The 121896-nt window shown below is 50.9% G+C and overlaps 3 protein-coding genes across 6 annotated transcripts; 2 read left to right on the forward strand and 1 right to left on the reverse strand.

Moving 5' to 3' along the window:
- The first annotated feature begins 1166 nt into the window (after window positions 1-1166).
- LOC133371819 (heparan sulfate glucosamine 3-O-sulfotransferase 2) lies at window positions 1167-20264 on the forward strand. 2 transcript variants are annotated; one of them, XM_061599652.1, is made up of 2 exons: window positions 1167-1248; window positions 19333-20264. In XM_061599652.1, the coding sequence occupies exons 1-2, from the start codon at window positions 1214-1216 to the stop codon at window positions 19949-19951; spliced, it is 654 nt and encodes a 217-aa protein (XP_061455636.1). In that variant the 5' UTR covers window positions 1167-1213; the 3' UTR covers window positions 19952-20264. The 2 variants fall into 2 exon arrangements, with proteins under 2 accessions (XP_061455636.1, XP_061455637.1); XM_061599653.1 differs by lacking the exon at window positions 1167-1248 and adding an exon at window positions 4005-4367.
- A 34850-nt stretch (window positions 20265-55114) lies between these two features.
- On the reverse strand, window positions 55115-98818 carry USP31 (ubiquitin specific peptidase 31). 3 transcript variants are annotated; one of them, XM_061599447.1, is made up of 16 exons: window positions 97721-98817; window positions 73764-73898; window positions 73211-73299; window positions 72520-72612; window positions 72084-72219; window positions 71516-71660; window positions 70928-71036; window positions 67341-67452; window positions 66723-66817; window positions 66128-66205; window positions 65175-65304; window positions 64464-64583; window positions 63858-64083; window positions 63221-63379; window positions 61638-61790; window positions 55115-60921 (listed from the first exon to the last, which is right to left on the reverse strand). In XM_061599447.1, the coding sequence occupies exons 1-16, from the start codon at window positions 98525-98527 to the stop codon at window positions 59366-59368; spliced, it is 4143 nt and encodes a 1380-aa protein (XP_061455431.1). In that variant the 5' UTR covers window positions 98528-98817; the 3' UTR covers window positions 55115-59365. The 3 variants fall into 3 exon arrangements, with proteins under 3 accessions (XP_061455431.1, XP_061455430.1, XP_061455432.1); XM_061599446.1 differs by having other exon boundaries at window positions 70928-71111; window positions 97721-98816; XM_061599448.1 differs by lacking the exons at window positions 65175-65304; window positions 66723-66817 and having other exon boundaries at window positions 70928-71111; window positions 97721-98818.
- A 4975-nt stretch (window positions 98819-103793) lies between these two features.
- SCNN1G (sodium channel epithelial 1 subunit gamma) lies at window positions 103794-121578 on the forward strand. Its single transcript, XM_061599824.1, has 13 exons — window positions 103794-104008; window positions 105936-106266; window positions 108131-108413; window positions 111351-111544; window positions 112499-112602; window positions 115109-115272; window positions 116258-116356; window positions 117012-117129; window positions 117593-117671; window positions 117892-117949; window positions 118930-118991; window positions 119130-119205; window positions 120158-121578. Exons 1-13 carry the CDS (start codon window positions 103969-103971, stop codon window positions 120542-120544), a joined length of 1995 nt encoding a protein of 664 aa, XP_061455808.1. The 5' UTR covers window positions 103794-103968; the 3' UTR covers window positions 120545-121578.
- The last annotated feature ends 318 nt before the right edge of the window (window positions 121579-121896 follow it).

A 121896-nucleotide genomic window follows, 5' to 3' on the forward strand; every position in this document is an offset into this window, starting at 1 on the left:
GCTGCCTTGCTTGCAGGAAGACTGTCCATACTGCAGGGCATCACCCGCTCCGTCAGAGCTGCCTGTCCAAGGGCAGTGCCCCCTTTCCAGCATTGGGGGGCAGGGAGCTCTTGGGGCAAGTCTGGAAGACTGGAGGCTTCTCTCTTGCTGATGCTGACCACCTTGGGTGCTTGTGCAAGGTGTACACAGGGCCCCTGTTGTGCAGGAGGGGGCTTCCTTTTGCTGGGGGTGCGACTCGGCAAAATCTGCAAGTGAAGGTAGGCAAAGGAGATAGGAAGCTACTTAATACCAAGTCAGACGGTTTCTCCATCAAGTCCAGTGATTGATTGATTGATTGATTTTTATTTACGGTCATAGACCAAACTGTTGAGTCCAGTGTTGTCTGCTCTGACCTGCAGCAGTTGTCCAGGTTTCAGGCGGAGAAGGGCCTGTCCTATCACCTGCAACTTGACTCTCCACTCCTGCTTCCACCCCATCTGGGAACGGTGCCTCTCTGCCTACTGAAATGGCAACCAGAGGCATCTGCTGCCATCTGCGGCAGAGGCAGCTGCCCCCCCCCCCAGTCACCACAACCACCCCTCCGAGCGCAAAGAGGCTTCCATTGGTTTCGTTATCACATCAGTGGCAGAAAGGGGAGGATTAAACTGGAGTCATCTCTGTAATCTACTCAGTGAGATTAAAGCTCTTTCCTCCCCCCCCACCTCCCGCCCTCCCAACATCTTTATCCCTTTCATTTTGGGGCTGTGCACAAAGTGATTACATTGCAGGGGGGCTGGGTGGAGGGGAGGCCCCTTTCGCTCCGAGAATCATGCTCAGTGCTGCTTGAAACCACCTTTCCCAAGTAGCCCAGGCCAGGCCCAGGGAACTGGACATCCGCAAGAAGCAAAGAGGGATGTCCACCAGCAGCTGGTCTTGGGAGAGGCCAGAGTTCCGTTCATTGTCTCTGACCTAGGAAGGGAAGTCGGGACCTCTGCCTTCTCAGCCACTTCCTGCCTTGGTGTGACGTCTCAGCCCTCCTCAAATGCCCAAGTACAGAATGTTCAGGGGTGAGTCCCATGCTCTTTTCCTTCTCTGTGGGTCTCTTGTAGGACACACTTCTCTACAGAAAGAGGCAGGGGGAAGGTGGGTGGGCCGCTTCCCCTGGCACCGTGGCCTTCCCTGGCATTAGGGGACGTGAGATGCTGTTGCTCAGAGGCATCCGCTTGGCTTGCAGATGGTCCCAGGTTCAGTCCCCGGTGGCATCGCCAGGTAAGACTGAGAATGCTCCTGCTTGAAAATCTGGACAGCCACTGCCAGTCAGTGTCAACACTACTAGGCTAGATGGACCAGTCGGTCTGACTTCCTGGTGTGCACAGCTTGGATCACTTCCATGGGTGCTGGAGACCCGCATGCTCTGGGCATGCCTTTGTGCAATGGACAGCCTCTCTGCATGTGCCTCACTGTGCCCCGGATAGTATGGGATGCTGGCTGAGAGCAGGACGGTGGTGCTCCTGAGTAGAAGGTTCTGCTATAGAGGAGAGGATCTGATTCCTTACAGCCTCCACGATGTTCTCAGAGAGCTCAGTGACCCTCCAAGGCATATCTTTGCTCGACTGCTTGTGTGAGCTGAGCAGTTTTACAGCCCTGGCACAACTGGCACATAGGGATGATGTCATCCTCCTGTCACACACATGCCAACACACACACACACACACACACGTGCTTCTGAATAATCTGCCATCTCCAAAAGCGACTAGTGCATCCCCCAGGGTGGGGCTGGGGACCGATGGCCGGCCCATCAGCAGGTTTTGGACTCCAGCTCTCCTCAGCCCCAGCCAGCAAGCCTAATGGGCAGGGTCGATGGGAGCTGGAGTCCAATGGCAACTAGAGTGAGGGCCCCAACCCTGCCTTGGGGACTGGTGGGGCAAGAGGCCTGGGTATGCTATGTCTGTTGCCAGGAGGCTACTCACAACTGGCCCTGTGCCCAGAACAACTTGCTTTTTTCAGCACTGACTAGCCTCACAGCCACTGGACCAGGATGGGAAGGTTAAGCATGAAATCACTTTGCACATACTCAGAGACACTCATTTCTTTACTCATTCCAAGGCTGAATAGAGTTTTGGTGCACTTAGATCCCAATCAAGCCCTCCCGGTTCCCCAGGACTGAGACTTGTTCCAGGCTCTTGTGTCTGGCATCCCCTGGTGCATATGTGCACAGGTGTTCACAGGCGTGCACACGCACGCACACCACTGTTTGCTTGCCACACGGGGCAGCCACAGGGATCCACCTGAGCCACCATTTCAGAGAGGAGAGGGCCTGGGCCCCTCTCTTCTGGGCCTGCCATCCTCCCACATTGGTCCTGGCAAGCTCAACCTGACCAAGGCGGGCAGAAATTGGTCTTCCCTCCCCCATTTCTCCTGCTGTGAAATATTGGGAAGCTTTGATCTCCCTCCGGCAGCAACCAGAAGACGCTATCAAGGCTCCGACGGCCTTGCCTTTCCTCTTCTCTGCTCTCTGGAGACTAGCTGGGAGCTGCAGCCGGCCGCGTCCTCCAGCCGCCTCCCGGTGCAAATGGGCCCTGGAGCGTTCCAGAAGCCCCAGGCCCGCCCCGTTCTGTGTCTGGCACAACGGTCTAGTCCTGTGCGGACGCTACACCTGGGAAAGGGAGGAGGGCCCGCCTGGAGAGTACCTGAATGCCTTTATTTCATTGCTTATTTGTTCAGCATTGGCCTGCATTGCTCAGCTGCCGTCAAGGCAGCACTTGAAGCGCCACATACAAAACGATCCGCAGCTCCACAGGGTCAGCGAGAAGCCTCGTCTCTAAACATCAATAAAATTATGCGCACCTGCAAAACAGCGCCGCGGGAGGCAGCTTGGGGACTGGAAAGGCCGGCGCCCCAGTCAGAGCGGGCCGGCCCTGCTGCGCCTTCAACCGCGCCCCGACTGCAAGCCTGGCGCCAGCAGCAGCGGCAGGGCCGGCTCATTGTCCTCCCCTTGAGTTGTTCCTCGGGGATACGGGAGGAGCGAGCTGAGGGCCGGGGCTGCCACTTGCAAGGAAGGCGGGGACCAGCCGAGAGCAGACCGAGGCTGGTGGGGAGCGCGCCACCGCCTGCTGGCATCTGCAGCGCTCAACAGGCCCGGAGGTGCCCGGGCTGGGAAAGGCCTCCCTCCCCGAGACCCGGCGAGAGGCGAGAGTGCCAAGGGCGCCCCTTGTCCCGCGCGGTCACTGAGGCGGAGCGCAGGGAGCCCTCTCCTAAGGGGCCGCAGAGAGCGCAGGCTGTGTCCTCCTAGCAAAAGGCGCCCAGATGGGGGGGGCGGGGAGGGCGCGGGACTTCCCTGCTCCGCAGAGCGTCCTTTTGCAAGGCAAGCGAGGGGCTCGCCCTGGGAGGCTGTCCACTCTGCACGTGCTCGGAGGCATTTAGTTAATCTTGTTAAAAGGGGGGGGGCGTCATCCGATCCGCCTCGGATATAAAGAGTCTCCTGAAGAGCAGGGCGGCAACAAAGAAAAGGCCGCCCCCTTCCCCTCCACACTCCCAGTCGGGCTGGGGGGCGGTTCATGTGCCAAGCAAGTCTGTCCGAGGGCCCGGCTGGGGCTATACGTAGCTTCGGGGGCCCCAGAGGGAGCCCAGCCGGGCCGCGATCTCTGCACCTGCTCAGAGGTCCTCTCGGACTGATCCCAACGGGCGCGGGGCTGCGGGTGGGGTCTGCGAGCGTCAGGGCTGGCGGGGGCGGCTCCGGCTCGGCTGACGTCAGGCGGCCCTTAAAGAGGTGCCGCTGCGGGAGCGGGGCTCAGTGGCGGGCCGCAGAGCTCGCCCGCCCGCCTGCCGGCCCGATGCGCTGCCGACGACGCCGACGACGCCGGTGCCGGCCAGGGGAGCCGTGGCCCGCCGCGCCCTGCTGCTGGCGATGGGGCCATGGCGCTTAGCCGGCGGCGGCGGGGGCGGCGCTGCCGGGCGCTGGTGCTGGGCTCGCTCCTCTCGCTCTCGGGCACCTACCTCTGCTACAGCCTCCTCCTGCTCTGCTGCACGCCGGAGCCGGAGCCTCTGGCCCGGGGCGAAGCGGCGGCGGCGGTGGCGGCGGCAGCATCTCCCCCGACGGTCGCCAGCTGCCTGCCCGCCGCTGCCGCCGCGGCCCGCAAGAAACTTCTGCAGAAGTGGCGCGCCTGCCCCGCCGCCGCCGCCAGCAGCAGCAGCAGAAACGGCTCCTCGTCGCCTGCGCCCCGGAGCGTGGGCGCCAAGCGGCTCCCGCACGCCCTCATCGTGGGCGTCAAGAAAGGCGGCACCCGCGCCGTCCTGGAGTTCATCCGCGGCCACCCGGCGGTGCGCGCCCTCGGCACCGAGCCCCACTTCTTCGACAGGCACTATGAGCGGGGCCTGGAGTGGTACAGGTGAGCGGGAGCGGCACTCTGCACGCGCGCAGGGGCGCTGGGGACCGGGTGCGTCTCCTTTGCGCGCCCCTCTCGCCCTGAGATCTTCCCTCCAGAGCGGACCTATCAAGTCTGGGTCTGCGTGGCCTGAGTTTTCTCGTCCCAGCCCCAGCCTGTGTACAGCAATGAGCATGTGCAGAGTGCCTGTCCCACAGCCCTGACTGGCTCCACTTCTTCCGGGTCTCTTTGGGCTCGGAGGCCCAGAGGGGTGACGCTTCAACCAGGATGAGGAGCCACGAGGCCCCCCGTTCCTTGCAGCTCACCAGTCCCCCTCTGGGGCTCGACCCCACGTCGAAGCAGCAGGCTGAGCTGCCCACCGTCCTCCCGCAGTTCCTCTCTCTGCCTGGGCTGCGCAGACAGAGCGACAGAGCCCTCGTGCCCGCGAGGAATGACTCTGAAGCCCTGCCGGGTCTGCCAGCGAAGGAACCCTTTGAACGGTCTGCGCGGGCGGAGCTGTTCTCACCCTCGGCGGGCCTGACTGGCACTCTGGGGTTCTCCACTTTGCAAACGTGGGATCCAAGGAGCGTTGGCGTGACGGGGGGATGTGGAGGCTGCTCCTGCTTTTGGAGAGCCCAGGGGCCCCCTCCAGTAAGTCCCTGCTGGGCTCTGCTGAGCCCTCATCAGCTGCCAGACCATGGTGACTCTTGGGGACCCTGCTGGGAGTGGGTCGCTCCTTTTGGCCGAAGAACATGCCTCTCCAGAGTAAGGCCTTGCCACCTCACCTGTCCAAGCCTGGTCAGAGCAGCCAAATGCCCAACGGAGAGGTGAGCAGGATGCTTTGGAAACGCTGGCAGGGGGTGTTGTTGAGGGGCAGAGGACCTGAGTCATGGGTCCTCTGCTCTGGGCCACAGATCTGCTTTGCCCTTTCTATTATGTGTGAAACTTTGCTTACAGTGCAACTGGGCACAGTGCCCAGGGCAGTGCCAGTGAGTCCCCAGCCAGCCACCATCTTAATTTGCTCAGAGGCCCAAATTTGGCCACATACTGATATTATGCAAATGTGTGTCATCTGCCCTGTGTCTTGACTGAGTCCTTTGCTGAGTCCGGCAATGCCCAGCAGGCTGGCAGAGGACCAGCAGAGGGGGCCTTGCTTCCACTCCAATGCTCCTGAGTATTTTATTGTGCAAAAGTTCTTGCAATTCTCCTCTTGTTGGCACTTTTGCTTAAAAAAACCCTCGCAACACCCTTGTAAGGTAGATTGAGTTGTGAAGTGTTTAGAGAGGCCTGCTTGAGAACGTCATGGCCCAAATGAGCATTTGGCACTAGGCCTCCTCCCAGGCTGAAACCCAGAAGCAGTGCGCTCTCCACTTGGGCTTTGGGGCAGGATAGATGCCGTTCATTGTTTTTGGAAGTGGCTTCCGGAAAAGGCTCCTCCTTGTCACAGGCAAGGACAAAATTGAAATCCTCCAGAAGCTTGTTTGCTTTCCTGTGAATCCCCCACCCACCCACCCACCCCCTGGCACTACAGCAAGGTCTGAGCCTTAAGCATCTCCCTTGCTCCGGCGCAGTCCTGGGGGACGGACACTGGGAGATGCCTTCAGGACAGCTTCCTGCAGGCCGCATGCACACAAACACACCAAAAGGGGAAATCCTTTCCTCTCCCCTCACGCCCCGGAGTTGCCTGGGAAACCTGATTTCCAGTCCATGTGGGAAATGTGCCTTATAAAACTGGCATGCCAAATAAGCTGTACAAATCGTGCTAGAATGTTTGCATAATGTGGATCATTTCAACTTGGGAGGGTTCAGCCGAGAGATCTTTGTGGACTTCCTGGAGTCTACTCTGGCTCCCATCCGGTGTGAAGCGCTTCCAGGAACAAGAACATCTCTTTGTCTTTAGAGGAATGATGGCTCAGAGGAAACTGAGAGGGGGAGGGGCCCTTCTGTGGTTTTTCTTTAAATTTTTCAATGCCTGGATGGTGCTTTTCTTTGGGAGGGTAATATCAATACAAGCTGTGGGCCTTGAACCCTTTCACCAAAGTGATTCTGAGGTGTGCGCTGTGCCTCTGTGTCCATAGTGGGGGCTCCATTCTTGCTTTGGGGGGGCCTTCCTGCCATACCACAGCTGGTATAGCACAGTGGAGAGGAGAGCCTGGCTGGAAGTCCAGAGTCTGTGAGTTCAAATCCCCGCTCGTGTCTCCTGGGTGTAAAGAACCAGCTAAAGATCACCCCCACAGTGAGTGGCTCAGGGGTGACGTGCCCTGCCACCTATGCACCGTGGGCAAGCTGCATAGTCCTAAGGAGCCCAGTTGCCCCCCAGCTGGCAGTTGCGGACAAGGAAGGGGCTGTCTTGTGCAGCTCTGGCAAGCTGAGCAGGCCCTAGCCAGCTGGGGAGGACCAGCCTCAGAGGGAGGCAATGGGAAACCCCCTCTGAAGACCAGTTACCCTGAAAGCAGATCGACTTGAAGGCAGTCCATTTCAGTACCAGCTGTCAGCCCCACACTGAGGTATGCCCTACTGCTGACACCAGCCTTCGCCAACCTAGTGCCATCCAGATGTTTTGCAGTCCAACTTCCATCAGCCCTAGCCAGCATGATCAGTGGTCAGGGGTGACTGGGAAAGATGGTCTATACAGTCCCTGGGCCAAGAGCCCTACCTCAAGTTTGGTCCAGCTGCCCCTGCAGTATCCATGGAGATGATGACTGAGGGCAAGTGGGATGCAGGGGCTGTGTCAGGATGGATGCCTCCCTGCCTGGATGGGAATGGGATGCCATTTTCAGTGTGAGTTCAGTGCTTAACTACGTGGGATTAATGCAGGACGATCCTTTGCTAAATTGCGACTGAGCCTGGTGGATTAGGGGGATGTTATGGATGTAGAGCATCTTTTGTTTGGCAAGGCTTACCGGAAGGTCCCCCATGATATTCTGGTTATCAACCTGGTAGATTTGGGATGGAGGGTGCTACTGCAGCTGCCTGATGGGCTCTACCCAAGGAATGCTGCTCCGTGGCACCCGATCAACCTGGAGAGACGTGCTGTACCACAGGATCCAGTCCTGGGTCCAGTGTTTAACATTTTTAGATTTTACTTGGATGAAGGAGCAGGGGGACCCTCATCAGATTTGCAGAGGACACCAAACTAAGTGGAATGGATTAGCAAATGCCTTGGGTCCCAAATAATTTCAACAGGTTGGAGAACTGGGCCAAAACTTAGAGAGATATCAACAGAGATAAATGTAAAGCAGGAAGAACCAAATCCACAAAGAAAAGATTGCTGGCATGGATAGCAGTCCAAGTGAAGAGGATCTTGGGGTTGTAATAGACTACACGCTCAATCTGAGTCAGGAGTGTGATGTGATGCTGCAGCAAAAAAAGGCAACGTAATTCTAGGTTGTATCCACAGTAGTATAATGTCCAGGTCATGAAAAGTCATAGTGCCACTCTTTTCTGCATGGGTCAGATCCCATATGGAACATTTTGTCCAGTTCTAGGTGCTGGAGTTTAAGAAAGGCACAGACAAACTAGAATGTGACCAGAGATGAGTAACAGTGATGGTGCAAGGCCTGGAGACCAAGTCCTCTGAGGAAAAGTTGAAAGTAGTTGGGTATGTTTAGCCTGGAGAACAGAAAATTAAGAGGCAATATGATAACCATCTCTAAACTGGTCTGTAGGAGCCAAACTAATGAGTCCAAATGAAAAGAAAAAGGATTTAGAAGGTGGTGGACTGTCCTTCATTAGACGGTCATCCAGCCTCTGCTGAAAAACCTCTATCAGGGGTCCTGTGATAGGGGATTATCTGCACCGGCAGGAGGTTGGAGCAGATGATCTTTGGGGTCCCTTCCAACTATGATTCTACATGGATAGCCTCCCTCTAAATGTTCACCCCAAATGACTCCAAGATAGGAAGCTGCAGCTTCTGCATTCTTAGACACAAAAGGAACGCATTGTGTGGGCAGGTTTATTTCCTGAGAATCTACACATGAACGCACAGAGCCATGTCTACGTCTACACATGTATTTTATGTGAGCCCCAAAGGGAAGACCTCAGCATGTGTGCTTTCTGTAGAGAAGCAAGTTCAGCAATGGAGGGTGGGGCTGGCACACACGTGTCCTACTTCCTCTTCTGGGGGTCTGCTCTGCCCTCCAGTCAATCTCTCTCGGTCAACAACACATCAAAAGGTGCCCAGGTCAAACTGTTAAATGTTAAAGGTTCATGAGGTTCCTTTAATTTCCCACACGTGCCAGAAGCAAAGTGCAAAGCAGAAAATGCTGGACTGATTTTCGTTCTTCACTGGATGTGCTGGGCATGGCAGGCATTGCCCTGCATGCATAACATGGCAAGCGCTAGTTCCTTTGCCAAGAGGCCCTGACAGGCCATCTTGGCATGGATGCTGCTATCTCAAGAGAAGGGGAGGTGGTGTACTGATGGCCTGGCCTGGGATGCTGAGCACACACACAGACACACACACACCCTGTACAATGAAGGATATCAGTCTCCACACCTCTTGGGAGCTTGCCTTCCTAGCAAGGTATCTCTGCCCGCCTGCTGCTTCATTCGGATGAACATTCAAAGCTGTCTTCTACGGAGTCAGGCTGTTGATCTTTCTCTCTCTGGGTTGGTGCCATGGACAGGCAGTGCCTTTCCATGGTCACCTGGGCGGTCCCTTTCCCAGCCCTGAGATCTCTGAGCTGGAGCTGGAGGCTTCTGCAGGCCAAGGCGGTACTGAAGCCCTTTGCTATGGGCCCTTCACTGATCCTTGCCAGTGCTCAGGTGACTGGCATCTCCATGACGGCGTCTTCCTTTTTAACTTTTCTCGTTTGGAATCTCCCCCCCCCCCAGATGCCCCCTGCTTGCCTAACAGACCATGCTTAAAACAGCAGAGATGTCAGCATAATAATAGGTACCTCTGTAGAATTTAAATTCTTGCCACCTTATTCATCACTTGAGACACTTCCAAGTGATAATGTTAGTCAGTTCTCTGTCACTGGGTGCACAATATTGCTTTTAATTAAATAATAATTAATGAAGCATTTTAGTTTATCAGATATTTGCATCCCCACTGCCCACCAGGGAAGGCTTTCTGACTTTGCAGGTGTTTGTGTTTAACTCCAGCTTCATTACCAGGGCAGGTCCCACCTTCTGCAAAAGAGAAACATTTGGCCCCATCGCTTGATGTGTGCAGAGTTTTTGCCTGGCATTTGGCTTTCTCTGTGGTTTGGACCAAACCCTCCTTTTTCTGCTCAGATGGGGGAAAGCCCTTTGCTACCAAAAGGCCTCTCCGTTGTGCAGCGCTAGGAGTGTTATTTGTTGTGGTGTGCAATTCCACCAGTGATTTGGGTTTTTTGAAATTGTTTTGTTCCCTATACACATGTGTCCTTCTGTTTGGGGACGGGCCATTGCAGAGCATCTGCTTTGTGTGCCAAAGAGTGCAATCCAATCCCTGGCGGCACCTCCAGGCAGAGAGACTCCCTGTCTGAGCCCTTGGAGAGCTGCTGCCAGTCAGTGTAGACCTAGAGAGACCAGTGGTCTGACTCAGGAGAGGGCAGCTCCTGATATTCCTGTGCACTAACCAGAGCATCAGTCATTGTGTTGAGTTTGTACATGTGATTTCTGCAGGGAAAAGGACTCTTCTGATCCGATGGAAAACGGGGGAGATGGCAATGACTGATGTCAACATGCAGGCCAGGGTTCAGGCACACACGCACCCGGCTGGCTTTTTGTCTCTCCCCATTGGCTTGGCCAGCTGGCCCAGTTTGCTGTCTCCAGCGAGAGGCAGGCAGCATGGGATCAATCTTGACTGGCACAGCAGCACTGGTTTGACGTGCTGCAAGTTTGTAAAGTGTGTGTGTGTGTGTGTGATGGGCACTCTTAACAAACATGTGATGGAACTAGGGATGGGCAAGTCTGTCTGTTTCCATTTCTCATTTTTCTAATCTTAAATTATCCACATTTCCACATCAATTTGTTGATATTGTATCAAAAAAATCCTTCTGAAAATTCATCAACATTTAGTGTGAATTTCTCCTAGTAAACACATTTTGTATGCAGTTTTCCCCATTTTACACATTCTTCCCTAATACAATGCATTGTATGTTATATTCACTAATATATGTATTTTTATGCACACTTGGCCCCAGTATCACAGTCTTCAACTGCTTCAGACCTGGGACCCTCAGGTCTTTTTTACCATATGTTTGTACGGTGGTCATGCTGCTGTTGTGACCAACCTTCGATCAGGTCATGACCCCGTAGTGGGTCCTGACCCATCAATTGGAAGACCCAATACCCTAGTAAATGCATTTTTGTAGACGTGACGAGGCTGGAGGACTGCACTGCAAAATTCAGACAAGTGCAAATTTCAAAGGATGGCTGTTTTTTCCCCCCAGGTCCCATATTGTTTTGGAAAGTGTGAATTTAAACATGGACTGAATTCCTCCCCCCCATCGCTAGATGGAATCCATTTGCTGGGCAGCCAGGTCAAGTCTCTTGGCATTGTCCTAGGGAGCTGGGTTGTTGTGCCACCTACGTTAACTATCCTGCCACTTCTCCGCCAGAAAAATCCTGGCATTTTTTAGGGGGGTCAGGGGAATTAGCCCCATGTCTGTCAAGGAATCTGTTAATTTCTACTCTGAGAAACCCTGTTTTTCAAGCCTGGCTCACGGCAACTCTGGAGGTGAAGAATGGGAAAGTGAAGGTTTTTGCTGTTTGCCATGTGGGAACCTTGCCAAGCTAAACACTTTATTTTACTGCTGACAAGTGAGTAAGGCCCAGGATTATCATGAAGCTGGCTGGCATGCTCTGCAAGGAGAGCTGGCTCCCTGCCTGCTCAGTCTTCTGCTGCACACAACGGGGACAACGAGGAGGCAAGCAAATATATTTATTCCGCTGTGTTGCACATGGGACAAGTGCCACCATGGAAGGAGGAGGGGAAGGTGGGACAGGAATCCATTGCCGGGGGGGCAGAGGGGGACAGAAGCCACTGTGATGATGGGCTTTCCACATCAGTTTGCCTCTAGGAGAGCATTGCTTGCAGAGGACACAAGGCAGTCCTTCCCCTCTTCCCATGTGGGAGTGGGTACAGGCTAAAGGCTTCCTCGTGCCCAATCCATCGCTTCACACCTCAAGAAAAGAATTAACTCCTCCTGACAGAAGCTTTGTGCTGCTGCAGCCCTGCCTGAGATGTCCGGGCAAAAATGAGGTGAGGTGTTAGGGCTTGGGTCAGTGGCGAGTTGAAGCAGGGACTGTTGGAAGTGGGGCAGGAGCAACTCCTGTTTGGGTTCTTTTGTGTGTATTCCAGAAGGAAGATAGAGTGAGGGTCCTCCAGCTGGCTAGGCTCACCCACCTTTCCTCGTGCTCTTCTCTGCCTAACTTCCTTCCGTTGTAAACAGATATGCTGCTCAGGGAAGCTGTCCTGCCCCTCCTTCCTTTGTAGTCTTCGACTGTCTGAGGAAAGAGGAGACATCTCTGTCTTTGCTCTCTCTCCTGAGCCATGAGGGCAAGACCCAAGCCTGGCCATTGTGCCTCCAACTTAGTTAGAACTAGGTATGCCTTTCCTATCTATTATGTATTTCTATAAATAAAGTAGCTTTTCTTATTTTACTAAGTCTTCAGTCTCAGTGATCTAAATGCAGGGTAAAAGCCTGCTACTTAGGTAAATGCACGCACTGGCACACTCCAAGCTCAGACCACTGAGTATCTCTGCATATTTCCATAACAGAGACAAGGAAAGAGAGTAAATAATAACTGGGCAGGAGCTATAGGGCAAACATCCTCCTTCAAATGAAAGCTCCCTGTTGCATCTCCACCAGCCTCTTCTTCCAGGGCTGTAGTGCACACCAGACCAAAACTGCTTCTTGACTTTTCATTTGCCTTTGGGAAATGCAGGCAGCTGCTTTTTCTAAATGATTCCAGCAGACTTCAAGGGTCATGTGAAAATGGAAATGGACTGCCTTCAAGTCGATTCGACTTATGGCGACCCTATGAATAGGGTTTCTTGGTAGGTGGTAGTCAGAGGAGGTTTAACATTGCCTCCCTCTGAGACCCATGGTCACCCAGTGAGCCTCATGGCTGTGTGGGGATTCGAATCCTGGTCTCCCAGGTCGTAGTCCACTACACCACACTGGTCATGTATGTGTGCTTAATACACCACCCGACACGTATTGGTATTTTCCTTGGCTTCATTTGGGCGGGGGGGATGCTTTGCTCTTAATGCTTCCTCCCCCCCCCATTCCACTCCACTCCACAGCCATCTGACAGTTTATACTACCACTCTGTGCATGGCAGCCCGCAGCTTGCCATGATGTTTGTTGAATGAAAGTGTGTTGTCTGCATTAACGTACCTCAACCACAAATTGGTACTTTTTGTTCAGACAGCAAGCTTTTGTGATGTAATGACACGTGATCTGCAAGATTGCTGTTTGGGCTTCCTGCACAAATACTTGAGGGAGCCTTTTCCAGGTTTCTGGAATCCAGACAGCCAAAGAGGAGATGTTGGATGGTGCAAATGCTGCTCTGAGCATCTTGTTACTGAAAAGCAGCTTACAAATTAACATAAGCATCCCAGTTAAGTTATCTGGGGCTGACTCTGCCAATGGATTTCAGAGGAGTGTTGCTTGTATTGGGAGGGGCAGATGTCTTGAGAGTGTGAGTGTAGGGGGGATGCACCCCCCAGCATACGGCATGGCACCTGAAGTCCTGAGCACCTTTTTGCAATATGCCTGCTTCAGGAGTCAGGTTTGCCTTTTCATTCTGAAATATATAACGTGTGACATGGAAACTGTGTATAACTCTTACCATTAGAGAACCTTTTCAGATGTTTCAGTCTTCTCAGTGCCCTTTATTTACATTTCTCTTAAATGAAATTATTAATTAACATAGTAATTACTGGATGGTTTTAATTTATCTCAGGAACAGAGCCCTTCAAGCCTCCGTTCAGCGCCGAGACTTTTTTCAGTGTCAGGGATCAGCTCTGCAACATGCAAAGGGGTGCATGAGAGGCCTTTCCTTTGGCATGCAGAATCAACGGGCTAAAAAACAAATGTAGGTCAGGGTATCTATTCATCCAGGCTATTATTGTCTGTGCCAGCCTTCCCCAACCTGGTGCCCTCCAGAAGCCTTGGACTACAACTCCCATCAACCTCCGCTAGCATGTCCAAATGGCAGGGGTGAGGCGATTTGTAATCCAAGAACTTCTGGAGAAGTTTATGCACATACTTCAGGAGTGTCCATCAATTCAAACCTTTTGGGTAGGAGGACAAAATACAGCTGCTGTAACAATAGCCTTCCCCAACCTGTTATCCTCCAGGTGTCTTGGAAGTACATCATGTAGTAGTAATGGGGGACTTCAGTTACCCCGATATCTGTTGGGAGACAAATTCTGCCAAGCATGGCCCCTCCCAGAAATTCCTGACTTGTGTGGGAGATAGCTTTCTCCTACAGAAAGTGGAGGAAGAAACTAGAGGATCAGCTATCCTCTTGACTTGATTCTAACCAACAGAGATGACTTGGTGGATGAAGTGGCAGTTACTGGAACACTGGGGGAAAGTGACCACGCTATACGTGAGTTCTTGATTTTAAAGGAAGCAAAAGCTGAGAGTAGCCATATGCCTACCCTGGATTTCAGGAAAGATTATTTTAATAAACTCAGAACAATCATAAGTACGGTTCCATGGCAAGCGACCCTAATGAGAAAAGGAGTCAAAGATGGGTGGGAGTTTCTAAAAATGGAAATTCTAAAGGCACAATTGCAAACAATTCCATCAAGGAAAAAAAGGGGGAAGACAACAGAAGAAGCCAATGTGGCTCCACAAAAAGCTTAAAGATGACCTGAAAACAAAAAAGGGCACTTACAGGAAGTGGAAGGAAGGCCAGGCCACAAAGGAAGAGTACAGACAGGTAGCACTGAATCACAGGATGACCCTCCTGGCAATCGTGAAGGTGAAGGGGCAGGACTGCAGCTTGGTCAAGGAATATCTCATAACTTTGAATGAGTTCAAATCTGCAAGGCCTGATGAACTGCATCCTAAAGGATTGAAGGAACTGGCTGAAGAACTCTCGGAACTACTGTCTATTATCTTTGCAAAATCATGGAGGAGGGTGAAGTGCTGGATGACTGGAGGAGGGCTAATGTTGTCCCTATCTTCAAAAAGGGCAGAAAGGAGGAGCCTGGGCCCTACAAACCAGTCAGACTGACATCGATCCCTGGAAAATTATGGAGCTGATTATAAAGCGGTCAGTCTGTAAGTACCTTCAAAACAGTGCAGTGATTACTAAAAGTCAACATGAATTTATCAAGAACAAATCCTGTAGACTCTGGGAATGCTGTGAACATAGTATATCTCAACTTCAGCAAAGCTTTTGATAAAGTGCTCCATGATATTCTGATTAGCAAGCTAGCTAAATGTGGGCTGGATGGAACAACTATCAGGTGGATCTACAGTTGGCTACAGAATTATACTCAAAGGATGCTTATAATGGTTCCTTCTCAAACTGAAGGGAGGTAATGAGCGGGGTACTGCAGGGCTTGGTCCCAGACCCAGTGCTCTTCAACATTTTTATTGATTACTTGGATGAGGAGGTGCAGGCAATGCTTAGCAAATTAGCAGATGATTCAAAATTGGAAGGGATAGCTAACACCTTGGAAGACAGAAACAAAATTCAAAGTGATCTTGATAAGCTGGAGCATTGGGCTGAAGACAACAGAATGAAGTTTATCAAGGACAAATGCAAAGTTCTACACCTAGGAAAAAGAAACCAATTGCACAATTATAAGATGGGGAAACTTGGCTCAGCAATACTACATGTGAGAAGGATCTTGGGATTGTTGTTGATCACAAGCTGAACATGAGCCAAAAATGTGATGTGGCTGCAAAAAAGGCACCTCGTATTTTAGGCTGCATTAACAGAGGTATAGTTTCCAAATCGTGTGAAGTATTGGTTCCCCTCTATTTGGCACTGGTTAGGCCTCATTTTGAGTACTGCAGGAAGTTCTGGATGCCACACTTTAAGAAGGATGCAGACAAACTGGAACAGGTTCAGAGGAGGGCAATGAGGATGATCAGGGGATTGGAAACAAAGCCCTGTGAGGAGAGACTGAAAGAACTGGGTGTGTTTAGCCTCGAGAAGAGAAGACTTATAACACTCTTCAAGTACTTGAAAGGTTTCCACACAGAGGAGGGCCAGGATCTCTTCTCGATTGTCCCAGAGTGCAGGACACGGAATAATGGGCTCAAGTTGCAGGAAGCCAGATTTCAGCTGAACATTAGGAAAAATGTCCTAACTGTTATAGTGATACGACGATGGAACCAATTTCCTAGGGAGGTAGTGGGCTCTCCAACACTGGAGGCATTCAAGAGGCAGCTGGACAGGTACCTGTCGGGTATGCTTTAATTTGGATTCCTGCGTTGAGCAGGGGTTTGGACTCAATGGTCTTCCAGGCCCCTTCCAACTCTATGATTCTGTGATCTGGGGTGGATGGAGGCACCAGGTTAGGGCTGATATAGCCATCTGTTGGGACCTTGAATCCTCTGGCATTCCCCTGCTCCACTGCCCTTCGCTTGGCTGTGAGTTGTGCTACAAGCACAGGCCCGGAGTTTGTCCTCTCTTCGCTGGGAGGGTTCTAGAGAGGACCTGCTGATCCTTGCCTGCTGTGCCAGTGGGGAATGCTGGAGATTGGCAGGTATGTATTAGCTGCCGTGCTGCTGTCGCCACCCTGGTAAAGTACCTGAGGGGGGTCTGGGTGTAGGTTTAATTGGCATTTCCCCTTGCTTTGCTCTGGGCCTCATAAATCCAGATTATGAGTTGTATTGTTTAAAGACTGTCAGCAAGATGCTAATTCAGTGTCGGAGAGCACTGCTGGCACTGCTGGATTTAGATCACAAAAGCAGGCTTGGCTCATCCATCAGCCCAGGACAGCTGTATGAGCGGCTCACCATTGGTGGAAGATTCATAAAGCTGCTGTTTCATTAATGGGCCACCTCGGGGCTTAATAAAGCTCCACTCCATGAGGCATTAGAGCCATATATGTAAAATACAAAACTTACAGGCCCTAATCAGTTATGAAAAACTCAAAATAAATTGCATTAATAAATTACAGGAGCAAGGCCAAGAGCTCTCAAACTCTGCAGAATGGAATCCTGGTGTTTGCAGTTCCTGAGCAACCCAAAGGTGCCAAAGTAGTGGGGGGGGGTGTCCTCCTAACATACATTCATCTTGCAGAGTGCAGGAGACTCCCTGTAGGGGGGAGGGGGGAAGCAGCACAGACTTAAACACAGTTGACAAATATGAGATCTTGGAAGGCTCATCTCACAGGAGGGCAAGTTGCCTGTACACATTAGAGTCCATATTTCAGCCGTTGCCTTCCTTGCATTCCATGCAAGGCACCTTTAGTGTTTTGGATGGAGACGTATGCTCCTTTTACAAGCATCCCTCACAGGGGCTAGGCTTGTGTAAATGCAGATGCATTTCTGCTTACAGAAGGTTGCAAGATTTGCAGTTTGGACAAAGGCAGAACTTAGGGATGGGCAAGTCCCTATTTTGGTTTCTCCGTTTCTCATGTATCCAGTGCCAAGTTCAGTTCTCCACATTTCTGCATCACTTACAAATTTATTTTTCAAAAGACTTCATGAAAATTCACACAGATATGTGAGAGGACAACTAAAACAAGGTGCCGTCTTTGCAGGAAGGTGGTAGTTTTATTTTTCATACTTGTAAGACTGACAGTACAAGGACAATTTGGAAAAACAATTAATGATCCAAGTGTCTGGAGAATTATAATCAATTAATGTTTATGATGCCTTATGTCCTCTTGGTTTGATGAATATGACGGTGGTGATTGTCTTCTCCTATATTAGTCCCAGGGATGTAGTCGTCCAGGGTCACAGGGTGTTGTAGACCAGTACTCTTTGGGGAGCAGCGTCCCAGCCAGGTCCCTACGTGTGAGCCAATCAGCATGAAAAGGGATTGTGTTAGCCACTGAGAAGAGTCCTTGTCCTTTTGTGCTGATGGGAGCCAATCAGAGTGAAAGGAGGTGAGTCCGCCGCTGAAAAGATTCTTCTCAGTAGCTAAAACACAGCCTTCCCTTTCATGCTGACTGGCTCCTGGAGATGTCTGTTGTAGTGGAGAGTAGACTCGCGAGATGACAGGGAGAGCAAAGTAGATGAGGAAAGTGGTAAAAGGGCTGTGCCTGTGAGGGGGCCTGGCATGACTGTCATGGGAGGATCCTGCACTTCTGAATTTGCCACTACACTTCTGGTTAGTCCTTCATCAAGAAAGAATATTATGTTCCTACAACCTTTTATATTTGTTTAATGGTGTTGCTTTTTGACACATGTAAATAATTGTAGTCTTTAAAAAAAATTAAAAATGCATGTGTGGACAGGCCCCGAAATGTAGGCCCAACAATGCCCAACAAAAATGCAGGCTCTTCTCCCCTAGTTGATGGAGGCTGACCTGCTGCCACTGTCCCAGAATGCTTCCACTATGAGAACACATTGCTAGCATCATTTATCTATACTTATATTAATCTTGGGGAGTTTTACTGGTGCCATGTGCCATCTGTCTATTACTTTAAAACAATTTCCACATATGTGAGAAAATGAATGGATTGTGTGTGTGTTTTTAGTCAGAGACATAGAGATTTTCTACAGATAATGAAATAATCACTGCTGTGGCATCTGTGGATAACTTGAATTTTGAGCAAGGAAACCCCTTCAGTCCCCAAAGAATCACATTGCTGGCAAAACCTTCTGCGGCCAGAACGTTCTTGCAAAAGGACAGCAGCAACCCAAATAGGTTTTGGGAAATTTACCAGCAAAGAATTTCCTTTTGATTATCTTCTGATGGCTGCAAAAACCTTTGCCGGCTCGGGTGCAAACAAGAGTGTCAACATTTTCTGTACTAATGTAGATTAATTGACTGTAGAAACTTTTGACCAAAAATCACCAAAAAATAGCAAACTTGATTTTTCCCCCCTTACGTTTGAAAAAGAAATAATAGGTAATCTTAATTTTGATAGACCTTTACATTACTTTAATTGTAGAACAAAAATTTTTAAGCTGAAACTGTTGCCAATGACCCATTTGTGATATTAAGACCCTGTCTGGAAGCAGCCTTAGTGACTGATTCCTCTTTGCTTTCCCATTCACTTCTTTTAAAGCCCCACCTAGCCAGGAAGGCTGGCGACAACCCTGGTGTGTTTACTGCCAATCAGCTTTGTTGAGCAACCAAAGATTCTAGTTTCAGGAGAGAAGGGGGGGACTTTTAATAAAAATTATGTATACAACACAGTTATTCAGCCTTTAAATCTTTTCCTTTATAAATGTGTCTTGAACATCTTCAACATTCCCTTGCCATCTTCATTTAATTTTGCAATTCCTTTTCTACCTTTCTGTTAAAAAAGGCACATAGGAAACTGCCTTCAGCTGACTCAGGTGAGGAACAGCCCCAGCCCTCCCTTCTGGGGACTGAACCTCCTGCAGGCAGCGCGGGTGCTCTGTGACCAACTTGTGGCCTTTCCCCAAAAGGTCAAAAACAGACCTGAGCAGGCATCATCCGCAGCGAAACACCAGAAGCAGCTTACACCAATCCAGGCCAAGGCATTTTTGAAAGTAATAGTTGTGCATCCAAATGGACACCCAGTGGACACAAATAGACACACAAAATTTAATCAATGAACCAAGAGCACAAATTCAAATTGGAAGCCACTGAAACACTGCCCAGAGCTATGAAGTTTTAGTGAAACTGAATACAAACAGTAGAACATAGGGACACATTAGAGTTTCTACTATTCTTCTGTGGGGCTGCTGCGTAACAGTAAGGGGGTGGTCAGTGGAGGCTCAAGGCTGGTCCCTTTTCTTCCAGGCTACCTAAAGCAAACTGTGGGAGGGGCCACGAAAGGAGCTGGTCTCGGCTGCAGGGCTAGCTCAGAGGGCAAAGGTTACCATTCCCCTCTTCCCTGCTTCGCCCCCTCATCTCTGCGTGCCTTCCCTTGCAGGCGCTTGATGCCCCGGACGCTGGAGAGCCAGATCACCATGGAGAAAACTCCCAGCTACTTTGTCACCCAAGAAGCCCCCCAACGGATCTTCAACATGTCACGGGACACCAAGCTGATTGTGGTGGTGAGGAACCCCGTCACCAGGGCCATCTCAGACTACACCCAGACGCTCTCCAAGAAGCCCGACATCCCCACCTTTGAGGGGCTCTCCTTCTGCAACCGCAGCCTGGGCCTGGTGGACACCTCCTGGAGCGCCATCCGCATCGGCCTCTACGCGCTGCACCTGGAGAGTTGGCTCCAGTACTTCCCACTGTCCCAGATCCACTTTGTCAGCGGGGAGCGACTCATCACGGACCCCGCGGGGGAGATGGGCAAGATCCAAGACTTCCTGGGCATCAGGCGGGTGATCACGGAGAAGCACTTCTACTTCAACAAGACCAAAGGCTTCCCTTGCCTGAAGAAGACTGAGAGGGGCGGCTTGCCACGCTGCTTGGGGAAATCCAAAGGCAGGACTCACGTTCAGATTGACCCAGACGTGATAGAGCAGCTGCGGGACTTCTACCACCCTTACAACGTCAAATTCTACGAGACGGTCGGCCAGGACTTCCGATGGGAATGAGCACCTCAGCATGGGGCCAGCGTGCACAGTGCCGCCTGGCCGGCCTCAGTCTTCCCAGAGGCCGTGGCTGCTGAGGAAAGCGCCTTCCACCCCCTTGGCTGGCTGCCTTGGCGTTCCCGTTGGCACATATGGAAGGCTGGCCGGGGCAAACGTCTCAAAATGCCATGTGGGCCCCCCAAGGCCACTGGGTTGCTGCCCCCACTGCCAGGCCTCCTGCTTGCTTGTTTGTTCGTTGCACGTGGGCAGCTTGGGGTGGGCAAGAAGGTCCCTTCGCTTCATTTTCTGTGGTGCAATCAGGGTATGTGATGCCCAATAATGGATTTTATTTTTAATAATGATGATATATAGATATATAGATATATAATATATATGAAATAAATATCACTGCCTAGGCACTTTTGGCAGCTGGTTCAGCCAGGGCTCCCAGTTAAATGCCCTTTAGAGCAGTCCTTAGATGACAGATCCAGAATGTGAGGTCTGGGCATGCTGTGGGGGGTGTCTGGGTGTGCTACAGGGAGGGTCTCTGTCAACCACTATGGGGGGGTCTCTGTCTTTCCTACCTTTCCATCCATTTAAGAAATGAAGGGGGGCACAATCCTGCTCAGAGGGTGCCTGCCAGTCTGGCAGAAAAGGATCAGGCCTCTTTGCCCATTCTCTTGCTGTGCTTGCGAGTGAGCCCTGTGCCCAGAGACACGCCAGCCTCTCTCCCCAAAACACACTGCCCTGTTGGGATACTTTGCCCTTGGAATAAAGCACAGATTTCTGCTGTTACAGGTACTCCAGACACACCCCTTTTTCCTGTTCAGGGTGTGACTCCGCCCACCTTCCTCGTATCCCACCCGCTCCTCTCCTGTGAAATTAAAAAACCAACAAATGCCACTCAGCTGTCAAAGAGAGGTTTTTTCCCTCAGGGACATTTTTGTGGGTGCAAACTGGGAGCAGCCAGTTGGGTCCCTTGCTCAGGGTGAGCTTCCTCAGAGCTCCTCCTTCCCCTGGGGGGGCTTTCCTCCTCCTCCCCAGGCCAGGCCCATGCCAGGGGAGGCCAGCTTTCACCCTCTGCCACAGCGCAGCCATCAGAAGAGCCCCAAAGAAGTCACCACTGCATCTGGACCCTGGGCACGGAGGAGGGCTTCGTGGCAATCGCAAGGGCTTCCTCACGGGGCGTGGAAAACAGTCCTCAGGCCAAGCGCTCCTCGGGAGGACAACCTTTTAGCCATGCCTCTTCCAAGGCTGTTCAGCAAAAATGCATTTCGACTGAGGCAGGCAGGCAGGTGGGCACTCTGGCTTCAAGGCAGAGAGAGCCAGTCAGCCAAAGAGCTTTGTGGCTGGTTGACGATTTGAAGCCACCTCTCCCTGGTCTTAACTTCCTGGCAAATGCATGGAGGATAAGGCCATCCATAGCTGCTAGCCAAGATGACTGTGTTCTCCCTCCACTGTTGGAGTCAGGGCGCCTCTCAATACCAGTTGTTGGGCATGCCAAGTGGGGCAAGTTGCACTCAGGCCCTGTGAGGCCAGGATGCTGGGCCCCCTTGGCCTGCCCCAGCTGGCCCTTCCAGGGTTCTCAGGGCACTCTGCCTGCTCCTCCATGCTGGGCTGCTTTAGGGTCTTCCTTCCACTGGTCAGACACACTTTGGGGGGCATGTTTGTATGCCAGCACAAGTGCAGCTGTGATCTCTCCACACACCCATCAGTGGCCTGGGACCACTCCCCTGCCGCAGCAGCGCACAGGGCCTCCCCTGCTTCTTTTTCCAGGAGATGCTGAAAAGGGGAGGCATTTGGGACAGCCCTTTGCTCAGTCACCATTTCGAAGGTGAGACGGCCCTCCTCACCTCCTGGCTGCAAATCATTCAAGGCCACACAGTGGGAGTTTTTGTCCTGAAGCTGCTGAAAATCCATTTCCTGGATCATGTGGAAGCAAACTGCTCCTGGTGAAGGACCTTTTTGGTGCCCCCCCCTTTTGATCTGTGTGTGTTTTAAGTCAGAGAGAGCACTTTCCATCTGCATCTTTGCATCTGCCCACCTAACAACCCTGTGGGGATGCAGAGAGGGAGAGAGAGCTGGCAGAGGTGGGGTGCGAGCTCAGCTCCCCGCCCTCCCTGGCTCCTGCTAATCCTTCCTCCATTCAGCCCCCCCTTCTCTCAACTGAGCTCACACTCCCAGCAAGCCTGCCGGGAGGAAAAAACCAGGCGGGGAGGGGAAGAGAGGCAACAGCTGTATTTGTGCCAAAGGGGCGCCACTGTTGCTGCTGCCGCCGCCACCTCCCCCTCACTGTGCCAGGGACAAGGTAGGACCTGTGGTTTGGTATGCAGCCAGTGGGAATGTATGGGCATGCTTAATAGGCTGTTTTATGGGAACCTGGAGTCCTAATTGAATGTCAAGTGCTGCTCCGAATTGCCTTAGAAGAAGGCATCTCACCTCCTCTGCGCCGGGAGCTGCATTTCCCAAATTAGTTCTTGGTTCTCCATTTGCACCCATGTGGGGCCAAACTAATCATTTAAACATTTTGGGGGGAGAAGGAAAAGGCACAGATTCCTGGTGGCTCCCATGTCAGTGGGGCAATGGATCCACCCCGGCGTTTTGTCCAAGCTTTCAAAGTTCAGACAAAAACCTGCAGTAGATTCACTGCCCTGCTGACATGGGAGCCACCAGCTTTCTCTGCTTCCAGTGGTATGTCCCAAATCTGGAGGATGCATGTTAGAGGGGGGAGGGGGAGCACCCCTGCTCAGGTTGTCTCTCCTAATGGAAGTGAGATCCCAACTCTTGGCCATGGCTAGACAGCACAAGCTGAGCTGAGGCTCAGCATGATCCCCCCTGTCCCTGCCCACAGCAGCCTGAGCAGCAGGGCCCACTCAAGGGTGTGTCTTTTTCCACATTTGGTGAACTGAAGTGTTGCTGCTGCTTGGACTGTAAGGTGAAACAAATTGATATCGGACTGGCATGTACCATTCTCCCAATGAACTGGCCAGAGAAACGCAGGGCAACGAGATCTGCCGGGGGAGACCCTTGCTGGCAAGCCAGTGTGGGGTAGAGGGAGGGGTCCCCTGGCATTGAGATGCCCCAGTTGCCCTATAAAGGGCTTAGCAGGAGTTGGACAGAAGCCTTGTGGAGTGGAGAACAGCAGAGCCCATGGCTTTGGGTGCCAGGGACACCTTTGGGTCCCGAGTCCAGAGATGCCCCTGGAGTACTGAGCTGCAAGCAGCCTCAGGCAGAGCCCAAACAGATGCAACCAGGAAATGCAGCGTTGGGCCCTGAGCAGGGATTTCTTCACTATGAAGAACAGGAAAGGCCGTACCCGAAACCACATCCTCACCCCCCTGGGCTTATGAGATGAGATGGCGAGAAGTCACCAGGCCATCTGGTGCCCATCTAAGATGCTCTGCTCTGCTTCCAGTCCCAGGTGGGCAGGCCAGAGGCTTGGTGGGGGGTCTCACGAGATGCCAGGTGAAGCAGCAAGAGCGTTGGCAATGGCAGCTTCCTCCTCCGTCCTGCTCTGCAGTGTGGCAAGGTTCAACCAAGGTGTAGGGCAAGGAGTGGTCCAGGCCGAAGATGGTGCCAGGAAGCACAGAGCTCTGAAGTTGCTCCAGCAAGCATCAAGCTGAAATCGAGCCCTTGTCCCATAATAGCAGTAGGTGCAGCCCAATTGCTAGCAGCACCCAAGCTGCAAGATGCTGCTGGACTGAAAGAGGGCCAGTCCTCCCCAGTAAACTCCCACAGCAACAGAGCGGAGTGAGGCTCAATCCTTCCAGGGACTCGTACAGCGGAGTCAGAAGAGGGCAGTGCCATATTCTCAGGTGGGGGAGGGGAGGCTTGAGGGTGGCCTCACAGAGTCAAATACAGACCTCACACAGGGTCAGGCTGAAGCATCTGGAGGACAGCTGCAGCTCCCTGTTGAACATCGCTCCAGCAACGGCTCTGCGCATCCTCCACATGGGGACACTGAGCTTGGCCAGTTGTGATGGGGGATTAGACTCCAATGCCCAGGAGCCCAGACTCACTGGTGTGGCTGTGCTGCTTGGGGCTGGTGGAGTCGTAGTCTAAACAGCAGGGGGTTGAGAAGGCTGGCACAGCTACGTTTTAACATGGATTTGATAAGACTCCGAGGGAAAGGTCCAGAGTGAGCGATTAGCCGCCAGCAAAGAATTGCCACCTGTGCTGTGGCCACCTTTTGTGTGATATCTTCTGAGACATCTTGCTAGTGGCTTGTGCTGTTTGGCACTGGTGTCCGTATCCTAGACACTGCTGCCGCGTGAAAGTCAGCATGGGTGCCAGCCTTGCCAGAACAACAGTTCTGCAATGTTATCCATCCTCTTGGCCCTTGCGCTACTTCTCTCTCCCCCTCCTGCAATATTTTCTCAGCTTTTTCATCATCTTTTGACATTTTAAAGAGGTCTGGTTGTGCTTCCATCTGCCTGTTCCTTCATCTTCCCCGTCATGTCCCCATCTTGCTGGAGGAAAGCCCTGACAGACGTCCATGGCAGGAGGGCACAGATGACATGCACAGGAGGCAGGGCCCAGGCCCTTGCACAACTGCTCTGTGGGCGCTGGCCCATGAGGGTGAATGGGGCACCGGTTGCCCCACCAGCTTCAGCCTGCCCTCTGCCAGCCCCCATCTGCCTGCCTGCCTTCATATTTACAACCTGCCGGGGTGGCGGCAGCGCTGCCTATCAGCTTCCTCTTCCTCCTCCTCAGTCTCAGCAAGGAGACAGATGGGGACAAAATTGGCATGAGTTGGCTCCACCTCTCATTGGCTCAGTGGGGCCTCCTTGCCTTCCGCCCCACCAGTCCAATGGTGCTCTATGGAGGGAGGCACCTTTTGATGCATCAGCTAAATGCACCCACCCGCCGCACTCTGCCTCCAGCAACATGCCATGGCAGTTTTGCTCCTTTTGTGGGATCTGCTGCATTGCAAAGGGAACTGAGAACAGCTTTATTACATTCCCCCAGTGCAGGCACCTCCTGTGGTAACCTGCCTTGGCCTGGCAGCCCTCAGCATGTGCAATGAGTCCCATCGTTTACTGGGAGGCAATAAAGCCACCAGGCGACACCTTATTTGCCTTGCTGAGCACCAGACTCCTTGAATCACCTATTGATTCTCGTCCTAAATCACAGCAGTTCCTGTCAAAGGTGGCCATTTGCCAATGGCATCTGAATCACAGAGGAGCGGTTGCCACTTCCAGTTGCAGAGATGGTTAATCCACACACACACACACACACACATACATACACATATACAAAGAGACCTTTGCTTGGAGAGGGGAAAAGGCAGACAAATCAAAGGTAGCACGGATGGCTTCCCCCTCTCCACTCAGTGGGGCAGCTACAGGCAAGCAAAGCTAGATCCTGGAGTTTGTTTGCTTGCTTGTTTGAGGTGATTGATAACCTGCTCTTCATTAAAATCAATCCAGGAGTGGGAACTTAATAGCTGAAAGCACCTTGGACAGCTCCTTGGAAGTTCAGACTAAAACCTGGAGTGGATTCCACTGCCCCACTGACATGGTGCCACCAGGTGCCACTGTTTAACAGTCTTTGCATTCCTGCATTGAGCAGGGGTTGGACTCAATGGCCTTATAGGCCCCTTCCAACTCTATGATTCTATGATTTTACACACACACACACACACACACACACCTGTTTCAAATGGTCACATGCATTACTTCAGTTCTGGAGCACACAGTCCACGTGCCTCTCCTCTTCCCACAACCAGCACCATTCCATGCTTCACAACGCCTTCTATGCTCCTGGTATGTTGGAGCAAAACAAAAAAAAAGGTTGTCAATGCCGATTTTTATCTTTTAACAGATATTCTAAGCAGTTTTGCATTTTAAATTCACTTAAACCATTGCATCTTCATGACTGCATATATAAAATGGTGTTTGTTTCTGCTGCCTTGATGCTGAACATAATCACTTGGGAATAACCACCACTGATGTCTGGTACGCAGAGGCAGACTGCTTCCAGCAGTGGGGGAGGCAGAGCATAGCCTGTGGCTAGTAGGCATTAAGAACATCCGAAGAGCCCTGCAGGGCTGTTCCAGGCCAAAGGGGGCCATCTAGTCCAGCCTCCTGTTCTCACAAGTGGCCAACTAGATGCTCATGATGGGAAGCCCACAAGCAGGATGCGAGTGGAGCCACATTCTCTCCTCTGGCAGTTTCCTGGTATTCAGAGGTCACAAAGCCTGGTCCATGCCACAGGAGTCCACAACAGTAGCACAACTGGGGGGGGGGACTTCTAAGGGTTCTCAAGGCAACAGAAATGAAAGGAGAGGGCTGCAGTCCCATGCACATGCACAAGATGGGAGTGTGCCCCTTGGGATCCCTGCATATAGACTCATATGCGCTCATAGAGGCTGCTCAACACAGAATCATCCTATCCTGAATTCCAATTAATAATACCCTCTTTATTTCACATCAGCCAAGCCGGAGTCCATCAGTGGGTGATTCCTATAAGATTTTGCTGAAGCATTGCATTATCCTCTGGTTGCCCGTTGTTGTCTCAAATTAGCTATTGATTTAAACATGGAATCTCAATTAGTCTCTCAGGCACATTGGAATTTGGCTGCGTAGATGCTGCTTGTTCTTGTTCCCCTCCCCACAAAAAAGGAATTGGGTCTGACATTCCATTAGCAGGGTGACAGCATTTTGCTCTGCAGAGCACTAGCCTAGCACAGAGGATTTCCCAAAAGTGAGCAGCTCTTTAAGGATTGGTCGGTTGGTGGTGGATGTTGCTCAGAAGACTTTGGGAAACCCTTGCAAGGGAGGTGAGTGTTGGGGGGACCTGTTCAGAGCCCCCACCCCCAGCCATCTGGAAGCAGGCTACTATGCTCTTCATAGTGGAGGTTGGTCCAGTAGCACAAATGGGGCACTGCCCCCCAAATCTCAGTCTTACAACAAGTCCAGGTGGTGGCACTGCCTGTTAGGCAATGTTGCCCAGTGGAGGGAAGGATGGGAGGTAGGGGAGACTAGAATGAGTTGGCTCCGCCCACCATTGGCTGTAGCTCCACCTACTGTTTGGGCTCCCTGCCTCCTGCCCTACCAGTCCCAACAGGGACCACCAGCCACCCATGTCTCTGCACATATGAGCAGGTGAAGCTGCTTCAGTACCAGATGGGGCAATTGGTTGTGCATCTGCCCAGAGCTGTCTGCTCCCGCCTTCCCCCACATGGTGCCCTCCAGATGTTTTGGACTCCCATCAGCACCAGCCAGCTGCAGTCCATGGCCCAGCAGATGGCCAGGAAGAAGAGGAGCCGACCGTGAGGATGCAAGTCCCTCTGTCTCTCCTATAGCCTTGCCGGGCTGACAGCTCCCAACTGGGCAACTTCACATCAGCTGTCCCAGCATCATCAGCAACACACACACACACACACACACACACACACACACACACACAGTGCCAGTCATGGGCACATGAAGCAAAGCACTGAGGTTACAGGATGAAAGAGGAGGCTTTTGAACCCCTGAAGAATGCTGACAGTGATCTCCATGTCTGTGGACGAAAGGCAGAATGGATCTTGCAGAACCCCAGGGATTTGGAGTGCGTTGTCATCAGTACGCTGATGACACGCAACTCTACTTCTCCTTTTCATCTTCTTCAGGTGAGGCTGTCAATGTGCTGAACCGTTGCCTAGCCGCGATAATGGACTGGATGAGAGCTAACAAGCTGAGGCTCAATCCAGACAAGACTGAGATGCTGTTGGTGCGTGGTTTCTCTGATCAGGTGGTGGATATACACCCTGTCCTGGACGGGGTTACACTCCCCCTAAAGGAGCGGGTTCATAGTCTGGGAGTCTTTTTAGATCCTTCCCTGTCACTTGAGGCTCAAGTAGCCTCGGTGGCACGGAATGCGTTCTACCAACTTCGGTTGGTAGCCCAACTACGTCCCTACCTGAGCAGGGAGGACCTCACATCAGTGGTACATGCTCTGGTAACCTCGCGATTGGATTTCTGCAATGCGCTCTACATAGGGCTGCCTCTGAAGACAGTCCGGAAGCTACAGCTTGTGCAAAACGCGGCGGCCAGACTGATAACGTGGACCAAGCGGTCCAAACACATAACACCTGTTCTGGCCTGCTTGCACTGGCTTCCAATATGCTTCCGGGCCAGATTCAAAGTGCTGGTTTTAACCTATAAAGCCTTATACGGCGCGGGACCACAATACCTGCTGGAACGCCTCTCCCGATATGAACCTGCCCGTACACTACGTTCTACATCGAAGGCCCTCCTCCGGGTTCCGACTCATATAGAAGCTCGGAGGGTGATAACTAGAACTAGGGCCTTCTCAGTGGTGGCCCCCGAACTCTGGAACAGTCTTCCTGATGAGGTGCGCTTGGCGCCGACGTTACTGTCTTTCCGGCACCAAGTCAAAACCTTCCTCTTTTCCAAGGCATTTTAATCTAACTTAATTTAGTTTTAATATGTGTTGTAATTGTTTTTAGTTTTCTTATTCTTTTACATTGTTGTTGTATTTTACTATGGAATTTTTGTATATTTTTGCACTTTGTTGTACACTGCCCAGAGAGCTATGCTAGTCGGGCGGTATAAAAATCTAATAAATAAAATAAATAAATAAATAAATCCATTGCCCTCCTCTGCAACCACTCAGTTAAGAACAAGCGATATGGGTCTTGCCAATGCCTGCTTGATCCCACAACAGGGTTGCCAACACTTCATGAGCAGTGACAGCAGCAAAGGCTGCAAAAAGATGCAACAAAGAGTGGATCTGGCCCAGCAGTCTCAAGGTGGAAGGTGTCTTAAAGCATCGTGCATTATATATGTCAACAATAGCAACAATAGCGGAACTCCTTAAGGCCACCATGCAGTGCAGTTAGGGGCACTTGAGGGGCAGGAGTCACATAGTTCTCTCTTGGTGGAACTGACCACCCAGATCTCCCTGGCCTCTGTGATGGAAGAGGACCTCCTTATGTGGTGTGTGCTGGTGACCTCCCGCTCTGCCTTCAGGCTTCATTTGCTAGGAGAAACCTCTCTCCGGAGTGATTGTGCATTCCTACGCAAGGGGAGTGGCTGCCACTTTGTCACTTTGGTACTTAGCCAAGGCTACCTGTTCTTGGATGGGGTTGCAGGCTTGGCTGCAATGTGCTCTAAAGACATGATGAAAATGTCCACTGACAGGATGACAAGGTAGGCCTTTCAGGCCCATGATGAATAGGTACACCAAGTTCAAAGTGCTGAATCCAGATTGCCCAGCTGCCTGAATGTGAAGACAGGAGACAAAGAAACAACAGCCCCAGTGAGGCTTATAGCTGTGAAGGTGGAACCACTGGCCTCCCTCTCTCTCTGCCAGACCAGGCTGCCTACTGCTCTGAAGGCTCAGGAAAGGGGAGCATCCCTCTCTCAGCTGACTCTCTGCAGCCTGGCTGGCGCCAGGGAGCCCATGCACATGGCTGAATTGCACCGCAGAGCTGAGCTTTTGGCAGGACACACAATCCTTTCCCTGCCCCACATGCCCCCTTCTTCACCCCCCTGGAAAGAAAGGAGATGAAGGGAAGGAGGGCCCAGCACGTCTGGTGGCTGAATCCTGAATCCTTCCAGTAGGGAACCATGCAGTCATCGTCACTTCATAGGTATGTCACATCCCCTGAACATTATGCTACACTCAGACTGGTTCACAACTATGAGTGGCAAAATAACAACCCAAAATAAAAATACATCAACAATCAATACCTGCAATATTTTTTTAAAAAATCAATAATAACAAATACCTTAATAATAAAACAGCAAGCTAAGCAGCACAGCGAGGCCTTTTGAAGAGCTGCAAGGGGAGGGGGGCAGTGAAGCACAGCCTCCCCCAAGCTGGTGCCCTCCAGATGTCTTAGGCTGCAGTTTCCATCAGCCCCATTGTCACACAGTCAGCTGGCTGAGACTGAAGAGAGATATTGCCCATAACATCTGGAGGGCACCAGCTTGGGGAAGGTTGGTCTAGCAGAGCCTCTGGTGATGATGGTCACAGCAGCCATCATGTTGCAGCCACCTTTGGCGCTGGCTCACTTGGTGCTGATTGGGAAGAGAAGGAGATGCGTGCCAAAGGAAGGCAAGAGCAAGCACAGAGAGAAATGTGCAGAGCCGGCCTCATGAGATTCTTGGCAGCTGCATGAGTCTCTGCTGTGGGCTGGTTTCAGGAGGGCCGCACGCCAGGGGAGGTCTCATTGTCCATTCTTTCCTTCTCAGGGAAATACTGGAAAGGGCAGCTCTGTTATAGCCATGCCCAGATCCTGAGGACACCGGCCAAACAAGTCTGCCTGTGGCTGGACTGCAAATGCTCTTAGGGGAAGGGCCATAGCTCAGTGAGAGAGCATCCCCACTGGCATCCTCAGGTAGGGCCGGGCAGGTAATCTTCTGGCTGAAACCTTTTAGAGTCGCTGTGTGGTCAGTGCTGAGCTAGAGGGACCACACGCTAGTTTCTGTGCCGATAATGTCTGCTCAGCTCTGCTCAGGGGAGAGGGCCATAACCTGGCAGCAGAGGGCCTGCTTTGCATGCAGGAGGCCCCAGTTCAATCCATGGCATCTCCTGGTGAGGCTGGGATGGGACTCCTGCCCCTAGGACCCTGGGGAGCCACTGCCAGTCAGAGTTAGATGGATCAATGGCCTGACGTGGTATAAGGCAGCCTCTTTCTTTCTTTCTTTCTTTCTTTCCTGCCCTTCCTCCCAAAGCAGCCCAGGGCAGCATGGACACTGCCAGAGTGTAGCTGTCTTTTCCAGACAGACTTCCTGCTCCCAGCTGTGAACGACAGAGTAAGCAAACTGAAAATCAAGCAGAAATGTGTCACTTTGCAACTGTCCTTCCAATGTGACTGGGCTTGGCAAACTCTGTTAAACAGCAAATCAGATTCATAAGACTCAAAAGAGAAACCATCTCTCTCTCTCTCTCTCTCTCTCTCACACACACACACACACACACACACACACTGTCTGTCTGAGGGGAGCACCAATTGTTGGGCATCTGCCACTTTGGCCCTATCCCTGCAGACCTTCAGCCACTTCTTGTTTTAGGAAAGGGAATGGATTCCACATTCAAAATAGATATAGATCTACACACAACGTACGAGTAATAGCAGCAGAACTGTGCATGTGCTGAGGCAGGCAAATTATTTCCCCACTAGGGCCTTGTAGCACTGCCGAGGTGTTGCGTTTCCACAGTCAGCCAGACACAGCATTGAAACAGTGGACCCACCTAGCACAATGCAGAGCTCTCTTATCTGGCCTTCCCCCATCACTGAGTGACCAAGGAAATCGACCCCTGGCTGGTGGAATGGGAGCTCCTGCAACCCTCCCTTGGCAGGAAACCATTCTGTCTATTTTTAGAGTTTACAAGACTCTACGCCACATCAGTCTTCTCTGGCAGTTAATTAGCAAGCTGGTCCAGTTAAGGCACCCTCCCCTCCTTTTGCCCAAAGCCAAAAGAAGAAACTAGGGATGGATGGCCTGTGATGAGGAGGGGGAGAGTGACTGGACCTGCCAGAGTGCCAGCAGAGCAGGGCAGTGCTTCTCCAGAACACCTCCCATTTTCACTCCACCCCACAGTCATATTCCTGCCTTTAAAATTGGCTCCTCTGAGTGCAATGCAGTCATTAAACCCTCACTCCTAAAACAAATATAGCATTACAGGATAAAGGTCCAAGTAAGCCTGCCTAGGGTCCCTTCGACAATGAATCACTGCACCCTGTGCCATCTCACAGGAGCCTTTGTGCTCATCTCCCCCAAGGAGCAACTCACTTCGCTCTGCTGAGGGATGTTAGAACTCTTTATGTACAATGAACATGTCAGGGAAAATCCATCTCTCACTATAAGAACATCAGAAGAGCCCTGCAGTGCTGGCTCAGGCCAAAGGGGACCCATCTAGTCCAGCCTACTGTTCTCACAGCAGCCAGCCAGATGCTCCTCTCAGAAGCTGCCCAAGGAGGACCTGCATGCAAGAGCACTCTCCCCTCCTGCAGTTTCCAGAAATTGGCATGTAGAAGCATGCAGGGGGAGGGAGAGAATGGCCTGATCGTGACTAGTAGCCCTGGATAGCCTTTTCCTCCATGAATTTGTCTAATCCTCTTTCAAAGCCATGCAGACTGCTGGCCATCTCTGCTTCCTGTCCTGTGGGAATGAGATCCATGGTTGAACTTTTCCCCCTTTCCTCGCCCTTTTTTTCTAAACAAAAAACCCAAAATGTTGGACTTTTCCTCACAGGGGAGCTAATCCTGTCGCCCCTTGATCATTCTGGTTGCCCTTTCCAGCTCTACAATATCTTTTTTTTTTTTAGGTGCTGGACAATGTCCTCCAAGTCACAGTCACACATGCATTAGCTACACCTTGGCTGGATTTCATTCCATGGGGCTGCCGCTGAAGACCACTCTGAGCCACAGCAAGTGCAGGATGCTCGGCTGCTAAAATTCTGATTGTTCTGAAGTTTGAGGCACATGTCACCCCCTTGCTGTACCAGCTGCATTGGCTGCTGGTCCATTTCTGGGTACAATCCAGATGCAGGTCATCGCCTTTGAACCTAAGACCATAGGACCATAAGAACAGCCCTGAGGAAGCAGGCTTTCAAGCCTTTAGTCACTTAGGACCAAGTTACTTAAAGGGCTACTACTTTTGAGTTACACAGAGCTCTTCTTCAGCACAGAAGTTCTGAGAAAACGTGTATTAAACCAAAGAAAATGTCTAGTGAGGATAAAGTGAAACTGAGGAACAGGAATCTCTCAGCAGAGACTGTCTTGACAGGATGACAAAGATGTTGCCATTTTACTGTATGTATTTTTAATTTGCTTTTATTCTTGTTGTAAGCTGCCCTGCAGACTTGATTACAACACAACCTATAACTTCCTAAAATAAATCTGGCTTTGCTGATGGAATCAAATGATATAACTTCCAGAAAAAATGTTTCAGACAGAAACAGCAAACATTTAAGCCAAGAAATATAAATAAGTTAGCCTAGAAAGGAAAATGCATACTGACATTGGAAATTTGGCTCTTTTACAAGTATCCAAAAGTGAGAACAATTGTTGTTTTGGGAGAACATTCCAGCACAGATTAACAGATTTACTGCCTGTGCGATCCACTTTGACGCTGCAACACAGGGGTGAGGAATGAGATCTGGCCAGCGGGCTGGAGTCCTAACTCCCCGACCCCCTGTGGAGCAAATTTGACCCCACCCACCTCTTGATCACCTGACATCAGGTGAACCTTACAAAGTGTCCAGAAGAAAGAAGTGAGGCACCAGAAGAGCCCCCTCCGAAACCAGAGTAGGGTCTGAGCAGCAAGAAGCAGATTTGCAGGTTCTGTCTGACACGAGCAAGTCATAGACCCCACCCCTCCCACGTGGGTTGGTGCTCAGCCCTGAGCAGACATGAAAAATAGCCACTACAAGCAGGGTCCTGGGTGCCTGCCACAGCCTGCCCAGGTGCAGGAGAACAGCAGGCTTTGAAGAGTTTGCCAGAGCCAGTTTGGTAAGTTCAGCACCAGGGACAGCACTCTAGTTCAGATGCTGCAGCAGCAAAGCTTTGTGGGCAGTTTTGAAAAACTACGAAGCATAGCAAAGCAGGGCACCCTCAGACTCTGCCAGGGTCCTAACCAAGGAACGAATTGCTTAGGAGGCATCTGAAGAGATCTGTGGCTCCAGAGACATAAGGAAAGGGGCTTGCTATTATTTATTTAAGTAGTTATTAAAATTCATCATACAAAATTACATAAGATAAACAACAACATCAGTAAAAACATAAATAAATACTGGTTGGCAAAAAGGAATCCACATGCAAAGGCCAGTCTGAGTAACACAGTTTTTAGGAGAAGGCAGGAAGGACAGGGCCTGCCACACTAAAGTCTTGGTCCCAGATTTCTGGGGAATTGAGGGTGTTCCCATCAGGTGAGCTTGGAGTAAAGCACATTGGGGGTATCTTTGCTGTGGCAGTCTCCACTTAAGGTGGCTTTTCCAAGGCAAATGTTTCCTGCCTTTGGCCACTTTGGATGGCAAAGGGGAGATGATGTGCAATTGGGCCAGACAAAATAATGCAGTCAGAGCATCTGCAGGGGATTTAAAAGTATCTGCATGTTCCTGGCAAAGAAGGAAAAGTTCTCCCATCTTGCTCTGGGACCTTTCCAAACGCTGTCCCAGCTCCAGGAAAGGCTTTCCAGGGTTTCAGTGAAGAGGAAGCCAGGAAAAGGGGGGAGGGTTGCACAGGCCTGGAAAATAATTGATGCCCAAGTCCTTGTTAGTGAGAAAATTTGAAAGCAGCCAATGGTTGACACAGTACCATGATCTATAATTCATAACCAGCGGAAGAGCTTTGAAGGATTTCTGCAGGTTTTGCTAGATTTTGTGTCTAATTTATAAATAGCTTTTTGTGGGGGGAGATGAGGCCTACAAGAATGTGTCCCAGCTTTTTTTGGTCTGCAGAAATGTCCAAACAACTGTAAAACAACTCTAGAGGAGCTTCTAAGGCCAAGCCTTTGGTTATATGGGAGTCCCACGGCAGGAAGAGCTATATAGTTCAGGACGAGCCAATCCAGATGAATAAATCTGCTTTTTCAGCAGAGTGTTGCAACACTGGAATGTCATTCCCCCCCCCCAGATGCTTGCATTAGGAAAGGCTCCAGGTCCTAATCACTCCTGAGTAGATTTTTCCCCCTGCTGTTTGTCTCTGGCTACGCTAACAGTGCATAATACTGGGGGATGGAGAGGCTGGTTTAAAATTAGGGTGATCTGTAGGAAATCCCCACTCAGCCAAGGAAGCTCAGTGGATGATTATGGACCAGTCACTATAATGCAGTGGGGCTGTGCAGCACCACCACGGTGGAGGAACTCGTAGATTACACTGGGAACACACACAAAGAAGCAATTTCTATGTCCATGCAGAGAGACAACAAATTCTTTGAAAAGGTTTTTTACCCCTTAAAAGTGTACCATGTAAAGCAGGACTTATGTGATAAGAATTTAGCCAGGAATTGTGTGGATCATGAGGCATCCTGTTGATAATGAGTGAATACTAGTGATGGATAATTCCCCCCCCCCCAAAAAAAACAGGCCTGTAGTTAGGTTGAGGGAGAATGAACAACATGGAGGATTTAAGGGAGCTGTGATCCTTGTTTTGCAACAAGGCAAGCATTCTGAGCCGGCTGGAATTGATTTTGAAGCTGTGCTTTGGTAACATTCAGCAGCATCACTACTGAATATACCCACCTGGACACAATATTCAACTGCACAGCCAGTTTTCCACATTCCCCGTACACCAACAGCCACACATGGAGACAGGCTGGCAGAGAGACTGGTACCACATTGAAAGTCCGACTGTGTTGGCCTTTCAGACAACACAGGAAAATCACAGGGAGGGAAGCTTCTATTTCCCCTCAACACTAAGAGGACCAGATAATCTCTGTTCCATTTGAAAAAGGGGACAAAAGAATTCCCATCTCCCAGTTCGCTGCTTCGTATCCTCCCTAATAACCTCAGCTCTTTGAGAAGGCTGGTTGCCCCTGGGAAAATCATCTGCAAATGCACTTTTTCATTCTGTTGCAGGGCAGAACCATCCCAGGTTTACAGATAAGAGAACTGTAATTTCATTGCCGGAATGTACCCAATAAATGCCACTTGTTTGGCAGGGGAAAAAACTTCCATCAATGACTGTGAGCTAACCTTGCCTCCCCTTGAAGTCCTTTTGTCCAGAGAAGTCAGGCTTTTCATGATGTTCTGGATTGATTTCAGCACTTAAAAGATCATGGGGAGGGGAGAGGCTTTCGGTCACTTAAGCCGTCCACATTGTTCCCAAGGTGCCATTATCACACCTGCCCTGCTTTGAAAGGGGGTAAAGTCCAAACATATGTAGGGACAGGAGGAGTGTCAGCAGCACAATCAGGAAACAGTGTGCATCTCTCTCTCTCTCTCTCTCATCTCTGTCTATGAGAGGGGGAGAAGGAGTATGAAAGAGAGTCAGAGAGTGTGAATGCAAAAGCACACACACACACACACACACACACAATTATCCACCACCAGCAGGAGATACTCAGAACTCTCCACCTTAACATTTCTGATGGCATGTTCAGCTTTTAGTGCAATGAACATGAGCAATGAGCAGATTTTTTTTTATAAAGGTGCTCCTTGGAGAGAAAATTGACAGCCATAAAATTTTCATTGCTGTACGTTTGGAGGGGGAGGAAACAGCTCCCTTCATTTGGGGGAAGAAAAGTCAGCCACCATCTTTTATTAATGTTGTTTTAATGGGATTCTCTCGAGATAAAAGAAACACGTCTTAATAGTGAGCAGGCATGTGGGAGGGGCTGCCCGGCCACTGAGCAGCAGGCAGGGGATTTCGGGCATCATGAAAGGGCAGCAGATTTTTACTGTTGGTAGCAGCAGTAGTCGCAGCAGTACCACCACCACCCTGGAGAGCTGCTTCCAGTCAGAGTGGACAGTACTCAGCTAGATGGCCCACCAATGGTCTGACTCCGTAGAGGGCAGCTTCTTAGGTCCCCGTGCTTATCCCCAGTGAGAGAAGCTTTCGTGCCTCAGGTGCCCAAATACTTCTCTGGCTTTGGACACTCTGCACCTTGAGAAAGGCAAAGGGGCATCATTGCTGTTCCACCCCAAAGTGTCTTGCGCCAGCCCTGAAGCCTGGCCCATACTTAGGCCAGCAGATCTCTGAGGGTGGAGCCACATCTGGGCATGTTTAGTGCAGCATGTAAACCATGGGCCGGGTCCATGAGGTTACCTTCTGGTGGGTCAAGGTTATCTGTCTCCCACTTTGCTGCTCTTAATGATGACCAAACTGTGCCCTGCTTCACAGTGAGGCTTACTCTGTTTTGAAGCCACTAGAGCAACAGAGATAGCCAATGTGCTGGCTTCCAGATGCTGTTGGACTCCATCTCCCAGCAACCTCAGCAGCCAGTATGGCCAGTGGTTAGAGATGGTGGGACTTCTAGTCCAACAACATCTGAAGGGCAACATGTTGGCTATGCCTGTATTAGTGCTAAGAAAGTGATGTGAAAGATCCTTATCATACAGCTGCCATGTGGAAAGTGCAATGTTTTTAAAACTGTTAATAATGTTTTATTCATGTGTGTGTGTGTGTGTGTGTGTGTGTGTGTGTGTGTGTGTGTGTGTGTGAGTGAGTGAGTGAGTGAGTGAGTGAGAGAGAGTGAGAGAGAGAGAGAGAGAGAGAGAGAGAGAGAGAGAGAGAATCTGGGGCCAAAACACTGTGAATGTGCCACATCATCATAACCCAAGGAGCTTGGGACTGGAACAGCAGCAGCAGAATCTGAAGTAAGCCCCCTTGAGCTCACTGTGACTTACTCACAGGTAAGTGGGTACAGGATTGCAGCTTCAGTGGGTTTGGAGAAGTCCCATTTGAAAGCCAGCATGTGAAACATGCAGAGAGATTGGGGTGCCCTTGAAATGTTCCCTCCAATACTACTGCCCTGAGTGCTTTTCTTTTCCTCCTTCACCCACCCAGAAGAAGAGAATATCGGGTTCCAAATGAAAACCTTAGTGGTTACAGGGCTGTTGTTTTTCTTTTCTGCTGGAAACAATAATTGCCTCATTTGGAGCTCAGTAGGAAAGCAAAGAAGGACAGGGCAGGTGTATCTGCTGCTCCAGGTGCCAAGAAAGATGTGGAGAGAGTGTCCCCCCCCCCAAAAAAAGAGGCTAAAATGCCTTCAAACACCTGGAGAAAGGATTAGGGTGTTCTCCAAGGCTCCTCCTTCCCCCTCATTCCAACGTGCATCTGCAGATCTGACCACAGCCCTCCTAGCTATTGAAAACCCCACCCCGCCTCCAGTGTAAATTTAGACCACCTGTTTACTTATTGTTTTCAGTAGGGCATTTTTGCAAGTAAGTATGCATAGAATTACAGCCTTAAACATGCTGTAAATCATTCAAGGACAAAACTATATTTGACTGCAAATAGATGATAATTGTCAAGTGATGTGATGGGAATCTTGTGGAGTGTGGAAAAGCCCTTTTTGACAGGAGGGGGGGTGTCTGGCAAGAGAGTTTGCCATGCAATGGCAAGAGATTCTTATAGTCTCTCCCAAACACACACACACACACACTTTTAATTTTAAAAAACTACATACTTTGGCTTCTACACACAAAAAACATTCTCTCCTCACACAGTTGTTGCATTCTTCAATGACCTAGATGCCCTGGAATGAGCAAGAGGTTTGTTTCCACCAGAAATAAAGGCCCAACCCTGGATCCCCCTAAGGATGGATATTTCAAGCGATAAGATGGACAAATCAGCCCTGTCCAACATCATAAAGACATTGTCCATCTCCCAAAACCCCTGCAAATCTCTAACACATCCAAAACATTTTCTTCATCCATCTCAGATGAAGACTCCCAGTTAAATTGAAATTTGGCTCGATTTCATTGTTTGCTTTAGAAAATGTCTCAGCTTGAGGTATTTTACATTCAACTGCCCCAGATTTGAAGCAGGGCTTCAATGAATCTGTGAAGGAGAGGAATTCACCAGCAAAGTTCTCAGTTCAAGATTGGCACAGTTGGACCAAATAACCCCTTTCAACCAGATGACCTGTCCTGAAAGGACTTCTATACCCAGCATGGATAAAACAGAGACCAATCCCCTGCCTTGAAGGTGGAGCTATGAAAAGCAGGTAGGCCTCTACTGTGTTGGACCAAAAGGGAGGAGGGGGGGGGAGGGACTTGTTGAAAACCTGCAAGGATCCTTGGCAATCATGATAGGGAAGGGGGTGTCACTCTGCCTTCAGGCTTCAGCCAACCAGGATGCCCAGTGCAGAATGCAGATTGAATTAAAACCATGTTGGGTTCTGGAGAGTGCAAGGCAAAGCAAGGCAGCCCTTCCGTTGTAAAGGTGAGCCAGACTCAGCCATAGAAGCTAGCAGAGTGCCATTCCTTCTCAAATGGGGAGCCACAACCAGTCTTCACACCTCAGGGTTTAAGGGGTCCAGTCCCGAAGGTGTATGCTTCAGGAAAAGTTGAGCCCCCACCCCCATCCCTTGAGAAGATCAGCGCAAGGAGTCAGCTTCCTTTTTGAGTACAGAGGCTCATTTAATGAGATTTGTCCATGCCATAAAAATACCAGAGCAATAAGAACATCAGATAAAATTCCTCCTACAAAACCACATTATGTCCGGGAGGCCGGCTCAGGAAGCTGCACAAATTCTGGGCTGGATTTAGCCGTGACCACAAAAAGCTTCTAATGGCACACAAAAAATTGCCCATTAGTGGGTTCTGAAATCAATAGGAAGCAGAACCCCACAGCTGTAAAACAAGCAAATTATCCACAGGGGCAGTGATGGCACCTATTAAGCTTGCGCCCTCTTCCATCAACTCCGGAAGGAAAGAGCCTCCTGGCTGTCAGTGGTGGTGTTAGAATTCCTCACACATCATCCCCACTTTTTATAAAACAAAAAACAGAAACCATAACTGGGAGAAAAAAAAGGCATTTCTCTCAGCAACAAGCCCCTTCCCTCCTCCACACCTCTCATCCCAGTTAACTCTGGGCTCCAAAGCATTCACACAAAGAACTTTCGTTTCACCCCTGCAGAGGCAATAAGAATCTCATTTCACCTTGAACTGGTAACATGAGCTGCAATTGGGATGAAAAGAGAAAAAGGGAAGGAAACTGAACTCCAAATGGGATTTCTGTCCGCGAAGCAGGTTTGTCAAATCCTGATTGTTGTGTGGCTGCCTCTAGCTTGTCCGCCTGAGTCAGACCCAACGCCAAGCCGGGGAACCTGCAAGGAAGAGTTGCCTTCTCCAAGGAACGCCATCTCTCCAGACCACTCCCAGAGCAGATTCCGGGCAGCCCCTCCCACACACATGCATGCACACCCAGAGCTCCTTTCAGCAAACCAGGCAACAGCCTCCAAAGCTGCTGAGTCAGCACAGGAACATGTGCTGGAGCCACTGAGGCACTGAGCTTGCCTGGGGGCAGCGCCCACCACACGGATGGTTCCCTACCCGATTAGCAGGCCAGGGCAAGAGGCTTCCTGGGATTTGTAAAAGTAGCTTTAATGGGGGCAAGGAAAGGTCTCCTTGTAATCCAGGAGCTCACACCAAGAGCATTGTGTGGTTCAGTTGCTGTCCAAAGGGCATAATGTCATCACAATGGGGCTTTCCAAGGACCAAAATACTGGGCTTGCGTGGCAGGAAGGGCAACACTCCAGAGCCATCTCTGGAAACAAGGCCACTGCACGGCGGAGCGGAGCCCCTGGTTCCCCCCTCCTCTCCTCTCCTCTCCATCCCACCCCAAAGGCCAGGCTGTAGCCGGAGGCTGCCAACCCACCTGCCACCTGGTCATCCCCCAGGGACGGGCTGAGGAGCGTGTTCGTTGCTTTCCTAGAGAAAAGTTAGGAGTGATGTGCTGATGGTAAAAAAGGAGAGCAGGCGGAGGGTGGCGAGGGTGGCGGCAGATCCACCCCACAGAAAACGTCTTCTAGGTCTAAGCAAAGACACACTGACCCACAGGAGGACTGGCTGCCCCTGAAGACTAACGGGCACGGAAATGAAGGCCAGAGCTCCCCTTACCTCCCCAGCCGCCGCTTCTCTGGTGCCCCAGTGCCTCCATTCGAAAAGCGATGGGGGACTGGGGGGGATCTCACTGAGCATTTGTCCTCGTTCTCATTGCAGCATTTTGGGCAGTGGGCTGCAGCTCCTGGGAAGCTCAGGGGTTGTGGACTCATTCTCTGCCAGGTCATGCTACCAAAAAAACAAAGTCTGTCCCGCACTCCAGGGGTGAAGTTGTCAAATGGAGCAGGGCAGAGTCTGACCTTCATCTGGAACAGCCAGGTGCAAGCAGGCTGTGAGTTTGTCTTAAGAGCTCCAGTGAGCCACCTGAAGATGGACAGTGCATTTTGAAGGTGACAGCCCCCCTCTGACCACTAGGTAATGCTACATAATTTGGCTGCAATTGACTCTTTCGCTTAGCATAAAATGCAACTTTTATCCCTGGGTTTGCTTCTTTAAAGAGTGCCATGTTCCTCTTTACTGCTGCTCTCTGCCTACCGAGGAACCTGTCTGCTTCTTCGGGGACGGAAGGAGGCAGTGGGATATTTTGTTTGTTTGGCTAAAACATGAGGTGCCGCTGTTCATATCTTGATAACACAAAATGGCTGCCATGGGCAAGAGGTGATGGTACTCTGTACTGGCAAATGCCATCACAAAAGGGAAACAACTGGATGTAGTTTAGGAGGCAAACTAATTCCCCACAGATGGGAAGCAGCCATTGCCTCATTCTGGCAGCAGAATGCTTTGGGCCAGCCCTGCCCAGCTGCTGGGGCAAGAACAGCTCCTGGGAGAGTGGCCTGACTCTCTCATGCTGCCCTGATGTTGCCATCCCTCCTGTGCTGAGATTGGTGAAGAAGAAATGAGGTTTAAGCGCGAGGGGAAGTTTCACAGGATGCAGCCGCAGCAGGTTTAACACTTCCTTTTGGTCTTAATTTCCTGACGATTCAAGTTGCAAATGAGTGTGCATCCAACCAAGAAAAAGCAACCTCCTGCATTTTCGTGCAAAGGGCTGCCCGCTTGCTTCTCTGTCTCAGCGGCTTCCTCACCTGGGAGGCCACAAATAGCACCTCGCCCAGGTGCCCTTCTGGGGCAGGACTCGGATAATGTTTCAGAAACCTTGACGGGAAAAGCATGCTTTGATTCAAAATGGTCACTGTCCAAACACAGGGAGCTGTTCTTGCCCACTAATTTATTTAGTGTTATTTATTTATTATTTGATTTATATCCTGCCCTTCTTCCCAGCAGGAGCCCAGGGCAGCACTAATGCTGCGCCCTTGATTCAATTATCATTCCTTCAATGAGTTGGCAGGAGAAAGGGCTGGAAAACGGAAGGCCTGAAGAATTATGAATCTGGGGAAGGAGCTGTCAAGTTGATGGGGTTTGGCTGTGCAAGAACCAGCCGGGAAGCCCTCAGATAAGAAGCCTTTCTTCCCTGGAAGCTGCTCGCAAGTATGCAAAGAACAGCCACACGGTGAAGGACCACAACTCATTTGGTCTAATGATGGGCGCATGGCCTTCTTGGCTGCTGCTCCAGGGCTGTGGCTGTGACTACATGCCCGACTCCACCTGGCCTGTCACTATTACGTAAGCTGCTTAACAGGTTTTGAATGTCAGAACCTGCTCAGGACGGGAGAAGGGAATGACTGGCCTCAGCCCCTGGACACACATCTCCTCTTGGCCAGAAGGCAGACTGATAAGAGGGGAAGGGAGGGCTGACCCACCCAGCCTCCTGGCTCAGCCAGATATCCTCCCTGAAAACAAGAAGGCCTCCTGCCCAGCTCTAGCTCCAGCTCCAGAAGGCTTGTGCAGGCGAGCTGCCCAGGCCAGGGGGGGAAGCTTGTGTTGCACTGTGTGTAGTTGTGTTGCTTAATTTCATTTAAAAGCAGCACCACAGCAGCAGAGAGTAACAGCAATGTTGAAATGCGAGTGTGCCAGCGTGTGCATGCATCTGCCTAAGAAAGCAGGCTTTTACCCTGCATCAGCATCACTGAGACTGGAGACTTAGTAAAATAAGAAAAGCTACTTTATTTAGAGAAATACATAGCAGATAGAAAAGGCAAACCTAGTTCTAACTAACTAGCTAAGTTGGAGGCATAACTCCCAGGTGCAGGAGTCAGCCCCATGCTTGGAGAGAGAGCAGAGACAAAGGGAGTCTCCTCTCTCCTGGTCAGCCGGAGGACAAAGGAGTGGAAAGGGCGGAAGGAGGAGGGGCAGGTAAGCTTCCCTAAAGGCGCCACAGTCCAGCGACAGAAGGAAGTCAGCCAGAGCATCACAGGTAAAGGAAACAAGCCTATCCATCTGGAGGACCCTGGCCCTATCTTCCCTCTGGAGCACAAAGAAAAGAACAAAACAGGAGTTCCTCTTGCCCCACTTCCAACAGCTTGCCAGCTCCTTGTTGCTCTTCCTCCACTCAGTTCCTGGAAAGGCCGGCCGGGGGCTCCCTGGGACCAGCAGGCTGAAGAAGCCCAGCACCATGAGAGCATCACACAAAGGGGCTCCTTACCCCCCGCCCCCCCACAAAATTAGTGGCAGCCAGTTATGCTCTTCCAGCACATATAGTTTAGCTCTTCTGTTAAAAGTTGAGATAGCAGATACCACACACACACCCCTCAGCTGCACCCCACAGCCCCTTCTGAGCCTAAGACAGCCCTGTGACGCCCTTCCCTGGCTCTCCCTGTCAGGTTCCTACCTGCACGTGGCTACTGCCTGTCACTAGGCACCACCAGGGACTCCACCAGTCCGGACCGCTCTCTCTTATGGTTTCTCTCCCCGCTGTAGCACAGATCTCAACAGATCCCCCTGCTAGGCAACCACCAGTAACGTCCCAATACTAGTATTCCCAGAGACTCTGAATACTGGTATTGTTATTCTCTTCACCGCTGCCACCATTCATTACAGTTCCCCTTCAGCCTTGGTCATTACCTTACCCTCCCTTCTGGTCTGTGAAACCCCAGCCAAGGATCAGGCCTTTGGTAAACCAAATTAAGTATTTATTACAGATAACAAAGCTAACAAGATTAACAAGATTTCTTCTTAAGGCACATAAGCATATGGTTTTACTCAATATTAATCTGAACTCCACCCCCCTCCTTCTCCACTCTCTCCTGGCAAACAACTCTCTCAAACCCCACCAAGCAACCCACTCTTTCTCTTCTCCCCCCCCAGATTCCACTCTCACTCTTCCTTTTATACATTCAGCCATTTTAAACACTCAGCCAATCATCTCGCATTCTACTGCCCATTCACTCCCCCTCTTTCACTCCACTTACCATGTATCTTCTAAACAACCAACACTTACCATATATACATTAATATAGGAACATCACAAGCCCTCCCCAACAGGGTGCCCTCCAGGTGTTTATAACTACAACTCCCATCACCCCCAGTTCCTACAGGTGTGCTACACGGGGCTGATGGGAGTTGTAGTCCAATGTCTGAAAGCTGGCAGCTTGGGGAAAGCTCGACCACCTTTGGTGGGAATCATCACCCTCCTCCCCCTTGCCACTCCCCAGCCTGAGCCCAGGAGGTGGGAAGGGGCTCTAGTTAACAAGTGGGGCACATCCCTTCCCTGTCCCCCCCCCAAACCACTTTGAATTTGAGGAAAGAATCAATATGACTGAATTAATGCCTGTTAAAAACTAATAAACCCCCCTCTCCCTGCCTTAGTCCTGAATGACCGCAAGGCAGCCATCAGTCGTAACAGATGAGATGTGAGTGTCTGGCATCGCTAATGCTGCTGGACTCAGCCCAGCACCGCCTCATCCGTCCCTGACTCCCTGCTCCAGCTAGGCTGGGCCTCAGCCAAAAGACAGCAGCTTTGCCAATATGGAAGCTGGTGGAAGCAGGGCTGCCCCCATCAGTGCCAGGATCAGGCCTGTTCTATGCCTGCCCACTGCGGAGAGCACGCCTTGTTCGGTGGCGCTTGGAGGAAGAGCAAGAGGCACCCCAGGCAGTCCCAACAGGATCAGCGCCACAAAGAGGCCCTGCTGGGCACCTGCTAAGGGCCAGAGGCTCACTGCACAACCCCCCAAGCCTCCCCTCCTGGCCCTGTGAGTCACCCTCCACGGTGTCACTGCCTGTTCCTGAAAGCGGTGATAACAGAGAGGCAACAGAGCAGCCCCCTCCATTTGCCTTGCACTTTGGGCACTGCTATGGCTCGGGAAGCAGTGCAGGGGGGCTGCTGCAACAGCAGGGGGTCCATTCTCAGAGGCGGTCACTCAGTGCCTCTTGCCCAGGCCCTCCCCCCCCAATGCAACATGGCACAGGTGCATTTGGAGCACTGCCACCCAGGCTCATCGTGCCTCTCTAGAAGACCACCCTTCAACGTACCCACTGTGGGAGAGCCCCAGGGGACCCCCTCCTAGCCGGTGGTGCATAGGATAAAGTCCCGCCCACCCCAATGCACACAGCAATGCTCCAGGGAGCTCACGGGGGCCACGCTTTGATGGGGGGGCATGTGGGACCCCAGGCAGGCCTGATCAGGGGGACAAAGAGTGCCCTGTCCCTTACCCCTTGCTGCCCAAGGGCCCCTTCCTCCTCTGGCAACCTTCTGAGCACCACATGCCAGTGGTGGCCAGAGGCAAAAGTGCATAGAGGAGCAAGCGTAAATTTGGCCCTTGGCCAGGAAGCCACTTTCTGCAGACACCCCGCTCCCCTACCAAGGGAAGCCAGAGGTGTGGTCAGAGTAGGAGAAGGCAAAGTGAGCCCATGAGGTGTGTGGCCTGGGGGCATCCAGGGGGCCAGGCAGAGAGGCTGGGGGGCCACATTCAGGGGGCTCCAGTCCAAAGCTTCCCAGCCCTGCTCTGAAGCATGATTGGGGGGTATTGCAGGGGACAAGGGGCCCCAGTGGGCAAAATATCTTTCTGGGAAGTTTGTCTGCTAAATTAGTTTAATTGATAAGCTTCCAAGGAGCCCCCAGCCCCCCCAAATGACAAACCCTGAGGAGGGGTTCGTACAGGCTGAGGAGCATGCCCTAGGGCCCAGCTTGGGCATAATTGCCCCTGCCAGTCACAGCAAGGGGGCAGAGGACGGAAGGACCCCTGCCCGGAGGCACGCATCTCGTGAAGGCTGCTCACACACACACACCCCAGGGATGCCTGCAACTGCCCTGGCCAGCACTCGCCCCAACTGCCAGCCTGAAACTTCTCTCACCACGGAATAGGAATGGCCTTCCTTTTTAAAATAAAAATTATTCCTGTGGGGGCTGCAGTCTGGTGCAGCACATGCCAGTACTCTGATTGCCAGTGTCCAAAGTCCTAGCCAGCTAAAGAGTTATAAGACAAGACACAGCCCCTTTCCCGACTGAGTGTGGCAGCCAGGAGCATCTCTTTAATTCTTCCCCCCTGACACACACAAACACACACAATGGCTGCAGCTGCAGGTTGCAGGGAGAGGATGAATGTGTCAAACCTCTTCCCCCCCCCCCAACCATTTTCATTCAGGCTTCATTATGGAGAGATTAATGCACGTTATTGGGAGGGGGTATTTTTATCATGGCAATACTTCCAAAACAAACTCAAGGGTAGATTTATTACTCAGCAAATAAATACAAGCACAGGTTTATTTCCCACACTTGGGAAGGGATGAGAATGTAAGCAAAAATATTTTAAAAAATAGATCCAATTCTACTTTAATTGACCTTTGATGCTCAGTGTAATGCCTCCTCCTCCCCCTCCTCCTCCCCCTCTCCACCCCCCATGCTGTTGCTTCAGCCTTTAATTTCTTCTGGTAGAGTGGCTGTGTTCAATGATTCATTCTGTCCCGAGGCAAAGCACACACTGTAATTGCTTTTTAACTTCCTGGAATGTCAGAGCCAGGATTGAAATTTTACGTATCGCTCCTTACCCCCCCCCCCCAACAACTCCTCTGCTGCCACCACACAAATCCAACAGTGGCTTTAATAATAACCCTGCAGAAAGAGAGGCAGATTTACAGCCTCAGAAAAATGTAATCAAATTTCCAGCCGGAAAGCAATAAGTCCAAATGCTGGTTTTCATTTGGAAGCTTGTTAGATCAATGTGGTTTTACCTGCATGGCCCCCAAAACCATTTCTTCCCTTTCTCTACAACACTGGCTGGGGTGAGAGGACAGTTATAAGAGCTCTTGCAGCAACAGTTGGTGGCTGGGAGGGGGGAGGCAAGCAACCAGGTGCTGTGCCAAGGCTCACCCAGAGCAGCTGCCCAGCAAGGAGAACAAAGATGGGGTTAGGAGTTGCTGTCCTCTGTCCTGGCAGGCAGCAGCACCTTTAACGGCTGCACGGCTGTGAGGAATCCAACAGATTGAGTTTACGTAAGTCCAGCATCTGCACAACTGGAAAAGCTGAACCCCAAGACTGGAACAAAGGCAATGCTAAGCTGATAGGAGATCAAACTTCCAGGTGGCCCAAACTGAGTCAAGCTTTGAATCCCCAACACAAGCCATCAATGTGAGGGGCTCATCGCTGTTGCCCTGCTCTCTGCCTGCAAACATCTCAAAGCATCAAAACATCCAGGCTGTCAAAGTGAAAAGTGTCTGTCAGACTTGACCTGATGCCATAGCGGGCCCAGCACTGCAGATTTCCTTGGCATGGAGTTATGGAAAGGTCATAAGGCCATCAGAAGAACCTAGCTCCGTGGCAGAGCATGTGGCATGCATGCAGAAGGCCCAGGGTTCAATCCCCAGCATCGCCACGTAGGAATCAGAGACACCTGTCTGACATTCTGGAGAGCTGCTGGCAGTCAGTGCAGATGAGGGGGGAACATGTGGCCCTCCAGATGTTGCTCAACTATGCTCCGCATCTTCCCTGGCCATTCGCCATGCTTGCTCGAACTGATGGGAGTTGTAGTCCAGCAACAACTGAAGGGCAAAAGGTTCCCCAGCCCAGTGTGTATGATACTGAACTAGATGGACCAATGGTCTGAGTATAAAGCAGCTTGCTGTGTTTCTAGTTAGACCAGCCCTTTGTTTAGAATCATGAGGACTAGAATCTTATTTTCATTTTAGGAGAAGTGCCATAACATCTCTTTTGCATGCAGAAGGTCCTCGGTTCAATTCCTGGCATCTCCAGGTAGGACTTAGGAAAGCCTCCTGTCTGAAACCCTACGCTGGCTGCTAGCCAGTGTAGACAGTACTGAGCTAGATGGGCCATTGATCAGTACAAGGGGGCTTCCCTCTATGGCCTAACTGCCTTTGCTTACTTGCTCTGAGGGCTGATCTGTGCAAACCCACAGAAGCGAGAGCTAATGACAAGGCCTGTATGCAAAAACAGGTCAAGAACCTGTACTATAGATCACATGGTATCCTCTTTGAAAATCTGATTTAGGAAATTTTGTTTGAGAATCTCATTCCCTGCTGGATTTATCCCAGCCCTGGTGGCCAATCCTCAGCTAAATATGCTATTGGCTTTACTTTCTCAATAGGAGGCCAGCCTTTCTAGCCAGCTGGCTCTTGAACTGTTTTCGAGGCCGTTAACTTCTCCCATTAAACTCCATTCTGGCAATAAGTCACTCACAAGCTGTTTCTCCCTGTGTCTGCATTAAAACATAATCCATACGCTTGAAGGAGAGTCTATCATCAGCTCATTACCAAAGATAAATCACTGAGGAAATATTAAAATGCTTAAAAGACTGTCATCCAGGCCCTGAGACTGGCTTCACAGAGCAAGCAACTCCTGCGCTTACAGGCAAAAGATTACTCGCCTCCATGGAGCAGAAGCCTTCAAGCCCAGCTCGATGTAGGAGTTGTGGTTCCAACATGCTGGAGCAAGACAGTCTTCCCCCGGCATCTGATCCCTGGAAAACGGATTGTCTTTTGCAGACCACTGAGGTGATGAAGGGGCTGCCCAGCCGGGAGCAACAGTGAGCTTAAGGGAACTTTGACAACTGTAGAGCTCAGCTTCCAAGGGCCATGAGAAGGGAACCCCTTCACCTGGCCAGTACCCAATGTGGATAATGCATTCTATTTATTTATATCCCGCCCTTCCTCCCCGCAGGAGTCCAGGGCGGCATCTATGGGGAGCTTCCCTTGGGATTGGTCTGGCAGCTGCAGCTGGTGCAGAATACTGCGGCCAAGTTGTTAAGCGGAGCAATTGGAAGCGCCTGTGTGACCCTGTGCTGAGGGACCGCACTGGTGGCCAATCAGCTCCCGGGCCATATTCAAGGCCTTGGGGTCAACATATAAAGCCCTGAACCACTCGGGATCAGCTGACCTGAAAGGCCACCTGGCCCTCTATAGACCCGTAAGATCACTTTGATCACCTGGAGAAGTTCTACTCAAAATATTATGGGGCGGTGACCCCAAAACAGGCATTTCCTGCTGTTGCTCCTATGCCGTGGAGTGCCCTTCACCGTGCCGTATGCAAAGCAGCAGCCATCAGCTGCTTCAGACGCCTTGCAGAGACTTCTCTTCATGCCCAGGCTTTCCCTGACCCATGACTGGAGCATTTTATGTGCTTGCATCCCCTGAACCTTTGTCTGTCTTTACAGTACATGCATTCACATGTTTTTCACATGCCTTCCTCCTGCTAGGAGGAAGGGTGGGATATAAATCAAACAATAAAGAAATAAAATATTTTAGTACAAACTGTTTTATTGGTTTTAGGTTGCATTTTTGTTTACAACGTTGTTTTTCATATTGTATACTATTTAGAGATTTTTAAAAGTATTATACAGTTAAATGTAAACAAGCAAAGACCAATGGAAGGCAGGCAATGGAACCCTGAGAAAGCATCAACCCCAGATCCAGGAATTTTTAAAAAAATACTAAGTTGCTGCCACTTCACTGGGCATCCTAAAAAACAGCATGAGGTCAGAGACAAAGATGGGTTGCCTTTATCCACTGACCAAATCCCAGGTGAGGTAAGAGACTTGCATGCCGTCTTGCAAAGGAAAGGAATGTAGGAAGCTGGGGTGGGGTGGGGGTAAGGGCCCCCTCTCCAAACCCCTCACGGATGAATGAGGGCTTAGTAGCCCAGCCGCCTTGCAAGGCCCTCGGCTTGTTTGATAACTAAGAGGCAGAGCCATCAATATTCTATAAGCCAAAGGACTGCAGTGCATTAAAAAATGATGAGGCCCGGCCTTCGAAGCCAGCAAGCATCACCAACCTTCTCCCCTCCCTCTTTGCACATGGAAAGAGGTATTTAAAATCGAGCATCAGCAGCACTTGACAGTTGCATTTGTCGAGAAGCTGATAAATAGTTTTGAGAAATACTCAATACATTCAGGATCATTCCATCACCAAGAAGAGCATCAGGCAGCCATGAATGTTGTGGGAAGTGAAATGTGATGGGCTGGGAGGATTGGGGCGGGGGGCAAGAAGACTGGGATTCCTCTTTGCTGCAGTCCAGGAAGTCATTTTTAAAGGAATGATCTCACAGGGATTTAGAAGCCATCTAGAGTGAGCTGACCCCCTCCCCCCACCCAAAGGTCATGCCCAGGAGAAAGGATCTGGCTTGGCAAAGCACCTGTTCTGCCACCAGGCTGTGTGTGGTTCCTCCCCTACCACACCCACACTGAAAGATGCTTCCAGCGTCCTGCACATTCAACACTGGAGCAAAACCATTCACAATCTGCCTGCAACATGGATGTGTGTAGCATCAAGGCAGACAGACAATACAACTGCTTCATCTACGGGTCACTAGCCTCAAACTTCTTGGGCACATGTTGAGTTGCTGTTGGCACAAAGAAGCTTCTTTCTTCTTTCCTATCTCCAGGCATGGAGCATAACATCTGGATTGGCCCCAAGTCAATACTGCACTACCCCTCGAACTATTGTGGCTCTTACCTAAGGAGACCCTGCAGGTGGAGCTGTATGAAGGGGTAGGGATCTCCTAACAGAGAATGATCAGCAATCACTCAATGACAAGAAGTTGGTTTAAAAATTTAGGACAGATGGAGACCCCACATTTATGTCCTTGAGAAACAGAGTCTCTGTCTCTCTCATCCCCATACACACGGTCACTCACCCTCCAGCATCACACTGGGGGGGGGGGGTCCGATTTCTCTCAAGTACATTCAATAGCCAAATGATCACAAAGAGAAGCTGCATCTTTGAGCCACGGATGAAGTCACTGCTAGTGGGTCACACAAGGCACTTCAGCTCACGATTAACAGGAGCCTGGATGCACCACTTCCACCCAGAGCCTTTGAAGCGGCCCAGGTCCCTTGATTTCTAGGACAGGCTATGCTGCAGCCAAGGGCCCCAGGACTTCTGACTGAATAGATGTATGCGAGGCTGAGATTGACCCAGCCCTTAATCAACACACCAAGGACTGGGCAGGCCCTGAACGTCTGCCATGGTCGAGACATAAGGCTCTCAGCTCAATGCTGACTCAAGCTAGTGGATTCCTACGGCCAAAAGACCCCCCAAAGGATCACCTGCTGCTGCAGCAACACATCTCCCCACACAGCTGTCCCTTTCCAAGAGGCCAAGGAGAGAGCACTTGTGTCCCCTCTTCTTGCAAAATGAGAACTCTACCCAAAAAAGGCAATGGGCAGACAGGCTTGCACTTGGCTTAAGCCAAGTACTTTCTTTCCACTGCTAAAGCAGGTGGAGCAGCCCCCAGCCACCCACCCCAGTCCGTGTGCATCTCCCCTCCTTGAACTAAAAGGAAGGAATAGCAGACAGAAAGGGAGGATCAAGGGAGGAAGCAAAGAATGGAGAAGGCAGGCCTTCACACGCTGCTGCATAAGGAAACGGACCAAACCGGGAGACCTCTTACTATTTCTTTTTCAGAAACAGCCTCGCTCCTTCTTAAGCTCCACATGAACAACTGTATAAAAACTCGGTTCACATTGCACAAAATGTGTCCACCTGCACATTAAAATAGAGACTGTTAAAGCAGCCATAATCCTATAAATGTAGGGGGAGGAGAGGGGACCCCCCTTTGGTGAAAAGTGCAGCTACATTCAGATGCCAGCAGCCAGAACAGCTTCATAGAAGATCTCCCCTCTTCTCTATGCAATGAAAGAGGAGCCAGTCTCCTTAGCAGAGCATCTCTCACTTGACAAGGAGGCCCCTCAGTACGCCAAGGGAGAGACCTTGCTCCTCCAAGCAGCAAGGCCACCTCAGCAGTGGTCTCTCACCCAGTTTCGCTGTTGACCTTTGTGGCTTTCAATTAGGTGCCGAGATATTTATGAAATTCTCGGCTGAGGGAAGATTCTTCACCGCCTGGTTTAATGGCTTGCTCCTTGCCGTGACGCAGCACAGACCGAGCGGTTCAATCTATTCTGTAATCACGTTATGCCGGCAGCGCAGTGGCTGATGCTGCCAGCGCATTCTATTAGAGGTGCTACTTTCACTGAGAGAGGGAGCAGGTTTTATGTTATCATAAATTGTCAACAGTTGGTTCTCCGCCTGTAGAGGAAGGATCAATACCCAGCAGAGGTAGAAAGTGCTCAGAAAGGGGGAGATGCTAATTAGAACAGAATTTAAGAGTCCAGGGGTGCAAGTGACCACACTTAAAGAGAGGATAATTTATGGGCAGCCTCTGCCCATCAGGCTGCGTACTGAATCACACACACACAGGAGCTGCTGGAGGGTTGTAGAAGATCATACAGAGCAGGAAGGAAGGGAGGGAGGGAGGAAGCAACAGGTCTAGCATCTCCCACACACAGCGCAAAAGGCGAGTTCAGATAATCAAGTGAGGCTCTGAATTCACAGAAAGTGGCAAGGCCTTGCGCCATGGCCCAGCACCTCCTGCAAGTCCTTGGAGGACTGATTCACACATGCATGGTTTGTTGTGCAGAAAACAGCAAGGCTAGATTGCCAAGTGGTTGGGGGCCTCAGTCAGTCCCTCTCAGGAAATGGCAGCAACAGGAGGAGGAGGCCTTCACCAGAAATAGGGGAAAGAAAAAAGGAAGGTTCTCAAGCGCTTTGCATTCAATCCCACAAGATAGCCTTCACCAACCTGGTGCCCTCCAGATGTTTTGGACTACCACTCCCATAGTTGGGGCTGATGGGAGTTATAATCCAAAATATCTCAAGGGCTCCAGGATGGCAAAGGCTGCTCCAGTTGCAAACTTGATGCTGAGAACTGAAGTCCTTCTGGTGCCAACAGCCTTTGCTCTTAGGAGCCATCGCCCGCCACAAGAGGTTAAAGGTTGTTTGAGAGTAATGTTGGAAGGTGGCTGCTTTGGTCCACAGTTGCAACCAAGCAGCCAAATAACAGCTTGGTCAGCTGCTGCCACAGGCTCTTCACCGTCTTTAGGGACCGAGATTTAATCCTCCACCCCACATCTGCCACACACACCTTTCCTCTGAGAAGATCCCAACACCAATCCAGGAGACAATACAAATCAGGAAGAGATCAAAGGCCTCCAGTTGCCCACTCAGGACTCTCCCCCTGTCCTACCAGTGGCTCCTGGTCCAATAAGGAGTTATAAAAAATATGCACCAAAATTGGAAAAGTATCAGCCAGTATATAACAATAAAACTATATTAACTCTAATCTGGCATGGCCTAAGGCAAGATTAATATAGCTGTAATCCTATCACTTATAAATGATAGCTTTGCACTTACATGTGACATCTCTCCCAACAATTTCCATGTAAGGCATAAAATAATTATGAGCTTGGAAGCGAAATCAAATCAGGAAGGGGTTTGCCCTGCTCTGTGGCTGCAGCCAAGGTGAAGGGGCGAGCGGCAGTAAAGCTCAACAAGCTTGGTCCAAAGGCTAACTCTCGGAAAGCATTTCTGTATGTCAAGGGTTGAAACTTTACAGGCCCATGGGCACATTTGAGCACGTGCCATGGGACTTGGCCCCCCTGGCCACTTCTCGTCCGTCCCCCCAAAGAAACATGTGCTCAGACACATTTCCATTTTTCCAAGGGTTCTGTGTAAAAGTCAGATCTAGGGGAATTAATCTGAGAGCCTTGAACAGCACATAGAGCTGAACAAGGGAAAGGAGTCACTCTCCCAACTTTGTTCTTCAGCTCTGTGTACTTTTCAGGAGAAAAGGATAACCTCATGAAGAAGGAAGTGGGGCAGGGGGAACTCAGAGGCTGCATCTTAATTAGTGGAAAAGAGGATGTCACAAAAAACACATCATCCGCTGCCCAAACACTGCCACTCCACCTTGCCTTTGCTCCTGGACGGACTTGGGAGAAGCCAGAGTGGAAGTTGTTCATTCACGCTCATCAGATGGCTGGATGGTGCCTTGATGTTCTCACCCACAGTACGTGGCCCTCCAGATGCGTGGACTCCAATCACCATCCGCCCCAGCCAGCATGGCTGTTGCCCAGGGATGATGGTGGAAGCGGAGGCCCAACATCTGAAGAGTCGCAGGCTCCCTGCCTCATCCTGCACCATCAGGTCTCCCATGCCCCAAGCATGACCGTGGAAAGGGCTCTGTTCAGACCAGCCCGCTGCACAGGCCTGGTAAGGAAATGGTCCACAAGAGAGAGCAGCATCAAACCTTCCTTGCAAGCTACAGCTGGCACCAGCTCAAGAGGCAATTCATGGCCAAGGAGACAGACAGCCAAGACCTCGAGAGTGATCTCTCCCACTGTAGCAGCGGTACAGTCATGAGCACCATCTAGTGGCCAGAGGAGCTACAGATGTGGCCATGTGATCATTACAACAGGGTTGGATACAGCTAAGCTTACTCAGAAGAGGCCCACTGAAATTAATGAACCTCAGCCAGTCATGCCCATTAACTTCAGTGGCCCTCCTGTGTAGGACTAGTGTTGGGTACACCCATATGTTTCCCAGCATGTCTCCACCCCCCACTGTATCGCAGGCGTTTCCTTCCCCCGCCCCCCCCCTCCTATAATAGGGTCCATTAGCATGGCTGGGACACTGGATGGCTTTGCTGGGGGGGAGGAAGGAGGATGAAAGGAAATGCAACTTAAGTACAAGTCAAGGAAGAGCACAAACACAGACTGCAGGTAGCTGTGTGGCTCCTTTAAAGGGAAAATTTGAAAAGTAGAGTACGACCAAGTAAAATACTAGACAGAAGCAAGCAAGGCTGTACGTCAAGCGGGGGTGCAGAAGGTGGGGAGGAAGACAAGATGTCCCCGGCCGGAGTGGGGACACCAGAATTCTCCTCCTCCACCACCATCCTCCCCTCCCCTTAATATCCAAGCCTGGTGAATTCTGGAAAACTTGAACGCTTTTGTGTGTGTGTGATTAAGAGTTCTAATTGGAGGGCAAGGAAGAGCAGCTCTTTTTAGGTTTCTGACTTACCAAAGTATTGTCTCAATGCCAGTCGCCAATGGGTCTCATAGAACAAAGCTAGCCAGCCAGAACCCGACAGGACGACACGCTCCCTCTGTGGGGAAAAGGGGCTGGCAGCAGAGGAGACCGGCAGGCCCCGTTGCACTCCAAGGAGTTCTGTGCAGGCTCAGGTGCTTCGACTTGCGACCTTGGGTGTCAACTTAGCCAACTTTGCCACTTAGCGCCGACTCACTCCCAAGGAAATCAATAGGAAGCATCATGGGGCGGGGGGCAGAGCAAAGCAGCTTCTTCTGACGGAGCAAGCAAGTGGTCCCAGAGAGAGGCAGAGGGGGAGGAGTCCCAGGCTCAGTCCCCGATGACATCTCCAGGTACGGCTGGCAAAGAGTCCCAAGTCTGAAGCCCCGGAGAGACACTGCCAGCCAGTGTCAGCCATGCGATCTGAGTCTGCAGAAGGCAGCGCCCTTCCTACGCTCCTAGAGAATGTATCACAATCTCCGTGAAGGGAAAAAACACTCACACGATGCCCTGTAATAAATTTATTGTACTTTATTCATTTTCCCACTTTTAAATCCTCCAATACCTTGTATCCAAACTCTTCTCTCTGACAGGAAATGGTTTTTTAAAACATAAAAATATAAATTCTGCATATTAAAAGTGCATACAAATAAATAAAAGGCATTGACACAGTCTCATGCACTTGCCGTCAAATAAGTTAAAACCCTCTTATGGTACATAATGGTTCCACCCCAAGAAGAGGAGGAGCCTCTCTCCCAGAGTACTGTACAGGATTTTTAAAAAAAACTTTAAAATTATCAACAGGAATGGGGGGCAGAGGGGAGAGGAGAGGGAAGGAAGCATCCAGTGATGGAACATGCAAATCTGGCTCTCAAACAGGACAGCCATTCCAGTGTTTTGAGGCTCACACTGTTTGCAACAGCACTGAAAATTCAGTTTTAGCCAAAGGTGAGAGACACAACCAGTGAGCAGCCTAGGAATAAATTATCTGTAGACTTCAAGTTTGGAGGGTTGGTGGCGGAGCAAAAATGCTACAAAAAAGGCAACTGGGAGTTTCCAAATTGCCTCTTTCGTCCAACTGCCCCACGTTCTCTATTGCAGAGAATTCGTTTTGGGTTTAATCAAAGCATTTCAGCACCTGGTGTTCAAATTAGGTTGGCCTGATGCTTGTTATAAAAAAAAAAGGGGGGTGCTGGAATTTCCATTCTTCATTCTGTCAACTCCAGATACTAATGGACTTGTTGTTTTTAATTAAGGAAAGCTGCGTAGTACTTCCATCTCACCACAGATTAAAACTACATTTCAGTTGCTTCTGCAGATAATGTTGGACCCCCGACAAGTTGCTGCAGATTAATAGGCAAATGACACAGCAAAGCCAAAAAGAGGATTGCCGTTAACATGATTTGAACGGCCGTTTCAAAACAAAAATGCTTTCTCGACTACTGATGAAAGGAGCTTCCAGAATGTTGGGGAAACCTCCTCCAGTGCAGGAACTGCCTGGGAGCCGCGTGTGGCAAGGGTTTAAAGGGGCAACATCTCTGTCCAGCAAAGCTCTGCAGGGCCTCCACCCCAGAAACCAGAGAAGGTTCCCAGCCTTCTCAGCTCTGGAGCCAGCTCCATCCCTCCTTCTTCTCCACACTGAGACAAAAGTGGAGGGCAGGAGAGTCCTGCTTGCCCCCCTTGGCTCAAGAGAAACCACATTCAGGGGGCATCTCCATTGCACAGCCTGCTACTGAAGGCTGCCAGCTGTTGCCAAAATTTCTCAAATGGCTGCACGCCCCTTTGGAAAAAAGCTCAGCAGGTTGTTCTAGTATAAAAACAAAAACACACTATTAAAACAAGAGACAAACCACCTGCCATCTTTTGAGTATTCCACAGTCATTTCTGCACCCCAAAAGTCAGTAAACAAAGAGCTGCACAAAGGAAAGGAAGAGTGTGCGCTAACCGAAGCCAGAAAACGCCCCCCTTTGGCTCTCTGGGCTGCTCCTGGGCCGGACCAAGAGCTCTGACCCAAACTGCGGCCACCTCAGACGGCACCAACAGGGCAGCCTGCTTTAGCTTCAGAGCGCTGCTTGCATAGTTACTATGGACATGCGCAGGGGTGGGAGGGGGCAGCGGAAGAGAAGGGTCATGCAAGATACCATCAGTGTTTGGCGGGGGGGGGGGGAGAGGCCTGCCATGCTCAAAAAATCCAGCAGTGACTGTCAAGCAGGGAACAGTCTATGTGTCTGGAACATGGAGAATCACTCTCCACCTGAACAATTATGATTGAGTCAGACTAATTGATCCATATATACTTTTGAAAGGTGTACGCTAGGGGTGAGACGCTTGCCATGGTTACAAAAGGTTGCTGCTAGCATCACCTTGGCTACCAAGTACAAGTAATACAAGTCCACGATGCCTTGAAGATGTGCTCAGAATTTGCATACTAATTGTAACACTATCCAAAAATCTAGCCCCAAAAGATGGGGAAGTCAACCCTCCCTCCCATAGTTGGAAGGACAGCTGGCTGGTTTCATGCCATAGGAATGTTGCTGTGCATGTGCAGAGGGCAGACAGGCTCAAGTTCCTTTTCAGAGAAGGAGACTTAAATTAGTTACAGGATCCTCCCCTCAACACAGAGGGGTGTGAGAGAGAGAACACAAGCGCTGCACAGCTGCATGTCAGGGGCTTCCTAAATTTAATCACCTTCCGGAGTCACACAGTCATCTTGGATCTACAGCCAACTTGTCCGAGAGGAGGGGAAAAGCCCCCAAGACAGCTCTGTCTTTTTTATTCCTTTTTTCCCAAAACACTTCTGAGGATCTAGTAGTCTGCTCAAAACCAACCAGAGGGTTGCTTCTATTCGCAAACCCGGGAAGGTCTGCTGCCAGAGGGAAAGCCAACGGCAACCCCGAAACTGAGTGCAAATGCTCCCGTTTTTAACATACAGGCGGGGGGGGGGAGGTGCTGCCCCAGAGAGGGATTTGCCAGCTGTCCCTTCTCATGGGCACGCAGCAACTTGGCTACCCACCAGCAGCTCAGCAACCGGAAATGCAGCCCACTGGGTCAAGTGCCCGGGTACAAAATGGGGTACCTCCACTGCCACCTTTCAGGGCGCTCACAGCACTCAGAATCGGCTGCAGAGCAAAAGATCAAGATGCCCTGTTCCTAGGCGATGACATCCTGGCTGTGCGATGGAGGAATCTACTTCTCAGGACTGCGGCAGTGTCAACGCCAACAGAACTATGCCAGGCCCAGGGCAGTGCAAAGGAAGTGACAAGCCACAGAAGAAGCTGCTGCGTTAAGGGGGCTGGAATCTTGTTCACTCCAGACAGGCAGGCTGCATACATCAGTAAGCTGACATGGAACCTGCCTGTCACCCAGCATGGAGACGGCAAAAGGAGCCCGCCGTGTGTCAGAGAGGCCTCTGCAAATCCCCTTCAAACAGGTCCTTGGCTCAAGCCAAAGCCTGCGGGTGGAGGTGGCTGAGGTGCTGAAGCAAGAAAATGGGAACAAGCAAGGAAGGGTCAGAAGCTCAGAGCCCCCTGCAGGATGGCAAGGGCAACAGGGGAGGGGAGAGGGATGCCTCACAGAGCCCACCTGGCAATGGGGCAAGAAGGTGGCCCACACACACACACGGGCACGATACAGCAAGCAAAATGCTTTGGAGTGGGCTTTCATGGCCAAGGTCACATGATCTCTTTTAAAAGCTGCAAGATGGATGATGATGGTGGTGAACAAGAGGAGCAAAACCCAAAAGGCTGTGGGGAAGGGCCTGGCCGTTACATGCAGGAGCCTAGTTCCATCTGGGACCCACAAGAGGACCTCCACAGAAGCTGAAATGCTTTCCTCCTCCAGCAAGGAAGTGCCGCTTCCCACAGTCCCATAAGAACATGTGTGCACACGCATGCGCATATACACACCCACGGCGAAGCCTCCTCCCTCTGCACACTTCAGGGTATGCCCAGTACACACACACGCAGACCCTGCCCCCATCCAACTGCCCCCACCACCACCATGCAGAACATCAAGGTCCAACCTGCTGGTTCCCAAGCCCCCAACTGGCCCCTCCCTCTCTCGAGATGACATCTGAACAGGACAGGTACGTTTCTCACAAAAACAAACATTCTGGACATGCAGAAACCTGCTGGAATGAAAAAAGAGAAACACAAAAAAGCAGTCTTCTCCCACATACACCCCTCTATGAGAGAGGATGCGCCTTTCCCCAGAACCTTCTGTTCCCTCCAGTACTGGCTGAGCATTTACCTGAGAAACAACATTAGCATTGAAATATTGCCCTTAAGAAGCTTGGAAAATGGGGTGCCCAGACCGGGGGGGGAGAGACAGCAGGACAGTCTTGCCTTCTTCCACAGTTTCCCTTTGCAGCTCTTCTGTAGCTCACAGAGCCAGGCTACCCCCTGCTCAATGCAGACCCCCAGCCCCTAAGGGGCAGCAGCAGCAGCAGCAACTTTGCAACCTCGACACAGGTGGCCATTTACATGCTCCATAGTCGCCCTCTAAAGGAGGAAGTGGCAAGGTCCCTGAAAGGGCAGCTCCTGCTGCTGGTTGAGGAAGGGGGCAGAGATCAGGGCCTTCGGTGGCCCCCACAAAGCCTGCTGCAAAATACCAGCTGCTGCGGCGGTGGCGGCCTGTAGTTATTTGGTATGGTGGCAGCATCAAAGGCGCTTGGACAGTAGTGAAGTTTCCCTCAAAACACATTAGGCACATGAGCAAAAAGAAGCCAAGGAGGAAACCAGCCCAATGGATTGCAGCAGCAGCAGCTCATCACTGAGATTTTGAAGATGGCCGTGCAGATGAGGGCATGCTGGAAGGGAGATGCTTGCACAAGGAGGCCCCATCAGCCCCCTGCTTGCCACTGCTGGGCGATGGGGGGCTGCCCGCCAGCTGGGAAGACTTCGACTTGCGGCTGGTGAGCAGCGAGTGTTTGGCAGGAGAGGCATCTTTCGCAGCAGGGGCAGCGGCTGGCGGCAGAGAGTGCAGTGGGGGCGCTTGGGGGCTGCTCTTCTTCTCCAGCCTCTCCTCAAGCAAGTTTTTACTCATGGCTTTGGAGGAGCCGCCTGACATCTTCTTGGACAGAATGGTGGCCTTGCCCAGGTCGGCCGACCTCCGGCTCTCTTTCTGGCGCAGGGCAGATTTGAAGAAGGAGAGCCCCTTTTCTTCCGATTTGCTGTCCCTCCTCAGGCTGGAGCGGGGGCCCGCCGTGGGCGAGCGGAGGCTGGCCATGGACGAGCTGCGCACGTGCTTGCTGTCCGACGTCCGGCCCTCACTCCGAGACTGGCTTATCCGCGGGGAGCTTGTGCGCGAGCTGGTGGTGACGCTCGTCTTGTCCGAGCCGAGGCTGAGCTTGGAGCCCTCCCTGCTGAGGCTGTGGTCCGAAGTCCTGCTTTTGCTGCCAGGGGGGTTGTGCCCCCGTGCAGATGACCCCGAGTTTTTTCGTGTTGCAGAAGACAAAGAGGAGGAAGCAGACTTCTGCTTATGCTGAGCAGAGGTGTTGGTGGCAGCGGGCACGTCTTGGGCCTTCGAGCCAACCTCCTTCCTGCCCTGTCTGGAGGCAGGAGATCCGTGCCGCCCACTCGCCCGACAGGAATCCAGCTTGCTGTTCCTAGACCGGGACCCCTTCGGCAAACTCTTGGAGGGAGAGAGGGAGGCAGTAGATTGGCGAGTCGCTGGAGAATCCTGACTAGACAAAACTGTCCTCCCTGTTTTCCTCAAGCTCCTGTCTGGCTCAAAGGTGTCTTTGGAGAGGGCTGCCTGTTGGAGGCTGCTGTCTGCCTTGGGCATCCCACTGAAGCTTCTCCCCTCCTTAACTGGAGAGCTATCAACAGAATCACTCTGATCAACAAAGGCTATCTGATTGTTGTTATCAAAAGGGTCCAGAGCAGGGCAGTTCCTGTCTGCCTGCACCGGGGTCTTGCCGTGGGAGTCCGCACAGGAGCTTGCCTTCCGCCCGGGCATTTCATCTCTGAAGATGCCCTCCATGACTGCCAGGGGAGCCCTGCCCACCATGGGCTGCTCCTGCCGGCTGCCATCACTGGGTTCAAGGTGGCTGCCAGAGAGACTCCTCAGGCTGCCAAAACACGATGTGGACACTTTGTCATCCACAGACTCCCCAATCCTCTCCAGGGTGGAAGCCGAGCTGTGGACTGGAGAATCCCCGGGGAAGCGTGAAGGAGAGTTGGAGCGCATCTGCAGCTTTCCCGACAGCGACCACGAGGGGCGGATGCCGTTCTCGCTCACAGCCAAGGGGCTGGTGACAGAGGATCTGGAAGACAAGCTCTGCCGCTGCACACTCCTCACAAAGGGCCGGGTGGAGAACCCGCCTGCAGGACAGAGAAACGTCAGGCCTACCTGCTCACAGGCTCATGCTGAACATGGACACACACATGCAAGCCAGCCACACACACACACCATCCTCCTGAAACTCTGCCGAATGGCCACTCCCCAGCCCACCGCCTGCACTACCTCAAGCGAGGCTCGTTCTCAAAGACCACTTTGCTGCCAGCCGTTAACTGAGAGCAGCAGCTGCAGCAGCAGCAATTCTCCGGAGGTAAAACGTCAGTCAAGGGTAGGCTTCTCCCACTGACAACTCTGCAGGAGACATGCCTGCTGCTCTCCAGGCTTTGAGCAAAATCCCCCAAGGCCCAGGAAGATCCGGGGGAAAGCTAGAGAAGGGAACCCCCTGCCCTCGTGAGAGACTGCCGAGTCCCACTGAGGACAGACGTACGTAGCACGGGCCTGCACCAAGACATGAGCAGAAACAAAGGCACAGAAAATGACGGCCAGAAAGAGCCAGCATCCCTTCCCCCACCCCGCCCCCCATCTACAGGGAACTATCATCCAGAGCCCACCGCTGGTGCTGGCGGGTCTTCTGCCTTAGTGGCCCCTTCCCAGTCCCTCAGGCAAAGCTGGTTAACCCTCAGGGGGCTGAGCTGCAGTGGAGGAATCCCATGCCTGAGAAGAAACGGTCCCCTGCCGTCTTGTGGAGGGTGGCCAGCCACCTGCAGCCACCCCAGCCCCAGCCCCAGCTCAGACGCACCGTCATCTTCACTCCTCTCCCCCATCAGCTCCACAGATTCCGAGAGGGAAGCCAGGGACGTGCGCCGGGAAGAGGCTGCGGAGGCAATGCTGGGCTGCTTGCTGCCTGGGAGCCGACTGACCCAGTGCTCACACAACGAGGAGCTCGTGGAGCCTGTGGGAGGAAGGAGGAGGGCACTGTGGTCAGGCCAGGGAGGCGGAGAGAAGGACAGGCCATAGACCCCCCCTCCCAAAAAAGGATCCGCAAGATGGGGCAGACACTCTGTGCGTGTCCACACAGGCCCCAAACACAGCAGCCACGAGAGAACACACATTGCCAACTGAACATTCGAACAGCCGCTGCTGAGACCAAGAGGAAACGGAACACGCTAGTTCACAGTTACACAGAAGAGGGACGAGATGCTCCCCCACACGACAGGACCACGGGGAGACAGAAGGTTCTGCAACCGAAGAAGTAGTAGGTTTAAGGAGGGCCGGTTGGCGTAGGAGAGGGAGGAGGAGGAGGCTTCTCCCAACAGAAGGGTGCAAAAGCAGAGCGAGAGTGCAGTAGCAGGGACTGAGCACAGAAGAGCAAGGAAAGATCAAGGAGATGCAGAACAGCTGAGAGCTGCAGAGAGACTTCAGGCAGCAGGGAGGAGCCGGAAGCTGCTGACAAGAGCGACAAAGCGAAGGAGCAACTCCACCTGAGGAGGGCCAGGCAGAGTTCCAGCACACAAAGCAACCATCCCTTCTCCGGCTCTGGGATTTCCTCACACAAGGATACGCCCAGTACACACACACACAAAACCTCCTTCCATCTAACTGCTCCCCATCCCCACAATGCAGAAGGCATCCCGGCACCCTTCTGGAGGAGCTCCTTGAAATGACCGCTGGTCTAACAAATTGGGTGGTGGGGAAAAGGCAAATCCTATGCTAGGGATCATAAGTAAGAGGACTGAAAACAGCACTGCCAGTATCATGACACCATTATACAAACCCATGATGCAACCGCACTTAAGAACATAAGAAGAGCCTGCTGGATCAGGCCAGCGGCCCATCTAGTCCAGCAGAGCTGGAAAAGGGTCAGAAAAGGGCAAGCAGAACGATCAAAGGGTTGGACCAACTCCCTGTGAGGAAAGGTTACAACGTTTGGGGCTTTTTTGTTCAGAAGTAAAAAACCAGCAAAGGAGACATGATAGAAGCATATAGAAATTCTGTGTAAGACGGAAAAAACAGACAGAGAGGAGGAGTGGAGTCATGAAGCGGAATGTTGGCAGATTCAGGAGAGACAAAAGGACGCAGCTGAACGATGGATTTGGCTCCCGCAAAAGGCAGCGATGGCCTCCAGCCCGGATGGCGTTAAAGGGCTCCAGCGAAGCTATCGATGGCTATATTCTACCTCCAGTTTCCAGGAGAAACAGCAAGAGAGGGCTCTTGCCGGGCTGTCCTGCCTGTGGGCTTTCCAAGGAAGGCACCTGTCTGACCACACTGGAACCCAGGAGGCTGAACTAGACGGGGCCTCTTTGCTCTGACCCATCGGGGCCCTTTGGACATTTCTTCTAAGGGAGCCCAAAAGCACCAGCACCAGCATCTCCTGACCTTTACCTGCCACAGAGCTGTTGGCGGACCAGGAGGGAACGGCTGTCCGCCTCTGGTAGAAGAGGATGTAGGCTGTCTGCTTGCACACCTCATTCTCAGCCAGCTGCTGCACATCACTGTCATCAAAGCAGTACCACAGGCCATCGATGGAGTTCTTGCAATAGGCTGCGAGAGAATGCCAGAGTTAGGCAGGGGGCAGCGGAGAGAGCGAGCGGGCAGCAGGGTGGGGTCTCCATGGCCCAGCTGGAGTCACAGCACTCCTACGACTACCATCCTCCCCCCCAAAAAAAGAGGGAGGGAAGGAAGAAAACTGCAGACTGTGCTGAGGGTTGGGAAGGGGCAGGTTGCATCCAACCAAGCAGACCCACTGTCATTGCCATGCCCATACATTTGAGTGGGTCTGCTCAAAGTAGGACTAACGTAGGCTAGAAAGCAACATGTTTTACCCTCCTAAGGCCCCCTTGCCAAAGACCCTGAGGAAGCACCACCATCATCATCACCACTGAGGGGGCTACCAGAGAGGCTCTGCTGAGCGAGCCCAAGGAAATCCCAACCACTTGTCATCCCCCAGCAGACAGCAGCAGGAAGCAATGGGCAGGAGGAGGACGGAAGCAAGCAGAGCCTGGACGAGCAGCTCAGTCACCTGTATAGTGCCCCCCCTGCATGGTGCCATGGTGGTTGCACACAGCGTACAAGTCGTAGATGAAGTCTTCTGGGTCCCTGCCCAGGCCATAGGGGCGCCTCCACGGGGACCAATGGGACGGCAGGCTCCAGCTGCTGTGGCTTCGCTTGACGACGTGCGGAGTCATGTCAAGGCCAATCAGAGGGAACCTGACCATGTTTTGAAGCTTCATTCGTCTGTCTCCTTCCTGCTTAAAGGAAAAACACAGGTTGCAACCAACGGAGGCAGTCCTTGGGGAGTGAGTGGCAGAGAGTGTGCTGGGGGCACTGCATCAGCACCTCACAGAAGAGGACACATGCCTCTCTTGTTGGAGAGCAAGAGAGGCTGCTCGGGCAAAGGCGGGATGAAGAGGCACTCTGAAGAGGAGGACTCCAGCCCCTGCACAGCTGGCCTTGTGAGTCACCAGGGAGAAAGGAAGGATGCCCCTGCATGGATGGAAACAGCCCACATGACTATCCCAGGGCGGGGTGGAGGGGGCAGTGTTGCTGTGTTGTGTTGCTACAGCAACACAAGCAGAGCCATGGCGCCTTACGCAGAGCCCACCCTGGCAAGCAAGCTCCGCTTCACCTGTCGAAAGCGCTTCAGGTGAATGATGAGGACATCTGGCAAGGTCCAGAGGCTCAGCGTGATACTTCCTTGCTGCAGCTGCTTACAGTGAGGGCAACGCCATGCGTCGTCCGGGGCCAGCTAGAAGCAGAGGGGGGGTGCTATTAGACAGACACACACACTCTCTGCATGCCACCCAAGGAGGCACCAGGAAGGAAGGCCCTATGGCCATCAGATCACCCACAGCCTCAATATACTCTATGTACCTATGCAGTGGGCTACTCGGGTATTTATTTTACCGCATGTATTCCCGAGACTGTTTTTTTACATTTTTACATTTTAAATCAAGGCGGCAGGCAAAGCAGATGAGCCACATCCAGCCCCCAGCCCAGCATTGCCCTGCACGTCCAGGAGAGAGAGAGAAAACAGCAGCAAACCAACAATGCAGGGAAGAGGCAGCCTTCCGAGGACTGCACGGGCCTCTCTGGCAACTCGGAATGGAATGAGCAACTGTCCAGAAATACCCGGGAAGGGATATTTGAGGAAGGGCCATCGTGGCTCAGTGGCAGAAGCAGCTGTTTTGCATGCAGAAGGTCCCAGGGAGGGCTGGGAGAGGAGCCTGCCTGGAACCCTGGAGAGCCGCTGCCGGTCAGCATAGATTATATTGAGCTAGAGGGACTGGTGGTCTGGCTCTCTGCTCCTGTCAAGAGGCCACCACCAGCTCTCTCTCACCTGCTCCTCTTTGGTGTAGAGTTGGAAACACTGAGATAAGGTGCAGGACTGAGGCTGGTGGTGGAGCTCCCTCTGCTGGCGGACACTCTCCGCATCAGGGACATACTCGTCTTCGGTATTGACAAATAAACTGCAACAAGGGAAGGCAGCATTTCACTCCTCCTCCACCCACCCCGCGCTTGCCGGCAGGCTAGCAAGGCACACGTGCTGGGTGAGGCTTTCCCAAGCCCCTGGGAAAGATTTAGGCCACATGGCGGAAGACCAGCAAGTCTGGCTGGAAATCGCTCCCTTGCATCCAGAGGTGGGCAGGAATTTCTAGGCTCTTTGCAGCAGATCAGGAAAGATATCTAAACCCACAGTTTAACAACAGAAACAAAATGACGCCTTATCTCCTGCCCCAAACTGCACTGCTGAAATGGAGAGAGCTTTGAGTAACCAGGAGCGGAATCGCGCAAGGGAAGATTGTGAGTCCCGTTCAGTTCTCATACTTGAAACACACTCATGCCAAGACACAGGAACAAATTCCTGGCCTCAGAATTCTGTAAGTTTTTAAAGTTTTTTTTTTTTGGGGGGGGGGGAGGACATGTTGTTACCCACCAAGACCAATAATTATTAGTCTTCCCAGGGACTGAGAATGTAACAACCCAAATTTGTACTTTTTTGGTTTAATTTTAATGTTCATGCACTTCGTTTTATTGTCTGTTTACAAAAAACACTTCTGTAATTCTATGCCTTCTGCACCTGGCTTGTGTTGGTGAATCAGAAAACAAGCTGGAAGTCTGCCCACCTCTGCAATGACCCCCCTGTCCTCCCCCCAAAAAAATCCCACATCCCTCTGGAGCAGCAGCAGGAACACTCAGCCTGGAGTGGAAGCTTCAAGCCAGAGGTGGTGCCTGCTGCAGCCGCCACTGCTGTTCCCCACCCCCAAGCCCCCAAGAGAATAAGTTGCTTACTAGTCCTTCGTTTCCTTGTCCCATTCCACCACCAGCTTCACATGGGGGGTTCCGCCTTGCCCACATGACTTCAGGGCCCTGCAGAGAATACACCCCAAGAACCAGAAGTCACTTTAAAGGCAATGCATACACCAGTCACGAGTGCCTCTCTCTCCCTCTCCCTCACACACACACACCCCTCTAAAGAACCTGCCAAACCCACCAGGATCCCCCAGAGAAGGAACCAGCTGGGTCTAGGAGCTCATTCATCCACACCCAAGGAGACCATCTTTGGTCACTCTACTAAAGGGGAGCCAATGGCCACTCCAGAACAGTTCAACAGCCATTATAGGGAAGCTTCCCTCTTATTTATTCTGTTCCCTCCCTCAGCAGGACAAGCAATAATGCAGCAGAACCCTGGAGGGCAGGCAGCCAACCCATCTCCTGCCCCTATGAGGAGAGCGGCCTGGGGCCGAGCCAGGTTTCCCTGCCAGAGTGGAGTGGCGCTCAATGCTTCTAGTAAGTGAGAAACACCTGCCACTCCCCAAGCCAGCAAGAGAAGTAAATCCCCATGCCTGAGCACCCACATCCTGCACAAAGAACAAACCACACTCACCGTTCCACCATTAAGTGGCAGAGAGGCCGCTCTTCCTGAGGTAACAGGTAAGTTATGCCCACCGCGCTAACCACTCGCAAGCTGAAAGGACAAACCTAATTGCAGGGGAAAAGACGTGCTGAACGGCTGAAGTGACAAGCAGGAGATGGTGGGAAGAACAGGAGGAGGACACAGACTTCCACACAGCAGGGGGGAGACAGAGAGATTACCACAGGGGTGCTCTGTTGGCGGCAGCTTCCTTGCCATCACCTACCGTGTGCCCACCTCCCTTCTGGCCCACGCTCCTCCAGGTGGCATGAACCAGGTGGGTGAAGAGAACCCACAAGCCAGAGGCCGTCGATGGAAGGCACTTCCTGCTCTAAGTAGGGAGCCCCTTCTCTTTCTCCCTCGGCTCTCCTCCATACTGTGCCAGCATAGTAAGCAAGAACTGTATGTGGGAGGACTGATCAGACTCTTGATAAGAAAAGTCAGTTCATTCAGCAGCTGATAAAGAAAGAGGCAATGCTGCCATTTATTTATAACCACAATTAGACTGGCCCTCATTGCTTTAAATCAGCTACACACACGCACGCTGGAGGAGAGGCGAGGCACAAAATCCCCAGTTCCAGGCAGTCTCACCTGTACACAGGCTGAGGGCCGTAGATAATACTGCATCTTCTCCAAGATCTCCTTCTGCAGAAGGTCCCAAGGAATTGCCTTCTCTAAATGGAGCACAAAGGGCTGACCAAACCTGCAGAGGAGAGCAAGACCATTAAGGGAACAGCCGCCCTTCCTCACCTCCTCCATTTCCTGCCACGAATGAACCAACGAACCAACATTTCCTCCCAGCGTAACTCCAGTAAATAATGTGGCAACTGGGCCACCAGCCTAAGTGGGCTCCTGGAAAATTTCCAGGTGCCCGTAGCCAATTGGCATCTGATTTATAGCAAAATCCTACTTCACAGCACATGTCTGCTCAGAAGGAAATCCCACTGAGTTCAATGGAGCTGACTCCCAGGTAAGTGAGCTCTTTTTATCATGACTTTAGAGCTATTTTTATTACTCCGATTCTAACTAAAACTCCCAGCAGATCCGGCTTATTTTATCTGGAGTACTTGTTGTCTGACCGGGTCACAAACAAAGTGGCCAGCTTCTTTGCAGCTGCTATTGACTGTTGGAGAGTAATGACTAAATAATAATAATATTTCTTAATTTTAATGTTTAATCTTCATGCTTTACAAGGAAGTCTCCTATTATGGTTTGCTTGGTTTTATTATATATAGGAGCTACATCATTTTACTTTTCTTCTGTTCTCCGCTTATTATTGTACATTGTGTACCGACTGGTCCTTGACCATAATAAATAAACGCAATGCAAAGTTTCTGGAGCACTTGTCAAATCCCTGTCATCACGCCGAAGAGGATAAAGACGTGAGATTTCATTCACCATTAAACCCACTCAAAGTAGACCTACTGAAATTAATGGACATGGATACTTAGCTGAATTCATCTCAATGGGTCTACTCTGAGTAGGACTGGGCAGGATGCAACCCTTGTTCTCTGTTGCCCCAGAGAGGAGCAGGAATCTGTTTCATGGGCTTAAAGGGGGGGGGTTGTAGATTTTGGGTAAACATCAGGAAAAACTTTTCGATGGAAAGAGCAGTGATAATGGAACCCGTTACCTAGAGGGATAAGGTGGACTCTCTCCCTCGCTGGAGGTATGATTCTACACAGGCATGCACAGTTCCTAAGAACAGTCACCTGGACATACTAATTACAACTCTGAATGCCCCGTTTGATTAGTACTGCATATTAATTTTACATAATCATGCATTTTTTTTTAAAATGGGAAAAAATTCCAGGAAAAACATAGCTGTGGAAAATTTCCCACCTGCATCACTGCATAGCCCCCACCTCAGTGACAACAGATGCAGACTTAAGCTGTGATGGTCAGGAACGCCTTCCTCCAGTTTTGCCTGGAGAAGGGCCACCCAACCACCACAACACATGCCATGGAAACCTCAACCTCTGGTGGATAACTGCAATGTGCTCCACATGGAGTTACCTGTAACAAGGGTTCAGGCTGGTCCAAAATGTGTCTGACAAGCTACTGAAGGGATCATATTGCTAAAGACCCAATTTGAAGTGCTGTGTCTACCTTTGGAGCTCAAAAGAGTCTGGTGCTAGGATATCTTGAGCAGCATCTCCACCTTCCCACACATTTCTTTGTCTGCATGAATGAACACTGCCAGGGGCAGCCCTACTTAGGACCCCTTGGTCCGCAAAAGCTCAAATGGGAGCAACAAGATTTGGGGCCTTTTCTGGAGTGATTGTTTGGAACTCCCCTCCCAGAGACAGGCACATGAACGACTGCATTGCAAGAGGCAGGAGATCAATCAAGACTCTTGTTCTTAGGAAGGAAGGCAGTTTGCTGGATTAGTCATTTATTTCTGGGGTTTTAAAGCTTGCTGGTTTGGTTCATGTGCCCCCCTGACGGAGGTGCAGAGAGTGGTCACACGAGAACAGGCCTTCTCAGCGGTGGTTCCTCGTTTGTGGAACGCTCCCCCCAAGGAGGCATGACTGACGCCATCATTATCCATCTTTAGGTGCCAGGCAAAAACATTTCTCTTCTCCCAGGCATTTGGTCCTTATCTCTGGAAGGCTTTTTGAAGGCTTCTGTTGTGCAGCCCTTCCTAGGAAGGGTTGCTCCGCGCTTTATATACTGTTTTGTTTTTAACTTTATTAATCATTTGCTTTTAATCATCAATTTTTTATTATCTGTAAGTCACTTTGAGTGCACATATTTGTGTAGCAAAGCAAGTAACACATTTAATTAATAAATAAAATAAAGTATGCCACAACACACACAGGATTTTTTGCGACTGGCCAGCAGGGCCCCTAGAGTTTTTGTGCTGCTGTTGCTATGCTTTTAACTACTCCTTTTCCATTTTTGCATACTTATTGTTGTAAGCCACTGTGGGAACCGTAGGTGGCCATTAGTGATGGAGGACACACACACACACACCCCATTCTCCTGAGGTAGGCTGGCTTCTTCACCCTCTCTCCCCCCCCAAAAAAAAATACAAGGAAGGAAGGAAGGAAGGAAGGAAGGAAGGAAGGAAGGAATGGGGGGAGGGAGGAAGGAAGGAAGGAAGGAAGGAAGGAAGGAAGGAAGGAAGGAAGGAAGGAAGGAAGGAAGGAAGGAAGGAAGGAAGGAAGGAAGGAAGGAAGGAAGGAAGGAAGGAAGGAAGGAAGGAAGGAAGGAAGGAAGGAAGGAAGGAAGGAAGGAAGGAAGGAAGGAAGGAAGGAAGGAAGGAGCGCTCTCTTTCCCTTCCCTGCCCCTGCAGGACTGCCAGGAAAAGTACATTTCCTAGGACTCCTGGCTCACTTCCAGGGAGGCATCCCGCACTAAACACCAATGGAAAGGATGGAGAGAGACCTCTCTTCCACCACCACGGGTTCATGTTCTGAGACAAAACAAAACCAAACAAAATCCTAACAAATTAAAACTAAAACCTTAAAATCAGAAGGAGCAGAATTAAAACTTTTCATCATATATTAAAAGCCATTAGAAGCCAAAAGGAGTAAGAGTGTTTCTCCTACCAGCCTAAAGGCCTGCAGAGATGGTACTGGTCCTCTTCTCCTTCAGGAGAAAACTCCACAGGTGGGGGTGGGGGTGACACAGAAAAGGCTCTGTCTCATGTTCCCACCATCCGGGCCTCTTTTGGTGGTTAGGACATAGAACAGGGCCTCAAAAGATTATCTCAACCTACAGGCAGGTTCATACACAGGGGGCAAATCTTTCAGATATCCGGGTCTTACAACAGTTTAGGGCTTTAGGCCTTAGCATCTCACATCAAGTCCAGAAATGAACCAAAAGGCAGTACAGTTGACAACAGACCAGTGCATTGGGATCTAAAAAGTTACGTTGGAATGCAATCAGACCACTAGCAGGGGTACAAGCAACACCCTTGACACTTCTTGCCTTGTCATCGGAATGGGAAGATGATTCTGGACACGCTCATAATACAAATCTTCATCTGCTGAAGGTCACTTTACCCAAATAGCCCAAAGTGGCTTACATGGCTTTAAAAAACCCAGACACAACTATAAAAATATTATGGATACTAAATAAAAATAAATAAATAAAAACCAAGATAAAACCATTGCAGAGTTCACTGCACACCTCTCAAAGCTAGAGGCCTTTTGCCTCCGAGATGATGTTACCTCTTCCCCTGCTGCCCAGTACACGCCCGGTTGCACACCAGCACCACCAGCTTGTCGCTCGCTGCCGCTGCCGCTCCCACCACCCTGGAATTGGAGTTCTCCAGCCTCCCTTGGGTATAAGGAGATGCCATATGATGGTCAACACCGTATTTCAAGTGATTCAGATTACTGTTCACGTGGATCCCTGAAACAGGGTTAAGAAAAGAGGTCATGGCGGCCAGTGCTCACCAGAGGGACAGCCTCAGTGACACATCTGGAAAAGTCATCAATGGCCAGAAAAAGCAAAGTCCAAATAACATGGAAGAAACCAACAAGACATTTGGCGCCTTGATGAAGAGTCTGCTAAGTCTTTGTGGAGCAGAAAATGCCTGAAGTAATGGGGGGATGGGGACAGGAGTGGGATGGGCCTGCAGGGGAGATAGAAGCACAACACTGTAAGGGGTCTTCCTTCTCTTCCAAGAGCCACCACCTGCATCTCCTCTGGTAAAGAGCAGCCTGGAGAGGGCAGAGGGCAACCACCACAGGCTTCAGACACGAGGAAATGCTTGTCCAGCACACATGAGACAGACACACTCACGCCCAGCTTACCTCTCTGGCTTAGGATCCCCTCAGGCCGGAAGTTCTCTGGAGTCTCGAAGGCAAAAATGCAGTCGCTCTCTTGCACCGTGTCAAGGTCGTCAAAATCAGAGAAAGAGCGATGGAACCCGTCGTAGTACATCTCAGTGAGCACAATCTGGGGAAGGCCAGAGTATAGTAAGTGCCCATGTGCCCACCCACTGCCTAGGCCAAGCAGCAAATACTGCCACATGCTATAAACACAGCCCAGGCAGATGAAAAGAATACAGGTAGGTACGTAGGTGCCTACAGGCCCTCCTAACTAGCACAAGTCTCCAGGGGGCTCAGGCAGACGTCTTTCCCACCTACCCAAAATCCTCTAACTCAGGGGTGGGAAACTGGATCCAGCTCCCACCTGTCAGTCCCCTGATGACATCAGGTGACGTGTTTTCACCCACACAATTGGAAATTAAATTGTGTAGGGCTTCAAAGCGCTGTGCATGGTTCTATGCATGCCCCAACAACCGGCTGATCATTTGGGGCTTGCAAACAGCAGCAGACGGGCCTTTGCATGTACCTGGAACCCTCTTTTTATACTTACCTGTTTGGTGGGGATTTTGGTCTCTCTGGCCACAGCTTCTCTGAGTCTTGCCACTGTCCCAGACAGAGGCACAGCCACCCCGACGCGCATGCAGTGGGAGCACTTTCCTCGGTACACCACAGTGACATACAGGGGCCTGCAGAGAGGACAAGGACACACCTCTGGGGGACAAAAAACTGGGAGCAGGCAGAGGAGGCGGCGGCCAAGCCAAACCTGCTGAGGACCTGCATCTCTCACAAAAAGGGGGGGCACAAAGGACTGATGCACGAAGGGCACAGGAAACTGAGATGCCAAGTAAAACCCACTGGTTCATGTAGCTCAATACCACCGACACTGGCTGGCAGTCTTCCATCAGGGGACATTCCCAGCCCTAACCGGAGACGGGACCTGGGGCCCAATTCGCCCTCCCCTGCCTTTTTCCAATCGGGGCACCTACCGTGTGTGAGGCAGCGGGATTGGCAGAGAGATGCATAGGAACGGGTCAAAGGTATTACTTTGCTTCTGACAATGAGGACACGTCAAGGAGGACCTGCCAAGCACACAGGCGGGAAGAAGCCTAGTTGAGGACACAGTACAGCAGCCCCTGAGGGCAGGAGTCCCAAATCCCCTTGCAATCAAAGCCTGGAAAATGCAGAGCATTCCAACACATCCCTGTGGCTCCCACTCCCCCCCCCACCATCTCCTGATACAGATCTAGCTTCCACAAAAACAGCACATGAGGAGGTAAATATGCTCTTCCACACAATGCAGAACAAAAACCAAAAACAGGCGTCAGAGAGAAAAGGGGTTTCAGCCTCGTCTTTTCGCTGACGTGCCATTTTTCTGTGTGCAGAGATATATTTTTCTACGAAGGAGCATTAAACCACCTTAGCCACCACCTGATGTGGTAGCTGAGAAACAGCTCGCCTCCTCAGCTTTTGTGAGCCCAACTGGGTCCAAGAGGCCACCCTGGAAAGCAGGAAAGCCGAGTCCCACACCTGCCCCCAAGACTTTGTTTCTCAACCTCAAGGGAAAGCACCCAGCTCACAAATCCCAACGCCAGCAAGTCAATTCAAGGAACAAGAGAGAGATTCACCCCAGGCAGGAGCCTGCCTCACTTTATGAAGCACGGAAAGGCTTCACCGTACCTGTACTGGGCCTGGAAGAGCTCCTGGACAAAAGTGCTATTTATCGGAAACGCAGGTCCCTCGATCAACACTTCTTCTTCCAAAGGCGGCTGGAAGAAAAAGGTGTTTCATAAGGCAGGTTGCTCAGGGGTGCAATGGGACAGTCACACACTATGGCAGCTAAAGGGCAGAGATAAGCATGTGAGGGCATCCTGAAAACAAATTATCTGCTTCCAGTTTGCGCTTAAATAAAATCAAAGCTTCACTTCCCAATAACCACAATTCTGTGCCTGCAACACAGAGAAAAGTTCTTTCTCCAGTACAAAGCCTTGTGCCTACACAAATCTGGGAAGAGGCGCAGAATACACTCCACCCACAAGCGTACCTGGCACAACCCTGGGGTATGCAATGCCATCTAGGTGGCAGGATGGGACTCATTTGTGTGTTTCTGGGCCCAAAACTACTTCTAAACCCTACTCCTCTGTAGCAGTAGCCACACACATGCAAAGTGGCAAGTGTCAGCCAAGGAATGCCTGAGCCGCCACTGCCGGTTTGCACAGGAGACGAGCCTCACCTTCAGAGGTCTGCCATTATTCTTCACTATGTTGTTGAGGTCCTCGTGGACTCTGTCCAGGAGCCAGAGGAGGAACTCCTGAGCGTCGTGCTGGGAGCTCCCTCGATACTGCATGGCATTCTTGGAAACGATGCTCTGTGGAGAAATAGCACAGCGGTTCAGCAGGTGTGCCAGCACTTCTTCTCATGAGAGCCCATCAGAGGAAAACACTTAAAACAGCATTAAAATCACAAATGTACATTAAAATATAATACAACAGCCAGCAAAAAATTACACAGGCAAAATAATTTCCGCTACATTCCAAAGGCCTGCAGAAATAAGGATGCTTTAAGATAGTTGTCTCACAATAAATATAACCCCCTCCAGCAAAAGCACCCAATATCAACACACTTGAAAGACAGCAGTATGTTGATGACACCCAGCTCCACCTGAATCAAAAGAGGCCACGAATGTCCTTGTGATGCGTCCTTCCCTGGCTCTCCCTGTCAGGTTCCTACCTGCTCGTGGTTACTGCCTGTCTCTAGGCACCACCAGGGACTCCACCAGTCCGGACCGCTCTCTCTTATGATTTCTCTCCCCGCTCTAGCACAGATCTCAACAGATCTCCCTGCTAGGCAACCACCAGTAACGTCCCAATACTAGTATTCCCAGAGACTCTGAATACTGGTATTGTTATTCTCTTCACCGCTGCCACCATTTGTTACAGTTCCCCTTCAGCCTTGGTCATTACCTTACCCTCCCTTCTGGTCTGTGAAACTCCAGCCAAGGATCAGGACTTTGGTAAACCAAATTAAGTATTTATTAAAGATAACAAAGCTAACAAGATTAACAAGATTTCTTCTTAAGGCACATAAGCATATGGTTTTACTCAATACTAATCCGAACTCCACCTCCCTCCTGGTAAACAACTCTCTAAACCCCACCAAGCAATCCACTCTTTCTCTTCTCCCCCCTATTCCACAATTCACCACCTCACATTCACCCAGATTTACCTGTCATCCTTTCATTTATACTGTCAGCCATTTTAAACATTCAGCCAATCATCAAGCATTCTATTGCCCATTCACTCCCCCTCCTCTTTCACTACTTACCATGTATACTCTAAACAACCAGCACTTACCATATATACACTAATATATAGGAACATCACAGTCCTCAACTGGTGTCGAGATGCAATCACGGGCTGGATGAAGACTAATAAACTGCAACTCAGTCCTGACAAGATGGAGACCCTTCGAATGGGCAGATCCAATCTGGCAACTGAGTCACGTACCTGCCCTGGATGAGGTTGCATGCCCTCTAGAGGAGCAGGGGTGTCGTCTGGGGGTGCTCTCAGATCCACTGCTGTCACATGAGGCTAAAGTGATCTCTGTAACTCACAGCACCCATTGCCAACTTGGGCTGGTGCACCAACTATGACCGTTCCTGGTCAGAGACAGTCTTGCCACTGTGGTCCACCCACGGATTAGTACATTTACAATGTGCTTGCTGTATGTGGGGCTACCCTTGTGCCTGGTTTGGAAGCTGCAGCTAGCACAAAATGCAGCTGCTAGGGTGTTTAGGACACCCAGCCTGCCACATGGAGTAACATCAGGGGAGTGGGGTGGGCGGGTCCTGGGAGCAAAGCTGAAACTGTCAGATTCCCTTTTATTTTTGCTATATTGCCATGAAGTGCAATGTTGCCTGCTAACAGATGGGATGTTGTTATATTTATAGCACTGAAAAGGATTTTGTGTTTGCTGTGATATTTGCTGTTATGTTCCTGTTTTACTATTTTTGTCATTATGAAATTGTGTTTGTAATTGCTGCTCACTTTATCGTAAGCTGCTTCGAGCACTATTTTTTGTGGAAAGGAGACACACAAATAAAATGATGAGGATGGCATGTTTCACCGGGGCTGAAGGAGCTGCTGTGGCTGCCATCAGCCACCAAGGCAAATTCAAAGTTTTGCTGGGACATTTAAACCCCTAAAGAACTTGGGACCAGGGCCCTGAGCAGACCATCACCCACGCTGCAGACCAAGCAGATCTTTAAGACCTTCCGAGAACCTGTTGGTGGTTCCATAGCCAGCAAATTGTCACTGGGTGCCTTCTCAGAGGTATCACCCACCTCTGGAATGCCCTCCCTTGGGTAATTCACACGGCAGAGGCAGCAATGACCTTCAAATGCCTCTTCAAAACTTTTCTGGACTCTGCCTTTTAATTTTAATTCTGTTGTGCACTCTACTCAGTTTTTTGGTGATATAGTTTTGTTCTGTTTTATCTGGTTTTTAGGTAATTTCACTGAATGTTAATGTTGTTCTTTTTTATGTAAACCAATTAGAGATCTTCATTAAGTGGTATTTAAAGTTACATATGAATAAATGAGACAGACCACTAGCCTGGCTCAGGGAAGAGAGCAATGGCCTCCCACCATGGCACACCAGGTCTCTCAGGACAGGCACAGCAGCTTCCCTCTTGCATTGCTGGGGGGTAGCAGGCACAGAATTTCCCCATGTGCAAATTGCAACAGCCTTAGCTTAAAAGTCAAGAGGGAAGGAGGAAGAGAAGCACCTACTCTACCTATCTTCCCAAACAGAGCAAGACACGAGTGAAATGTAAACCATCCACGCCACCAGGTGGCGCTGCTCAGCTTCAACTCCTCAGTAAAATCTGCAGTTCAATGAACTCCTGTTCTTCTCAAGAGGCCAGCTAGCAGATATAGCTGCTTGTGGGCCACCACACACACAGTCGGGCCACACAGAAGGCTTCCAAATTAAAACTCGGCACCTTTCGCACTCTATTGAAGCTGTACCCAATGCATTTTATTTATTTATTTATTTATTTGTTTCATTTTTAAACTGCCCATAGCGTGTAGCTCTCTGGGCGGTGTACAAAAAGATTAAAATACAGAATATCACAATAAAATCAACCTACCAACAGTAAACATAAGCAGCAAACAAAAAATAAAAGATTTAAAGTTATAACATTAAACGCTTAAAATGCCTGGGAGCATAGCCAGGTCTTAACCTGGCGCCGAAAAGATAGAAGCGTCGGCACCAGGCATACTTCCTCGGGGAGGCTGTTCCACAGTTCGGGGGCCACTACAGAAAAGGCCCTAGATCGAGTAACTGTCGTCCGGGCTTCCCGATGGGTTGGTACCCGGAGGAGGGCCTTAGACGCTGAGCGAAGTGACCGGGTCGGTTCATAGCGGGAGAGGCGTTCCACAAGATACTGCGGTCCCACGCCGTGTAAGGCTTTATAGGTCAAAACCAGCACCTTGAATCTGGCTCGGAAGCAAACAGGTAGCCAGTGCAAACGGGCCAGAACAGGTGTTATATGCGCTGACCGGCTGGTCCTCGTCAGCAGTCTGGCTGCTGCGTTTTGCACTAGCTGAAGCTTCCGAACTGTCTTCAAGGGCAGCCCTACGTAGAGCGCATTACAGTAATCCAACCTAGAAGTTACCAGAGCATGAACAACTGAGGCGAGGTCATCCCTGTCCAGATAGGGGCGTAGCTGGGCAACCAACCGAAGGTGGTAGAACGCATTCCTTGCCACCGAGGCCACTTGCGCCTCAAGAGACAAGGAAGGATCGAAAAGAACCCCAAAACTACGAACCTGTTCCTTCAAGGGGAGTGTAACCCCATCTAGAACAGGGTAAACATCCACCATCTGGGCAGGGAAGGCATTCACCAACAGTGTCTCAGTCTTGTCTGGATTGAGTCTCAGTTTATTAGCTCTCATCCAGTCCATTATCGCGGTCAGGCAGTGATTCAGCACATCCACAGACTCACCTGTACAAGATGAAAAGGAGAAACAGAGCTGCGTGTCATCAGCGTACTGGTGGCAACGCACTCCAAAACTCCTGATGACAGCACCCAGAGGCTGCATGTAGATGTTAAAAAGCATGGGGGACAAAACCGACCCCTGAGGGACTCCACAATGGAGAGTCCAAGGTGTCGAGCAATGTTCCCCAAGTACCACCTTCTGGCGACGATCCGCCAAGTAGGAGCGGAACCACTGCCAGGCAGTGCCTCCAATTCCCAACTCCGCGAGTCTCCCCAGAAGGATACCATGGTCGATGGTATCAAACGCCGCTGAGAGATCAAGGAGAATCAACAGAGTCACACTCCCTCTGTCCCTCTCCCGACAGAGGTCATCATACAGGGCGACCAAGGCTGTTTCAGTGCCAAAACCAGGCCTAAAACCGGATTGAAACGGATCCAGATAATCGGTCTCATCCAAGAGCACCTGGAGCTGACCAGCAACCACCCGCTCCGGAACCCTGCCCAAAAAGGGGACATTCGCCACCGGTCTATAATTGTTCAAGTTATCTGGGTCTAAGGAAGGTTTCTTTAAAAGAGGTCTCACTACTGCCTCCTTGAGACTACTAGGGACTACTCCCTCACTCAAGGAGGCATTTATCACTTCCTTGGCCCAGCCGGTGGTACTAGTCCTGCTAGCCTTCACTAGCCAAGATGGACAAGGATCTAGAGCAGACGTGGTCGCCCGCACCAATCCAAGCACCTTGTCCACTTCCTCAAGCTGCACCAACTGAAACTCATCCAATAATGAAAGACAAGACCGTGTTCTGGACACTTCAATGGATTCATCTGTCATAACATCAGAGTCTAGGTCCCTACGGATGCATGCAATTTTATTTTGGAAGTGCCCTGCGATGTCGTTACAGCGAGCTTCAGATGTTTCAATGGTATCTCGAGGACCAGAATGTAAGAGTCCTCGTACAACCCTAAAAAGCTCTGCAGGGCGGCAGAGAGATGTCCTGATAGAGGCAGCGAAGTGGGACTTCTTCGCCGCCCTTATCACTTTTATATATGACTTAGTGGAGGCACTTACCAAAGCATAATTGCATCCATCTGGAGTTCGTCTCCATCTGCACTCCAGCCTCCTTCTCTCTTGCTTCATCACTTCTCAGCTCCGGGGTATACCACGGAGCTGTATGAGCTCTGCATCGAAGAGGGTGTGAGGGAGCAATCGTGTCGATAGCCCAGGCCATCTCCGTGTTCCACAGTTCGACCAAGGCCTCGACAGGAGCGCCAGTACTATCAGCTGGAAAAACTCCCAGAGCCCTCTGAAAACCAATAGGATCCATAAGCCTCCAAGAGCGGACTGTGAGGCGTCCTTCCCTGGCTCTCCCTGTCAGGTTCCTACCTGCTCGTGGTTACTGCCTGTCTCTAGGCACCACCAGGGACTCCACCAGTCCGGACCGCACTCTCTTATGGTTTACCTATCCGCTCTAGCACAGATCTCAACAGATCCCCCTGCTAGGCAACCACCAGTAACGTCCCAATACTAGTATTCCCAGAGACTCTGAATACTGGTATTGTTATTCTCTTCACCGCTGCCACCATTCGTTACAGTTCCCCTTCAGCCTTGGTCATTACCTTACCCTCCCTTCTGGTCTGTGAAACCCCAGCCAAGGATCAGGCCTTTGGTAAACCAAATTAAGTATTTATTAAAGATAACAAAGCTAACAAGATTAACAAGATTTCTTCTTAAGGCACATAAGCATATGGTTTTACTCAATACTAATCCGAACTCCACCTCCCTCCTTCTCTTTCCCTCTCCTGGCAAACCACTCTCTCAACCCCACCAAACAACCCACTCTTTCTCTTTTCCCCCCAGATTCCACTCTCTTTCTTTTATACGTTCAGCCATTTTAAACACTCAGCCAATCATCTAGCATTCTACTGCCCATTCACTCCCCCTCCTCTTTCACTCTACTTACCATGTATCTTCTAAACAACCAACACTTACCATATATACATTAATATAGGAACATCACACGGACCAACTTAATAGGTCCCCCACCCTTGCAGAGGGAAAGAGTCGTCATAAGTCTAAAACTCAGCAGGCGGTGATCTGTCCATGACAATGGAGTAGATGAAAAACACCCCAGATCACCATCTCCATGACCAGTGGCGAAGATCAAATCAAGAGTGTGACCCGACACTTGCGTTGGGCCAGTAACAAATTGAGACAGCCCCATGGTTGTCATGGAGGCCATGAAGTCCTGAGCCGCCCCAGATAAGACAGTCTCGGCATGAATGTTGATATCCCCCAACACTACAAGTTTGGGGGACCTCAACAACACCTCCGAGACTATCTCTGTCAGCTCAGCTAGGGAAGCTGTTGGGCAGCAAGGTGGGCGGTACACCAACAGGATTCCCAGTCTGTCTCCTTGGCCCAAGAGCCAAAGCAGCGGCAGTTGTAAATCCAAAACGGCCAGAGCCACGCCGAAGACCAAACAACAGGCCTGAAAACAAACGGCCCAAACGCACTTGGAAAGCACCCAAAGGGCAACGATGCCTCGAGAACCGCAGCAGCCAAGGCAGCAACGCCGCGGCAATAATGACCCCCGACACACTCCAGCCGTAGCATGCCAAAGATGGAACTCCGCAATGGGTCAGCGCAACCCAAGAACCGCGGCTCCGCCCCGAACCGAAGGCCAAAACAGCAAAACTGGGTCCAGGCAAAGATATAAAAGCAAAGATGTAAAGTCCAGCCACAGTCCAAGATCGTACCAACGCCAGCATAAACAAGGACATCGATGGTAAGGTAAGGTAAGGTGATAAATACCAGGCGGTAGGAAGGGAAGAAATTAGGAGCGGAGGTGCAGAGCTCCCAATCAAACATCCTCTCTCGTCGCCATCTTCAAACTTTGTCCTTTCCAGCTGAAAGGATGAATGCGCAGAGAAAAAGGAAGTGGGAAAAGGGGAGGCCTTGCTAGACAGTAGATGTAATATATACACACACATATATACTGGTAACTGATGGGGTTTCGATTTCAGCTCAGTTTCAAAACCTAAGGTTCTTCTGGTCTCAGGTCTGCTTCTTGACAAGTTATTTCCAAAAACACCTTTTGTTATCAGCCTTACCAAGCTCATTCATACTCCTGTAACTTCCAAGCTTAACTACTGTAATGCACTCTCTCTGGAGCTGCCCTTGGAGACAAGTGTATGCAATTGACGCAGCATGCACATCTTCCAATTAAAGCTGGAAGACATGCTCACACACATTTTGCATCAGCCGCTCCTCTCCACAGACTTCTCTTCCATACCTATCAATGTGTGGAGGGAGGGATGAATTGCGCTGGCTGGCTAGCAGCTAGCTCAGTTTACATTTTTAAGACTTGCTTAATTCCATTTTATGATTTAGGACCAATTTATCATGTTACTTGATCATTGTTAATCACGTTCAAGCTTTGTCAAGAGACAGTCTTATGTTTAAAAAGAATTTAAAAAGTAAAACAAAAGACAGGAGATGCCTGACCTTTCACCTGCCCTGGCCAAGTTCTGGGAGGTCAGAAGGATTTATCACACAGCAGCACAGAGATGGCTCTTTCAAGCTCTTAGTATGAAGGCAGCATGAGGAAGGCCACTTCAAGCAAATGGACACTCAGTTTCATTCAGTCTCTCTCAGCTAAACTTGCCCAACCTCTAGCCCACCACACAGAGAACAGAGTCTGAGGCACTCAGGCAGCACAAACCCACTTTGCTGGCTGCTCTGGAGTGCATGCTTAACTAGCAAGACGCAATCCTGTTCATGAGAGTATGTACATACTTCATCCAATCTGCCGCTGCTGGAAGACAAGACGGGAGACAAAGGACAAGTATGGCAGTCCTGGAGCATCCAGCTCCGGATAATTCCTTCTGCTGGATTGAACTCTATGTGCAGTGGGACGTATAATCCTTTAAAACAAGACTAACTGCCCCCACCTCATATTTCCATCCCCCAACACAAGTCAAAGATGCTTTTGTACCACATTATTAAAATTAATCTTCTTATACCGCAGCCTTTGCAAACCAGACACAACAATCTGGTCAGGGAAGTAGAACATCTGTAATAAAAACTGCCTCTCTCCCCCCCCCCCACATGCACACACCATCATTGGGGCTTGGCCCCAAAACAGATAATATCCCCTTTAATGAAAAGATTTTCACCAGATCTCCACTAGCCTCCAGGCAGAGCCCCTGGGCCACTGCCAAGGACCCCAAGCCATGATTGTCAACATCCCTTCCAGGTTCCCCAAAACAGCTAAAGAGAAGGGGAGGCATGCATGCCTGCACATGAATGCAAGAGTTGCAGAACAGAATGGAAACGCCTGTAATTTTACTACAGGCTGCATGCCCTACAAAAGCATGGGAACAGTCCCCACCTGGATCCCGGGCAATGATGGACGGAGGCTGGCACAGGGTGGAAGGAACGGAGTGGCAGAAGCTTAGGAGCCTCCTAAATGAGACCACAGAGGAAGAGAGAAAGGCACCTCCAGACAACCTATTTATTGGCAATTCATCTGATTTGCTTGCAGAAAGCTTACACAAAAGGTTAGATTATGTCCAACCTTCACTGATCATTCATTCCAATTAGTCGGAGGCAGCATGCTCCCAAACACCAGTTGATGGAAGCTGCAGGAGGGGGAGTGCTCTTGCACTCAGGTCCTGCTTGTGGGCTTCCCTTTGGGGCATCTGGCTGGCCACTGTGAGGACAGGATGCTGGAGTAGATGGGCCCCCTTTGGCCTGAGCCAGCAGGCTCTGCTTATGTTCTTATGGTTTACAGAGCAGTTATACATCGGTGAGTATTCATCCTGCTTGTGGGGTGTTTACACCTCTTCACGTTAGTCATTCATTCCACAATCATTCATTCTGTGCTCTTCAATGTGTTCCCCCCCTTTTCAAACCACAAAAGCCTATTTAAAAAAAAAGATTTGCTGTCCTAGGGCAACAGAATGCTTTAATCCACCTTAATTGCACAAACCTAAATTTCCCAATTATGTGCTTGAATTCCTCCTGCAAAATGCTAACTATCGGGAGTCATCCAAAGAATAAAGGATCAAACCTTTCCACAGCAACCTTAAAACATAACACTTTGAAGGGGTCAGTTGCGTCTGCCTTGTAAGCAAAGTCAGATACAACTGACGAAGTCATATTTCCTAAGCCTTTTCCTGTCACCATATTTATTTATTTATTACACTTGTATACCGCCCCATAGCCGAAGCTCTCTGGGCGGTTTACAGCAATCAAAAACATTAAAACAAATATACAATTTAAAACACTTATTTTAAAAACAATTTCAAACACAATTTTAAAATTTAAAACAATATAAAAACAATTTCAAACACATGCTAAAATGCCTGGGAGAAGAGGAAAGTCTTGACCTGGCGCCGAAAAGATGTTGGCACCAGGCACACCTCGTCAGGGAGATCATTCCATAATTTGGGGGCCACCACTGAGAAGGCCCTCTCCCTTGTTGCCATGAACCTGAGAACCTTGCTACTGACAAAGGAAGCAGATATTCAGAAGGGGCCATCAAACATCCAGACAAGCATTTTCTCTGCTTTGCTCAGCCCCTATCACAACACAGCACCTAATGGGAGGATATTGCTGACATTGCAGGTGTCCAGAGCTAGGTGCCTGCTCAAGCTGAAGCAGTCAAGCCGGCGGTTACCAGGAGTTACCAGGGAGAGATAATGTAGCCGGATGCTGGGGCAGATGCAGGAGCTAGCTGGGCCATCTCACCTCCAAGTTTGACAGTCAGCTCCACAGGGGGAAAGAACTTGCTGTTACCTCTTGAACAAATGCCTCCAAAACTAGGCACTACATAATGCAAAGCCCTCTGCAGGCGTAAAACATGAAAAGGCAGAGGACTGCTGCTCAAAGCTAAATTTAGACTCTGAATTGGCTATTCTGAGGAAAGTTGTAGGCAAAGTGTGTGTGTTCTGAAAAGGGTTGTTCCGTTGATGTTGTTTTTTTGCTTTTCAGCCCCATAAACAAGTCAGTGACCAGATCTTAGCCAACAATCAACTGTGTGCAACAAGGAGACAAACAGCTCTGCCTTGGCCGCCAAATTACCATGCAGCCAGGATAGGATGCACCAGCTGTTGCTCAGAGCCCCTCACAGATCACCACTCTCATCAGCAGAAGCTTTCAGGCCAGTCTGGCACAGCAACGTCCAGCCACAGTTGCTGAAACACATCGATTTGCTGCCTGCTCTTTGGCAATCCTCGTGCTGTTCCATTTGCTTTTGGAGATGCCAGCATGCGGCAACACCCTCACAACAACGCTTGCTACACCAGCAGTTGTATCAGCCAGTGTAATAACAATACCACCACCACCACCACGCTTGTGATCCAACACTTGTATTGGGATTCTGGAGCTGTGCTGTCCTATCCACCATACTGAAAACATAAACATATCCCAGGCAAGCCCAGAGCCAAAGGCAGCTGCCTGCCCTCAGGAAACAGCTGCAACTTGATCCCAGCAGCAACCCATTTTCAGAGGCAAGAACAATGAAGGACACAACACACAGAACCCAGGCTGCAACTCCGTGGGAAGGAAGGAAAAGGAGCACACTGGTTTAAGCAGCACAGCCTCCAAAGGTCCTACTGGACAAAGTCAACAAGCCACACTTGTTCCTAATGAAATGGCTGTAGCATTGCTATGAGGAATGTGGCTGAACTTGAAAGCTGGAGCCCAGCACCAAACTCCTCTTCCCACAGGCAGCTCTTCCACCTGCATCATGGTGGCAATGAGGACACTGTACGTTTTGGGAGGGAGATGAGAGACAGCGAGAGAGCGCTTGCATGTCCAACATGCCACCACACACTTAAAATCTCTTGGAGGGGGAAGGATTTCCTATTGACCAATAGCCCATAAGGGGACTCCAAATCACTTCTGAAGAGTTAGCGCTAGCCTACTGGTGACATATTGCTGCAACAAAATCAACTAAAAAGGAAACCCAGTAAACATCTGGCTGTGAGCAAGAGCAGCGTCTGCTTCCCACACAGTAAACTGCAGCCTGTTTGAAATGCAACCTGGACAGAATCAGGATGTGTTAAATCTTGGATATATGAGGAAGAGAGACTGCAAGAAGGAAGATCACCATCCGGGTCTGGTGGTGCATATGGGAAGAATCAAGAGTGTGAGGGACCTTGAAGGTCACGCAGTCCAACCATGACTCAATGTAGGAAATCCAGAGCTGGAGCATCCCCAACAGGTGACTTCCCATAGCTGGGCATCTCTCATTTAACTGCTTGCTTGGCAATAGTCACAGACAATCAGCGCTTCCTCAACAGCGTTTAATGGAGACGTTTTCCCAGACAGGCAGCCTACCTGTAGAGTGGGATTGGACAGTGCATAAATCAGACAGGGAACTGCAGGCCCAGGGGCCAAATGCAGCCCTGCAGTCCTCTCAGTCTGGCCCTTGGGACTCTCCCTAGGCCAGACACCCTCTTGAGTCACACCCCTCACTGGCCCTACTGTGCAGCCTTCTTGAGTGTTTTTACAAGGCTAGGATGTGTCCCTGAACTCCAATAGTGCTTCTTGCTTAGCTGGATGAAGGGGAAGGAGCACATGTAGAAAGTAGCCTACTGTACAAAGGTAAAGTTCGCAATGGTTGCTCTATCCACTTCTGCCTCTGGCCCCTCTCATCAGTTGCATGTGGCCCCCAGAAAATTGTCCATAAAGGAATGTGGCCCCTGGACTGAAAAAAGTTCTCCACCTCTGATGTAAATGAAGGAAGTACTCTCCACAGTTCCATAAGCTATTACAAGGAAACAGATGCAACCCTTTAGCACCAGCCTAAGTATTTCAGTTTTATATGCCACTCCCCCCAAGAAACTCAGCTTAGTGTACGTGGATCTTTCCCCTCCCACCAACTTTATCTTACAACTCCTCCTCTGAGGCTAGAACTAGCCTAAGAGACAGCGACTCGCCAGAGATCACCAGGTGAGCTTTGCAGCTGTACACGGACCTGACCCCAGGTCTCCACAGACCCAACGTCCATCAGCCAGAGCACCACAACCAGCCTGGACACAAAGGATCAGTGCAGAGGCCACTCCCCTATTCCCACATATTAAGCCTCGCTGATCAATTAGAAAATCAAGGCAAGTGGATGCTGTAGGGCTGCAAAAAGGAAGGAAATAGTATCATTTAATTTAAGGGAGAATGAATGAATATATATATACACACATACACGCTACTGCTAAAGAGGGAGAAGCCTTGCTGGGATTCACCCCCACCCCTTTTAAGAACTACATAAGCACTCCCAACATTTGGGTGGTACAGCTGAGGAACACTCAACCTGTTTCCAAGATTAAAAAATATTTTTAAGATTAAAACACAAAATGGCAAGACCACAGAGCGGCATCACTAGCTCCTGGCGATGTCACAGGTGGACATGATCTTGAGTTGCATTTTATTTTATTATTTATTTCAACAATTTATATACTGCTTAATTACAGTCGTCTCTTAGCAGTGTACGCAAGAGTCACTAAAAATGACCTAAAACTATAAAGTCAGAATTAAATTAAAGTGACTCCCTCAAAGGGATACAAGAGATCAGGCAATGAAGCAGGGAGGCAGATGGCTAGAACACAGGAGATATAAAACACAGGGGCAAATGTGATTAGAGACAGGTAAAGAGCACATACATGATCATGCCTGGTATGTGGCAGCGATGGCAACGAAGCAAGGATCCTTCGCTGCCATCACTGAACTCTCGGGAAGTCATCAAAAGGAGGTCTCTCAAGTGGCCCACAGCTGAGACGTACAAGAGCTCTCAAACACACTGTGACACATCTGCACGGCCCTCTGGAGACTAAAATTGCTCACAACTGCCAGAGTTGTATGTTACAAGTTCCATAGTTTAGTTGATCGGTGTGTCCAGAATATCTGGCCTTCCTTTGTAGAAGGATTTTCAGTTATTGCAGCCTGAGAATGCGGACAACATGCCCAGAGGATGCATACCAGACCCTTACCAGACGCCCACCAGACCCTTGCCCTTCATGGCTGATAACACTGCAGAAAGGCAGATTGACTGGATAGGGCCAAAGGGGTAATGAATGCTCTAAGTGGCAGGGGAGAGGCCACTCCTGGAATCCAAAGTCTTCTCTAACATGCCAGGATGAAGGCTCATTTGATATGAGTTGAGAATTTTATTGTTTCCATGGAAGATGATTGCAGAGCAAAGTGACACACTCGAGCCTTCTCTACTATTGGCAAGAATGAGCTCTGAGGCTGCTCCAAGTGTCTGAAAAGACAACGGGACTCTGATAGCCCAACATTCTGCACCATCTGCCTTGGCTTGCTCTCTGCTAGGCTGCTGCCTGCTGTTTCTGAGAGAGAATTTGTTCCCCAAGTTTCCAGGTAAACAATTTTCAGCCTTTTCTAGTAATCAGGGTGTACTGGAATATGCAAGTATCAAATTTCCCATTTTCTATGTGTTGTCGAAACACTGTTGACTATTTTCTTTAAATAGCCAAAGTATCCCTAGCCACATGAAGTCTCCTCCCCAGAACATGGACACAGTGACCTGCATTACTTAAGTACACACACAAAATGGAATTGGAAGATTTTGTCACCATATCGATCGAGTTTATGGCATCCCTGGCAAGAATCCACCCTGAGTTTTAGTCCAGCTCATCACCCCAGGAGGCTTACAACTGCAGAACAAGAAAAGCCAATATGATAAAAAACAGATTATGAAAAAGAAACCGCCTTCCAACAGCTGGAAGGGACCAAAGCACCATCATTCCCTGGGTGAAAACGACTCCTCCCCGAGGGATCTCTGCGGAAGGACAGACAGATGGCTTTTACAAGCACAAAATCAGACATGATAGTATAGCCACAGGCTCACTCAAGCAGGCAGAATAACGAGCCCAAATGTAGGTCAGCAGAGGAGATTGAAGAAGGCGGGTGCAGAGGGATTTTCAAAACCACCAAGCAACCTAGGTTTAGTTTAAGCCAGAGCAGCAGTCACCTTCTGCACTGTCCGGCAGAGCAATCCAATACTCCTTCTACCCCAGCAACCAGTTTAGTCCTGGCACAATGCTATCTCGCCCTCTTCAGGGGCCTGTACCAAGTCACAAAGGGAAGCAGAAAACGCCAACAGTTCAAGCAAGGGAGGCCAGAACAGCTTCAAGAGCTGCCACTTCCTGTTCCTTCCTACAGCCACGAGAAACACCCTCCACAGAAGGGTGTCCCAGATGGAGGGCTGGAGACTTTGCCACCCTTTGCCGTAAGGGTTCTAAGAAAGCCACCAGGGCTTAGCAATATGCTCCTCTTATACTTGTGAGGAGGCTGTTTGTGCAAAGAGTTCCCTTCTCACGCCAAATGCCTTTTCATCAACGTTCCCCCTTGTGTGCTCCGGGTTCAAATGACCAGAGGTAAGGCAAGACTGACACAGCCCTATGCCTCATGCCCCATCATCTGAGAAGGCTTACTTGGAAAGGGTTTATGCCACGCTCTTGATGCGCCATGATTGATGGCTGGGTTAGTCAAAATCCTACGCTCCACTGTGGCTGTGCAAGCGGAGCAGCAAGGAGGTTTGGCGGTTGGGGGGAGCGGGGGCAGTGTTTTCTGTCTCTTCATTGTCGACAGTGGAAATGCTTCACCTTATACTACCTCTTTTGCCAGCCTCAAACTTACTCATTGGCAGGGTCTGAGGACGCTTCGGATCCCAATTAAACATGGCTCCTCCCATGCAAACTCTCAAATCCTGCCCATTTCCAAGCTAGGCTGGCATAAAGTCCCAAGGACTTGCATATCTTCCAGGGAGCTTAAGGCAGGATCCCAAGCCCCTACACTTTCATCTGGCACATGAGCTGCTGCTACTGTCACCACAAGCCAACCCTTCTCAGCTGTGGAGTTGCAGAGGTGGGCAGCAATAGTCCTGGCAGTTGCGTGGTGATTCCCCTCCCTCTCCAGCTCTAAGGTTAGGAGGAAGGCTACTGTGTTGCTGAGGTGATCAGAATGCCTTGACAATGCCAGGTCAAACCAGGAAAAACCACCACCCTGCCTCTGCCCGCCTCAGATGGACCCTCCTTGGCTGCCACTTAGCCAGATGCCCAAGCTCCTTGGACCAAGCAACGGCCAAACAGTCAAGCTCTGTGCCTCCCTTTTTCCCTAGGAAAGCAGAGTAAGCTTCCTTGACTCCTGCTTGGCCAAGGTCTCCAAAGCAGCAAGGGGAAGAAGGGGAAGTGACCACAACTTTTGATGACCAAGGAGACCCTCAAATTGTTAAACTCTGTAGGATCCCAAGACCTACGTCCACTGGCATACGTGAACTGCAGGACTGCACTGTCCATCTAATATCATTCTGCTACAAACCACAGGGCCAGCCCTACCGTTAGGCAGAGGATACGGTGGCCACCTCAGCCAGTAGATGCCAGGAGGCAGGGAGTGGCGGCAAGGCGTTTGCCACTCCAGGTGTGGTACAGGCAGCCAGTGCCGAATTAAGACTCAAAGGCTGGTCTGGTTAGCTTCTGCACATGAAATGGAGGCAGGTGGTGGCAGGGAGGGGAAATGTCATCCGCCTCCAGCAGCAAGGTATCTTGGGCTGACAAACCACACCCCTCTGCTGCTGTCCTTGCCACCTCCTCCTGTAGCAGGAAAAACTTCACCTCCTACTACTACTGTGGAAGACTTGCAGGAGTTTTCTGGGAAACCCCAAAGTCCCAGGCTGGAGCTGCAGTTTTTCCACTATTCATCCAGGAACTCTTGCCCCGTACACAGTTTACAGACCATTCAAGAAAGGCTACTATTAGGGAATGTTGCTGTTAAAAAGGAAAAAAGGGTCCTTTTAAGAAGATAAATTACTTCCTTCACCTGCAGTTCTCAGTCTCTGCATTAACAAGACCTAAGTATGTTTACTTAAACATTTAAACAGTATTTTACTAATCTGTCAGGAACCAATACAATCCCATTAATCACAGGATTTACAAGCAATGGCGCATAGTAACACTCCTGGACAAACAATGTATACAGTTAACCCTATTAAAACAATCAGGAGTGCCTGTGGAATGAATTATAACCCAATCAGAATCAACACTCACTACCTCTTCAAGCATACGAGATCAAAGTTGGAGACCTAGACTTTATTTATGATACTCCTTCAGCTCAAATCAGGAGAGAGGCAGAGGACATGCACTCTGTAGGCCACGTCCGTGAGCCCTGCTTCTGTCAAGCAGTTCGGCTGGCACTTACCTTGGCTTTTAGGGTCTCCAATATCCCTTTGTTCCAATCAACAGGTCTTTATGTCTATGGCTATCTGCAGCAAATCAACCATTTTAGCACTGTAAGTTGTTCCGGGGACAGGAACAGAACAAGAACACCCAGACAGGGGCCCAACTTCAAACAGCCTAAAAACCTGTCCCAACAAGGATTAAAGGCTGTTTATTAGATTCCATTTATTTATTAGGGATGGGCTGTGGCTCAGTAGCAGAGCACCTGCTTTGCATGCAGAAGGTCTAAGGTTCAATCCCTGGCATCTCCAGATAGGGATGGGAATGTCCCCTGCCTGAAACCCTGCAGAGCTGCTGCCAGTCAGTGTAGACAGTACTGAGCTTGATGGACCAATGGTCTGACTCAGCATAAGGCAGCTCCCTCTGTTCCAAATTGTTTCCCATAAAATATCTCAAAGCAACGTCACAGACAGAACAACAGAATTTCCAGTGGAAGTGGAAGGAGGGAAATCTGCATGAAGGACTTTGGAAATGTAGGCCACCTGCAGCCTATGGATTAGGACAGGGTATTACTATTGTTTCCTTAATATCTTCACTCCAGGAGGGTACCAACATATTTGACACTGAAATACAGGAATCTCCCTCATTCCAGAGCACAAGGAGGCTCATACTTAACTGCACGCTGCTGTTGACAAATCCAGGGCAGGAGCTCAGTCTCCAACTGAACAATGCCCAGAAAATGTTTAGGTAGGCAGAATGCAGCTGACTGACACAGCTGACAAAGGCAGCGAGGTTAAAGCCATCTCATCTTGCAAAAAGCAGCATTTTGAAACAGCCTTTGCCAATGGCAATAAATACAGGAAATAGCCTTCTTATTCATTCAACAGACCTACTCGCAGACAAGAGGTAAGCCTATTTTACTCCTGACAACTTTGCAAAGCCACCTGGCTACAGAAAAGCCAAGAAGCAGCAACACACGCTCCTGGCTCTGCCAAGTGCAACAAGGCCAGGGGAGCAGAACTAGAGTTAACAAGAGAAAAAGGGGGAAACAGCCATAACAGCTTCTGTAAGCACATGCAAGGATGGCGTATTCAGATCTGTATTGTTCACTCGAGTTCATTCATCACAAAACAATTAAATATTCAATTAAACCATGAGCCATATCCCAGAGTCTGCTTACTACAGAATGGCCTAGCTTGTACTTCGCATTGAACTATATTTAAAACAAGCTATGGTTTACTGTGAACAAGCAGTTGCTAGAGCCCGCTGCTGAAGCGCAGAAGCTTCGTTCCTTGCCTGCTCCTGCCACACAGGGAAAGAAACCAGCCCAACCAGTGATTCTTATATAGCACCTGAAGGGCTAACTAATTTATCATGGCATACACGTTCTAGTCAATGACATAATAAATTGGATAGAGTCTTGTAGTACTGAAAAGGCTGAGTTGCACAGTTGCCACAGACTACACACAGATGCTACTCTCCTAATAGAATAAACAAATCCACATTTCCATATCTGGTAGAAGCACCCTGGAAAAAAGAGAAAGGGGCTGTCCTTGGCAGTCTTCTCCTGAAGAGTTCAAAAGGGGGATCGATTCCTTTGCAAGGAGAACAGCACACCTGCTCCCACATCACTTCTGAGTGCCTCTCAGCAACAGAGCAAGAACAAAACCACATGTAGGGCTCATATAGGCTCATGTTAAAAAGAGGCTCAGTACTGAAAACATGCTTCCAATTCCCTTTTCCAGTTTATCTGTGGCTGTGAAACATGCATACAAATCTAATGCTGTCACATGCTATAGCTGCTGGCTGGCCATGTTGGAGTTGCCCCCATCTCTTCTTCCTGTGCAGGAAGAGAACTACTGCCCTAAATGAGGCCCTTGGCTGCAGGGCATTTTCTCCCTTTTCCAAAAGTGTCAGGAGGGGGCAGGCAAGCAAGGAAGCATGGGAAGAAGGTGCTCTGCAGCCCAGCGCCTCCCTGTGTTCCAATTGCCCTCCGGAATGGCTACGGCCACTTTCTCATGGGAGAGGAAGCACCTCATCGCCAACTGCTTGGAACAGAGATGGCGAAATCCCCCCCCCCAATTTCAAGCCAACAGCCTCCTAAACAAGAGGAGGAGGAAGCAGTGACACAGCATCCACTGGCCGCAGCACATACCAGGATACTATCAGCCAATATGCCATAGCCACACATACTCATAAAGAGTTTCAAGCAAGTTCTTGGCACTGTGAAACTCTTCTTAATGCATATCCGTCTTTTCCTTATGCATTTTGCATCAGGTGAAACAACTGTTCCTGTGATATAGCTTCAGTAAACACAATGGAACTCAGTGCAAGTTCTGTCACCACTGACAGCAAAAGTGGTGTGTGAGGTGCCCACAACAGTTTCTTTGATTTGCAAGTGTACCTACAGGCCCAAAAGCATTTCTGATTATTTCCTTGCTATATGATGACCAACAAGGATGTTTTCTGCACAGTTCTTTACAAAGAAAAGCAGACTTCTTGAAAAGTTCATAAAAGGCTCACAAGTTCTGTTTGCAATAAGTACACATTTGATTTTAAATTAGGAAATAAGAAAAACTTTCTTTTTTAAAAAACTGAAGTTTGATTTAACACAAAAATCCTATAACTTCTTTTGAAATTATTTATTTTTATTCCCCCTGGCAGCTTGAGTGTCAACTTTTGTCTGTCTGGGGGAGAAACTGACCACATGCCATCAACAGCTGTTGCTACTCTCAGTAAGGCAGCCTTCCTCTTTCCCCCTCTCTCTTCTGTTTAGTTTTCATTCATCCTTTATGGTAAAAATTGCCATTTACTTCCCTTTTCAAGTTAATTGCTCCTTGTCTGCAGAATGATTCTAAGCAAGCAAAGCAGTCTGTGAAGAATGAGTCCTCGGCCTCTGAACAACTATTTCTAGGGTAGCATCACATCAGTCCTGCTCCAGCAAACATCACAAAGTCTTGCGGCACCTTAAAAGACCAAGGTCCGCTTCACTAGTTTATGTTAAGTTATATGCTACAGTAAATCTGTTAGCCTTTAAGATCTGACAAGCAGCAATTAACTTTTCCTCAGACCACTTAACAACAGTCAGCATTCCTGCTCAAACCACCAGCTCAAATTTGGTGCCATTCTAACCTTCCAGGGAGGAAAAGGTTGGAGAGTGAATTGGTTGCTTTTGTTTAAATCAGACTGCAATAATGGATCACATACTACCAACCATGGGTGCTCCCTTACCTATCAAAGCAAAAGAAAATGGCAGTGGTTTCTGCATACTTAGGAGAAACAGATGTATATTGGTTTTAAAGGGGGAAAGTTTTTGTAAAAAAATTCAAAACAACAGGGACCTGAGCTCCATAAGCTTTCTGGTTATTGTAGCAAGATACAGGTTAGTCTTGTTCTTAGAGCATGGGATGCTGAAGGCAACTGAGCCACGAAATGCTGGAGGTGTCAGCTGAAAGGGGGAGAGGGAAAGAAAGATGATGGGGGGATTGCCTTGCTTGAGCCCCGAAATACTGCATGCATTTAAGCAAAACTATAACCAGCCCATTATCACAACAGATCCCAGAGCAAGGTACAAATACAAATTAAATTAAAACAGTCAAACTATAAACCAAAATGAACAATAAGAGCAGCTAAAAGCTACAATTATAGTGCCCTGGATTAAGGGGGGGGATGTGTGGCATGAGGTTCAACGCCTCCCCTACTCACATACACAGGGAGGCTCAGAAGGGGAGAAGGAAAGTGAGCAGCCACCTTCTTTTCCACTCCTCAAGAAACCTCCCCAGTTTTAACTATAGAGTACTCAGGTGTGGGGACAGCAGCCTCAAATAACGCTACAAGACTCGTCTCCCATGGTGGCCTGGACTCTGAACAGCAGCAACCCTTTCAGTGGCCAAGGGTACTCCAAGACATTTTGTTCTGAGTCTCTCCTTGTATTTATTATGAGCTTGATAATGAGGGCCATGGATGGCAAGTTACCACTGACATGGGGACCTCATTCCCAGCTCCAGGAAAAGACTACTACTAGTACTACTACTAACAAACAAATGTATAGACCGCTTCACAGCATAAAGCCACTGGAGAAGTGTGCAAGACAGAAACAGAACAAAACACAAGTTCTAAGAGCAAGACTAACTGGCGTCTTGCCACAGTAACCCAAAAAGCACACCTGTGTGATTTCATACTACTGTTTTGATACCTTCCAACTAGCTGGACTGTGTGATTTGCTCAGTTCTCAAATTAGGAATAGTTCTACCTGCCTCACAAAAGGAATAATTACTTCCACGCTCATGAGGAAATAAAACTGATCCACTCAAGTATTTATAAGCCCTTTCCTTCTAGAAAGTACTCAGGGCTGGTTCAGACATTCAATCTCTTATCTGTGCAAACACCAGGGACACATTTATGTGGAGAACCCTACATGTGCCCACGCTGCCCATGGGAAACAATTGGAGTATCCTGGCAGGGAAGTTAAATAATCCCAGCAGCTCATTTTTTCAACTACTGCCTAGTACGGGAGGCAGAACAGGCCACATCTTACATTCTCTGTACTAGGACGCACACAATATGTTCCTTTGCTGATTGCAATCCTAAGGCACATACTGTGGGGAAAATATCCCATATCCAAACCTATCTTGAGCTTCCAATACAGGGTCTTGAAAATTGTCCTTGCACGTGCTCAGAGAAACTAAGATTAATTCTTTAATAGCAAGATTGCTACTTTATGGTATTTTGGCTGGTCCTAGTAAAGGTATTGCTGGTAATGAACAAAATCAGCTTCCTCCACTTGTATTGATTTCACAGTTGCTCTCCTCACTGACACTCAGTCTCCAGAAGCATCTGGACCAATAAAAGGAGGTACAAAGACTCTACTTCAGCAAGTCTAAATGGTGGCAACAACAGACATTTAGGAAAAATCCAAAGCGCAGGTTGACTGAAGTTGTCTTTGAAACCTGAGTTAAAATAATAATTTAAGTCGGGTTTTCCCTCTGGTGATAACAGTTGCTGGATCAATTCACTCTGGAAAGAAACAATGACAAATATCCACAAAGAGAGCTACCTCTTTCACAGTCACCACTGACAACTGTAATCAGCCTTGTTGCATTTAAACCAGTATTGCTGCATTTGATCCACTGAGAAGAAACCAGTTTATGCCATTTGGACCCTGTTAGGGACAAGCAACTGCTCTCCCTCTTTCCTGCAAGTACAACAGTGGCTTGTGAACTGCGGGTCGCCTCCTGAAACCTGGAACCCCCTTGCTTTCTACTGGCATGAGATTCAAAGGGAAAGCATTCTGCTGAGAAATGTTCCACGCTCTCCTGACCCAAGCATTAAAAACAAGCAAGAAACAATCTCCCCATTGTCCCTAGCACCAAATCATAAGCAGTATCCTGGAAAAGAGATCCATTCTGAGCAGCCCTTGCTATACTGCCACAAAGCCTCATCTTGGACCAGGCAGGATACAAACCAGAAGAGAAACACACACACACCTATTCTGTTGGCCAACCCCAGCCACTGTCCAACTGAGAACTTTGCTAATTAAGGCTGCAATCCTAACCCTACTTATCTGAGAGTAAGCCCCATTGAATCCAACAGGACTTTCTTCTGAGTAGACATGCCTAGGATTGCGCTGCTGGTCATCTTTCCAAGATGCAAGCAGGGCTGTGGAGTCGGTACGCCAAATCTTTGACTTCAAATCCTCTATTCTTCTACTGTCCGACTCCAACTCTGACTCCACCCAAAATTGCTTCCAACTCCGACTCCACAGCCCTCATTACAATATATTTACCATATATTGTTATAATATTATAAGTTTTTATTTTGAAGCCGGAGTCGGTACATTTCTATCGACTCCAACTCCACCCAAAATTGCTTCCGACTCCAAGTCCACGACTCCGACTCCACAGCCCTGGATGCAAGTGGCAAATCTAACTAGATAGGTAATAAGTCCATTGATGCTAAACTTATTACTTAGAGTTTGCACTCACAAGGCAGCCACTAGCCATGCCTCAAAATCCCTACTGACAACAGAACCACATGGGCTCACAGAGTCTCTCCATCACCCAAATGTTAAAAAAAGATAGGCTGAGTTGGTTCCATGGGGATCAGACTGGACTGTGGAACATCCTTGCTTAGGTGTTATTCACAAGCCAGTTGTATACCTGCTGAATAATGCAGTGTGTCTGCGTGCTGCTGTGTTTTCACACAAGGCTTTTTGTATCATAGGCATAAACTAACTCACCAGTCACATCTCTCTACACAAGAACACCTTGCAGGGGCTGCAATATTAATTGGGGAAGGGCCAATTTTCAAAAGCAGAGCACCTGCTTTCCATGCAGAAGGTGCCAGGGTTAATCCTCAGTGGCATCTCCAGGTAGGGTTGGGAATGTCCCAGGCCCTGAAGAACGGCTGCCAGTCAGTGCAGACAGTACTCAGCTAGATAACACAATGGCCTGACTCAGTACAAGACCGCTTCCTGTGTTCCTGTGTTGAGGTGGAACCAGGATTCACGTTTATGAACTACCAGAAACAAGAGCCTACAACTAAGAACGATGCTGGTCTTAAAACAGCCGAACAACAAAGCAGGCCTGGTCTCTGTCACTCCAGGGCTGGAACTTGTGAGTGGAAATGGCTGGCAGCAGATTTTGGCTGAAGATGAGAGAAAACTTCCCCACAGGAAGAATTGCTCCAGAGCAGGACAGAGATAGCCCCTGGAGGTGGAGGACTCTCCTTCCCTTGGAGGGGCTGGACGGCCATCTGATGGAAATGAGGGCCATTCCTGCACTGAGGGGGGGGAGTCGTCCAACTCAATGTCCACAACTGTATGGATGACCCCCTCGCCCTCCATTCTGCCTGCCAAAAAGTTCTGTGCAACTTCAAACGTTTTACCTTCCTGTGCCAGTGGAAACTGATCCAGTAAGTACCTCATTTTAGTGCTATAGGGCCTATGCAAAGCTGGTGTAAAAAGAACAGCCCCTCTCATCTCCCGCTAGATCAGCAGATAACACCAGAAGGACCTTCCCAGCAGGCACCCCTGCCAGTCTTAATACGAGCCAAGACTCTTCAGGGCTCCCCCCTAGAACACAAAGGAAATTATGGCGTTCTTACGAAGGGCAATCTGCATCTGCTCAGAGACATTTCCTTAGCCAGCCTGCAGGTTAAAAAACTTCACATCTCTGCTAAGCACTGATTAATACAGGAATCTTAAGGTGCACGTGGGGATTCGCTTGAGCTAGAAATCAAGCAAAGGTATCAATTTTCTACTGCCAGATCTCAACACCTATACTTATACCTATACAGATTTGTTCTCTGCTGCCCCAGAGGGTAGGACTAGGTCTAATGGCGTTAAGTTGCAGGAGCGTAGATTCAGATTGGACATTAGAAGGAACTTCTTGACAGTAAGGGCAGCTCGGCAATGAAACTGACTGCCTAGGGAGGTGGTGGGATCCCCTTCGCTGGATGTCTTCAAGCAGAGGCTGGACAGCTATCTGCGGGAGATGCTCTAGCTGTGGATTTCCTGCTGTGAGCAGGGGGTTGGACTCGATGGCCTACAAGTCCCCTTCCAACTCTATGATTCTATGATTCTACCTGTGAAGTTGGAATTCATCACCTCCTTCGCCCACTGAAAGATTATTAGTACAGCAGCATCAATGCCTAGGAGGGAGCCACCATAAAGGCAAACAATGCCTCCCTCTGCCCGAGAGAGCTTACAGTCCAAGCAAAGGGGGTGATGATGACGATGGCCCCTTTGCCAAGTAAGGAGCAGGGCCCCCAGGCCACAGGGGGGCTCCAAGCCCTTGCTGACCATCTGGCGGTGCTGCCAGCGTCCTAAGGCGCCCGCTGCGCCCAACGGCGGGCCGCTGCTACAGCTCTTCCCTTGCGGGTTTCTGCCCAGAGGCGACAGAGGCGTAGGCCAAGCCTACGGAGGAGGAGGAGGAGGAGGAGGAGAAGGGCGAGCGGAGCCAAGCTCCGGAGCCGAGCTCACCCCCCCCCCGCTCACCTTGAACTCGCGGCTGTGCTGCGGCGTGTACTCGAGGGTCCAGAGGGCGCGCACCAGGTGCGCCAGCTGCTCGGTCACCTCGCCCTTGCAGTTGTCCGGGGCGGGCTCCGGCGGGCGGGCTGGGGCTGTGACGTCCCGCTGCTTGCCCTCCTCGCCGCCGCCCCTGCCTCCTCCGTCCGCGGCTTCTCCTTCTCCCTCCGCGGTGGCGGCGGCGGCGGCTCGGTACTGCTCGAGGGCGAGGTACTCGGCGAAGAGCTCGGTGTTGCTCAGGCACTGCAGGATGGCGTTCATGAAGCACGTGTTGCCGTGGTTGCGCAGCCCCGCCACGCCGGGCACCGCCGCCGGCAGCAGCAGCAGCGACGACGACGACGAGCCCGGCGGCGGCGGCGGCGGCGGGAGGAGCTCCTGCGGCGGCGGCGGGGCGGGCGGCGGCTCGGGCTCCGGGCTGGGCTGGAAGCAGCGGCCCAGGCTGCTGCCGGAAAGGGCGGCGGCGGCGCTGGGGTGCCCGTGGCGTGCGGCGGCGGAGGCTGCTGCTGCTGCTGCCGGCCCGTGCTCGGTGCTGAGGTGCGAGAGCGTGGAGAGCGTCTTCAGCACGCGGCTCATAAAGCCGCCCAGCGAGCGCGCCGACGAGGAAGAGGAGCCGCTGCCGCCGGTCCCCGAGACCCCCGTGCTGCCGCCGCCGCCCACCCGGCCGCGGAAGAGCAGCCGCTTGCTGAAGGAGCGCTTCTCCTTGGCCGTCGCCACCGGGGAAGGGGGAGCGGGGAGCACCGGGGCCGCCGCCGCCGCGCCGCTCACCCGGCCCGACATGACGCCCGCTCCCCTCGTGCCTACCGCCTCATCCCCGCCGCCGCCCGGGCCTGCCTGGCCACCCGGCTGGCCGCCAGTCCTGCTCGGCTTCACCGGCGGCGGTGGTGACGGCGGCGCTCCATGGAGGAGCCGGAGGTGCTGCTGAGGCGGCTATGGCTGCGGCTGAGGCGGCCGGGGCGGAGCCCGCGCGGCCAGAGGGGCACGTATGAAGCCGGCGCCGCCATATTGGGTGGGGGCAGTTGTAATGCCGCCATCACCTCCAGCAGCTAGTCTTCGCGGCCGCCATCTTAAGCACTGGCAAAGGCCTTTCCCCCTCCGTTTGGGAGAGAGGTTCATAGCGTAAAAGAGGCGGAGTGAGGCCTCGGCCACTCCTTCCCGCCGGGCAGCTTTCAAGGCGGCCCAGTTCCACTCAGCGTCCGGCCCGGCTCCCTCGGCTCGGCTGTCGCGACCAGCCGTGGACTGCTTCCCGCCAAAAGCTCCGTCGCCTCCACAGGGACGGGATTGCTGTGGCATAACAAGCAAACAAACTCCAATTTTCTTGAGGCACCATAAGATCCAAACATCACACACGCACCAAAAAACAATTAAATTCAGGCTCACAAAACTTCTTCAGCCCGTGCCCTGCCATCGCCCTGGTCTAGCAACGCAGCAATAAAGCAAGATGGTCGCCGCTCTGAGCCCTCAGGGGGCCACCACCTCCAGGACCAGGCAGCTCCATCCATGCCAGCCCTGGCAGGGCGGGCAGCTCCCCAGGAAACTTCCCGGGAGCAGGGCCGGCCCAACCATTGGGCAAGGGCTGGGTGGAAACAACATGCCTTGGCTGTGCCCCTCTGTTGGACGTCAGAGCAGGGCTTGCCACGCAGCTGGCCCTGCACCCCATGAACTAGCCGGCTTGCTTAGCTGTGCCAGAGGATGCTGCTGTCTTGTGGCCAGTTCCAAAGTAAGAGTCAGCTCCCAGATCAGCCTGCTTCTTCTGAACACGGAGAAGGGGGCACCATCTTGTCCTTGCCCTCAAGCTGGCACTCAACACGGCAGCCCTTGGGTTAGTGCCTTCGCCAGCTCCAGCAAAACCAGCAGTTTGAGTTCTTCCCTATGGAGCAGCAGAAAACATGGTGTCCTGCATGGCACACCTTTTAAGGGTGGGCACACAAAGGCATCTTCAGAGAGCTCAGCCCAATCTGTCGTCAGCAAGAAACTATGGAGGACAGCACCATCCGTGTCTGGGTGCACACAAGAAGGTTAATCACCAAGGCCAGGGGTCCCCAGCCTTTCTGGGTCTGTCGGAGCACATTTGGAGATCTAAGAAACTTGTGCCCATTTCACAGAAGAAAAATGCAATACTCAGCAACCCATCCACCCAAGCAACTGGCAAAACACCTACAACAGACCCAAACATGAAATACAGGCAACAGCCCCCCAACCAAACAACCCCCCCGAAAGGCCTAACAACCTCAATTTTAAACATTAAGTAAAAATTGGGAGGGGCAAGGACCCTTTGCAGGCACCAAGAGGGGTGTATGGTGTGGAGGCAACCACTCTTAATTGTAATCCCTGAATCTTTGAGGCCTGGCTTGGTAGTGCCTCCTGGCTTTGGCACCTTTGCTTAAAAATCAGATGCTCAACAGCAGATGTAGTGTAAACACCTTGCAAAGCAAAAAGGGAAGGGAATTAAAACTGCACAGCCCATAGGCAGACAGCAAAACCAAACGCCAAATACTGAAACGGCTCATTGAGTTAAAAGATAAACAAACGGCTCAGTGACACACTCAGATATAATGTCACATATGAATAGATATAAAAAGACAAGCCGACACTGATGTGTCACCACCCGCTATAAGTCCCAGGGTTTCCCCCCTTGTGTGACTCAGCTAATTGTTGGGGCTCATTAATTAAGTAGGCTCAGAACAACCAGTGAAACCTGTTCAGTGTGGGGGGTGGCAAAGGGACTCCCCACCCACCCCTCGCATTTGCTTTTCTTCTCCTTTATCAGGTTCTTCTGACTACAATCTTCTGGGCCCTCTATATCTTTGGTGATTAGACCCAGTGGGGCTACCTAAGCATCAGCCCCCCCACACACACTACTTTAGCCTGCTCTGGGACCTATTGGTGAAAGGCAGGCAAACAATAAGAACTATCACCACCACCACTCTCCTTCCTCCCCAGCTGTCCTTGGATTCCCTCTTTCCAACTGTCAAAACATGCCCAGAGCATCCTTTTAGCCTCTCTCTGATCAGATGCCCTCAAAAGAGGGCTCCCCCTGCCCACTTTATGTCAAGTTCCCTTCTGCATCTGTTCTAGAAAACAGGAAAATTGGAGCCACATAATGTTCAACTTCTGTAACTTAAGCCCATTAGATCTAGTATTTAAGGGAGGCCTTTAATACTCTGGCCTCCTCACCCTAGCTGCTGGCAATGAAGGAGTATCAGGCATTGCTACTCACAAATAGACCCCTTACTAACAAGTAGATCAATGACTCTGGGTCCCTAAATGCATATTGCGCCCTCACTCTTCAGCCCGGACCCAAAGCTTTTGGCGCCAGCATTCTCAAGGACTGGGGCACAGCTCCACCTCCTCCTTTGACGGTTCTGGGCGTTCTTCATTGGGTATCAACCCACAGGGCCCCTCAAGAGGAACCTCTGTCATGGAAATACAGTATATATATGCAGAGATACTCAGTGTCTGAGCCGCATATGTGCCAGTGTGTGTATTTAGCTAAGTAGCAGGCTTTGACCCTGCATTTAGATCACTGAGACTTAAGACCTAGCAAAATAAGAAAACCTACTTTATAGAAATACATAGTTGATAGGAAAGGCATACCTAGTTCTAACTAACTAAGTTGGAGGCGCAATGGCCAGGCTTGGGTCTTGCCCTCGTGGCTCAGGAGAGAGAGCAAAGACAGAGATGTCTCCTCTCTCCTCAGACAGTCGAAGAAGACTATGAATGAAGGAGGGGCAGGTCAGTTTACAACAGAAGGAAGATAGGTAGAAAAGAGCACAGGTAAAGGTGGGCAACCCTAGCCAGCTGGAAGACCCTCACTCCGTCTTCCTTCTGGAATACTTGCCCCACTTCCAATAACCTCAGCACTGGAGTTGGGGCCCTGCCTGCTTCTCAAGGTCCTCAGCTTTCAGGGTGCCTGATTCATCCTCTGGGCGGGGATTCCATGTCTGGTACCAAGCAGGGCTAGACGCGATACCCATGTGGATGAGTAAGGAGGGAGAGTGCTCATGTGGCTTGATCAGTCATAGCACCCTATCACTGTGCATCACATCTTGGATCCGTGTTCCAGGGACACAATACTTCACAAGTGAACAGGTCTGGTCACACAGCAACCTCTGCTGTTCTTGCAGGTGGTGGCTGAGTCGCCTTGAAGGGGGGGGCTGTATTCCTTTAGGGACATCAGAACCACTTCCCATTGGGAAAACACAGAAAGCAATTGCTTCATTCCAGTGGTTCAGAGTTCCTTCTGACTCTCCTGCTGCTGAGGTCACAGTGTCTGCTGCCCCAACACAGTTCTTATCTTCCTCCCCAAAGATGCTCCCTGTGTGCTGTCTGCGGCCCTTACCTCTCATGAAGGAAAGTGCATAAACTCCGTCTTCCAATCCTTTTCCTCTTCCCTTCCAAGAGAGCTACCTGCTTACACTCGCAGCTGCTGGTGTGGGATGCTTTCAGGCAAGAAAGCAAAATAGCATACACTGTCCATCCCCTTAGCTCTTGTTGACCTCTGCCCCAAGTGATGAAGTGGCCATTGCTTCTTCTTTCCTTATTGCTTGAAGGTGGTCTGAGTTCCTGTGATGTATTGCTGTTTTAGAGATGATCTCTGGCATCTTTAGCAGAGGCTGCTGGAAGGGTGTGCAGACAAGCTGCTGTCTCACTCAGCCTCGGTCCTCAATTATGTCTTCACTATTAAGAGGCCATTTTATTTGTTTGTTTGTTTAATGTCTATCCTCCCAAAGGGATCTTGCTTTATAAATGTCAGTTTGTTGAACCACATGGGCTCCTGCTGGGAGGAAGAGCGGGATAATAATAATAATAATAATAATAATAATAATAATAATAATAATAATAATAATAATAATAATGGTATCCAGTAAAAATAAAAAAGTAGGTGATGCAGGACTGGTCAGCCTCCACTGCTTTCCAGTGTGACCAGGTGGCTCTGCTGGTTTTAACACATTTATTTGAGCATCAGCCAGATTGTGGCTAGTGCCCATTAAGAGGGGTAAGGTGCAAGGCAGGAGGTCAACAGTAGGTGGAGCCAGAGCCAATGACTAAGTTCCATGTAGAACCATTGAGTTCTTCAAGGGCAGCAGTGAGATTAAGGAGGAGGAAGTCAATAGGCAGTGCCACCCTCTGGACTGGTTGTAAGAAGGCAGACAGGTGGGGCTGGGCATGGGCAGAATGAGGTTCAGGGCCTGTGCCAGGTATGAGTGGGCCCGCAGGCACCAACACCCCTCCATACAGCTGGCACTGGTTGAAATAGGCCCAGCCATCCCCCTCCCATGTTGTCACAGCAGCACCGGTTTAAAGAACTGGTTTTAACTAAGTTATTCAAAGGTCCGCCTTCACCTATACCAGGCCTTCTTCTCCTGCCAGTCTCTGAGCAGGCATGTTGAGAGGCATGAGGGACGGGGCCTTTTCTGCTGTGGCCTCTCATCTCTGGAATATTTCACAAAGCTGCACTCTGACAGGCCCCATCATTTCAGTGTTCAGGAAAATCCTAAACCAGCCTTCGCCTACTTGGTGCCCTTCATGTGCTGTGGACCACAACTCCCATCATCCTCAGACAGCACAGCTGTTTTGGACTACGACTCCCGTCAGCTGTGTTGGCTGGGGCTGATGGGAGTCATAGCCCAAACCATCTGGAGGGCACCAGGTTGGGGAAGGCTGTGGTGGCTCCCTTGTTTTCATTCGGTTTTTTTCTTGAATTTCTTCTGTTATTCTTCTGTTGAAGGCTTTGGCTGCATATTACATTTTGTTCTTGGGGGAGCTGGATGTTTTGTTGAATTTTGCTGGCTTTTGTTAATGATTTTATAATTGTAGCATTTTATTTTATTTTACCATGTAAGCTGCCTTGGAGGGGGTGTTTTCTCCCTCCCTTAAAGGAGGCCAAGAAGTATTATAAGTAAATAAATCGCCACATAACGAACCTCTCCGTTGGACATCAAAGCAGCATGCCGGAGGAGCACGGTGACCGACTGCTGGTCCACTTGCTGCCGGCAGGGGCCGCCGCAGGACAGGGCGTGCCGGCCGAGGGCGCGGCAGGGCTGCCAAAGGCCGGCAGGGGGCGCCTCGGGGCGGTGGGGCAGAGGGCGGCCGGGCAGCGCTTGCAACCCGAGCCTGGCGGAGGCGTGGCGGCCGGGGGCGGTCTCGGGCGACAGGGCAGAGCGAGGCGAGCCGGGACCCCGTGCAGTGAGACCTGCGCCCCGGCCGCTCTCAGGAGTATGCAGCCCCAGCCAGCGCTCAGCACCAGCGACTCCGCAGGTGAGACGCGGCGGACGGGGCGCTCCGGGCGCAGACGGACTCTGGCAGCCCGGCGGGGAGCGGAGCTTCCCAGGCTTAATCCCTGGAAATTCCTCGCTGGGGGCGACGGGGACGGGCTAGACGAGGAAAAGCAGAGAGGGCTGCCCGGGCGAGAACCTCGGAGCCAGCGCGCCCTGGACGGGTCTCTCCGCCCGCGGGATGCCGCTCCTCCGCGCTGCCGGGGCAGGGGCTTTCCTCGCGGAGGGCCGTGCGGCCCTACGCTCCCCTCCCGGGGGAAACCGCCAGGCGTCTGCGGCGAGGTCGGGGAGCGGCTCAAAGGCCAGTCGCCCTCCGCGAGCCAGCCCCAGCGGGGCACCATCCTTTGCCGCGCGGTGGCTCAGTGGCAGAGCAGGGCTCCGGTTCAGTCGCCCAGGGCAGCATCTCCAGGGAGGGCCCGGAGAGGTGCCTGCCTGAAACCCTGGAGAGCGGCTGGCAGTCAGGGAAGACAGCAGCGAGGGCTTCCTGGCCTCCTCTCCTCGGGGCTGGTCCCCTCGTTGGGATGCCTTCCTGCGGCAGGCGGGGTTGCCAGGCTGGGGCCAAGGACTTACGGGCGGCCGTGGGTTGGCTTCCTACGAAACCCAAGCCCGGCTCCTGCAGAGCCGGGGACGCCGTCGGGCCCTCCTTGTGAGGCAGAAGGGGGCTTCGCAGCGCTGGGGCGGGGGCGCCCCTCGGACTGCAGGGCGTGGCGTCGGGGGCTGCCCTGGGCGGCGCACCACCCGCAGAGACGCCCGCGGCCCACGCCTCTGGGCTCCGCTGCCGGAGCCTCAGGAGATGCCCGCCTCTCAGAGGCGGCGTTTTCACGGGCTGGCCCCGCAAAGCTCCAGGCAGGCTCCCTTTCCTGGAATCAAACCAGGCCGCCCGCCAGCCGCGGAGTCTCACAGAACTCTTCAGGCCCTCGCGGCTCCTCGCTGCACGCCTGCCTTCTACCCTCTCGCCTAGTCTGGCCTCCCGGCTTTTCTGGGACCAAGAAGGCAACTGCAGGGTCTCCTTACCTTGTCGCTGAAGTTGGCCCCAAGACGGGGGGGGGATGACTTCTGTGTAAACATGAATAGCACTGGTGGAGGGGGAGCTCTTCATTCCCCCCCTTCCTCTTTGCAGTCAGGAAGAGAAAACATTTGTGCGACTGTAACAGTTGAGCAGAAGAGGCCAGCGCTGATCCTGCAAAGTTTATTTATTTATGATTTGATTTATATCTCGCCCTCCCTAGCAGGTGCCAGGGTGGCAAAGTTGGGCCTCACCTTTCCCCTCGGGCACTCCCAAGTCCAGCCTGAGGAGGGTCGGCCCAAGACCTTCTCCTGTCTGAGGCAAAGGACAAGATCTGCCCCCCCCCCAATTCCACATCCAGGATACCGGCCTTCCCACCCCAGGCAGTGGCCCAGAGGGAACAGCAGGGAATAGCTGGGAGGGGCAGGAGAAACAGTTGGGCACTGTTGCTGCTGCCCCCTCCCCTGCAAGCATCTGCCACCAGAGCGGGTTGCCTCACTCTGCTCCCCGCGTTATGGGAGCCTGACTGGGCTCAGTCAGAAATCAAGCATGTCCCCTGCTGTGGAAGACTTCCAGCAGAGACTCAGCAGGCACCCTCTTCGCTTTGCCTTTCAGGCGTCTACTGAAGACTTTTTTTATGCCAACAGGCCTGTACAGTTGTTTAGAACTTTTTTTGAGTAGCCAGTCATTTCAATTATTGTTCTGTACTGCTTTTAATTTGTTTTTTAAAATGCTTTTTTCACTGTGATTCTACAAATGAACAGCCCAACAAATATCTGTGGCTCAATTAGGGGCCATGATGATAGTTAAAAATTTCATGGCTGGTTGCAAATGTGCAGTGGATCCTTCCTGCTTAAACTTCCCCTGGGTTCTCCTTTGCTTTTCTCTCTTTCTTTCCCGAAAGTGCCCATCGTCAGCATGGCACCCGCCAAGAAGATCAAGGCCAAGCTAAAGAAGACTTTGCCTGTGACCGGCCCTCAGGCGCCAACCTTGCGGGAGTTGATGCATTGGTACTGCATGAACACCAACACGCACGGCTGCCGTCGCATTGTTGTCTCGCGAGGGCGCCTGCGACGGTTCCTTTGGATCCTGTTGACGCTGACCGCGGTGGGGCTGATCCTGTGGTACTGTGTGCAGCTGGTCATGAACTACTACACGGCCTCCGTCTCGGTCACCGTCCAGTTCCGCAAGCTGCCTTTTCCAGCTGTCACCATCTGCAACATCAACCCCTACAAGTGAGTGTGGCCTGTCTGGCTGCTCCCGGCCCTCCTGTGCTGGCATTAGCCAGCAGGGACAAGGAAGGGTTGGGACCAGGGTGGGCCTGTTTTCGCCACAGACCTGTTCAAGAACCTGAAATGCAGAGAAAGGGAGGTGACTTCATATGTGCAGAATAAATAATAGAAATGGTAATTAATAATAGCATTTAAATAGTATTATGAGTGTTCAGAGTTCACATCCACAGCTCCCCTCCCCTGAACCCCACCCTGTGCTCTTAAGATCACCTGAAAAAGGCTCTGCTGAAGGTGTGGCCAGGATCAGTAGCACCTCACCTCTGGAACTCCCTGCTTAGGGAGGGCTCTCTTAGGAAACTAGTAAGAACAACTGGAGGGATTCCTCCCTCTTATGAAAACACCGGAAGTAGGAAATCTGTGCCATGAGGGTGGTGGTGCTGTAGTCAGAGAAGTGTTTTTGTTATAATGTCTTTAGATATTTTTAAAAATTATCATGATGGAATGTTGCGTATTTTTTGTGTTGTGATTTGTAAGCCACTTTGAGGGTGTGACGATGGTGGTGATGTTATTTGTGAGTCATTTTACACAGGAACAATCCCAAAGCAACTTATACAATAAAATAGCAACTAGTTTTTATTACCCCAGAAATATTTACGCTAATCCTGCAAAGTAGACTACTGTTATTTCCTGGCTTCTGCAGCTGGTCACAAAAGGTTTTGCGTTATGTTAATTTTTTATATCATCATTGGTGGAAAGGCAGGGTATCAATCTTTTAGGCTGCAATCCAATTCACACTTACTGGGAGTAAGTCCCATTGAACCCAGTGCAGCTTACTTCTGAGTAGACATGTACTGGATTGCAGCCTTAATTGATTAAATAAGAAACTTCCTTATAGTGAGTCAGACCATTAGTCCACCTACCTCAGCATTGCCTACACTTATTGGAAGATGCTCTCTGGGATTTTAGGCAGCCCTCCTGCCGGGAGAGACGGTGGGGTCTGACCCTGGGTCCTTGAGTATGCAATGCACTTGCTCTGCCCTTTAGCTAAGGCCTTTCCCACTGAAATGCATGAGAGTGAAATATTCCATCTCCCCCATCTGCTTCCTCTACAAATATGGTGTAGTGGTTAAGGTGCTGGGCTACAACCTGGGAGAGCAGGGTTCGAATCCCCACCCAGCCATGAAGCTCACTGGCTGGCCTTGGGCCAGTCACTGCCTCTCAGCCTCATGAAAACCCTATTCATAGGGTCGCCATAAGTCGGAATCGACTTGAAGGCAGTACATTTCCATTTTTTTACCCATCTGCTCAGCCTAACGATGAGCAGTTCAGGTGTGCTGTCTTCTTCCTGCTTTAGGTGAGTCCTTTGGACAGCTCCACTCTGACTTGAACTTATTATCAAGGGCTTAAGAGTTAGGTTTTACCCCTAAATTTAGAGTTAAATTTTGACAGTTGTACACATTTTCAAACAATTCTTTTATTGCAAATATAACAGAAAGAAAAAAGAAGGCTCACAGCATCAGCTCATGTTTACAATAAGAATAATCCATCTATTCTACTTTAAATATATATACTAATATTGGCAGCCCATGTGTCCAAAAAGAGATCAAAACAAGACTGGCAATTATAAGTTGCACATTCAAATGTGGAAAGGTCAGTGAAATCTTCAGACCACTGAGTAATGGATGATGGGTGTTTTTCCTTCCAATCTTCAAGTATGAGTCTCTTTTAAGATAATTTTAAGAGGGCCAAGTGAATGCAGTCGGATGCCGTCCGTCTGTTTCTAACAGGCTGTCTATTCTTAGGCCAGATGCTTCTCACCAGAAGAGATTTTTCCCATGTCAACAAGAGCCCCTGTTTCTCCCTGCAGGTACAGTTCTATCAAGGGGCACCTGGCTGAATTGGACAAGGAGACGATGGCGGCACTGGAGTCCTTGTATGACTTTCCAGGAAACAAGTCCAGGAAACGTCGCGATGCCGGTAATGAGGGCAGCAAATATCAGAAGTACTTCCCCTTGAAGAAGTTAGAGAGCCTCCATCACAAGCCTCCAGCTAATCATTCCTCTAAGCGGCGCATGGAGGCAAACATCATACCGGGGGGCTCCAGCATGGTAAACGTCAAGAACCCACAAGATATTGTGGGATTCCGACTGGTGAGTCTTCCTGCTATGTGGCCTTTGAGCGCCCTCAAGCACAACTGGCAGCAGCTCTCTGGGTGCAGTGCCAGCCCTGCATTTGGGCTTGGGGGGCTGGGGTTGGGCAGATGCAGGAGGAAGCTCTGAAAGGTGGGGACACCCCCCCTGCAATTCCTTGGGGATTCTTCTGAATTATTTCCCATTCCCATAGCACAACCTTCGCCAACCCGGGGCCCTCCAGATATTTTCAGGCTGCAGGTCCCATCTGCCCCAGCATCAAACAGCCATATGGGCTAATGGGACATGTCACCCAAAACATCTGGGGAGCACCAGGTTGAGGAAGGCTTCTGCAATGCACAGCATGACTGTGGGGAAGAGACAGGCCTGAGACTTCAATGAGGCCTCATGTGAGTCTAACACTTGCACCTTGAGTGGCGTCCAGACCTGACCTGTAGGAAAGGGCGTGGCCCTGCCTTGCGAAGCGTGACTGGTAGAAGGGGGGGGCAAGGGCTTTTCTGTCGCGGCACCCGTTTCGGGAAATTGCCTGTCATGTGAGGGTTGTTGCTAGCCACTTTGGGCATCTCCATTTGAGGGGGAAAACATCCAAATTTATTTATTATTTGAGGCATTTATATACTGCTTAATCTTTAGCATTTCTAAGTGGTGCACCTAAAAATAAACCATACAGGAAATAAAACAATAACCCTTCATCAATCAATCAATCAAATTTTATTATGGGGTCATAGACCCAATATACAATTGATTTTACAGGTAGTAAAAACCATGGATTATAAAATAGAGCTGGCAAAGCTCGTGGAAGTTAAAATAGAGCATTGTTAACGAAGAAAGATCTTCTCACGTATGTATGGTGTGGGCGGCGAAAATGATCTTAGCAGCAGATAGGGTGGTTGACTTGTCGATACCGGCCAGGAGATGTTTCAGTAAACAGTTTGTGGGCCTGCCGGGGAAATTTTTTATGATGGGGTTTAGATACCTAGAGCATTCAGCGTTGTAGAAGGAACAAACAAAGAAAACATGGGACAGTGACTCGACGTCTGCATTCCTGCAGGGACATAAATGGAGTTCAGGGGGTGTGCCCTGGTAGCGGCCTACTAAAAGTGAGGAGAGGAGGCAGTTGGATCGGGCCCTAGAGAAGGCTTGGCGGCATTTGGGTATAGTCACATTTTCCAGATAAGGGCGGGGTTAGGGAATGTGAAGCTTAAATCAGAATGGGTTGGGGAGCAAGTTTTAGCAGCATTTGACAATGAGCTTTGGAGGTAGACATCTTTGATCAGGGTCTCAATGGCCCATTTGGCTAGTTCAGGCTCTAATGAGGATAGAAAGTCTACTGAGAAGCCTAGCGTGGCCAATTTAGCGAGAAGTGTTTTTGACCATGAGCTGGAAAAGGCGTCTTGCCAAAGGAGGTGTAGATATCCTGAAGGGGGGCTTGTATAGGCTAATTTGACCCAATATCTGAACATTAAGGACCAGGTGAGGGATTCAAGTGATGGCAGGCCGGACTCTAAGCGAAGGCCAGCCGCCGGGACACATCAGGGCACTCTGAAGATTGTTCTTCGAAAGGTTGATAAAATTGATTCAACTTTGGGATTAAAACTTGGGGCCCAGAATGGGGCGCCATAGAGGGGTTGAGGGAAGATTTTAAACTTGAGAACCTGGGTGGCAGCAGTTATATACTACCCACCCCTGGTATGAAAGAAACAAAGAATGGCTTTTAATGTATTCCGAGCAGTTTGGACTGCAGAACATATATGCGCTGACCAGGAAAGAGAGAAATGAAACATGACCCCCAGATATCTGTATTGCCTGACCTGGGCTATCTTCCGACCGTTGATTGTCCGATCAGACACTGGAAGGCGTAGGGAGAAAACCAGGATTTTGGTCTTACTGAAATTTATAGTTAAAGAGTTTGTGGCACAGTAGGCCATAAAGGCACGGAAAAGCCGTTTCAGTCCTATTTTGGACAGAGAAAGGAGGGCGGTATCGTCAGCGTATAACAGCAGAGGACAATTTTGATCAGCCACCTTGGGGGGATGGAAGGCGGGAGAATGACAACATGTACTGAGATCATTTAAGAAGAGGTTAAAGAGTACAGGGGCTAGGATACAGCCCTGTCTGACCGCTTTGGAGGCAGAGATAGAATAACCCTTCATCATAAAATCAAACACTCCTGTAAAATGCCTGCTGACACAAGAAAGTCTTAGTCATGGGCCTGAAGTGGATTTATTTATTTATTTGATTATTGCATTTATATCCCACTTTTTCTCCAAGGAGATCAAAGTGGTGTACATGCTTCTACCCCTCCTAATTTAATCCCCACAACTACCCTGTGAGGTAGGTTAGGCTGAGAGGCAGTGACTGGCCCAAGGTCACCCAGTGTGCTTCGTGGCTGAATGAGGATTTGAACCTGGTCTCCCAGGTCCTAGTCCCACACTCTAACCACTACACCACAGTGGTGTTCAGCAAGGAGGGTGCCTGTCTAATCTCAGGTAGGAGGGAGTTCCACAGGCTTGGACCCACTGCACCCAATGCATAGCTTCTAGTTATTATGCACCGTGCATGTGAGTCATGAGGGACCACCAACAGAGACCCCGCGGAAGGTCTCAGTGATTGGGCCAGGATATAAGGGATCAGCCAGTCCTTAAGATATCCTGGAGCCAAGTAAATAAATGTGGCAAGGATTATCCTTCCCAGAGTGTGCTTTGCCTGCAGACCAAAAGGCATCTGCAGTTCCAAGGCTGAGTCAGAGATTTTCCTTCCAGGTTCAGGTGTACAGTATGAGGCTCATGCTTTTCCCAAATATTATTCAGTGCTGCTGGGCCACCAGGAGCCCAAGTCCTTTCCGGAGCTGCTCTATAAGGCAGCAGCAGCAGCATCTCTGGGAAGGCCTCGCCCGCCTGCCTGCCTGAGTCCCTTCTCCCCATTTCTCCTTTCCAGTGTGACCCCAACAATAAGAGTGACTGTGCCCTTTACACGTTCAGCTCGGGTGTCAACGCCATCCAGGAGTGGTACAAGCTGCACTATATGAACATCATGGCCCAAATTGACTCAGAAGAGAAGGAGCGGATGAGTTACTCGGCCGATGAGCTCATCCTGAGCTGCTTCTTCGACGGCCTCTCCTGTGACTCCAGGTCAGTCAGTGGGAAAGGAGAGGGAGGAAGGGAGGGGGGCGCAGAGCATGGCAGAGTGGGGCAAGCTCAGTCCCTCAGTCTCCGTTCCCCATCTGCAAACTAGGAATCATAGAGAGGCCTGCCTTCTAGGGAGGTTTGGTAGGTGAAGGCTGTAAAGATTGCAAAACCTTTTCAAATTAAGAGTTTTGCAGATGTGGGAAGTTAAATGCAGGCTTTTCTCCAGAGTTCTTGAGAAGGCCTGACTAAGAAAGATATGCAGTCAGTTGGGTTTCACATTGGGCTAGTGGTGAGTCAGTCCAAAGAGCCCGTCATCACAAGCAGAAGCCAAGCCACTTGGCTTAGCCACTTCTGTGCTTAACCCAGCGTTCCCCAACCTGGTGCCCTCCAGATATTTAAGGAATGCAAAAAGATCGCTTTTTGATGGCCCCAGCTCCCCATTGCCATTTTTTAATAGTTGGGCATCACCCAAATAGTTTTAACGCTAGTCCTGTCCTCATCTGTTGGGAAGTTGAACAAATTGTTCACATTGCCAGAAATCCCAGCAGAAACTTTTCGTGAGAACACAAGGAGAGACTTGCTGGGTCAGGCCCAGCCTCCTGTTGTCTCGGTGGCCAACCAGATGCCCATTATGGGAAGCCCACAAGCAGGACCTGAGTGCAAGAGCAGTGCTCTGCCCTCCTGCAGTTTTCAGCAACTGGCATTCAGAGGCAGCGGAGGTAGAAGACGGCCATCACGGCTAGTAGCTGTTGGTTGCCCTCCCCTCCTCCGCAAGTCTGTCTAGTCTACTTTGAAAGCCATCCAAGTTGGTGGCCGTCCCTGCAGCTTGTACCTCATTTATTTCTAATGCAATTCCCTTTAATTGGACCATTTTCATTCTCTTGTCAAGTTTGTATGTAATAGATGGGTAGAAATGTTTTATGAAATATAAATATATGACTGGCCTGTGTCTGTCAGGAACTTCACCGCCTTCCACCATCCAATGCATGGGAACTGTTACACCTTCAATAGTGGGCAAAATGGAGAGATCCTCAACACGTCCACAGGAGGCAGCGAATATGGTGAGGGAGCCCCGCAGAGGGGGTGGTTGCTGGATCTTCAATGCAGGGGGGTGGTGCTGGAGCCCTGACTGGACAGAGTGACGTTCGATGTGTGTCCTGAGCTGGAGAGCCACACCCCAGGGTGCAAAGGGAAAGCCGGCTGAAGAAGAGTCCACCCTAGTTTTGCAAGCATCCCCCCCCCATATTCTGAGATTTTATGTTTCAGGCTGAAATACTGCACATCTGGGCAGCTGGCATATCATGGCATTGTGTCCACCTGGCAGCCAAATCTGTGGCCGGGGGTTGGGGAGGGCGGCTTCCCTAACTGCTCGTCGCTACTCCATAGAATCCTACAGTTGGAGGATGCGGGGCCTGGAGGCCATCTAATCCAACCCCTGCATGGAAATCCCATGCTAGATTCTTCCCAGCAGATGGACAGCCAGCAGCTCTCCTTTCCTATAGCCTGGTACAGATTCAGACCAGGCCGTCCCACTTCCCCAAGCCTCTGAAAGACAAAGTGAAACTTAGATGGTTAACAGATCTCCGAGGCCTCCCCTGAGGTCAGAGCAATGGGCATAATAAACCTCCTGAACCAGGGCATAGCAGGAGCCCCCAGCTGGTCCCTCAGCCTGTGCAGTCATCAAATAGCTCTAGAAAATAACGTCAAATCTCCTCAGATTTGCCAGGATACTTCTGCTAGTGAAAGCCACCGACCCATGCCCTGTCCTGACCCAGACTGTCTCTGCAAGGGGCTTTGTCCCATTATGCCTCCTCCCTGCAAGAAGTCTGCTTGCCAAGCAAGGCCTCAGTCTTTCTCCCAGTTCTAAAATGGGTTGTTCTTCCTGCTGGGTGCTTCCTTCCTTCTCCTTCTGTCCAGTCCTTGGCCACACCATCTCTCCCTAAAGCCTTCCTGCCCTTGACCTCCCTGTAGCCTTTCCAGGCTCTAGAGCAGGGGTAGCCAATGTAGCCCACCTCCCATCAGCCATAGCCAGCATGGCCAATGGTCAGGAGTGGTGGGGACTGGAATCCAGCAGCATCTGGAGGGCACCTTATTGGCTATCCCTGCTCCAGACTGTGTTGCTTCTCCCTTCTGAACTCCCCTCTTAAAGTGTGGCGAGCTTCGTGTCCTGATTTCTCAAGCATTCAGAAAACTCTGAAACATCACCTTTTGACACAGAATTGTAAGGAAGACTTGAAAGGCAATGAAACACCCGTGTTAAATTAAATTCCATAACCTCAGCAGCCGTCAAATTTGGGAAAGAGGTAAAAAGGTCTTATTCAGGAGGTTTAAATTCACGATTTTGTGACCAAATATGTTAGATTTTCCTGCCCCATTTGCTGTCGCTTTAGCTGAAACCTAAAGATTAAGAGAAAGCATTGTTTAGCCCCCATCACGTTGCATCCCCAAAGTGGTGAGTGTGCTTTGGAATGAGGCCCCATCCTTTTGGCTTATAAAGAATTGGCTGTCCCCCTATGAACCTGCCCCAGACCCTGAAATACTCACCTGAAGCTCTGTGTGACACCTCCATGGGAGGATGGACCTTCTCTGTAGTGGCTTCACATCTATGGAATCCTCTTCCCAGAGAGGCCCTCCTAACCTCAGCCATGTCATCATTTTGATGCCAGTCAAAGATGGTTTTGTTTTCCCAGGCTTTTGGGCAGCATCACTGATAGGGTTATACTGTTAAATCTGTTTTAATCAAGTTTGTGTGATTTTATTATTGTAATTTTTTATTATAAATCACTTCTGGACTTTCTTATGGGGCAGCCTGTTGATGGTTGGCGGTTCTTGCGTGAAACAACACGTTACGTTGGATGTAAGATGGTAAAGAAGCATCACAGAGGCTTGAGAAAGTTTTAAGAGTCTTTACTAAGACATTATGGCCAAAGGCATTTAAAGTAGATACATGTAGAGTTTCACCCCCCTTCAAGATAGAACTAGGTAGAACTGCTTGCTTCAAAGACACACACAGAAGAAAGAAGAACTAACAGCATGCTGTCACAACTTTCCCAGCTGTTATCTCCCGTTACCACGACAACCTGTCTGGCCTTGAATGTCTGCTCTCTCAGGCCAGGAATAGCTGATAACACAGAACCATTCCCATACATCTTGAAACATTTCAGACTTGATGAAAAACACATTGGTAGTACGGCCTAGTAAGCCAACACAGCCATGTACAAATTCTTAAACCTAAATCTGCAGCTGATGGTTTTTCACTGCACCTGGCTTTGTACAGACACTTTTCTGGGAGGTTGATCTGTTTTGCATGCCTGTGCAGATAGGGAATTTTAATCTGACTGTTTTTATTGTGGATTTTTTTTAAAAAAAATGTGTTACTTTATTTTATAAGCTGCATCAGGTGCTGCATGAACAAAGAAAGTGAACTGGATATGTATATTTTAACCTGGCCTGGCTTTGGGGGCAGCTCTGGTTTTGCACCCCATTTGCTTGGGCCTGCTTCTGAGCCTCTCTTGTACCTGGTCTCCCACTAGACTGGCCTAATCCTGCGCTCCTTTCTTTGCCTAGGGCTGCAAGTGATCCTGTATATAGAGGAAGCAGACTACAACCCCTTCTTGGTGACATCCACGGGTGCTAAGATAGTGGTCCATGACCAAAATGAATATCCCTTCATAGAAGACATTGGCACTGAGATAGAGACGGCAACAGCCACCTCCATCGGGATGCACTTTGTGAGTGGTGCATAGGAATACATAGGAACCTGCGTTGTACTCAGCCAGACCAATTGCTCCATCTAGCTCAGTACTGCCTACACTGACTGGCAGTGTCTCTCCAGGGTTTCAGGCAGGGAATCTTTTCCAGCCCTACCTGGAGATGGGACCTTCTGCTGCGCAAGGCAGGTGCTCTGCTCCTGAGCTACAGGTGTTGCAAGCAGGCAGGCTGCAGTCTCCCCAGATCTCTCCCTTGCAGCCTCTGGCAGTGCCCTGGCTTGAGGCACTTGGTGGAAATCTCTCTCCACCATGTTCTCTGCCTTGTACTGATGTGTCTGAGGCCAGGGATGAATTTCTATATGTGTGTATAAAATCTGAAGTAGCCTCTCCAGTGATGAGGGCTGATGGAAGACGGAGCCCGGCGATGTCTGAAGGACCACAGGCTCCCCTTCTGTGGCCTTCAGAGTGAAAGAAGGATGGAAATGTCAACTCAAGGAAAGAACAAGGAGTTTTGCATGAATGTTGTTAATGATGTGGCAATGAGGGAGGTAATCCACATCTTAGAGGCAGGGTGCAGGCTTCCATCCTGGGCAGCTCCAAGTATTTAATTTGTATTATTATTTATTTCTTACAATCCTTTATATCTAGCCTTTCAGGGTACAAATCCTTCCAGCCCTGTTTGGGATACCAAGCCTGGCTTAGGCCTGTTGACACCGGAAATCTTGATAGCACAAAATAAAGTGCATCTAAGCATATGCAAAGTGCCTTTCCAGTACCCACATCTCTGGGATTAAGGGGCGAGGTTTCCATGTCAGAGAGATGGTCCCTAGGCAGCTGTGACTCCCCACCCCCTCCACACAGTGGGCAACCAGCTTTGCTGGAGAAAGCACAGGTGCTACCCAGGGTGCCATGTAAACAGCCTTTTCCCTGCCCCAGAGCCCCTCTCTCGTCGCAGCCCCATCTTGGCGGTCTCACACCAACAGAGCTTCTCCTTTCTGTTCCACAGACAAAGTCTCATCGGCTCAGCAGGCCGTACAGCAACTGCACCAAGGACGGGTCGGACATCGATGTGGAGAATCTGTACAACAAAAGCTACACTTTGCAAGTGAGCCATGCGTGGTGGGGCGCTCTGATCTCCTTCTTGCAGGTGCAGCTTCAACCGGGCCCATTGGCTCTGCCCTGCGCTGCTGGCTGGAATGAGCAGGTGCCGCTGGCTGGCCCTGCGAGCCTGTCCCAGACCGGGCCACTTGCAGCTGATGGTGCCGTCTGGCCTGTGCCCAGCCAGCCAGGCCTTTGCAGCAAAGGACGTTTGACTGGCAGCCCCTGCGCTGTGCCTGGTTCCCGCTTTTGCCGGAGAGGATTCCCAGCCCTCTTCTATCGTTCGTGGGGTCTTGCCTATCCAGCCAAGCTTGAGCTCGTAGCCCTGGGACTGCACTTGGCCAGTGGGGCAGTTACCAGGGTGCCCCTGGCAATGGCCTCAGGCCCCTTGTTTTAGGGCTTAACTTGGCCAGGGCTCAATCTTGGGGTGCATGAAGTAATACCACAAGGCTCTGAGCATAGGCAGAATGCATTTTCCCCACCACTGAGAAACCATACATGGTAAGGGATGAGGGTAACTTGCTGCCAGGTACCCTGAAGCCCCAGCATGGCTCAGCCTTGGCCCCGTCACCTGGGGCTGATGGGAGTTGTACTCCAAAGCTTCTAGAGGGCGCCAGGTTGGTGAAGCCTGACTGAGGCTCTTCTTGGCCTCTCCCTTGCAGATATGCCTCCATTCCTGTTTCCAGAATTTGATGGTGAAAAGGTGCGGCTGTGCCCAGTATGCACAGCCACTGCCCGCCGGAGCAGAGTTCTGCAACTACAAGAAATTCCCAAACTGGAGTAAGTCTCTTTTGGCAGCTGCCCCCCCCCCTCAGCAACTGAGTCAAAGCCCCACCCTCGATCCTAAGCCAAGGGCCTTGATGGTTGCAGGGAAGTCACAAGAGCTCTCTGCATCAATGTGCCATCCAGGCTGGCTCTTTTGCCTAGAAGCCTTAGCTCTGTGGCTGAACCAGGCGCTTGCTGAGGAGAGGCCAGGCACGCCCCTGCCTGCCCTCTTCTGGGTCACGATGGGTTCTGTGCAGCCACCACCGCCATTTCTCTCTCTGCCAGGGTTTCAGTCCACACTGAGATCGGAGCCCCCTCTGCACTCCGGGGAGGGCTAGGGTGGAGTCCCCGCTGGCTCCCACCCCAGCTTCTCCTTCGGCAAAGGGGTCTCCTGGGGCCAGCCCCAGACCTTTTGGCCCCCTCCAGGATCTTTGTGGGGCTGCTCTCAACAGCCGTGCCTCTGTCTGCCCTCCCCCAGTGTACTGTTACTACAAGCTCCACGAGGAGTTTGTCAAGGAACGGCTCGGTTGCCAACAGATCTGCAAGGAAGCCTGCAGGTGAGCCCTTCGCCCGCCCCACCCACCCGCCCCCGGCTGGGATTAGCTGGGCTCTGACTTGACATACGGCAGGCTTCCTGTGTCGCTCCTGTGACCTTGAATGTGGGGGGTCCCAGGAGGTGGTGGGGCTGGGCTCCTCCCCTTGGGGTGCTGAGGGAGCTAGCATGATGCTAGACCTCTTGGCCTCGCTCCGTACTCACGGCCTGCCCTCTCTCCTCAGACTGAAAGAGTGGACCCTCACGACCAGCGTTGCCCAGTGGCCTTCGACTGCCTCCGAGGTGAGGGCCTTTCCCCACAGCTCCCGCTGTCCCGAATGCTGTCCCCCCATCACACACCTGGATTTTCCTGTCCAGGATGAGATACAGGCACAAGATCCCATGGGAAGCCCACCCACCCCTACTCCATGTGCAAATCATAACAGAGATCCCACCCTACCCTGGGGGCTTCTAAATTACATGGGTGGGGGTTCAGTTTCTGGGGCTGCAACTAGTGGAACAGAAGAGGAAGGGAGGGCATGGCTGGAGGAGAAGAGGCAGGCCCGGCGTCAGCTGTTGGCCAGGTTAGGCACTGGCTGAGGGACCGAGAGCCTTGGAAGGGCCCTCATCGGCCACCGCCCTCCCCGCTCCCCCCATATACTTTTCAGCGTCTGGCAGAAGTGCCGCTTTTGAATGTGCACCAAGCCCAGGGCCCATCTGCAATTGCTGGCCGCCATTTTAAGCTACCCAAAATGCAATGCTGCAGCCCCTAGATCTATGAACCCTACAGATAGCGGCTGTCACTTAAGAGAGCGAAATTTAGCTCTCTTTCAAAAGCTCCACCACTGAAGCGTGTCTGAGGGCCTAGTGGAGAATGGTGAGTGGCACCCCCATCAAAGCGGCTGTGGGTGCAGAGAAGGCATGTGATGTTTGCCCAAGCAAGGCTGGGCCCCAACCTGGCTGCAGGCGGGTTGGGCTCATTGTCAGCACCTTGCCAAGCCCCCCCCCCCCCAAGCCTGGTACTGGCCCTGAGGAAAGGAAGAGGGAAATCTGAAGGCTTGGCAAATTGGAATTGGGGTGAGAAGAAGGAAGTGCTGCCGTGGCATGAGACCACAGAGGAGATCACAAGAGTGTCCTGCTTGTGGGCCTTTCCCCATTTGGGGGCCTACTATGAGAACAGGATGCTGAGGGACTAAAAGGGCCCCTTTGGCCAGGCTCCTCGTAGCACGTATGTGCTCCTTGTGGTCAGCTGATCCTGGCTCTCTTCCCCCCCCCCTTTAAAGGACTGGATGCTCCGACTTCTGTCATGGGATAAAGGGAAAAACAACAGCAAGACATTAAACAAGTAAGTTTTTTTCCGGCTGTCAGAAATCGGGGCTGCCCCTCCTCGGATGGAAGGGGGGCTGCTGCCTGCAGACCAGCCTCATCCAGCTCCTCTCCTTCCACCTTTCCTTCCCTCCCCACGCGGCCCTTCTCTCCTCAGGACAGACCTGGCAAACCTCGTGGTGTTCTACAAAGACTTGAACGAGAGGTCCATCTCGGAGAATCCAGCAAACGACGTGAGTTTTGCCTTTGGCTGATTTCTGCGTAGCCCCCTCTGGGAGGGCTCCTGTGCTGAGTCCGGGGAAGGAAGCGCTGGCCCCAGGGCCATGTGCAAGTCTGGCAGCATCACCCATCCGCAACCCCAGCCTGGCCCTTCTGAGGGAGGCAGGGAGAGGGATCCATTCACACCACACCTCCAGATTTTGCCCAGTAAGGAAGGGCCGCAGCTCAGTGTCGGAGCACCTGCTTTGCGTGCAGAAGGTCCCTGGTTCAATCCCCAATGGCATCCCCAGGTAGGGCTGGGGAACGTGCCCTGTTTGAAGCGCCAGAGAGCCCCTGCCAGTCAGTGTCGGCAGTATTGAGCTAAATGGACCAGAGTGTCTGACTTTGCATAAGGCAGCTTCCTCCCTTCCCTTCTCCAACAGGGCTCCTACCTAAACGACAGCTGGCAGGGCTGGGAGTTCAGCAGGGCTCAGTGCGTCTGTGATCACACCGCACACCCCTGGCATATTGGGAAGGGGAGGGCTGTGGCTCCTTGGTGACAGAGCCCCTGCAGTGCATGCAAGAGGATCAGTCCCCAGCTCCACTTCTGGTCCTTGAAGGGGTCTTGGGCAACGGGGTGATGAGGAGGACCCCCCCCCCCAAGTCCAAGACCCTTTGCCAGTCAGCAGCTGTGCTCCCAGGGGCTGGTGGGAGTTGTAGTCCAAAACGTCTGGAGAGGACCAGGCTGGGAGAAGCGGCTCTACATGGTCTAAATTCTGCTTCCTAAGAATATTCACTTTGATTTAACAAGCAAAAAAGCTAGGCATGGGGGGGGGGGGGCGCGAGGAGAGAGAGAGAGATGGCCAGCCCTCCCAGAGGCCTCCTTGGTCCGTGGAGCCCCCCAGAGTCTTTAGAGGGTCTGTCCTCCCCACCCATCCCTGCCAGGGACCCCACATCATGTGACAGGATGTCTCTCTCCCCTTCCAGATCGTCCTCCTCCTCTCCAACATGGGGGGCCAGCTGGGCCTGTGGATGAGCTGCTCTGTGGTCTGCGTCATTGAGATCGTGGAGGTCTTCTTCATCGACACAATTTGCATCATCTTGCGCCACCAATGGCAGAAAGCCAAGAAGTGGTGGCAGGGTCGGAATGGGGAGCAGGAGGAGGATGGGGAAGCAGCAACCCCCCCAAGCAGCAGGCGGGGCCACGACAACCTGGCCTGCACTCCGTTTGAGGATGACGACCTGCCCACCTTCAACACAGCCATGCGCCTGTCCCTCCCTGTGGAGCACCCGCCCCCCAGGACTCCCCCACCCAACTACAGCACCTTGCGGCTCACCAGCACCTTTTCGGAGCAGCTGTCTGACACCCAGTGATGCTGTTGCTTGGACCTGGCAACTGTACTTGCCGTCCGGTGGCCAGAAGCCACTTGCCATCAACAGAATTGCACGTTCCCTCGCAAGGCGCCCAGTGCCATTTCTGCAGGAGCTCCATCTCTGTCCCTTGCTGGAGTGAGCCAGACCTTTTTTGTGGCAGCTGCTGTTGTGATGCTCAGTGGGGATGGAAGGGCGCTCCTGTCTGGGGCCGGGTCCAATCCTTGGTCTTGAACCCCCAGGGAGAAACTGTCAACTGTTTCCCAGAGAGCAACATCTTCTCAGGGAGGGGACAAGGCCAACTGCATCTTCGGCTGACCCAGGGCAGTTTTGGCACCCAAGCATGGACTGCTGTGTGTTCCAGAAGAGCAAGACTCCCTTTTGCAGCAGCTGAACACAACTCTGATTTTAGCTGAAGTGGAAGGGAGGCAAGGGCTGCCCTCGAGATTTTGCTTTCCCCAAAAGCTGGAGTTGTTGGGGGAGGTAGAAGATTCTTGATGCTGAAAAGGGGTCACTCTGTGCGTTAGGAGCACCCTTTATTCAGAAGGTGACCTGCAGCTGGCCTTTGGAGATCCTGCTTCATCAGGCAAACCCTGCAGTCCCAAGCCATGCCAGATGCACTTACCTATCGGGGTGCACTTCACCGGCACCTCCCTGCAAGGAGCCCCGCTGGAGGAGTATTTGGGGGCAGTCTGCCTGGGGGCAGCACTTGCTGGGGGGCACCTTTGGGGAGGGCACTGCTGTTGCACTCTTGTGCTGCCTGCAGCCTTCCTTTGGGGCTTCTGCTAGCCACTGTGAGAACAGGATGGTGGGCTGTGATGGGCCTCCTTCGGTGACATCCAGCACCACAGGGCTCTTCTGTCGTTCGGATGCAGGCCCAGGTGCCAAATAGTAAATGTGGGGGAATGAAAGAAAGGCTTTCCATATGTGCAATACGTTGTGGTGGTGTTGTTTAAACTGAATAATTTAACAACCGAGACTAAACTCTGGGAACTGTAAAAGGGGAGAGGTGTTTTTAATAAAACATTTGTCAGGAACTGTCTGTGTCTGTGCATGAGGGATCCTTCCTTAGGGGATCAGGCAGGGCTGGAGGCTCTTGCTGCTTCCTGGGAGCTCAAAGGGCCTCCCTCAAAGGGCCCTGCACCTGCCAGGGCTAATGAATGGGCCAAGTGGCTGTGGCCCTCCCCGGTCCCAAACCTCTGCAGCAGCTCATGAAGAGCACCGCCCTCTTCGCCCTGCACGCGGGAGCCCCACCTCTGCCCTCGCTTGCGTTCCTGGCAGGCTCTTTGCCCTGCAGCATGCTCTGTCTGGGGGGGGGGGGTGAAGGGCTCTCCAGGTGAGAGGGAAAAGACAGG

This window comes from Rhineura floridana, chromosome 17 (assembly GCF_030035675.1).
Source record: "Rhineura floridana isolate rRhiFlo1 chromosome 17, rRhiFlo1.hap2, whole genome shotgun sequence".
In the NCBI taxonomy this organism is placed as follows: Eukaryota; Metazoa; Chordata; class Lepidosauria; order Squamata; family Rhineuridae; genus Rhineura; species Rhineura floridana.

Bases quoted from the DNA above. Each gene is read 5' to 3' on its own strand.
- LOC133371819 (XM_061599652.1), top strand. From the start codon at position 1,214: ATGGTCCCAGGTTCAGTCCCCGGTGGCATCGCCAG. The intron at 1,249-19,332 runs GTAAGACTGAGA...CTTCCCTTGCAG, and splicing joins GTCCCCGGTGGCATCGCCAG to GCGCTTGATGCCCCGGACGC.
- USP31 (XM_061599446.1), bottom strand. From the start codon at position 98,527: ATGTCGGGCCGGGTGAGCGGCGCGGCGGCGGCGGCCCCGGTGCTCCCC. The intron at 72,613-73,210 runs GTACGGTGAAGC...TGTGCTTGGCAG, and splicing joins CTCTTCCAGGCCCAGTACAG to GTCCTCCTTGACGTGTCCTC. The intron at 65,305-66,127 runs GTAAGCAACTTA...CCCTTGTTGCAG, and splicing joins GACAAGGAAACGAAGGACTA to TTTATTTGTCAATACCGAAG.
- SCNN1G (XM_061599824.1), top strand. From the start codon at position 103,969: ATGCAGCCCCAGCCAGCGCTCAGCACCAGCGACTCCGCAG. The intron at 108,414-111,350 runs GTGAGTCTTCCT...TCTCCTTTCCAG, and splicing joins ATATTGTGGGATTCCGACTG to TGTGACCCCAACAATAAGAG. The intron at 117,130-117,592 runs GTAAGTCTCTTT...GCCCTCCCCCAG, and splicing joins CAAGAAATTCCCAAACTGGA to TGTACTGTTACTACAAGCTC.